The following is a 125,993-nucleotide window of genomic DNA, read 5'->3' as shown; positions in this document are numbered from 1 at the left end:
TGCACATCTCTTACTGTCACTGTATGCGGGGGCTTGACATGGACTGTCTAATCTGGAAGGATATTTGTTCTGTCACTCTGGCGAAGGACAGATTGTAGCAAGGATGTTACAGCCCTCACTAGTTTTGCAGCCCTTGTCACGATCTCTGGAGCTTCTGGCACCTTCAGCCCCACTGGCAGAGACTTTCCAGAATAGACTCCGCTCTGTGATGAGGAAGAAGCCTCCATTTATAAAGGTGAGGACAGTCAATGTCGCACCGTGTCAGCCCTCCAGCTGCTCAGCCATGCTGACTGCTTTGGATCTTCCCTGGAGTTCCTGCTGCCAGACGGTTTGTGAGTGAAGTGGGAACCTGAACTGTGTCACTCAGAGAGAGACAAGAGACTTGGGGTGGACTGGGTGCTGCTCAGCTCTCGACTCTGCAAAAGCCGTGTGCTCCTTCTATGTTTTACTTACTCTTTGCAACACAGGGCTTGCTTCAGCTGCATTTAAAGCCAACATAGCATCACCATTGGCTTTGAGCAGGAGCAGGACACAGAATCATGCATAGCAGGAATGTAAATATTTGCTACATGTACACCCACAGACACAGCAAATGCAATGCAATAAATACCCACTCAGCACATCGTTTGCTGTGTGCCAGATCAGAGACATCATTATTGATGCAGCAGGTTTTCAGAAAGACACAACAGGGTGTGTACTTAATTTGGCAATAAGAGCACACCTAAGTGGCCCTGGCGTTTTCAGCTGGATATTAGACCACTGCCACCCACATGTGCTGCTATTTTATCTCACACTGTTGTGTCAGCAGTAACAGAAAGGAAACCAAAGGCTGATACTTGTTTATTAAGATGGAAAAACTCCACTGCAAGGTGCTCCTTGCAAGCAGGACTTCTGTAGGCCAGTCCTCGCATTATGCCACCCACTACACTTTCTAACAAGGCTATTAGGGCTCTTAATCTTAACAGCACCTGTACATGTGCCTAACCATAGGGATGATTCATTCTACCACAGTCAACAGATGTGTCATAGCTCCCAAAAGGAGGCGATATCGATAGGAAGGATTCTGCAGAGCTCCATGCTCACTTGGAAGGTGGCTGTCATCAAACAGGATAAAATACTAAGCTTGTCACAGCACTTTGCAGAGATTCAACTCGTTTTGTCACCTCTGTTTGTGTCAGCCGACCTCTGAAGGCAGATAATCCGTCCCAGTCCCAGTGGACTTGTGCAAACACTCATGATATCCGAGATCTAAACACACTGTTGAGGGAATACACCAGGCTGTAGTTTCCAAAATATCCCAAGGAAGGAAACTTCAGCAGAGAGATTAAGTTATTGTGTATTTTAGCACAGGTAATTTATCCAGATTTTAAAATAGCACTTCACAAAGTCCCCCTCAAAAAGTTATGACAATGCCTGGGCTAAAATACTGCTGAACAGCCCAAACTGTCAGAAAATAAACAGGCCGTTTTCAGCACACCAGGAGGTCAAGATGGGGATGCCAGGAAATTCTCCATTGGGACCAGCCTTATTTGTGGATCACGTGGAAGAGTGCTGCTCTTCCCTAGTCTGTGAGGGACATCAAGCAAAACCAGATGAAAGGGTGGTGCAGGCAGAGGAGAAACCCTGCCTACATCCTGCCAGGTAACAGGGATGGAAAAGAAACAACTGTACTATTCAGACACACAGCTAGATTTCAAAACTAACGGTGGAGGCAAGAAAATGGGATTAAATTCTTCCTCTATTGAAACCACCTGTAAGAAAGACTTGAGGACTTCACACCATGTAGGAATGTGACCGCCTTCCAGAAATCTGGGAACAAGGACAACCAGGAACAAAAGAACATTTCAGAGGAAATTGCTTTCTATTAACTCATAATTACATAATGCAAAATTAACTCACAAAGGCCAACAGCTTAACTGGATTTCCAAGCAGGGAAGACAGCTGCACAGTGAATAAGAACCTTCCACAGCTATGTTAAATGTGGTGTTTCAAATACAGTATCTAAATTCTTCTGGTGTCCAGCAAAAACATATCCATTATCTTCAACAGCTACAACTGAGGGGATTTTAACCATCACCACTTAATTGTTGACCAGTGCCAAACTACCCTGGTGACCCTATGGGATGGCTCCATTCTGGGCACCTCCTTGTGCTTCCAGCCACACAGCTGAATCCTAGTTAATGCTGTGAATATGTCTGGATATTTTGCTGGCATAAAATATAAAGGCTTCTAGCCATCCTGACCTTCTTCTCACATTTCGATTAACTGGAATAAATATTTAATTAGAAAGGCAAAGAGCTGAACCTCTTGTCCACCCAGTGTTGCCTCTGTAGTCATTGCCCTTTGATGTACAAGGAAAGGGCTTGTAGGACTTTCTTCAATCATGTGAAGCCTTTCATTTCTCTTAAAATTCTGGCAAAGTCAGGCTCTGTTTTGGGGTTTGTTGCTCAGAAACAACACAGTGAATACTGCACAAAGTGATTCCCACTCATCTCGGACTGATGAGAGGAAGAGACTTGCTTTGCCCTCCACAGCCAAGAGGAGCTTGGGCACTTTGTTTCCAGGTCCCCGTGAAAACCATAGGGCTGGAAAAGCTGTCCCTGCTGTCCCACACTTGCCTGATGCTACTGGCTCCTGCAGCAACTGCCTGGCTGAGTGTTTGCTGTGATGAGCTGTAACGCAGCCCCAGGAAGAGCTCCTGATCACAGCCACTGCACAGCTCCATGGTACAGGAGCATGCTCTGGATGTTTCCCCTTTGTGCAGAGCACTGATGTGGGGCTGACATGAGCCAGGTAACATTGACATGTTAAGCTGCACATGGGTGACTGCACCGGGTGAGAGAGGTGCTTGTTCTGGCCATGCTCCCTTTCCCCTCCCCGTAACCTGCAGTTCAACAGAGCACTCAAATGCCTGCTTTAAAGTCACCAGCTTCAGCAGGGCTTAGGCATGTCCTGAATCAAGGCTTAGGATGGAGCTCAGCCTGTGAGAGTGATCTGCTAGAACCATCAACGCCGCCCTTTAGGGTTCCCTCTCCTCTTGGCTTAATTACAGCCTGCTCTTGGCACTGGCACCATTTGTGCCGTATGCTCTTATTTTCCCCCGAAGGAGCATTTGCACCTTTACTACATTTATTTTATTTTATTCTGAGGAAATCCTAATGATTTCCTTTCATGCTTGATTTTGTTCCTGTTTGCAGTGGGACTCCTGCTGTCACTCTATAAATATCTGACTCTGGAGTCTTTGCAGAAGCAAGCACGACTGAGAGCAGGGAAGGTGAAGTCAAGCTAAAGAGACCTTTACCAGCTCTAAAAACAGCTGCTGCTCTTGCTGCTGCAACTGATTTATACCTCATCTGGAGAACAACAGTTCTGAGCCCAGAACCGTTGCCTCCACTGATTTATTTGGCTCTGCTGGAGTTTGATGACGTGCTGTATAATGTTTTCTTGCATGGAAGTGCCATTCTGAGGGAGGTTTAATTGCTTTAAATGTAGATGGTGATGAGAACGCCTTGGTAAAAGCTATTTGCATACATTTTCTCGAATGCCAAATGTGTAACTTCCTTCACATTTGGGCAGTCTGAGGCTGCTTCCCTGCATTACTCAGCTTTGCTGGGTGCCTCTGAAACATTAACAACCAGGAATTCCACAGCATGGAGCAGAGAGGGAAACTCAGGGCCAGTTGGTTTGAATGTAGGATTACTTGTAACAGCAAAACCAGCATGACTCTGAATATGGGGTTGCAAACTATACAGACTGCCCCAGGCCCTGGCATTCAGGGCTCTACAGCCGACACTGCTTGCACGAGTCCAGGGTGAAGCAAGGGCAAGGGCTTGGCACTGCCTGTTCCCAGGGTACTGGCTTGACTCGCTGAGCAGAAGAAAGTAAATGAGCAATTCTATGGTGTCAAAGAGCTGAGCTGCCATCAAGGGCAAGGCACACACCTGCGCGACACAGCACCGCATCACTGCTCATGCAACAGCTTCACATCCAGAGATTGTGCAAAATGCCCACAGAGACATCCCCCAGTGACCTTCACGCAAGGCCAGGAATCCCTTGTCCTTTCTCTACAGGATTCCAGGGCAAAGTACCTCCTGAGTGGCCTTGGCAGGTTTACACAGCATCAGTCACAACAAACTGGTTTAAACAGATCTTTACTCCACCATGTACCCCACTTTACAGCACAGTTCACTTTTGCAATTACTTAATGAAGCATCAGCTGTGGATATAAGCACATGGGAGTGAAACAGGTATTGATTCAATGCCCTCAGTTCAAGGCATCCTAAGGCACCTGGAAGCAACATTTCGGAACTGCAGCCATCTCCCTAGGTGCACTTGCTGCCTGCCTGCGTTTCCCCAGACACAAGCTCTTTTTCAGCCTAGATGTTGTACCTGGAGAGCAGAGCAGAGCTATTTACAGCAGGCCGGGATGTGCAGGCTGGTTGGCAGTGCTGTACGGCAGCCCCAGCTGTGCTGCCACACACAGCAAAAATCAGGAAGAACAGCCTTTTTCTGTCCATCACACAATGAATCGTGCTGCAAGACCAACACCTTCTGGAAGCGTCAGATTTGTTGTGGAGGTGCTGTGCAGCTGTATACCCGTGTGTGATGGATCAGCGCCTTTTGAGTGCAATGGATTTGCTGAATGGGTACAAAATCATCTGCCTGGGAAAGCCACAGAGAAAGGCACCAGCCCTTGTCCCACACACAGGACAGCAATGGTCCTGTTTGCCCACAGGGACAGACGGCAGTCGGGTCAGCATGCACCTTGAAAGAGGCAGAGCATTTTCTGATGGACACCACTTTTCTGTTGTGACAGAACTGTTTGTGCCAACCTGGACACTGCAGGAATGGTGGAAACTACAGCAAAGCAAAACACAAGCATCTAAAGTGGAACTTAATCAAGGCATCAGGGCTCATACACACTTGTTACGAACAACCCGAGTGACTACATGACGCAACTGCAGCCAGAAATACTCCAATTCAAAGGCAGGCTGCATTTTGTAAGAGCAGAAGAGGAAGTGATATTTTCTTTATATCTTTCAGTTAAAGCAGGGTAATTCTGTGGAATCTGTGTCAGCCACACATCCTACCTTCCTGAAACACAAGCCATGGAGTTCATTACAGGGTTTTATAGATGATACTTGTAGCCTGTGATACCGAGGTAGCCAGACACAATGACCTAATGGGCCTGCCAGCCCTAACTGCTCTGTGTCCCCAAACAGCCACCACCTCATGACTCACAGGGAAGAGAAGTACTCCCTGCAGTACCAGCGTGACGGCTGGTTTCAGCCAGGTTCGAAGAGTTTCTCATCTTATGCAACCCCCATTAGTTATTTCCAACAGCTGACTGCAGCTAGCAGGGGAGTTTGCTAAGAAGAGTGCCTAGTTACAACAACAAAGCAGGCTCGGCTTTGCCATGGGCATATTTTCCTCAGATAAATCAAGAGAAAACCTAAAACTTACAGCATGCAGCTCATTGTACACAACCTGGATTTAAGCTGTCTCACTTGCAAGGGTATTTTCAACTAAACAAGCAGCTTTTTGTTAATATTTTCACTGGCACTGCAGATTTATGGTTTAGAAGAGCACTGATCACTCTGAACTAGACATCCCAGTCGAAACTCTGAGACCACGCAACCATGTTTCTGGCAATGTCCCTGAAATTAATTGCAGTATCAGCCAAAGTTGTCACCCAAAGGCCTGATCCTCAGGCTCTCCCTTGGCTTTCAAAGTGGGGAGAAGGTGGATTACAGCTTCATCTCACCCCACAGCCAGGGAGACACATGGGCAGCAACACCATGTTGCTGCCCACCATGGCAATAGGCAATAGGCAAGGCACCCATGTCAGTCCATGTGCCATGCTGGATGGATGTGGCAGAGGGAAGGAGCTGCTGGATCCATCAGAAGAATCACTGCAGGATAAAAAGGAGGTTGCTGGAGCTGATCTCTTCTTGGAAAGAGAGGAGGATCCAAGGAGAATGGCCTTGCCAAGGAAAGAAAGAATTCCCTTGCCCTTGGCTCTTGCTCTTTTTTCACCAGGCTCTCCTCCTCCAGTGCTGTTGGACTGGGTGTGTCTGGGGCAGACTGGGGTTTCTTCAGAGGCACTGGTCAGGTTTTGGATTGCTGACTAAACCAGTGTTGATAACACCCCAGTGTTTTACCTCCTGCTGAGGGGGCTGGCACAGCATCAAGGCCTTTTCTTTTTCCCACTCTGCCCTCGCAACAAGGAGGCTGGGGGGGCACACAGCTAGGACAGATATGCCCCCAGTGACCAAAGGGATATTCCATGCCATAGGATGTTGTGCTCAGCAATAAAAGCTCAGGGACAGGAGGAGGACAGGGGGATGTTCAAGGTTATGGCATTTATCTTCCCAAGTAACCCCTATGTGCTACACTAACGACAGCCAAACACCTGCCTGCTGAAGGGAAGCGGTGAGTGAATTCCTCATTTTGCTTTGCTTGCTTGTGCAGCTTTGCTTCACTTATTCAATTGTCTTTACCCTAACACACTAGTTTTTCTTGCTTTTACCCTTCCAATTCTCTCCTTCATCCCACTGGAGGGAAGCAAGCAACTGGGTGGGTGCTTCCCAGTCCACCACAGTCAGATAGGATGAATGGAAGGAAACCTTTCTGTTTCATTTGTTATATACCCCCCCCCCCCCTTTCCTATGAGATAGTTACCACTTTTGCTAGTGTTAAATCTTGTTATTGTTACTTTTTCACTTTACCTCTTTTAAACCTGTACTTGTACCCATACCCCTGCTCCAGGCCAAGACCAGCAAGACAGCCATGGGAAGGGAAGATATGGGGCCTGCATGTTGTGTGTCAGAAGTGATTCGTGGAGTAGGTGTGAACAGGAGCTGTGTTTTATCAACAAAGCAATTGCTGTCCTGACCAGGGATTACAGAGATAACAGAAGCAGCACAACATTCTTCTAGGGAGACACTTCAGAGGAATGCCCATAAAACCCACCATCAGCTGCTTCTGATGGAAAGGAGACATGAGAGAAAGTGTGGTCTACTAACCACAGCAGAAGTCAGCATATTCAGACTATTATTTTGCCCTCTGTGGTCACTTTGCTGGATGCTGAACTAGATATCTTCTTCATTTCAGCTGGGAAAATTCTTTCTTCCTGTCTATTACCCATGGGCAGGGTACCAAAATATCCAGGTCCTACCCCTTGGATTCCCATAGATCCACTAAACAACACTGGGCAGAGATCTCCATCCTTCTGGCTGCATGAGGGCTACTGAGCAGGAGGCTGGAGCCTGGGAAGACCCAGAGGGTGAGAAATCTGTGTGCACACTCTCACCAAATCACACTTTGAAGCGCCCACCACAGCTGCCTCCCCATGTCCCTGCTGCCTGTGCCATACCATCCCATTACTGGCAAAGGGCAGAGAAGACTGGCATCCTTCTTGGAAGGGCCCTGCATTGCCTCCTGCAAGGGCTGGCAGGTTTCAGAGGCAGCTCAAGAGCAGACTGCTCGTGTAAGCATGAGGTGACAAGTCTTGGGAGTGCCCAGCAGCTCCAGGCTACCACCTTGAGCGAGAAATGCAGTTGTTTGTACAGCTGTTCTCTTCCTATTGCCACTTGCTTGTAGACATGTCACAGCAGATGCTTCTCACCAGTACAATGGAGACTTGAACTCATTTGGGGCTGGTACCAGTAACTAATCCAGCAAACAAAACGTTGTTTATCAGAGTTGTCACAAAGATTTGTGAATTCCCTCTGACACAAGGGCTCTCGGGATAGTCTGTAATAAGGAAGGAGGAAGAATGTTTCATTTATATGCCAACAAGAATGTCGTCCAGAGAATACCTAAACACTGCCTTTAACAAAAAGGTATTCAGCATTAAAAACAATCCCTGGCAGAAGGGCTGGCAGTGAAGGACTGCTGTGGGAAGGAGGAAAGCAGGGCACAGCAAAGCCAAGCTTCCTGCAGCTGGTATTTGGGTTTCACCTCCCAGGTGATGAATGGCTTCTGTTCAGGAAGCAGCTGCTGCTGGTCACCAAGGGCAAAGGCGGACAGAGCACTCATGGCATAGCACATGGACCCGTGTCCAGGGAAGCTGATGGTAGCCAGGTTGTGGACAGAAAAGAAGGTGGCTCTGCTCACAGCCCAATGCAAACAGCGGACTGGCTGGCAGGGGAAGCTGCAGGTACTATAAGTTTCCATGATTTCAATACACTGAAGGGTAGCTGGAGAGGCTATCAGGAACAGGACTGAATCTGCTTGCCCTGCTCTTTGTCTCTCAAGATATCTGCTTTCAGCCTCTGCTGGCTTTCTGTGGGAGAAGGGGCGGGGGTGTTGTCATTTGAAATTCTAATTCCAGCCTGACCATAATTGATTTTTCCATTCTTGGTCATTTTGTTTGTTTTTCTTAATTTACAAATGATGGTTTCTACTGCTGGCATCTTCTTTCCCTGTCATCCCCTCTACACATGCACACATGCAACGTGCCATCAAATTCTGACACGGGTACACATGCACCAAATATACAGACACACTGCAGATATCACACCTGTAGCAGGGTACAGAAGGCTGAAACTTGCAGTGCTTTTTTGAAATTAAGCATCAAACAGCCCTTTAAGAAGAAACTAGACTGGCTTGAGGAAGACATTAAGGAAGACACGGAAAAGGGCAGTATTTTGTCATCACTGCCTTCTCTCACCTTATTTTCTGAGCATGCAGAAGTGTTTGGAGGCCACGGCTGGAAAGAAGACCCAAGGCCTGCAGGACCTGGTGGACTGACACAGTGCGGCTGCATCCCTGTGCCTGGCAAGTAGACACAACTATGAAGCTGCATCATGCTGGGCTCCAGCCCATGGTGTGGTCAGCCCATATGGCTGGTTGCCTGCAGTGGCCAGAAAGGTCAGATAAGTCAGTGGTGTAAGTGAGAGCTGTCTGTGTCAGTAAACAAAGAGAAGCCTGTTTACTGGGAGATCAGGGTGAAAAAGTGGGAGTGGATTTCCCCAGTCATTGCGGGTCTTGAGATAAAGTGTGGGTCAGAAGGCAGGGTAGGGGACCCTGTGAGATGAGGGGACCCAGCTCACCCGCTGACTTGCTCTCCGCTTCAGGACTGTTTCTTCAGCCTCTCTGTGTCTCAGTTTAGGCATTTGTAAAATAGCAACTGCCTCCTGCCAAAGCCTGTCACTAAACATAACCCATTCATGCTGGGAGTCACATCTTGAGACAGAAGGCCCATCACACGCTGCTGCGAAAGCAGACTTGGATGAGTCACAGCACACAAGCACAGCACCAGCTCTGAAATACATGAAATGCAAGAATTCTCAGTCCAAAAAAATTCACTGTTTAAAAGCAAAACCAAGGGAGGACAATTTCTCCATGTCCTGTCTCTGGGACAGCACCTCCTGGCCTCACTTGACATTGTTTGAACCATTCTCTCAGCAGAAACCACCTATGGGGAAGCCAGCAAGCTCTGTGGGTAGGGACTGTCCTCTGCAGCATGGCTGTTGGTGCATGGCAGAGCACAAGCCAGCACGAACAAGCATCCGGTGCTAAAAACATGGACATGAGGTTGGGTCAGAAGGGATGCATTTCCCTGAAGGGAAGGCTGGAGAAGTTGGCCATTGCTTCTCAACAAGGTGCTCCTCTCCCCATCCCCACGTCCAAGGCAAGGGAGCAGTTGATACTCCTCCGTCTGTGTATTCAGCAGTGCCAGCCTGTGACATGACAGTGTCCTTGGGAACATTCCCTCCCAGTGCCCTTTGCATCCCTGTCCCCAAAGGCTCATCCCATTTGTTTGCATTTCAGATGGATCGCAATCTTTGGTGACTGGCTAGAGCAGTACACCCTGCTGGGCACTGACCGCAGCCATGCGATGTGCTTCCCTCTGTCACTGCTTCCTCCTGGATAAACTCCAGATTTAGCACGTCAAAACAAGACAAAACATGAAATTAAAAGCAAACAAACTAAGCACCCAATCATTTCAAACAACAAATAGCAAAGCACAGACATTAGAGAGACATTATCTCCTGAAAACTGGCATTTGCCTCTCTACATATTTGTTTGTATTTATACGTGTAAGCACAAGCATGTGTATGCGCACAGGCATATGCTTACTGCATATATGTAGAGAGGAAGAGAATAAGATGCTACATATACTAAGAAACGTTAAGAAGATATAAAACCAAATCTATATAGTGAAGAATTTAAAACATTTCAGCATTTCATCAGTCAGCCTGAGAGAATCATCCCCATCTGCCCAAAAGCAAATTACACAGCTGACTTTCCCTACCTTCTTAAGCAGCATGCTTAACCTTCATCTGTACAACAATAAATGTCCCGAGTTTGATAACAAAAATCATTCACCCTTCCTTTTAAAGTACCCTCAGTTCTCTCTTTCTCAGTCTCAACAGGAAAATCGAGAGAAGGGAGTAGATCTTTTTGCACAGGAGTTGCTTTCAGGCAATTCACATCCCAGCTGCCAACATCTTCAGGAACTGTGATGGGACCAACCCTGGGGGATGATCAGGTCCCCAAAAGGAAAGTCTTTTGTAAGCAGTAAGTGCCCTGCTGGCACTTTGGTGCTGTAGCCATAGGCATTTCCTCACATGCAGCCTGCAGATACTGACATTTTAAGGCCACTGCTGGTTTTGGTATTGATAATATTGCTGATTTTATCATATGTCTTTGAAACCTCAGGTTCATCTTGTTGTTTCGCCTATACCACATTCCAGGCCAGAATCCAGAATCTGGCTTCAGGTGAGCTTAGAGATGAACCCCTCTCCATATTCCTGAACCCCAGGAAATCTTTTATCTTTACTATAAATGCCAAGCTATGAAGGTGATTGGTGTAGGACAGTTCTACAGTAAATCTAGATGAAGCACTTCCACCTTCCCTACATCTAACAGCATCCACTGTTTAACTACACAAGGTTAGTGCAGTCCTATGCTGCAGGAGGAAGTTCAGTGCTCTCTCTTTTAGAAATACTTGAATCAAGTATTCGGCCTGCCTGAGATCACCATGTTTGTAGATAACCTAAAAGGCTAACCCAAATCCCTGCAAGGCCAAAGACTGCCATAACTGCTAAACCAACTCCCTGGAGTAAATCTGGTGTGCCCTCGCCCTTTAGAGCTCACAGCCTTCATTTATAAGAGAGAACAAACTCCTGTGCCTGTAAATCAGTGCCTTCCCCTGCGTTCCCAGTTACAGCTGGTCACTTACTCATCTGTGCCTGCCCTCAGTGTCCCACATAGCTATCTATTTAGGCTGCTCTGTATAATTTAAGAGTTAAATCTAAACACTACATTACCTACAGCCACATCATCTTAGATGAGCTTAAACAACTATGAAATTCCTGGGATCTATTAAAAGCAACATTCAGCACACACATTAATCAGCAGATGCTCAGTAGCTGTGCATCAGGAAACCACAAGTGAAAAGCAGACTTAGAGACCTCCTGCCAAAATTATTACTTTCTATTGTAACCAAGTCGTTGAAAAACCATCTGTACAGCGATGCTAGACCGGTGCTTGGTTCTGTAGTTATCTCAGTGGCAGCAAGTCTCACCCCTTCTCACTAGCAACAACAGGTCAAGCAAGCAGTGGTATTTCCTGCTAATGAGTCAGAGACAAGACATGATAATCACCACCTCTTCATCCAGAACACTTTAGACATTATAATTTGATATCACCTGTGGTTACTTCACCCACAGCGTGCTGCTCGGAGGGACGACACTTCATTTCAGTGGAAATGTGACAATTCCCAGCAGCTGACCCACTGCATCTCCTCCTACCTGGGGCTTTCTGTTCTTACAGTTGTTTGACCCAGCAGCACTTCATGCCTCTGGATGCTCTGATGCTCCTCCCTCTAACGGGGTCTCTGGGATCCTCACCCCCCTTCTACCTTTTCCCTTTTTCTTTTTTTTCCTTCAGATTCTGGCTTTTGTGAGGCTCAGTCCTGGATTTGTGTTTCCTCAGGTTCCCAGGCCTCCACTTTCCTGACTCAACCCTCCTTCCTTTCACATCCTTCCTGTACCCTTCCCATGGTCCCCAACACCCATCTGCTTTGGCCAGGGCCAGCAGGCACAGTGAGGAGAAGGTCAGCTCACATCCTGAAGAGTTACATCTGCAGTCATCCCTTTCCTACATCAGTCCCTCATGATTAAAAGCACATGACAGCTACAAGGCCAGTGAAACAAAACAAGCGTGGAGTTTCCTCATCATTGATCATGCCAGATGAAAGATTTAAGGAACAAAAACAAGCAAAAAGAAACAAGGCCAAGGCCAAAATCAAAAAAACCCAAAACTAAACAAAAGCACAGAAAAAGCAAACCAGCTAAAATTCCTGCCCTTCCTTCTTAGACCAGATGACCTATTCACACCAAGCAAAACTCAAGTGACTGGGAAAGATGGGTTTAAGTTTTCCTTTGTTCTACACCAGCCTGGTGCAGAACTGAACATTGCTCTGGTGGCAACTGCAAGAGCCCATTGCAGCAGGGACTTCAGTCATGCCCTTTTGCTGACAGACACTGCTGCAACAGCTCTCCATCTTCCACCATTTGCTGATTTGCTTCTGAAGAGCTTTGCCTTTGCAGATGGATGCAACTATTCCTTTTAAGAGCAGCATAGGCACAGCTGTAAGATAGGGAAAGAGGGAGCTACAGGGACAAAGACACTCCTGTCAGAGCTGCACAGTAAGAGGCACCCTGCTGCACAGCAGGGAGAAGGTTCTTCACCCTGGGAGTGGTGCAGCAAGGGGACAGGTATCCCAGAGCATCTGGGGACTTAGCCTTAGAGAGCTTCAGAACTGCTCTGGATGAGGTCCTGAGCAACCTCCTCTAACTCTGAAGCTGGCCCTGCTTTGAGCAGGAGGTTGGACCAGAGCTCTCTAGAGGTGCCTATCAGTGACTTCTTCTCTGATTTGTAGGTGCTCAGGAGGACTGGGCTGCCCAAAGCTTCTTCCTGTCCTGTGACTCAGAACACGAGCCGCACTGCGGAAGGTCCCCACTGTCCTTTTCTGCCACATTCTCACCCCAATGCCGTTCAGTTGAACTTACTGCATTTCACTGTGCTTCTCAAAAAAGCAAAACAGCAAAAGTTACCATGAGCTAAAGCCACACAAATCTGCATTAGAGAAATTCTCAAGGGAAACACTGAGAACTCAGCTTTCAGCAACCAGCTACTTCCAGCCACCTAGTTACCTGCACCAGTCTGTTCGTACTGAAGCAGCTTTCCATACCCTCTGGTGCTTTTGGACAGAGCACACTTGGAGCACTTTGCAAACCCTGAAAATGGCCAAGACTTGGCAGACTTTGAATTGTAATTTTTGCACAAAAAAGGAAGCCAGCATTCACAAGATTTCCTGTCTTCCATCACCGTAAGTATAACACATTCTGGATCAAGCCTCGTTATTTATGGATGGAGTCTTGTTCGCAGTCTTCACTCCAGAGCATCATGAAAACTGAGATCAAAGAGCAAAAGAGCCTGAGCTTCTGATGTGTTGGAGGCCGCCAGTCCCCTCAGTTTTCAAATGGAGTGAGATGTGCACATCACTTCTGGAAGCCAGCCTGCACCACGCTGCAAAGCACCATTCTCATTTTCCGCTGGCACCAGCAAGCTGTAAGTGCACCACATCACATGCGCCTAAGCTGAAGTCATGCCCTCTAAACTGTCCCACACACTACTGAGATGGACAGAACAAGTTAAAGCAGACGGGGATCAGGAAACTGCAGATTGTCGGAAATCAGCCAGTGTGGAAAAAACCCACTTTGGTTCTAGCTGTAGTGAGACTAAGTAGGTCACCACAAAACCACATCAGAAGATGAGAGCAAGGAGGAGGTGTGGGTTCAGTCTCACTGTGAGAAACCAGATGTCCTCCAGCTCTGCCCCACCTGCAACACAGAAACGGCTGCTGGCCAAAAATCACTCTTTTTTAAACCTCAGACATGCTCATACCTGCTTGAATGGCTCTCACTTTTATTCAAACAGACCTCATGAATACATGTCAGCATTCGTGTGCCGTAAATCTGCAGTTTCGTTTGGATTAAAGTGCACAGTTGATATTCTAAAGGTCCTTCAAAACGACCTGAGGTATACAAACCAATATGTCTGTTTGTACAAAGCCCTTTGGTCTCCTTTCTTTCCTGGGGAAGTAAAACCAGACACAGAAATGCGTGTGATGCTGTTACACTACTTATTTCCACAGTGCCTGTCATCCCAGCATCTTAAACCTTCACAGACTGGGTCCATGAATAGCTTTGTAAGCTGGGAGGTGGTGATTAGCCCATTTTCCAGGTAAAAACTGATGTGCAGGATATCTTAGAGACCCCAAATCACAGCAGCAGGCTGTGCCAGAGGGGGGCATTTGAAACACACCAGACAAGGCTGACAACTCAACAATATCTGGATTCAAAAGCATTCTGACACTGATTTTGAGGCAGCAGCTTTCTGCTTCAGCTCAATGGTAACCGGATAAATGCTAATTCAACACTTTGTGCTGCAAGGCTGGGCTCCCACTATGTGGCTGAGCAGTGAAAGCTAACCACACATCACACTTACCCAGGTCGGCTTGGCCAGCAGGAAAGGGTTAGGGGAGCTGCACGCTGGACATGTCCCATTTATAAAGCCAGGATCCATCTCCTGCTTTCCAGCACACCCTCTGATGCAGTAAGCCCATGCCACCAGGACCTCTGGCTCTGCTGAAGCACAAGGGGATACTTACAAACTTGGGTGATGGCAGTTGAAGGAGCCATGAGGCAGTGACAGGTGAGGGACAAGGAGCTGCTGGTGATGGCAGCTGAGGGGAAAGAAGCCAGGCAATAGTGTTCGGGAAGGACTGAGGGACAAGGAGCTACTGGGCAATGGTGCTAGAAGCAGTGCGAGCCACCAGACAATGGCAAGGGAAGGACAAGGTGCAAAACCACTGGTGACTGAGGGAGCCAATGGACCATGGAACTTCTGAGGGATACTACACCAAGCAGCAATGGCTAAGGGACAATGAGGCACTGGGCAATGGCTGAGGGACAACGATGGCTGAGGGACAAGGAGCTGGACAACGATGGCTGAGGGACATGGCAGCAGGCAATGATGGCTGAGGGACGAGGAGCTGGACAACGATGGCTGAGGGATGAGGAGCTGGACAACGACGGCTGAGGGACAAGGAGCAGGACAATGATGGCTGAGGGACAAGGAGCTGGACAATGATGGCTGAGGGACATGGCAGCAGGCAATGATGGCTGAGGGACAAGGAGCTGGACAACGATGGCTGAGGGACAAGGAGCTGGACAACGATGGCTGAGGGACATGGCAGCAGGCAATGATGGCTGAGGGACAAGGAGCTGGACAATGACAGCTGAGGGACGAGGAGCAGGACAACGATGGCTGAGGGACAAGGAGCAGGACAACGATGGCTGAGGGACGAGGAGCTGGACAACGATGGCTGAGGGACAAGGAGCTGGACAATGATGGCTGAGGGACAAGGAGCAGGACAACGATGGCTGAGGGACGAGGAGCAGGACAACGATGGCTGAGGGACATGGCAGCAGGCAATGATGGCTGAGGGACAAGGAGCTGGACAATGATGGCTGAGGGACAAGCTGGACAACGATGGCTGAGGGATAAGGAGCTGGACAATGATGGCTGAGGGACAAGGAGCTGGACAATGACGGCTGAGGGACAAGGAGCTGGACAATGATGGCTGAGGGATGAGGAGCTGGATAATGATGGCTGAGGGATGAGGAGCTGGACAACGATGGCTGAGGGACGAGGAGCTGGACAACGATGGCTGAGGGACAAGGAGCAGGACAACGATGGCTGAGGGACGAGGAGCTGGACAACGATGGCTGAGGGACAAGGAGCAGGACAACGATGGCTGAGGGACGAGGAGCTGGACAACGATGGCTGAGGGACGAGGAGCTGGACAACGATGGCTGAGGGACATGGCAGCAGGCAATGATGGCTGAGGGACATGGCAGCAGGCAATGATCGCTGAGGGACAAGGAGCAGGACAATGATGGCTGAGGAACAAGGAGCAGGACAACGACGGCTGAGGGACGAGGAGCTGGACAACGATGGCTGAGGGACAAGGAGCAGGACAACGATGGCTGAGGGACATGGCAGCAGGCAATGATGGCTGAGGGACGAGGAGCTAGACAACGATGGCTGAGGGATGAGGAGCTGGACAACGACGGCTGAGGGACAAGGAGCAGGACAATGATGGCTGAGGGACAAGGAGCTGGACAATGATGGCTGAGGGACATGGCAGCAGGCAATGATGGCTGAGGGACAAGGAGCTGGACAACGATGGCTGAGGGACAAGGAGCTGGACAACGATGGCTGAGGGACATGGCAGCAGGCAATGATGGCTGAGGGACAAGGAGCTGGACAATGACAGCTGAGGGATGAGGAGCAGGACAACGATGGCTGAGGGACAAGGAGCAGGACAATGATGGCTGAGGGACATGGCAGCAGGCAATGATCGCTGAGGGACGAGGAGCAGGACAACGACGGCTGAGGGACATGGCAGCAGGCAATGATCGCTGAGGGACGAGGAGCAGGACAACGATGGCTGAGGGACATGGCAGCAGGCAATGATCGCTGAGGGACGAGGAGCAGGACAACGATGGCTGAGGGACATGGCAGCAGGCAATGATCGCTGAGGGACAAGGAGCTGGACAACGATGGCTGAGGGACATGGCAGCAGGCAATGACCGCTGAGGGACAAGGAGCAGGACAACGATGGCTGAGGGACATGGCAGCAGGCAATGACCGCTGAGGGACAAGGAGCAGGACAACAATGGCTGAGGGACAAGGATCTGGACAACGATGGCTGAGGGACATGGCAGCAGGCAATGATGGCTGAGGGACGAGGAGCAGGACAACGATGGCTGAGGGACATGGCAGCAGGCAATGACGGCTGAGGGATGAGGAGCAGGACAACGATGGCTGAGGGACAAGGAGCTGGACAACGATGGCTGAGGGACATGGCAGCAGGCAATGATGGCTGAGGGACGAGGAGCAGGACAACGATGGCTGAGGGACATGGCAGCAGGCAATGACGGCTGAGGGACTCGGCGCCAGGCAGCGATGCAGAAGGACACGATGCCGCGGCCGCGCGGGCAGCGCGGGAAGGTGACGTCACGCCGCAGCACGGACCATGGCGCCGCCACGCACCGGCAGACTAGGACAGTCCGGCGCGCGCGCGCGCCAACGCTCACGTGACAGCCCCCCCCCCACTCCATCACGCACCCGCTTGAAGGACGCGGGCTGCAGGCACCGCCGCCCGCGCATGCGCAGCCCTCTACCGCTGTCGTACCATAGAGACCGAGGACGCTCCGCTAGACCGTCACCCCAGAGCCCCGGAAGTGGCGGCGCCGCCGGAGAGCGGAGCGAGGTTAAAGCCGGCGGCCGACAGCAAGATGGCGGAGTGAGTGCGGTGGCGGGTGGGGGGGTCGGCCTGCTGCCCTGGGCCCTGCCAGCATGAGCGCTTCTGCTCCGGAGCAGGGCTTTCTCCCTCAGCAGGGGCTTGCGGCGGGGGCAGTGTCCCAGCGCCTCGGTGCCCGGGGCTGCGGGCGGTCAGACGTGCAGCGAGGCAGCCCGGCAACCCCTGTGCTGAGGGGTGCAGCGCGGGCCCCGGCAGGGCGTCTAGGAGCGTCCTGCCGCGGGAAGGGAGGCCGGCTCTGAAGCGGCTCTGTAGGACCTGGCCCGCGCAGTCCCGCTGCCCCTGCCCTTAGCCTGACACGGCGGGTTTGTCACCCTCGGCAGGCGAAGTGGGCCAGTTTGTTCTCTGTGCCAGGCTCTACCTGCATCCCAAGCGGCAGTGCATGAAGGACCTGTCAGCTCCGTGAATATGAGCTTCCAATATTTGCCTGTGATCAGATATCACTTAAAAAACCTTTAATGTGTTGGTCACTAATACAAATTCAGTATGATTTGGTGATTGTTCCATGTGTACATGTCTTTAGGAGACTGTTTTTTCGTGCTGCTCCCATGCAGTATAATCACATATTATATTATCCTGACAGATCTGCAAATGCCACCCATGAAGTCATCAATGTCACCCTTCACACCACGCTGGCTGCTACTACCAAACTGGTGGTACCTACACCTGCCAAGCCTATCCTTCCAGTTCAGACTGGAGTCCAAGCACAGCAAGAGGAGCAGTCTAGTGGCATGACGATTTTTTTTAGTCTTCTTGTTTTAGGTGAATGATGAACTGAAAGTCTTTTAATCTCTGTTAATTGTATGCTATATCTGAGGACATAGGTCAGCTTTCAGAATCATAGCACTTTATTTCTCCTCTGGTTTTTCTCTCTGAAGTGGAATGTTGTACAGGCACAGGGATTTAGAAAGTTGGGTATGTAACTGCCTGAACCAGACCTGTAGAAAGCTGAGGTTCCTCCAAAGCAAGCTACACTGAGAGACTTTTCTGTGACAGACAGGTCACTTAGTCTTCTAAGTGGTCATTCTTTCCAGTAGCAAATGGAGAAAATAATAGGTATGGAGTTGACAGCAATGCAGAAACTTCTGCAGATCAGTTGGGTTAAAAAAACAATTGTCTCCTAGGAATAACTATCATTAAGTGTAGCAAAAAGTAGGAGGCTTCTGATTATTTCTAATGTATCTATTTTTATTCAAAGAGGGTTAATATTTTCTCAGAGATCAGTGGCATATTGGAATTTGGACAGAAATGAAATACCAAAACAAAATGCAGCAGATCAGAAAACTTCCGAGATTAAACTAAGATTTCTGAACATGTGTGTGTTGTGGATTTTAAAAAGGCCATTCATGGTAAAATTGTAGTCTGAGGACTTAAGAGCAGAGCTGTGATTTTTTTAGCTCTGTTCCAGCCTTCTTATCCAGTCTGATAATTTAATGGATCTTAAAAGCATCACCCTCAGGACAGGGGAGTTTCCTGAACAAAGTAATGCTGGTATGAAAGCTTATTGTTCATGGTTATTCCCATTCACAATCTCTGGATTAGGAGTGTAGGAAGGATGAAAATGAATGTGTGTACCATACTCTCAAGCCTGGATGTCATGAGCTGTACAATGGCCTTTAAAATGTTCTATACTGGAATACACCCAGGAGCAGATCCGTTCTGAGCCGGGTTGTGTCAGAGCCAAGCCTCAAATACAAAGTGCCTGAAGTAACGAGTTATTCTCTGACCCCAGATTTCTATGGCTGCTTTCTCTGTTCTAACAGCACTTCCCTTTCAAAGCCATACCTCTGTTCTTCTGTGTTCATGTGATCTGTGAATTCCCTTCTGTTTTGTGACATGCTTTTACTATGCTTTTCCTTAAGGGGACACTCAAATGTTCTTTTAAGCCTGTCCGCTGCTTTTTGCAGCCCCTTGCCTGACTGTTATACTCCTGATACATGCTTGCCAGATACAAACTGAGCAGTCTTACACAAGAAATCGGTGATCAACAGCTAAAGAATATATCAGGCTGCCATAATATTTATGGTGGTGGGAGTTACTTCTTAGGCTTTTTGTTTTATTGCCAAAGTATTTAAAAGCTGGTAGAAAGGAGCTGGTGATGAGATCTGCTGAATATGGATCTATCCCAAAGATAGGGGAATAGAACACAGGAATACTAGATGTCTTTACTGGATGCATATTTCTTATATTCAACAAGCAGGAAATTGGTACAAAGTCAGTAATTCTGATAGGTGACTAAAAACTGCTTGGGATACATGATGAAGGTATTGCGGTTGGCAGCCAAATGTCTGAGTTGCTTCTTAGTCTGAACTGCTGCAGTTTCTAGTCCAGCACTTTAAAGTAAACACCAGTCTGAGTCTGCGTTTTTGTACTGTAAATTCTGGTGTTTTGAGAACTGATTGATCAATATCATAGAATGACAGAATAGTTAGGGTTGGAAAGGACCTTAAGATCATCAAGTTCCAACCCCCCTGCCATGGGCAGGGACTCCTCACCCTAGACCATCTCACCCAAGGCCTTGTCCAGCCTGGTCTTGAACACTGCCAGGGATGGAGCATTCACAGCCTCCCTGGTCAACCTATTCCAGTGCCTCACCACCCTAACAGGAAAGAATTTCCTCCTTATATCCAATCTAAACTTCCCCTGTTTAAGTTTTAACCCATTATCATAAAGATTGGTGGGGTGGAAGTAGGGTAAATATGTGGGGAAAGGAGCCCTGACAGTCTTTATGAATGAAGCCATCCCTTCTCACCACTTTGAACCCAAAGATTTGGCCCTGAACAAATTACATGCCAGTAATTGAGCAAATGTTACTGTTTCTCATAAGTTCTTGCTCAGTTTGTAAGCCAATCCATCTATTCATGTGCTCTTCAATTATATGCTCACTATGTTTTGTATGAACTTGGAGTACAAGATAACAAGTGGGAGAATGCAGGTGTCAGTGTGATACACATTCCCTAACGCTGTATTGGAGAGCAGGACAACTAAAAGCAATACTTGTATTTGCGAGGCTTGTACTTCTTTGTGACACTATATTTTCTAAACCATTTGCAAGTGGCTGTTTGGTTTTGGTTAACTAGAAGGAGCTGTTAAACCAAATCACTAAGAGAAGCTCCAAGAAGCTGAAGCTAGCTCTGCTTTAGGAGGAAGCTGGGCTAGATGACCTTGAGAGATCCCTTCCAATGTGATTTTTCTGGCTCTGTGATTATCCATTTGGGTAAAGGCCATCTGCTCAGAGGGACTCTGATGTGAAAGTGTATAGCTTTGAAATTCTAATTGAGGCCATGTGTACATATGTGTTTTATTTACAAAATACAAAATGTTTAAAAAAAAACTATTAAAACAGTGTATCTCAGAGAAGGTTTTCTTGTAGGCTGAATTGATCTCTAGTAATATTGATATTTTTAGAAGGTAATTTTAAGTGTGAAAATTTGCCTTATTTATTCTGTCATGTGTAGATCCATTTACGTCCTTCAGTGAGAACTAGGCTTGAACTAAAATTTGGTTACTTGCATTGGTGGGTTTCTACTAAATCGTTAGAAGTTTTGCTGCATGTATTTTAGAAATACTACTTAAAAGTATATTTTATTCTCTTCTAACACTTCTAAATTTACAATTTATTTTTTTCCCTCACAGCTATCTGCATCATATTGGTGCATTTACTGATAAAATACCGACTTCATTTTTTGCCAGAGAGCGTGGCTGTTGTCTCTTTAGGTGAGTAACCATGACATTTTTCTATTGTATTTGTGTTAGTTCAGGGACTATCAGTAATCTCTACATGAAATAATGCTTTGTTGTGTGCTAACCATCACTAGAAAGACGCAGCAAACAGGATGCAGTGAAGAGAGCAACCAATTCACAGAATTAAATTCATGGAAGAAACCAAGTGCAGACTGGCCCAGTAAAATGACACATAGGGATGTCACTACCTAAGTACTTTGGCAGCTTCCTCTATTGTTGGCTATCCACTGTAGGATAAAATACTTCAGCATTCCCTGGAAGCAAGAGTCTGGCCTTCTCTTTGAAATAGAACGTGTTTGTATTAGTTGCAGTAGCAGTATGTCTGATTATGTTATTTTAATCTGACTGGGGACTGTAATTGTATCCTGAAAACTCACCTCGACTGCCAGATACTTAACTGTCCCTGTAGTACTGTGACAAGAGCTCTTCCTATGCCTTGAGCTACAAGAATGCCAGCCTTAATGAAGATCAAGTGCTTACTTAATTTGAATTAAATTTGGAGTATTCCTAAGCCTGTAGTTTTATATTAGGGTAATTTCATTTGTTTGTATGTTGTGGCTCCTGATTTATCAATGTGTAAATGAGGAGGAAATCAGGCCAAATGCATTTATAATTTTATCAGCATACTGTCTAACATAATATTTAAAGAACTTGGTCTCACTAATCCCAACAGCAATTTTTCAGCTGTCTCTAACTTGTTTGCAAGAATCTGTGGTATTCTTGCTTCTATTACTAGAGACATTTCCACTGACAGCCACTCTAAAAATACAACAAAAAGAGAAAGATGCTTAGGTTTAATCCTAATGTAATGTGAAGCAGTGTAATACTTGCTGAGCAGGTTGATTTTTCTACTTTCTCCTGGGCTTTGCTGGTACCTTCTCTCATATTTCATTACTGTATTTTCACACAAATTGAGAAAATCTTAGACCTGTTACCTAGCAGAAAGAAAACCATGTTTTCCTGCAAGCTTGACTTTCTGAATTTTCAGATAAATCTGATGCAGACCACATCCCATTACTAGCATAGAGAAAGTATTGAAGCTTAAAGAGACATTAACTTCCAAGGCCATATTGAAGTTCTGGTATTTCTCTACAGCTGAAAAAGTAATAAGCTGTAAAAATCTGTAGCGCTGGTATGAATTTCCTGGGCATTGCACTCATACCTTATCTCTATAGGAGCAGCATCCACCAGGCTTTTGTGCATTTATGCTTCTGTTTACCACGGTATGACATAGATCAGAGCTGCTGCAGATCATCCTGACTTCAGAGACTAAGCAGTGTTTGATTCACTAATTGACACACTTCTCTCTCCTTCCATTCTTACATTATTGCTGCAGACAGGTGAGATGTCTTGTGTAATACATCTTCCAGTATCTTGAAGGGTTCCAAAAGGGCATTACCCTTCCTTCAGTATCCTTCCTCTTTGTACACAAAAATCCAGGTTAAGGGTGTTAACATGTTTGGTTTTCAATATGTAGCACAGCGCAGCTGTAGTCTATCTCCCAAACCAGATTACATGGTACCAGCAAATGCAATTCCACTAAGTGAAGGCAGTGTTATACCCAGTAGCAACCCAACTAACAGATGTCCTGTGTCAGTTAAGCTTTATTTATTTAGTTTATTGACTCAGTCATATTTAAACTACTGTCAGCTCTGTTGACAAGACATGGTATCCCTATAATCATTGGAATTGCCAGCTAATTGCTGGTCAGTGAGCCCCTGTTACTGGTAATGATCTACACAGCTGCAAGAGCACAGCTTGAGTTTCAAGTATCCAGTTTGCTAGCAGTGCCAGAAGTGAGGTGTGTCCTATTTTGACTAATAGATTAAGTAAATGTTCTCAGGCAGTTGTTGAAGGCTAATAAATATGGCAGCAGAGAAGTTAAGTGTGATTTTCACAGCTGTGTTTCCTCCCATTGTCTAAGTTGCTCAGAAGCTTTAGGTTTAGGGTTTCTAGGGCATGTTAGTCCCCTGGTGGACAGCAAGGGAGTGTATTCTCTTAAAGCTGGATTTTGATCTTCATCCTTAAAAGTTACTGGAATTTTATTGGTAAAAATAGTTGCCAGAACAGTTCTTCTCTTTGATTTGTTACTGAGTTTTAGCATGTTCTCAGGGAGAATAAAGGTTGGTTGTAATAAGAAAATTCCTGTAACATTTTCCAAAGGATGAGGCTTAGATTAACTCTCACAGAGTTAGCTTTACGGTTAGCCTTTTGACAGAGCTGATCTAGCTGATTTAATAGATGGAGCCAGCTGAACAGAAACTGTACTCAGTAACAAGAATAGTAATTCTAGTAATAAAAGAAGAGCAGTTTGTAACAATGTGTGGGACAGGTTTCTGCTGCTGTTAAACCCTCCTGGTGAGGCACTGTTTTGTGCAGCCCTGTCATGACTTTGCTTAGCATAATCGGTTTAGTAGTACTGTTGTGTTATATGCAGGTAGAAATAACTTGTGCTATGTAAATGTGTAAGTTGTATGACTCAGGCTCATCCTTTTCCCTTAACGTCTGCTGTTGCCTTACTTTTTATATTCATTTAACTTTTGATATAATGAAGGGACCTCATCTGCATGTGACACTGTTGTTAGGTTCAGTTTGTGATTAACTCTTACTCCAAATAAGAGATTGATAGCAACCCTTTGGTTAAGCCTCTGGAGCTCACAGGATAGGGATGCCCAGCTTGTAGCCCACAGGCCACAGCTGGCCTCCTCACAGGGGTCCAATTCCACCAAGTCACAATGGAGTCCTTCCATGTCAGCAGAAGTGAGCTGAGGGATTCTCCTTTCTTTTAAATCCTCTCTAAACATAGCTTCATGTGAGGGCTTTCAATACTAATTCATAAAATACCAAAAGTTTCTTCAGGAAATACACTTCCTTAAGTCTGTGCCTTCAGATGTAGGCTCTGGTTGTTGTGGTTTGTTTTCTCCCCACATAAACTTCCTGTTAAGTGATAAAAGTAGTTGCTGCTCTGCACAAACTAGAAATGTTCTAGTCCTTGGCTTCTGACACAGCTTGCATCCCAGAATGGAAAGCCTGGCTGTTCGTACTGAGACCTGTGTTTATATGGCATGTGAGTGGCTGTATCTGCATTCTGTTCTCCTTTAAAGAAGAGCAGACCTTTGATGTTCCTACATTTTTGGTTTGCTCTTCCTTTCCATAGAAATGATTTCATGGAACAACTATTTCTATCCTCTGGGACCAATGCTTTCACATATTTTTGTATGAAAGAAGGCTTAAGCCTCATGGCTTTGTGTGTATGACACATGCATCAGGAGTAATCCACGTGATGCTATTTGTAAGACTCTTGTGATAGCTACAGCATGAGACAATAAAAACAAGAGTTTCAGAAAAGCATACTTTAAAAACTTCTCTGTCACTTTTTACCTTGGATTCAGTGTATTCATTCCTACATCCAAGTGTTTGACTACGAAGTCTCCATAAATAATAAACACAGATCTGGAATGTGACTAAAGACAAATTCCTCGTAACTCCTTGAAAGCAGTTAATGACAGTTCATGAATTGTCTTTGTGACTTCCAGAAGAAATCTTGTTATTTCGGCATTTTCTGACGTATCTGAAGATGTATAGGAGGAAAGAGCAAGCTAATGTTTAATCATTGAGTTTGTAGCACCCTTGATAAAATTCTTTTATACTCAAATGAATATTTCTACATGACTTAAAGGATGTGTGACTCATTTGGGAAACAGTTCTTGACAGTGTCTCCACCTCAAACAGAATTTGCTGCCTACCTCATTGCCAGTAAGTACTATGACTTCACTGAGACAAAATTCACATCTGTGGAGAAGACTGATTTCAACTTAAGCTGTGTTAGTGCTGCACATAGCATTGAAGTGACAATGAAGGGTTTGTGCTGTCACACAGATATCCAACTCATAACTTCCTGATTATTTAAGAAAGAAAGGTGGAATTTGATTTGAATACAGCTTAGTTGAGTAGCATATTTTTGACTAGTTAAACCTGTTACCTTTATGAACCAGTGAACCCAGCACTCTCAATACACACGTTCAGTATTTGGATATCCCAAGTGACAGTCTTTTGTGCAGGAAAGCTATGGTATTGCATAACATGTTGGAAACTGTCATATATCAGACCCAAAACAACTTTGTCTTTTTGTGATTTAGGAATGAAAAACCTGCCGCTTTATGTTTTGTCTTGTTTTCAGTTTTAAAGCATTGTTGACCAAGAGTCGATGAACAGTGTTGTGTTCTGTGAAAGTTTCAGCATGTTATCTCATTCTCTCCTAGGTATCCTTATGGGAGCTTTTATAAAAATCATAGAGGCTCAAAAGCTGGCCAACTGGAAGGTACATTTGAAGCAATTAATTTTTAATGAAAAGAGAACAATCCTTGACTGTAATATTAGCTTCTTTAGATGTAATTTCCATAAACTTAAGCACATGATACTTGATACCACAGCTTGGGCTTTTTTTAACTAATAAGCACAGCCAATTTGAGGTCCTGATGCTGCTGAACATTTTCTACACAATATTTTTTTCCCTGAGTAATACTTTTTAAGGTACCAAATCTGTTCCTATTCAGACACATGATAGAAGAAGGCAATGGGCATCTTTGGCATTAGTTACAGTAAAAAATATAGTAATTCAGTTATTTGTCTTGTGTACTTTTTGACTGTATTTAGTCCTCTTCCTCCTTTTGGAGTTAATTTTCATAGGAAAACACCACCACATCACCAAAGCAATGAACTCTTCACTATTCTGCTTTAATTTAAAATCTTGCACTATTTAAATTATAATTTTGTTTCACAGGATCAGACAGTTTATTAGGATTAGATCAGTGAACTGATTGAAATCACAGGGATTTAAATTACTAGTTTTAAACAGGATTTATATTAGGAAGCTGAGAATCTTGGGCTGAGTAGTGAATTTTAATCCTAGCTTGCAGCTCAGCATTTGTTGGCAGTTATTTCCCTAGAGGAAGATCTTTTTTTCCTTTCCTTAGTTGAAATACATTAAAATGAATAGATTTTCAATGAGGTGTAGCTTTTTAATTACATATTATACTTCTTTTTTTGTCAAATAACTACACTAATTCTGTGTACATTCGTTTGAGTGATTACATAGTTCAAGAGTTACGTAGTGATACTGCATTTTTACATGTTTACTTATTAGAAACAGTGGGTGGTGCACTAGTTAGTGTGTTTTTCATTCCTGATTTATGTTAACTGGATTGGACTTAAAATTGGAAGTTGGTTAGGCAGCCACAAAATCAGCATTTTACAATAGCTTGGTATTGGTTAAATAAAATAATCTGAAAAAAAATCATGTATGCAGGAAAAGAAAAAAATCTTAAAGTTTCTTTGAGCACTGATTCTATAAACACAGGAAATATTGATCATTGCTAGTGAAGTATGCAGTTTATTTCAGGTAAGCATTGGTCAAGTCTTGGGAGGCACTTGGGGATGCTGTGACTGGTTGCTCATGTTATCAGCTAAGGTAAAGGGTCACAATTAACCACATTATTATTTGCTTAGTTACTTTCACTGTACTAAAGCTTAGGTTTTAACATAGGCTGTCAATTTCAGATGTGAAATCTTCTAGTCAAAAATTATTATGCACTTTATAAAATGGTTTTAAATGTTTAAATATACTAGATAATTTTTATGTATCTGATATGGGGAAAAAAATAAGAGTATTTAACTGCAGCCTGTATCCGTGTACAAAGCAAATCTTGAAACATATCCCTGCCCTAAGACATTTGTAATGTTATTTCTAGCAATCATGCCTTACTAAGTCTTCAGCGGACCTTGTACTTGCTGATGATTCTTGCTATCATGGCAGATAATTCCAGTCCTCATGGTTTACTTTCCTGGTCTCTGCTTCAGTGCAGCACAAATAAAAGTCCTTCCTTTTCATTATTTCTCACCTCCTTGTCCAAATATGCCTTCAGGAGCTTTTAAACAGTGTAATTAATTGAGTATGTGGAATTTTTGTTCTAGCACAGTTACTATATGGACAGAATCTAGGTGGTATTAGCCAGTGATACATGGAATTGTGCATACAGAATATCAGGCTAGAGCATTTCTGTATAAAGGATGAGTTTTATTTTCTAAGTCCCCCAAATCCTTTAAGATGATTATCACTGGTACACACAGGAATGAGGCTTTAAAGAGATGAGTACTTCTTTTTGGAAAGCTGGTATTTTAACAGAACAGTCAATCAGCTGTTTAACCTGGCTTTAAACAAAGTAATCCTTGCTTACAAAGGTGACAAGTTCTGCTGTATTCAGAACTGAGGGGACTGGGAGGAGACCTAGTGGGTAAAGAGAGAGGCTATGATTAATCCACTTTCTGTGCGTAGTCTGCCAGCAGAAAAAGTCCAGTGTGCCAGTCTAGGGGTACAGCTCCATAAAGCGGTGTTAGCCAAGTGGTGAGATAGGTGACAAAGAGTAAGGTCACCAAAAAGTAACATCTTACTTCACAGTAGGTTTCATTTATATCACTCTGATAGTAAAAAGGAACCCTCAGAATAGTACCATTATTTTACAGGTATGAAGCACATTTCCCAAGAAGAATCAAGCCTCAGACTCTTAACAGTATTATATATATCTTGAGCCTGTTCACTTGCAGATGTACTAAGATGGGGATCTGATTTCTTCTTGTCAGGTGATGAGTTTTCTAGTGAAGTGTGCTTGGTCACAGTTAACTAGATTATGTTCAAGCCTGTGGCCAAGAGGTCACTGTTCCTTGACAAACCTCACAGGTTTTGAGACCGAGATAAAACGGTAATACTCTATGTGGAAACAGCAAGGCTTTTCCTTAGTCATAAGTAACCTATTTTCTGTGCAGCTTATTTGGAGACAATAATTTAAAATAAGTAATGCCTAGATTTCTATCACTGGATTTAAAAAGCCCGATAGAAGTAGTAGCCCTGGAGTATTTTACTATTCTTCAGTCTTTTATATTGTGATAAGAAAGGAGAAAGATTAATGCCATTTTCATTTTCCAACATTTTTGTTCTTTTGTGGTTTGCTCTCCTTAAACAATATCCTTTTTGGAAGATTTGATGTTATTTCCATAATTATTATATGGTTGAAATTATACTTCATTTTTGTTTTGCAGGAAGAAGAAATGTTTCGTCCAAATATGTTTTTTCTGCTTTTGCTTCCACCTATTATATTTGAATCTGGATATTCATTGCACAAGGTCAGCTCTCGCCAGACACTCATTTTAAATGTTGAGGTTTTGTTTGGAACACATTCTCCTGTTATCTTTGTCACATTTAGAATAATTGCATTGAATTCCATTATATTAGTCATTAGGGAATTGTGAATGCAAAATTTAAGCCTCTTCAACCCAGAATGCAGGGAGTGTAGCTTGTTACTGTTAACTGAATGTTGGCAGGGTATTAGGTACTGCACAGAGTTTGTTTTCCTTGGTTGGAGAGGTTTCGTACCTCATTGGAACTATACAAGATCTGATGTGAAGGAGGCAAAATGGCAAGGAGTAGGATGAGAAGTGGGAGAGGTGGAGTCACTCCTTAGCTAGAGAAGGGGAGAATGTTTACAAGGCTTTCAGCCTTTGCGTGGAAGCCTGTATTTCTGTGGACATTTCTCACAGCACTAGTCCTGCCTGAAATGGTTCTGGCCCTCCCTGTGTGCTTCTGCTTGAGCTGTGCTGCAGGAGAGGGAGTGAGCAGTGGACAAAATGCCATGAATGGGTACCAACACCAAAGATTTTCACATATAAAAATCACAACCTAAGAAATGGACTAGCAGCTGGGAAGTTTGCAAGCTGTTTTCAGATGCTTGTCTACAATGGATGGATTAATTTACAGTTCTGTCAGGTGGGGAAGGTGTCAAAGTGCTGGTAAATATCCAGCTGTTCATCTGAGATAGGTTTGTTGTTAGGGTACAAGACTGACATCCTGTCCTGGGTATGGGAGAAATTTTTGTTCTCCTCAAGGGAGCAGGCTTTTTAGGCAGAGGGTGTTGATGGATGTCCTGGGGTACTTGAAGCTTTATTATCAGTTCGGAATCAGAATCTAATTTAGATGCAAACCCAAACATGACTTTTCTCTCAGATTATTTTCACTAATTTACTTGCTTTTATTACTGTGTTGCAGGGTAATTTTTTTCAGAACATCGGTTCCATCACTCTGTTTTCTGTGTTTGGCACTGCGATATCAGCTTTCATTGTAGGTGGAGGAATTTATTTCCTGGGCCAGGTAAGATTTAACTGCTTCGAAGCACTTAAGTTTATCTGGTTTGCTCTTTGAAAGTCCATTTTTCAAGAGCAGACAAACATAGTGAAAGTGAATTCCTAGGATACAAAGTCCAGTTCTCTGCAGTTGTAGATGCAATATTATATACACCCTTCCATAGGTATAGCGTGATCCATGTTGAAAGCAATTAAGACATGCATTGTGTTTTATTTACTTAGTCTTCCTCTTGGAAAGTGTCCAAAACCTGTATTCCCTAGAGCCAGCCTCTAATCTCCAGTATTAGACTTACTTGTTCTTCTGTCAGTAATTTTTGATTTGCTTCTCTGCCTTGGTGTTTCCCCATTTATTATAGATAATTATATTTTCTCTCAGGCTTCTTTCTGGTAGGCCAAAAAATTGATACTTTCTTCTTTGCCTCTCAAATTTCCATTCCTTTGATTGCCTTAGTTACTCTGCTCATCTCTTTCTGTTCCAGTCCCAGCTGGTCTTCCCTGATTTTGGGTGACCAAAATAGTAGTAGATCGCTGTTAGACTGGGTAATGTCACTAGTGTGATCTTTTTCATTATAACAAACGTAGGATTTGATGAACAGTTTCATTTTTAAAAGCAGCAGAAAAACACAGTTGATTGTGATTTTTCTTTTTCTTTTTCTTTTATGTTTTGCCTATTCTTTCAGGCTGATGTAATTTATAAACTGAACATGACAGACAGGTAAGCTCTTGCAGAATGGTGTAGTGTGTGAAATGAAGCAGTCTTTAAGATAACTGTATATGGGAAATGCACTGTAGTTGGCCAGCTGTTCTGGTTAATGCTTAGATTCAACATGTGTGAAACTTATAAAGAGACTGAACACTTCTAAACCCTATTTATTTATTCTCTAATAAATTTATTTAAATTATACAAAATATAAATAAGTATTATAAATATAAATATATGAAAATAAATATATTTAGTAAACCCTAATATATTTATTATCTATTTATTACGATCTTATTTCCAAATAGTATTCTGTGCTCAGTGATCTTTTTACACAGTTTTTTTAAACAACCTTTAAAGTTAAAACGTATAACTTTGGTTAGTCACTATTATTAATATATATGATAAGGGCATAACTTCCTTGTCCTTGTCCAAATCTTCTCTTAAAAGATAGAATGACTTTTTCATTATCAATAATACAGATTTTTCAAGAACTTGACAAAGGTTCTAAACAGTTTCTTAGGAGTACATCACTCTACCTAGGAATAAAGTTTGTTCCTATCTTTTTGGAATCTGTGTTTATTTATTGTATAGCCAATACAGGAGTTTTCTGTTAAAATCTATAAATACCTTGGGTAGGAAGAAAGAAACATAACAAGTAATACATGCACAAACAGCAAAAGTCTTCCTTACTTGGTTCCAAGTGTTTGACTTTTACACAGCTGAGCAGGCCCATTGGCTCTGTACTGTCTATCTTTGGATTCCAAAGTAATGAAGTTTTAGCAGTTCCCTTTAAATATTCCTTTCTAATACTCCTGAACACATAACACTATGCATGTGTGATACATGGTTTGGGCTGTGTCTGTAAAGTTGTTTGGTTTCCCATTCTTCTACTCTTTTCGTACTTAGTTGGAGTAAGATACTGATACTGTTGTTGAGAGCTGGGAGTTAGGTATTTCTCCAGCATCTCTTCCAGCTGGACAGCAACTTTTCTCTTTTGTTTATTAGTAAATGAAAACCAAAAACGTCCTTTTTCTCCCTTCAAATTCTTATGAATAGGAAGAGAGCATAATTTTTCACTGCATAGAAACTATGACACATAATGCCTTTGTTATTAGTTGCTCATAAAAGTTTACTAGGTACACACTTCTCTTTCATCTAGTTTCCTTTTTTGTTTTGTGTTCCAGTTTTGCCTTTGGCTCTTTAATATCTGCAGTTGACCCTGTGGCTACAATTGCCATTTTCAATGCCCTCAATGTGGATCCTGTACTCAACATGTTGGTTTTTGGAGAAAGCATTCTCAATGATGCAGTCTCTATTGTCTTGACCAAGTAAGTGCATTTGAATTAGATGTGTTTATGGGAACCACAACTGCATTGTTTTCTGTTAATTAGTTATTCAGACATAAAGTAGTTCTTCTATCTCTGTGTGGGACATATCATTTATTTCTGGTGTAAAGCTGAATTTTGTATGATCCTTTGTTAAAATCAATCTATAACATAAACTGCATAGGCAGAAGGAAGTAAATGGATGTCTTATTACCACTACCTCAAGCACCTCGCTGACCCCAGATAACTGATTGCTTTCTCAGTCTGTATGTTCACCAGCTCTGTTTCCATCTGAGGGTCCTGACAACAGAAGACAAACGTGTCCTTTCAGGCTTGCACAAAAATATGTATCTTGCCGAATACTCAACTGTGTCTCCTATATTATTGGCTTATATCCAGTCACACATAAGCTGGGAGGAGTACATCAAGATCCATGCAATAGTTTCATATTTATGTTGGGGATATCACAGGGAAGAACAGCATTCCATATCCTTCTCCTTTGCCCATGATAATTATTTTGAGCTGAGTTAAATAAGTTTTATCTTCACGTTATTGCTGAAGTTAATGAATGTGACTGTGAATGTACAGAAGGAGTAGCTAGACTAAGGAAGTTAGTGTAATTTTTCAGTTAACTAATTGCTTTTGATACAGTCATGGTTCTTTTATGGAAGACCATGAAGGCTGACAGCAATTAAAAGGAACACTAGTTGGAATCCATGTTGTCTTTGCATGGAATTTTTATGAAATTCAGAGAGATCTCTTCACTTTCCTCCTTTGAGCTTCTTTGCTTTTCTTCAGTGACCTTCTTGTCTCTCATCCACGCCTAAATATTTGATGAGAAGTCTTCCTGTTCATTTGTTCTTCTCTCAGGATCACATGATGGGTCTTTTCTTTTTCATGCCCTGAGTTTTTACCGCTGCAGAGCGCGTTTTCCTTTTCAGAGTTTGAAAACTGTTTTGTAATACTGCCCATTATCATAGCCTATTTATGCCATTCTGGGGATTCTTCAGAAGAGCAATGCTGGGTTTCCAGATTTTTAGCAGAATTAGGTTTCCCTTTGGGGATTACACCGAGACTTGATTTAACATCTTTTGACATTCCTCTTGTTATATATATCACAGTAAAAGCCTTTTAAGAGTGGTAGCAACAAAGAAATGGAAGCCTTTGTTGTTGCTCTCAAAGGATGTTTGGTATTTTTGGATCTAGGCTTAGAACTCATAACTGTTTCTTTTTATTTATTTTTTAATTATCTCTAGCACAGCAGAAGGTTTGACAAGAGAAAATATGTCAGATGTAAGTGGATGGCAAACCTTTCTACAGGCACTGGGGTACTTTCTTAAGATGTTCTTTGGCTCTGCAGCGCTTGGTACACTTACTGGTCTTATTTCTGCATTAATATCCTTTTTTAAGTATTGGTGATACATGTGTGAATTGGTGAACTTCAAAATTCTAATAGTGTCTTTCTTTCCCATCTTCTCCAGCATTTTTTAATGGATATTTCCTGTTAGCCATTATTTTGTTGGCCAAGGGTGTTCTCGTGTTTATTTTGTTTGTGTGCAAGGGTGTGCATTAAGAGTTGCATTAAATTTTTATGAACATAATTAAGGTCTGAAATGCTGTGTAGTTGCCTATATTAGTGTGTTATAAAATATGGTAATTGGTTCGTAAATTCAAAATACATTAATTCCATTTCAGTTCTGATCCCTTTTTACAAACATATGGCTCCTTTTTTACATACATAAACTAGTTCATTTAAAAGGAAAAAAAGAGCTGTTTTTCCCGAGGGCTTTTGAGTCAGACCAGCTCATTTGTTCCTATGCATCATATTCAGCAGCTGAATACAGATACTGTTCTATCTGGATTTACACCGAGTTATATTTTGCCTCTTCCACTTCCATGAAGTGGTTGCTAAACAACCCAGAAGCTTCTCTGCCGAGATAAGGAAGGATGTTTCTTTGTAAGTCAGACACCTTTGTCACTTTTCAGAGCTTGTTTAATGTTAACACTGACTTTACTGCAGGTAATCTTTTGTGTCAGGCTTGTACAACAATTATTCATGTCATGTTGTTAAGCACTTTATTTGTAAATAACAATAATAGAGCACTTGATTAACTGCAGACATATTTCCTGTCTTGGTTCATTAGCCTGATTCCATGAACTTTTAAGTCATTCTATACATCACCACAAAAGAGGGAAACAGATGTTCAACACTTCTTTTACTGATATCTAAATGCGAGACAAATAGAAAAACAGCTTATTTGCCCTATTACAATTACTTTGCTTCAAAGTATTGGATTTACCCTGAGCATGCAAAATTTCAGTGCAGCAAAGGATGTATCTTATTAGTTGCCAGCAGATAAATACAGTGGAAGGTTGTTGCTGGTTCATGGCCCAAGGGAATGTGGACTTCCATGTGACAGGCATCTAAGCCTCTGAATTTTAACAAAGATGGTAGGTGGAGTATTTTAAAGTGCTAAGGCCAGGGTGTGATTGAAGGAATATTCCTCAGTGTTAATATTACTGCAAAGCTGTCGTATCCATTTGAAAGTAAATGGAAGTCTAGTGACTGAGCAGAAGAGACTGCTTGCTTTCCTACTGTGGCAAATAACAATGTCTGAGGCAAAATCTACTTGTACTTGGCAGCTGTGCTGCAGGACTGTGCATGAGATGCAAAGCAGCACTTGCAGCCCTTGACAAACATCTGCATTTCTTGCTACAAACGTAAAGTAAGTTTTAAATATCCTGAGCGTCAAAAGGATGTTATTTTTATTAAAACATGAGAGCTATTTTACATTTAATTTGCTCTTTCATAGCTATCCCCTGTTTTTAGAAAAGCCTTTACTATTTAATAATTCTTTATGGATTTTCTGCAGTAGTTTTGGAGCAGACTTCAAAGACTGAACGTGTGAGGAAAGGGCTCTTTTAGATCCATACAGTTGGCATATTGTTATCGGTATTGTAGAGGTACATCAGTAGCAGATCTTTGCTGTCTATAGTCTGTCCATTCTGATAGACTTCTACCAGCAGCAGCTTCTATAAGAAACACTCCTCATTATTTAGTAACCTTTCCATTAATAAAGAATTATTAATCTTTCCATACTTGAGGCAAACGCCAGTGTGTACACTTTATTAGCTATTCAATAGATAAGTACATTCCACATAATCATTATTTTGTCATGGAATGACACAGATTTCAATTTTTCTTTGAATTTTTCCTATGTACATTTTCCATAACATTTACATGTATACGTACTAAAGCACATTGATTTAAGGAAGACACCCTCCCTAGAGTTTGGGATGATGATTATCTTCGCTTACCTTCCTTATGGGCTTGCAGAAGGTATCTCACTCTCAGGTGAGTGGCAAAATGAGTATGTGCAGGTTTATTGGGTAAATTTAGGGAGTAGGTATTACTTGTGTCAAAGAGGGCATTAAAAGATGTGTTTGCTCTACAGCTTGGACTATATAAGAATGTTACAAGTTTGTGAGGATAAGTAGCAGGACTAGATTTCTTGTAAATGAGCTACAGGTATGAAATCGGGCTTTCTCAAAATGTACATGTGAACTAATGTGAGTATTTTAGAATGGATCTGTAGCAGTGTGTGTCAGCATGCTCTCACTGATGTCAGCGGAGTCAGGGGTTTTTATATGTATGAAGATGTGGCTTATAAATCATGGTAGTTACACAATCAAGATGTATAATCCTAATGCAAACATTCCATTCTGCCCACTATACACTCTGAATGTGTCTATAGGCCAACACATATGTAGGGGAATGAAATTATAGGAAACCTAAACAAGTAGTTTGATATGTTAAAATATTTGCACTGCTGTAAAAACAAGTTTTGCCTTGTGGGAAGGTCTCAGCCCATGGCCTTTTCCATTTCTCTTTTATACTGCCTATTAATATAAAATTATGATAAATATTACAGACTTGCAGGGCCATTGCATTATATAACCAACACATCTGCATGGTGGTATACAGTGAAAAAGAACTTACAGTAAGACTCCTAGGTAGCTACTCTCAGGATGACAAAGGTTCTGTGTCATTTTATTTATAAAGACAACCAACCTCCCTCATTTCTCAAGTGCCTTCAAGAATGGCTTCTCAAGAAATCTAAACTTTGAATGACCTTAGGCAGGTCACCTCTGTGTTTCAGACAAAGGATTCTTTTGACTGTACCTCAGCTATTTTAATCCTTCCAGTTGTGTTTATTTGTGCCACTCCTGGGCACACAGGTCCAGCCAAACACTTCTAGTCTATTAAACTTCCCTTGTTTTGGGCAAAGCAGGCATCTCACGTGTCATCCTGTCCTCCCGAGAGCTGCACTGCAGTTGATTTCTTCTGGGTTATATTGTCAATTTTGGTTTGTTATTTCCTCACAAGGAATACTGTAGTTGTTCTTCAAGTGGGCTGCTACATCCTAACCTTTGCAGGTGTAAGTCTATGCAGCAAGCAAGCACAGAAATGTTTAAAACTTCCTTTTAAGATACCCAGCTCCCTGTGAACAGTGAATAATGGACAGTGTCTGTGGCACATCTTGAGCAGTTAGCAAAATAGGTTGATATTCATATTTTTCCTATAAATAACCAAGAACAGGGAAGCAAGGGGGATAGAAAAAGTCCCTAACATCAATCAAAGATTTGTCAAATACAGTGAAATCTGAGGTAGTTGTTCTGGCCTGTGATACCAGTTACTGTACCTCTGCCCAAGCTGTGCATGCCATTAGGGCAACTGAACTCTAGAGTGGAAAATTTGGTGGCTTTCTCCATTGTTGATAGCTGAGACTAATCCCTGTAGTAACATAAGCAGATGGTTTGGTGACCCTTTCTGCTGGAGGCAAAGGACATTCTATAGCAGGTAGAATTCCTTGCAGGCCCTACATAACACACTCTACCTTCCTTATGGTTGGACTCCAATCTTAAAGGTCTTTTCCAATGTAAATGATTCTTTGATTCCTGCGGAGGTGATTTTTGCCCTGAATTCTCAAGTCTCAATAGCTTTTCTGATTCTCAGATAGATAGAAAATTGAGGGTACACCTGTGTGTGTTATTTGTTCCTAATATTCTATGGCATTAGATGTGGTGCACCATACTGGATTGTATTCACATGGTCTCATTCTGCTTCTGGTGGAGTGATTGGGGCTGGCTGATGAGCAGGTAGGAAAGAGGGACACGCTTTCTGGCAGAACTAAATTATACAGTTCTCTAGCCCCCCTATTCTCAGATTGGTTTTATTCTTCTTTTGATGTCACTCTATCTGTTAGGAGAGTGAAAAACCCTCAAGAATTGGCTTTTTAGTTCCTCAATTTTATGGGAAAATGTGACATAATGGGGATTTATCCTAGCTTGCAGGTGACCTATATTTGACCTCCTAGTATTTAATATAATCAGTGGAATGAGACCAGTAATGAATAACAACAGTAATAGAAACCCCACTTATTGCTTCATAAGCTTTTGTGTTAGTAAGAACTAAACCCACAAATATTTGCAGAGTACAAGCTATTCTTCTGTTAACTGCCACATTTTTACCTGCAGGTATCATGGCAATCCTCTTCTCTGGCATCGTGATGTCTCACTATACACACCATAACTTGTCCCCGGTTACACAGATTTTAATGCAGCAGACACTGAGAACTGTTGCTTTCATGTGTGGTAAGTGCTACCTGCTATTAATACCTAATATTAACAGTATAAAAAATTATTTGCCTGAAATGGTGATCCTGATGGGAGCAGCAGAGGTGTGAATTTTCTTTTAGCCATTTGTGTGTCAGTGATACATGTCTTTAAGAGAAGAATTCCTAGTGGGGGCTGGAAGGCAGTCAGAAGTCACCTTTCCTGCCATACAGGATAAAACATACAATAAATCTCTCTCTCCCAGCCTGCAGGCTCCTGCTAAGATTTGCCACAAGATTGACAACCAGATAGAGATCTCTGACTCCTATATTCCTTTGGTCTATTTTTAGCTTTAAAAGATGGATTTTTAGCAGTATTTTTAACATTATTTTAATAATAGCTTCAAACTGAGAAGTTTTTGTAAGTAGAGATACAAGCAGCAAAAAGTCCAGAGCCTTTCCATTTCCTTTTGCAAACCAAAGTTTCAAAGAAATCACATGCTTATTACAAATATATCTTGTTTCTTTAGGGGATTTCATCCATGTGTTCCATATTGTTCGTAGGAAAATGCATTTGGAACATAGTCAGGGGGTGACCTTAATGCAAACTGAACTTAACCACTTGTTACCTGAGCACAGTAGCTCACCAGGGTTTGATCTTACTTGATTACAAATGCTAAAAAGCACATATTAATTGAAGTCTCTATAAAGGAGTTATTTAAGGTACCGTTTTGAACATGCAGACATAAGTAGCCAGTACACAGAGTCTCACCAAACAGTGTCTTACGCTGCTATGGTCTGTCCAAAACCATCCTGTTTTTAACTGCCATTATGATAAGGAGCCTACCTTGCTGGGGCTGAAGTGAACTGATGAAACATCTTGACTCTGTGATACTCTGATGGTAATGGGTTGATGCTGTGGAAATAAAATGTTTGGATTACTTAGTCATTGTGCAGTGGTGGTACTATTTCAGATCTGCAGTATCACTTCCGGAGGTTGTTAGAATATATGAGGGTTGTTAGATCAGTGCAGTATTTTATTGCAAAGAAAGTCATGAACTGCTGCCACTTAAAAAAGTTTAATGAATTGAATATTTTATCAACTTGTTCAACTTGCAGGATACGAGATTGTGCCTGACAATCAGTTTTATATAGAATCCAACTCAAAGCTACAGAAGTCCATAATAGTCCCTCATGTGACTTTTGTTCTGCAGATTCCTCAAGTTAAAAATTCCCCAGTCTTTAGAACAAGGTTTTGTAACCTTTGTTCATACTTACTACAAATTTACAGTAAGAAAATTACAAACCTACACACACTGAAGTGCTGTCCGCTGACAGCAAGTGGAAGAGTCAGACCTTTTGCATAATGCCATTTGTGCCTACTTTGTGCATTCAGAAGTCAGGAAATACTATTTTATGCACTGCATGTAATAACTGATAATAGGAGTAGGAAAGATTTTATGTAATTGTTTATTTAAGATGTGATTTCTCTTTTTCAGAAACATGTGTTTTTGCATTTCTTGGCCTGTCAATTTTTAGTTTTCCTCACAAGTTTGAGATGTCCTTTGTCATCTGGTGCATAGTAGGTATTTACTTTCATCCATCTTTTTTCAGATGCATTTTTAGTATTGGGGTGGGGGGAAGCAACTTACAGTTAATATGTTTTAGAATAGTTATGTTTTATATGGGCTTATGAAAATACTTTTTATATATTGAACAACATTAAATGATTATTCTTCACTCTGCGTTCACCTTCTTCAGAGGAAGTCCTTAACTCAAACCTTCTCTAATGTGTCTTCATTCTTTGACTCCATTCTTAATTCATTTTGCTTCATTCCGTATTTCAGTGTAACTTTATGTGCTGGCACTTTGAAATATGTTTCACATGAGGATTACCTACATCTATTGCTACTGCAATTGTGTAATATAAAGACATGAAACGAACATTTTCTTTTGCACAGTCAAAAGAGGGAAATGTGAATCCACTTTCAGTCACATACAACAATGTATCCTAGTGCATTTTAGTCTATGGTTTATGGCAAGAATTGCTACCTACAATTCCCAGGTGGTGATACCAGCATGGGGAGCTACTCTTGCTGCATTGCACCCAACTTCTTTATCTAATATATATATCTAAGGTGTGACACTTCCTTCTATGTAGCATTGCCCTCATAGGCATAATATAAATTGTGTAATTTTGGGGTGATTCATAAAGGAAAACAGCACAGCCCTTCAAGGATCCTGCTGACTAATTCTAGGATATTTACCTTATCAAAGTCTGTTTGTGGTGGAGCTTAAAAGCTTGTTTGTGAAAACCTTTGCTTTTCCGAGTTAAAAGTTTTCACTGTATTTGTTAATTGTCTGCCATTAAATCAATAGTACATCTTTTTCCCCTCTCAAAACATCATTTCAATGTGTGGTATATTTTGTAACCATACCCAGGAAAGCATTGAGGAACTCCATTACATGCTATTTGTTTGGCTTCTGGCCTTTTCTTCTGAGGAACTGGTCCATGGGGAGACAATAGAAATATCTTATTGCATCTTAGTGTTGCACCAAGGGGACAATTAAAGGAGCTGAACTGACTGAACTGAGGAAGACTTTCACCCAAAGTAATTCTTGGTCCCCCTGGAATGCCTCTTGGGTTTCATTTATTTATTATAAGTAAAGTAGTGTCTACTCTCTGTCAGTGACAAGTCTGGTTTAGTTTCTGTTAAGCAGACAAAACGTTTAAAAACTTAAATTCCACATTGACCTATGCTGAGAGATTTCTTCATGTTAACTTAGCAGCACTTCTACTTGCAAGACTTGTGATGAAAAGAGCACATGCATCTGGGTTGCACAGAGTAAGGTGAAACTTGGACCTGCATGAATGTAATGCATCAAATGGTCTTTTGCTTTTATTTCTGTTTTTCAGGTCCTTGTTCTGTTTGGTAGAGCAGTGAACATTTTCCCACTTTCCTACCTACTCAACTTTTTCCGTGATCACAAGATCACCCCCAAAATGATGTTTATCATGTGGTTTAGCGGTAAGTTAGAGCTCAAATTATGGAGAAATGGAAAAAATGTGTCTTTTTCGTTGCATGGGCAACTCTGAGAGGAACCAGTTTACTGCCTGTGGAGCACAACTCAGCTGAACATTTGCACTGTTCTCAAACCCAAGTGCAATAGATATGTTCTTTCCCCCCTTTGTGACAGATTGCTATGGGTGATCCCCACTAAAGCTTTTCTGTAAACAGTCTACTATTCTTTCTAGGTCTAGCAATTTCACAGTTTAAACAGCAGTATTTGAAGAGCTTAGACTCATTTTAGGGTGGTAACCAAATAGTAGATGAGTGGGCATAGTAGGACTGTAAAAGTCTTTTAAAGATAGAGAATTCCTGTTGGGCTATCATGGTGCTGAGGACCATTGTACCTGTTGATTCATGCTTCATTGATTTGCTGTTCTCTGATAAGGTTTACGTGGAGCAATTCCCTATGCCCTCAGCCTCCATTTGGGCTTGGAACCAATAGAGAAGCGGCAGCTCATTGGGACAACAACAATCATCATAGTATTGTTCACCATTCTGCTGCTGGGAGGAGGGACCATGCCCCTCATCAGACTGATTGACATCGAGGATTCCAAAGCACGCAAGAGGAACAAGAAGGACATCAACCTTAGCAAGACGGAGAAGATGGTTTGTTGGGTTTTTTATTCAGAGGATCACTGATTTTTATTTTTTACTAAAAAGTAAAACAAAAGCAGTGGAAAAGCCAAGGCGGTAGGACAAAGCCAAGCAGTGTAATTCTGACATATCCCAAAGACAGAGCTTGGGTACTGTTTACATTGTTTGGACAAAGGGAAGGGAGAGTGTCTCTTAACTCAGTCTAATTATAACTCTATCCACACAAATTAAAGTAACCCCTGCAAAAGTGTAAAGCAGATGATAGAGGATTGAGTCATATACAGAGGGAAAGTAGCTAGTACAACGTGAGTCATGAATTAATCATAAAAGGCAGATGGAAATTGGAAGAAGCCAAAGCAAAGGCCATGAGAAGGTGGTATCAACAGCACCCCTCTGACTGCCTTTTATGCTAAAGCAATTTCCAGCTAAGCAAGAGTACTGAAGAAAACTAACAGCCAGTGTGAAACCTCACGTGCAAAAGACTGAAATACGTGAAGTATCCCAGAGCATTTTCCTGGTTTTCCGCAAACCATCAAACTACACATAGGGGATTGTTCTGTAGGATCTGAAAAACAGCTCCTCCTGGCATGAGGTTTCAAAATGCTTGCAGTCTTCAGAACTATCTTACTCTGTCCACGCAGGGAGGTATGTATAGGAAGGGCACAGGGATAGGGTGTGTTCTGACACAGGGTTTGTTTTCAGTAAAACAATGACATTAGTGTGGCTTGCTGGATAAAATCATTGTTCAGCTCACAAGAGAAAACCTGCACTCTAGAAATCTGTTCTCAGCAGTAGCAGCAATACAGAATGTGGAACATTTGAGACCTTTTACCTTTCAGCGTGAAAAGAGAAGCTAAGTGGCTTTGGGAGTCAACAACTGGACAGATTTGTATAGCTATAATCCCTGGTAGGCTGGGGTGATAATTTCCATCTTGTTCCAGCACAGGAAACAGTTGTGAGAAGGGAGAGCACAGAGCAGAGGGCTGAGCAAGCCAAAGGGATGACTGCAGCATTTCTCATGTTACTGCAACATTTGTGATCTTTCCAGGGAAACACCATAGAATCTGAACATTTATCAGAGCTCACGGAGGAGGAGTATGAAGCCCAGTACATAAAACGCCAGGACCTCAAAGGGTTTATGTGGCTTGATGCCAAGTATTTGAACCCTTTCTTTACCAGAAGACTCACACAAGAGGTAAGTTTTTCCTGTTTTCTAGGAGAAAAGAGCCCATGGTAGAGTTGGTTGTCATTTCACTCTGTACCATTCAAAGCTCATAGTGTAGCTGTGCAACTTGCACATTAGGTGGGAAGAGGGAGCCACCTAATATATTACTTGTGTGTATGTAGAGCAGCTGTAATGAAAAGCTGCACTGCAAATTTGCAGGTTGGATTAAATGAGCATCTCTCAGGGCTACCACAGTTAAACTTTAAAATGTGTACGGATTTATTGCCTCTAATCTTGCAGAGTGCCATGAACAGTATCAGGAGTTACTAGTTATTACTGCTGCTAGAAAAGCTGCTGCCACTCACACAGAGCTTTTCAAGTGCTGTCATGCAAAGTTGCTGCCTTTTACTGTACATGGTCCTGTGCATTCTGGACCTGGGATTTGTCTGCAGAGTGCAGTTTATATCTGGGAAATACACACCAGCATTGCAACCTTCACCTTTAAGACTTCTTCACTGGGAGACTAAGACTTTGAAGCTGTAAATGTAAAATGACACCTGACTGAACATGTAACTTAACACTAGAGTGGCTCTGAGAGGTGTAAATACTCTGCCATTTTCACTCCCATGCCTCAGAAACCTGAGGCTCCTTAGCCACACTGGTTTGGGGTGGTTTTTTTTCCCCACAGTTTTTCCAGTTTGCCATAGAATTAAGCATTTTTGCTGTGGAGTTGATAAACTTGCGTGAAGTGTGCACATTCCATCGTCCTAGACTTCCCATACTATTTTTCTCTTGTTTTGTACCTTTCTTTTTAAATGAATGTTTTCAGCACTTTCCCACAAAAGCTAAAGGCATTTTTTGCAAAACCAAAAGGGACTCATGAAACCAGAGTAAGCATCTGATTCATAGTTGGTAGCCAGAAGCATAGGCTGCCATCCAAATTGCAACCAAAGGCTAGAAACATAAGTACATGAATCACCAGAGCAGGTCACAAGCAACCCAATGGCCCTGGGAACATGCAGAGAGAAGCAAGATTCAGAGCCAGGCCATGCAGACAGCATCAGGGTTGTTGAAACCCACAGAGCAGGACTGTGTAGAAAACACAGGTATAAAAATACCCGTCATCAAAAATAGCATCTGTGGCAATAATTACTGCCTGAACACTTGATGAGTATTTTCAAGTCGGAAACAGAATTGCTTTGCATGCTTAGAGACCAGGAGTGGATTAATTCCTAAGGAGACTAGCCTTTCTCTTTTGCTCTAACACACAAGTAGCATTGTAGCTAAGTAACAAACTGTTCTGGTTTGCATTTGCCTCAGGACTTGCATCATGGGCGCATACAGATGAAAACCCTCACAAACAAGTGGTATGAAGAGGTACGACAAGGACCCTCAGGATCTGAAGATGATGAGCAAGAGCTGCTATAGGACACCAGGCAGGAGTGCAGTGAGTCTAGATCATTAGAAAGAGGGTTTAAGGATCAAGAGTCTGGCTGCACAAAAGCTGAGAATGAACTTCCTGATTTCAGACACATCTTGTGCTACATGTTTAGATACAAAACCACAGATCTACTGGGCTTGATATTACTTGTCAGTGATGGAAACCGTAAGTGTGAGACACTGGAGTGAATGAAGAACCTTTCATTCAGGTTTTACACCATAGCAAATTTAATGCAGCCTATTGAAAAGCAAAAACATCTGCCATGAAAAGATCACATTGTTTAATGGGGGGATTGTCTTCCTATTATGAAATCTGTTGTAAACATATGCTGAAGTACAGAGCCACATATGACTCTGCAAAACAGAATGAATTGCACTTTACTTTTTTTATATATATATATATATTCATTCACAGCATGGAGAATCTTGACAGTTTATACTGTGAATGTTTCAGCACTAGTAAGGGAATCTGACTGGAATAGTTCTGTAATTTATGGGATTTGCACATTATGGATCTGGAGAAGATGTGTACCTTGACAAAAAGCATATGTTGCACATACAAGAAAGCACCTCTGGGAACTGGTGGTTTTGTCCTTTAAGTTCTTGATTTCTATTTTATGGGATTTCTTTCTTTTTTTATACTGACATATCAAACCCACAGAACTGATTATAGCACGGTTTGGGGAGTGGGGGTTGTGTCACATAGTACAGAACCACATTAGACATTGGAGGTTTAATGTCTTCTCTTTGGCTAAAGCCAGTTGCAGTTGGGTTTCTGTAATTGGCAGTTGCTCTTTGCTGGCACTTTGGCTTCAAATCTCAGAAAACAGCAGCTTTTGTTTTGCCTGATTCATGAAGTATCCCTAACACTTCAGAATCCGCTAGTGGAATGTTTAAGTTCTGGTGGAAGCCAAAGCAGTGTGTACACACACACACCTGCAAAATCTAACCCAGGTACAAAGATACTGCACATTGCCGAAGCAGCCTCAGTTGGGAAGTGCCAAACAGCTTTCATTAAGTTGTTGTTTGTTAATAGGGTTTTTCTCTGCTTACACTGTTTCAAAGCCAGCAGTATCATTTCACTTCTACATGGCCTAGTCCATTTGCTCAGAGTTGCGTGCACCTACACAGACCCACAGTGTTGGCTGCACGTTTGCCACGGTTACATACAGCAGTTTGCTCTTACTGCCAACCCACACCCCTCATTGGGCATTTACATATTCACTGTCAAAATGTGAATCATAGTTCTGCATGTAAATCTGACATGCCAAGTGCACATATTTGCTTCTGAGAGTGAGATGTATTTTTGGTCTGGTTTTGCTACCAAGGTTTGTAATCAACAGCTTACCACTGGCAGAAATAAAAGTTCAAGAATGTATTTAGAATCCTAAACCTGTGTTGTCTGAGCTGCTTTCACAGTAACACATCTTGCTAGAGGACTCCCTTCTTCCCTTTCCCCATCCCATTTGTTTGAAGACCTTAATCCCAGAGCTGAAACATGCACTGGTGGGAACAGGGCATGAACTTGGCTTCTGGTGCTGCCCAGAAAGCAGTTAATGCTTGCTTTATCCTTAGGAGAGGGTCTATGTAAATCTCAGACTTTTTCTTCACCCTTCATGGCAACAGTAGCTTAATTACGTTCCAGTTTCCCGTCAGCCTCCCTGGGTTTCTCAATACGAGCACACCAGGCCAGGAGCTGCTGGAAGGGCTCTGGGAGCTTCCATTGTCACTGGAAGGTTCACACTTATCTAGGTGCTGTTGCAAGGGGCTTTGTGTTATCCCTCAGTCATGAGGAAATGTAAATTAGCCTCCAATTTCTGTTGTTATTCCGGTGAAATGGGTCACCTGAGGACTAGGTGGAGGCACGTCTCAACGGATCAGCCCTTTGGGAGCTCCATCGGGGCATCTTGAGCGTTCCCTGCCCTCTGCTGGCAGTTGGTGATGGTGCTCCGGCACCTAATGAGCCATGTACGGGGGATGGTGCTACCCGTGAAACTGCAGCAATTAACTGATAGGGCTGGAGCTAATGAAATCCCTCTGCAGCAATTACAGTGAAGAAAATCTGGATGGTTTAATTTAAAACCAGCTATCCTAACACTTAATGAAATATTACATTTGTCAAAACTTGGAATTAACACAGCTTTGCTCGCTCTCAAAATAGGCTCCAACCCTCCTTATTTGGGAACCAAAACAAGTTTTTACCATAGTGACCAATTTTCATATTCATTTATCTATACATTGACTTCTCTGTGTTAGCCATTTCAGGTTGGATTTCTTTGCTTCACTCAATATGCTCAGAAAACAAAAACTCTCCGTATTGCCTTGCAGTTACTTCTGCAGAGTTTCCTATTTTACCAGGCCAGTATTAAACTCTAATCCTCTTCCCACAAATCCCAGCAGCCCCATTCGAACTTGGTGCCATCTACAGATCTGTGCAAGAGTAAACCTGATTTTATTATGCTCCCTTAAAAGCAGAGGCACCAGGAAGTACAATGGATAGTACTATTTGCAGAGCCCTGATGTTCTGTCAGACAGCAAACCCAGTGGCTGTTCCTCCTGATGACCAAGGCCCCATGCAAAGGAGAAGGAGGGGGAATCCTAAGACTCCAAGAATTTATTTGCCCATGCCTTGGGCCCATCCCATTCCCCAGACCAGCAGGGGCTTTCACCAGGTTTCACTCCACAGCTCAAGGACAGCAAACCCCCTGCTGCATCATCACTGCCAGCTCACAGGCACGATCTGTGCCTCAGTTTCCCCACTAGCCGAGATGCCGTCTGCAAAGCCAGTGAGCAGCCCTGTGAGCTGCAAGGTCTTGGAGCTGCTAAAGCTATGGTCAGACTGGCCAGGCTGAGGGCAAGCCCTGTGCCAGGCAGGGCTGGGATGATGCTCTGAGCATGGTCCAGGCTTGCTCCAGCACAAGCCACCCCTGCGGGCGAGAGCTCCCAGGTCTCATCCACAAGAGACAACAGAGAACGTGATGTGAGTCCAGCATGCCTCCTGCAGACGCATCACTGCTCGCGTGTGCTCCAGAGTGACACATCTGGGGGCACCCCGTATCCCGATACAGCTGTGACAGCCACAGATGGAACAATCCTTAACACAGCTCTGGGTTACATTCAACCTGCGCCACCTCAGAGCCCCACCTCTGCCCTGGCCCCAGCCTACTCGTGACTCACCAGCCGAACACAAACACCTCCAGCTCCCCGTGCCTCTGTTCCATCATGATGGAGATGTCATTTTGAACTCAACCACACCAAGTGTCGTTTAGTTTAAACATCAAAGCACCTACAGGCTGTTTGTACAGCCTGGCTTAAAGGCTGCCATAGGAGGACCAAAAGCAATGGACATGACGTGCCATTCAGGAGATGAACCTTTGGAGACCAGGGCTCTGAGCTTTGTGTGTTAAACACCCTTCTTTTCCTGCACTCTGCAGGCCAGGTCACTCACACCAGAGGGGAGGTTTTCACTCATGGGGCTGCATTTAAAGCTCAGTGGCACAGACTATGGCTGAGAGATGCTGTTGGGGAGAATGGGCCACAGGAGATGGCACAGCCAGAGCACAGACACCAGAAGGCAAGGTGCACTGTCAGCTCTGTGCAACCAGTGACTTCAGAGGTACAAAGGGTCTGGATGCAAGGAGTCACTAGCTCAGACTACACTGTTAGTAACTATACACTGGTTATGTATAGATCAATGGGGCATACATGTCTGCACTTGCCTCAGCACCTTCAGCCTCAAGAGACCAATTGAGGTTGGAATAGGATGGCTATGTGAAAATAAACCCATCGCTGGTGAAAGGCACACGTGGCAGCACCAAGTGTGGAACACAGCAACCACAGCACACCTGCCCGGGCACCAAAGCCAAACCAGGGCAGCCCTGCCTTGTTCATTCACCAGGGCCAGGCTCCACCAAGCAGCCACACAGCCCTGCAGCCCCTTCCCACCCACTCAGAGCCGATGATGAGGCTGCAGCAGCACCAGAAACTCAAGGAATCAGCTCTGACACCCAGCAATCACCCCCAAACCCTACCCAGCACAGACCTACCTCAGCCCCAAGGGTGAAGCCACATCCTCCTCACAGCAACAGCCTCACCTCAGTGGAGATGCCCTTGGGGGTGGGCTCTTATCCCCGTGCAATTGGTGAATTGGCAGCACCTGATGGCACCATTCCCAGCTGGAGACACTGATTGCATCAGCACCCATCGTGCCATGGCTCAAGGGCTCCAGCCTGGCAGGCAGGAGGACCTGGGTTACAGCAGCCCCAGGTCATGCTGGGGAGAGCCCCTGGACCTGCTGGAGTTAATGAAAATGATTGGGATTTGCTAAGTGCTTGCCTGGCCTCCCCACCAGCAGGAGCATCTCTATGAATGTAGGTTAAAGCCCACCCAGTGTTCCACTATTCAACGTTGTCTGTTCCATCACCAAACTACAGATGAAGGTCCTGATCTGGGGTTTCCCTGCAGCAATAAAGGATGGGGGAATTTGCAGGCTATTTCTTTTCCTGTCTCCAGGTGATGTCGGGACCTCGGTATGTTTTAGGCAGCAAGGAACAAAGCGGCTGTAACCAAGGCAGGGACCAGGCACTGCATCAGTGGCTGGACCACGCCATGACCCTGAGCCCATCACAGCCCAAAGCCCCAGCCTGACTGGGGTCTTGTCCTTGGCCCCATCCCAGGGTGGCCCTGAGGGGCCCCAGAACTTGGTGGCAGCTTTTTATATCCGTGTCCTCCGGTAGGAAACCAGCCCTTGGTCACCTTTCTGGAGGCTCCTGTCCACCCAGGGCAGCGATGGGCAGCAGCCACAGCCAGGCTTGGCTGAGGAAGGAGTTTGCTGGCCCCCAGTCCCCATAGCCCTGCCCATGGGCCATGCCCTGTCTCTGTGGTCGCTCACCCACAGCAGCAGTGCTCCCATCCCGACCATGCGCAACAGAAGTGAGATCCCCATTTACCCCGGAGCACGGCCGCTAACACGTAAGTGAGCCAAGTCAAACGCCAGTCTTGCACGAGCGAGTTTACTTTAACAATACACAGTATTTGGAATGTGATGACCAGCGAGCAGTGACCCCGAGTGATTCCCTTGTGTGCCAGAGTGCCCTGGAGATGGGGCAGCCCCATGCTGTGGGTGGAAGGGCAGTGACCCAGTGACTTGCACCCTCGCTGGAAACCCCGTCCTCCCTCCTGATTTTAATCCCTTCCTTTGCAAACACGGTCCATGTCGGGGCTGGGTGCGGGTTTTTGCATGACAGGAATAGGGAGCAAAGGCAGGAGCGTTGCTCCCTGCATGGCTTTTCAGGTACTACTTGGCTCTTGGGCATAAACCCTGCCCCGACCGCCTGCAGGTATCACACGTGGGCAAAACCATCCTGGGAAGATGCAGGAGCACCCCAGAGGTACAGAGGACCCTCTCTGGTTACAGGGAAACAGCCAGTTCAGGTGCATCAGAGGAAACGACCAAGGGACAAAAGCAAGAGCATGACTGCTGTGTGCTAATGAGAGCTGTGCAGCAGCAACGGGTAGTGATGGCACACACAGCACACTTACATGCAGCAACCGCCCTCCCCAGCACAGAGCTCACACTGGCTCCATTGCCTCCTACTCTGGAACTGAGCCCAAACATTGAGGCCCAAAACCCTCGGTATTCTTCATGCTTAGGTTTAAGTTTGTAGCTTAAATTAATCTGTTGTTTGTTGCCCCCCACCAAGAGCATCCCCTTCCCTCTGTGTTTCTGCACACCCTGCAGCTATCAGGTCTTCCTTGAGGTGCTGTGAGTCCTTGGAAGAGAGGACCCTGCTGTGTCTGTGCTAAGCAAAGGCAGTGACAGATCCTGGTTCTACAGCAATGGCTGAAACCAGCACTATTGGTGTCTGGAGAGAAGAGGGGGAGCCGGGGGTCAGCGGGCAGGCAGAGCACAGGCAGTGATGGCATTGGGGCAGCGGCTGTTTCCCGTGTCCATGCAGACACAGGTCACTATTCCCACATAGCACATCCATGACTTAATGCTGCAGCCCTGGCAATGGGTTGTGGTGCCATTTCATTCATTAACCAGAGACAACATAAAGCACTCCCACGAGTAACTGGCTGCTGGGTGCTGGTGGGCAGCGTGTTTCCTACCACTGCTGCTGACTCTTCCCATCACCTTGAATGCATTGATTAATATTTGGGACATAACCAGCCTCTTTCAGCACTGTCTCACTCAGTTTGTGCCCTGTCTCCAGGATGATGCTTGGCCACAGATCTGCAATTCCCTGCCTGGAGAGCACGACCTGGGGCTGCTATTACTCACACCAGGATTATTCCAACCCCAAACCTTACTCTAAAGACAAGCTCCCATTTCGATCTATATGGTGGTGGTGGGTTTGTGTTCAAACCGAGGGAGTGGGGTTAGGCAGCCTGCAGAGTGGTCTCTTGAGAGGTATATCAAGATGCTTCATAATCCCAAGTGAGGTAGCTGAGCAGCACCGTCCTGCTCCCGTCTGGGAAAGGACATGGTCAGCGGGAGCTGGCGCTGGAGGTAGGACACCTCTTGGGCCCTCCCTGCCAAGCACAGTTTCTTAAGACAACCAAGTTCCTACTTGGTCATCCGAGCACCAGGATGGAGAAACAAAGGCCAAGGGCCCAGAGAGCAAGGCACGGGATAAACTGGACCCTGGACTTGCCCCCTGGGCCAGTTCCAGGCACTGGGGTTTGGTGTTTTGTTTGGTTTCTCTAAGTGCAGAGCCTCGGCTCAGAGCTGCAAGAGCCAGAGCAGAGGAGGAGGCAAGGGTGGTGTTAGACGTCACTTCATCTGCAGAACATGATGGGGACCCAGTGGATACACAGGTGAGAGCTGGGTTTGGGTTTATCCCCCAGTGCCCCTGTGGGATGCAGCGGGGCACGGCCGGGCTCAGAGAAGGTCTTTCATGATATCCGACGGCAGAGCTTCCCCCACCACGTTCACAGCGCTCAGGCCCGACCTTCTCCTGGTGACAAGCACCATCACCTGCACCGTCCTCTTCAGCCGCGGCGGGCACGCAGCCCCATCGGCCAGCATGGCCAGGGGCGCGCAGCGGGGCGAGGAGCCGGGCGCCCGCGCGGGCTTGTGGCACTTGGGGTAGTTACTGAAGCACTCAAAGGTGTCGTTGCAGCTCCTGCAAGCCCCGGGGTGGTCCCCAAAGGCCGGGGATGGGAAGGGTTGGAGCGCAGCGCTGGGGCAGCCGCAGCAGAGCAGGGTACGCATGGCCTGGAGGAGCACCACATCCTTGGAGAGGAACTTGTGGAAGTTGGGCTTGAAGAGCAGGTACACCAGGGGGTTGTAGAGCGTCGAGGACTTGGCAAAGACGGCCGACAGCACGAAGGCAAGCGCTGGCACTTGGCTGGCATCACCCAGCACTGCCCACAGGGCAATGACAGCGTAAGGGGTCCAGGCAGCCAGGAACCCCAGGCACACGGCGATGCTCAGCTGGAACAGGAGGAGATGGTGGTGCTGTGAGCCTCCTGTGCACTTGCAGGATGCTGACCCCCCCCAGAACTCAGCCATGTGCAACAGGACCCCAAGCAGTTGGTCACATCCCAAAGGAAAGGTTCTGAGCCTTCTTGACCCATCCCACTGGAGCTCTGCTGTGTCAGACATCAGCACAGTGACTCAGCATGTCCCAGTGTGGTGCATAAACCTCCACTCCAGGCAACTCACACCCTGTCCCACCTGGGAAACACGGGAATTGACTCAGCCCAGTGGGTGTCAGATGGGTACAAAGGACCCAGGTTTGGACCAGGCCAGCTGAGTCCAACAGCTCTTTGGAAGCACCCAACCTCCCTCCAGCAATCGGTATAGAATCATAGAATAGTTAGGGTTGGAAAGGACCTTAAGATCATCAAGTTCCAACCCCCCTGCCATGATGACACCTCACACTAAACCATGTCACCCAAGGCTCTGGTCTTGAACACCGCCAGGGATGGAGCATTCACAACCTCCCTGGGCAACCCATTCCAGTGCCTCACCACCCTAACAGGAAAGAATTTCCTTCTTATATCCAATCTAAACTTCACCTGTTTAAGTTTTAACCTGTTACCCCTTGTCCTATTACTACAGTCCCTAATGAAGAGTCCCTGCCCAGCATCCCTATAGGCCCCCTTCAGATACTGGAAGGCTGCTCTGAGGTCTCCATGCAGCCTTCTCTTCTCCAGGCTGAACAGCCCCAACTTCCTCAGCCTGTCTTCATGTGGGAGGTGCTCCAGCCCCTGATCATCCTCGTGGCCTCCTCTGGACTTGTTCCAACAGTTCCATGTCCTTTTTATGTTGAGGACACCAGAACTGCACACAATGCTCCAGGTGAGGTCTCACGAGAGCAGAGCAGAGGGGCAGGATCACCTCCTTGGACCTGGTATGCAGACCAACCGAGAGGCTCTGGAAACGGGTCAGGCTCAGACCACCTCCTCTAAGCAGACACAAACCTCTCCTTGCAGGCCAGGTTTCCAAGCTGCTTTCTTTTACATTTGGGCTTTTTTAAAGGATACCCACCTTTTTTTTTGACATGTCCTTGGTAAGTTACAGCAGTGCTTGTAGCCTGGGGAGCAATGACTCATCAGGCTGCTCCTATGGTCTTTCCCAATGCAGCTGAAACTGAAATCTCCTCCACCTGATGGCTTTAAATGAGGAGAAACGTGCTGTTCCCCGCACTGATACAAACACCGGGGGACGGGGTCCTGCCACACGCACCTGCCCAGGGAGTGCTGGGCTGGGGACACCCCCAGACCCCGCAGCACCCCGGGGCCTCCCCTACCTTCACGACCAGGCTGTGCACGCTGCGGGCTCTGCGCTGGGGGGACGTGTGCTGCCGCACGGCTCTGCGGGACCCCCGCACCCTCCAGAGGATCAGCGAGTAGGAGGCGAGGATGAGGAGGCAGGGGAGAAGGTAGCAGAAGATGAAGAGGGCGAGGATGTAGAGCGTGGCCTCCCTGCTCGAGGCGTTCCACATGATGCAGCAGGCTGTCCCGTAGGGCTCAGGGCCGTAGCTGCCCCACTCGGCCAAGGGGGCCGTGGCAAACATGAGGGCATATGCCCAGATGCACAGCAGCAGCACTCCGGCGTGGCAGGGAGAGAACTTGTTGCCTGCAACACAGGGGTCAGGGTGAGGATGGGTTCCCATAGGTAAAGGGGAGCAGAGAGTGGGGTTGGGGACCCTGAGCTGCCCAGGCACAGGGGATGGGGCCAACTGCTGTGGGACACAGACAGGCTCCCTGAGCAGGGCAGTGCTGCAGCCATGGAGCAGGCAGAGCCATGCCAGTGCTCACCCCAGCACCCCAGGATGCACAGGTACCCCCCCAGCCCTTGGGGTGGCCAGAACAACGAACCAAGAGAAACATGAGGGGTTGCCATAAACCACTGAGGGTTGAGGACCAGCAGGGCAGAGTCTCTCTGCTGGGGGAGGAATTGCTAGAGGTCGTGTGGCCACTGATGGAATGTGGGGGGACAGAGAATCATAGAGTCAGCCAGGTTGGAAAAGACCTTGAAGAGCATCAAATCCAACCATTACCCCAGGACTACTAAAACCACCTAAACCATGTCACTAATGGCCTCATCTACATGTTTTTGAATGCTTCCACTGTCACTGGAAGGCTCTTTTCCTCTCTGGCAGACTGAAACCCTGGGAGAGGAGGGGCTTCTTCCTTACTGCCCGTCGCCTGTCAAACCTAAACCTCCCTGATCTTCTGAGAGCTCAGTATAAAGGGCTGCACCTTCAGCCATAAATGGGAGTAACATTTTTCTTTGAAACCAAGCAATTAAAAGCACATTGAAATTAGTCATTTCCTCATGGACAAAGGACTGGGGTGTCACAGGGAGACAAACTCCATGCGCCAGGCTGCCAGTGCCAGCTAATGTAGAGCAGAACCTGTGCAGGGAAAAGCCAGGGTACCCGGGCTGTGTTTTAACAGCCCACTTTTACCTTTATCTTTCCTTCCACCTTTATAGTGATCTCCTAAGCTGTTGTGCTGGCACATAAGGGAGGTGCCAGCTCTCCAGCATCGTCCTTGAGGCTGCTGCACAAAGCAGGTTGGTGGTTGGCAAGAGCCGCAGGCTCAGGGCAGGCAGCAGCAAGCCATGGGAGAGGGGTGAGGATGCGCCCTGGGGCTGGTCCAGAAATCAAACCCATATCTTTGATCTCATTCTATTATGGTCAGTATTCTTATGGTCATTCTGTTCCTGGTTTTGGCCTTTAACCCGAAGTCTGTTCTGAAGATAGGTCCTAGATGGAGGGTTGGCAGCTGGGCTGAGGAAGTGAAGAAGCAGCTCCAAACAGGAGGAGCTGTAAATGTACAGGGGACATGCCCGTGTCCCCTCACTCCCTCAGGTGCTCTCTTCAGTGCAGGCCCTCTCCAAAGAGCTGGTGCCCAAGCTTAGAGCTGCAAACATTACATTAGCTTTGCAGAGGAGGTCCTGGTAAAAACAGGGCTACAGAAGTGAGTGGCAACACTGCAAACCCAGTCCTTCTGTAGTAATTATTTCAGTGAATTAAATACATTTGGCCTGTGGCTCTCCCACCTGGGCCAAGGGAAAGCAGCTCTTCTTGCAGTGCCAGAGCTTGTGGCTTCCCAGAGGCAGAGTCTGCTCTAGTCTAAGCGCAAGTGTGATGTGATGGAGCATGTCTAGAGAAGGGTAATGGAGCTGGTGAAGGGTCTGGAGCACATGTGTGATGAGGAACAGCTGAGGGAACTGGGGTTCTTCAGCCTGGAGAGAAGGATGCTCATGGGAGACCTTGCTCTCTGCATCTACCTGAAAGGTAACAAGCAATAGGACAAGAGGAAAAGGCCTCCAGTTATGCCAGGGGAGATTTAGACTGGAGATTAGGAACAACTGCTTCACCAAAAGGGTTGTCAAGCATTGCAACAGGCTGTCCAGGTATTTAAGTGATGTGGCACTTACTGACATGGTTTAGTGGTTTAGTGCTGGGTTAATGGTTGAACTTGATGATCTTAAGGTCTTTTCCAACCTAAACTTTCCTATGACCCTGTATATTGACTGGGAATAGGCTGCCCTGGGGCAGAGTCTTCCCAGAAGAGGTGGATCTGGCCCATAAAACACAAAGGTTTAAGTTAACAGAGAGGGGTGTGAGCACAGATCAGATAGCACAGCCAGCACTTACCGTATGCTGGGTAACAGACCTTCAGGCAGCAAACCGTGCTGAGCACCGTGAGGCTGCTGAGGCTGCACAGCCCGAACAGGACCCCACAGAAGGCGTAGAGAGTGCAGACGGCCTGGTTGAACAGCCACCTGCAAGGGGAAGCCTGCGGTAACCCCAGCCCTGCCCTGCGCCCAGCGCCATGGCCGGCAGCCCCTGCCACCCCCTGCATGGGGATGCTCACCCTGGTCCCTGCTCTGGGTATTTCCCATCTGCTGGTCCCACAAAGCTGGCCCTGCATGGGGTGGCTGTAACAGGCTGCACATGTACCAGCTCCTGACTGCCCCAAAAAGGAGCATGATCTTGCCCTAATTTGTTCCCTGAGCATCCCAGTGACGAGCACAGATGGAGCCTTGGGTACAGGAGTGCCCTGATGCACACCAGCACACATCACTGCAATGCCCACGCCGCATGGGAGACCCACCCTAACCCACCACCAAACCCCTTTAACAGCAGTGATAAACCTGAGGGACAGGGAACAGCAAAGCACCCTGCTGTGGGATGGATGCCTGTGAGGTCACACAGAGCCCCAGCGCCACCAGACTGACCCCATGAGCCCATCCATACCCCTTGCCAGGAATCTCCCCATTTCAATACCAAAACGCACCCAGGGCTGTTTGCCAGTACAGAGCTGCCTCCACAAGGTACCTGTGTGCAAAGAAGGATGAGGCAGCCAAGGGGAAGAGCGTCACTGTCATGCTCAGGTCGCTGATGGCCAGGTTGACGATGAAGAACTCAGCAGGCTTCAGCATGGACCTCTTCCGATAGGCCACCAGCAGGAGCAGCGAGTTCCCAAAGAGGGACATGATGCCTGCGGACAAGGCAGAGGAACAGTGCTGTACGTAACAGAGCCGGGAAAGGAGCCAGGATCATCTTGAGATGTTTGGAAGCAAACACCGGAGATGTCTACAGAGGGTGGAAAGGGCTCCAGGCTTCCCTGTCTGGAGTGGGCTGAGCAGGGGAGCCCGTGGGACCTGCAGAGCTCTGCGAGCACATCTGGAGCTGCTTCACATTGAATCTGATCCCTTCCCCTTCCTGAAGTCCTACAGAGGCGTTTGGTAGGAGGGCAGGGATGGGATGAGACTGCAGTGGGCTCCGGGTGCAGGATCTGGCCAGAGTCACTTCTTCCAGATGGAAGGAGCGAGGGGGCACTTCCTTCCAGCTAGATAAATAACAGGAGCTTTGTGTGATTTCTCTTCTGATGTGAGGCCAAGGAGCTGGGCCCCTTCGTCTCTTTAATTTCTTCCTGGCAATGTCACTCCTGTGGGCCTGTGTTATCCAATATCACAGTAACAAAATAAACAACAAGAAAGGCATTGTGAAGATCAAGGAAAATCCAGACTAAACAAAAGCAGGCTCTTTGCTATTCATGTATTTAAAACAACAGCGGTGATTAACATTTTATAACGAGAGCTTTCTCGCCTTTTTCACTATGTAATTGTGCTTTCATTGCAAAGAGGTTTCATTGTCCTCAGAAGGGGAATCTTTGCTCTTCTTGGGGCAGGTTGGGTGGGATGAGAGTTTCTACCTAATGGTTTAGACTGTAAATTAAATACCATGGTAAGAACCAGATCCCAGAGCTGCTGAAGTTTCCCTCAGGAACAGGATTCCCACACAGAACGTGGCCAAATCCAGAGCTTTGGAGGCTTTGGAATTGCTGGAGGGTAGAGCACTGAGGTGTTTGTCCTCCCCAACCTCTTGAGGCATTTTTCCCGCAGAGCTAGTCTCACATAAGTACATTTTAGTGGCTGTACTAACACTTAGGAGCTGTAGGTGCACAGAGGACTGTTCACAGTCCCAGGGATGTGAGCATCCCTTGGCTTCCCCATCCTCACAGGCATGAAACACCCGGGAGACAAAATGCTCAGGGCTAAGGAAACTGGGAGGCTTTCCTTTGCCCATCATTCACTTCTGATCCACACCAACCATGTCCAGGCTACCTCAGAGCACATCCTAGCCCCTCAGCTTTGCCTGCTGGCCATTCAGTGCCACTAACTCCAAATCACAGGACATTCACCAGCACCTTCTGCTGAAAGCAAGGACCAGCCTGAGGTCTAAATCACCTTCAACAGTCATGAAGCTGGCAATGCTAACAGAGAGTCCCTATCCATCTCACATCAGGTGGCTGCATGTTTCTAAAAGGCTGTTCTTGAACTTTCCAAACACTTAAAACCATTACTGGTACTTGCAATTCCCTGGAGAGGTGAATGCAGCCACCCAGCTTTGGTCAGATCATCCTTTATGAGTAATGTGGGAAGGACCATTTTGATGGTGCTGCTAATGACTGAACACTTCTGGAAGCACCAGTGACGACAAAAGGCCTGACTGTCTCTGTCAGGCAGGCCCCTGGGCAGCCCGCAGCAGGGACACAAGTGTAACAGGCTGTCTTTCCTTACCAAAGACCAAGTAGAGCGTGCCAAAAATCAGGTCTTCTCTCTCCGATAAGGTGGAGATGAACACGGAGGTGTTGGACGCATCTCCCATCTGCAAAGCAAGATACAAACACAAGTGAGAGTGAACGCTGGCTAATGAAGGAGTGCCTGGCTTCCGAGGGCAGCTCTGTGACATGCTCCTGGCACTGCACTACAAGGGAGCCAGCAGCACACACCCCGCATGGCCCCACCACTGCGGGAGGTGGCTTTGTTAATGCTGGTGCAGCGCTGACCGAACCGGCTGGGCAGGGGGCTGATGACAGGATCAGGCTGTAATCTCACTTGATTACTGCTCCTTCAGTTACAGGGTTTACTGATTAGCATTGGCCTTTGGGTCTAAATCTTCTCTGAGTCTCAGCCATGCGCCGACTGCAGCAGACGCTGTGTGTTTGCACATGGGGGCCGGCTGCTCGGAGCTGGAGGCTTCATGTCTGCAAAGTACCCACCTCTTCCAGGCTTCTGGGGTCCTTCACATGCCTCCACCATCCCTGTGTCCAGAGAGGCTTGGCCCAAACTCTCTTTGCGATGCTGCCGGGAGCTGTTCCTGTGCCGTCCCGGCAGCATGCAACTGCCTCTACTGTGAGATGTGTGCTGTGTGTGTGAGAAGGGCCATGCAGGCAAAGGGACTTGGACCAAGCTGCTCATTGAATCCCAGACCCAGGAGACCCCACAGCCAGGGAAACAATGGAATTGTCACCCCCGGCATCACTGCTCCTGGTGGGGACCTTCCTTCTTAAGCTGTAACTAAACGTGATCCCTGCTGTGCAGTGCAGGCGGTGAAGAACGTGAGGGTGAACACGTGTACTAACACAAAAAGAATAGTAGTAAAAAGTCATTCCCTTTCTCAGGGTGCCTGACTCAGTCATTGAGTTTTATCAGTATAATTAGTTTCCCTGTTATTTTGTGCAGCTGAGCCAAAGGTTCCCAAGTGCTCAGGAAGTTAATAGGGGGTAGTAGAGCAGAACAGCAGACGTGTTTCAGGATATTCACTCCCTTCACTGATAACAAATAAATGGAAAAATACTGTGTTCAGGTAAAATAAAGAAGATGGGGTGAGAGAAAATAATGGTTTAATTATATGTTTCAATAGCTGTTAGCTTCCTTGCTGGGATGGTTAATGCATGCAGTATCCCTGCCTTCTTCACCAAGGTTCCTCCCTGCATGCTGCGGGAGAACTGAGAACTGCCCTGCCAGGGAGCAGGGGCAGCCATGGCTCGGTTTAACCCTCACAAGTGCCAACAGACTGCTTATTCCTGCCCCATCACCTCGTCTTCATAGGGACACACTGAGCTGGAACAGGGAATTAGATTTATGGGGAGGAGGTGAATGAAAAACTGCTGTGAGGTGGTTTGGGAGCTATCACATGGACCAAGAACCATGGGAGATGGAACCCCAGCTCTGCTGACATGGACTTCACAGCGTAACTCCCCTTGTTACCTGTACTGAGGTGAAAATGCCCACCTCTCATCCAAGGCTGCCTTCAGATAGATGGAGCTATTTAAAGTAACGAGTAAACTAGCTTTGAGTGTAACTGCATTTTAAGACTCTAATTGGCGTTCAATTGGTGCCAAGAGATCCTGTCAATAGTTTCTGTGTTACTGGCCCATACAGCCAAATACAGATGGGTAATAGTTCCTCTGGTTTACTTCATGGCTTTCTTGGGTTAGGTGGGCACACAACCTATGGCATGTTTACAGCTCACATTTACTACTTTTCAGTGAGCCTATCTCAAGCATCTGATGTTAAGCAATCAAATATTGTTACGGCTGCTGCCTACACACCATGAGTATGATGGAGTTGTCTCTGCAGACCAGGCAGGATGCTGGTTAATTCTTTTGTTAATGGGAGCTGCAATGGTCATCCATGCTCTTCAGTTCGCTTTGTTGAACTTCAGGCCTCTCTGGATGGTTCCTGCTCCCCTTGTGAACAGAGGTGGTGGAAAGCAAGAGGAGTGGTCTGTGCAGAGCAGTCCTGGCCAGTGTGTGCTGGACAGAAAGAGGTGTCATGCACTGAAGACAGAAGGAGCAACAGCAACCCCAGTTTCACCTTGCTCGCTCTAGTAGACATGGCCAAAGCCCTTGTGCTGCTGGCAGGCTCCCTGAGACCTGTTCTGCCCACGTTACTGGTTTGACAGCTTGGTGCAAATGTGATTTTAAATTAAGGTCCATTGACATCCTTCTGCTCAACTGACAGAGGCGCTCAGGGAGCTGGGCACCACTGGCCTCCTTCCCCAGCTCATTTACTGGCTTTTAGCAATGAGAAAGAGGCTCTGCACTGGCCCCATCCTCCTGCCTGGGTCTGGGAAGCCTGGTCTGTGGCACTGCATGGACATTGTGAAGGCAAACACACACAGCCCGGTTGTCTAACCGCTTCTGTCAGGGATTCCTACTACAAAAGAGCTTCCTGCCATGAACTTCACTTCTGGAGAAATGACCACCACAGCAGTGATTTTTGCAGTCTTTTGTTGTGCAGAATAAAGCATTCACTGAACAACAGTGTGTGCTTTACCAAGAAACTAAACTCCAGCTGTTATCTGCCAGGGGTTTGATATGCAAGCACCTATGGGGAAAAGCACCAAGCAGTGTGATTGCCCAGACAGGCTGACAGCCGCACAGCTAGTTTGTACTTGAACATACCAAACATCTCCTGTCCTGTCACCAGCACATACAAATACAGCACCACAGCTTTGCATGCACTGTATTTTGTACACACAGTTTGATGTCTGGCCATTTAATTCATTTCCTTTTAATAGCTGCCTGCTAAAATATGTAAGGAAAACATTAACATTTGCATCTTAGAGGCTTCCCACTTTAAATAATACAGCGCCGGTGTCAGAGCAGCAACTTGGCTTGGAGGACTTCTCCTTGCCAACCCAGCACACACTTGGTAGATGCATACTGATCTGTTTTTCCATACACTTTCCTGGCTGGGGAACATTGCTTTCTCAGTTCTGCTTTGGCACTGGGGTGTCACACATTTGAATGTCCTCATTTACAAGGTACAGTTCATGGGCATGAACTTGCTTTCCTTTGTTAACATAACTCACAAGATGCTTGCTTTACACCCTCCCTCTCCTCTCCCTATTCATCTCACAGGGTCACAGCACAGAAAACTGAGCCCTCTCAGCGTGGCTCCACAGCAGCAGATGCTGCTCGTGAGAAGTCACTGTAACCACCATCCGCTCGCTTGGGCTTTCCAGCTGCTCCATGCAAACTCCCTGGCCATCCCCTTAAACATCTACACAGTGTAAGTACCAGGGCACTCAAGGCGTGGGTCTGAGCAGCAATGAGCCAAGATCCACTCTGAGCTCTGCCTAGAGGGAAAAGGGTTTAGGCAGGAAACTACCCCAGCTCATAGTAACTTGGGGAGCTGCACACCATCCCTCAGCCTGCTCTGGGTGTTCACTGCCTCATCTTTCTGCACTGGCACTGCACTAAAAGCATCTCAGCGCTTGGCTCGCCAGCTGCTCTCAGGCTTTTCCCTTACAGGTTTATGCTGAAGGTGACTGTCCCCTCTCTGTGTCCTCAGCGTGACTGATGGCACCCGCAGCTCTGGGAAGCTCCTCCCTGCCTGCCTGGCCGAGGCACTGGGACGTGCCGGTGTCCAGCCGGGTGCCTTTTCCTATTTGCTCCCTGGGAGCTTGGGAAATCAATGAACAGGAGTCCCCAGCAGAGGCAATCCATCCCAGACAAAGACCCCAGCACAGAGGTGAGCTTTAAACTGTCCCTCCTCGCCCTGGTCTGTGCTGGGCTCATCTTCCAGCAGACATTAAGGCAATAACAAAACTGTTGTTACCTGCTCTGAGGGCTGTAGCTCCAGGCCCTGGGCTCTCAGCGTGTCCCCTCTGCAGGGGCAGCCTGCAGAAAGCAGCACAGCTCCTGCAAGGTTACAGCCCGGTGCAAGCCGGGCTCTGAGCATCCAGCACACACTGCTGGCTGCAGGGAAACCACAACATCACCTAGGAGGGGAGCACGGGGGCTCCGGGGCTGGGAAATGATTTCTCCTTTTGTGAGATCAATCATTCCAATAAAAGGATGCTCCTGGGCACCTGGTGCTGACCATGCAATGGGAGCCCCTTGCAAATGCTTTCATACCCAGGGTTCAAGCTGGACCTTTCCTTTTACTGACCGTCCAGTGGAGGTTCTCCCTTGAGATTTTCACTGACAATCCCAGTGAGTACTGGAAACCCCTAGCAAGAAAAAGGGAAACATTCCCTCAACTTCCTTCACTTGCCCTGTGTGAATCTTGTCCCTGCGCTCAAATCCTCACCGTACCACGCAGTGACTCATAGGGAATAGCAAAATAATGGGGCTTGTGTTGAGGTTTTGTTTAAACCCTTGCGAGTCATTTTATCTTAGGAAAAAGCATCGATGGCAAATCTGGGCTTTAGTGGAGGGCAGACAGCAGGCTGCCAGCCAGCCATGGGGTCTAAGGCTATAGCTGAAGAGAAGAGGCAGAACTGATGGGATGCTGCAGAAAAGTTCTCTGAGGAGACTGCTGCGTCACAAGAAAGCAGAAGAGGTTGGAGCCCAACTTCTCCCTTTTCCAGGCCACCCTCTAAAAGGTTTCTGAGGAGACGGGCATCCCTGCTCACCAGCACATCAGGAGCAAGGCAGGATGGGAACATCACTGATGCATATTCTTAACTGTCAAGGTGAAAAAGCTGCTTCAGAGTATTTGATTTTCACAGCTAACGAAAATCCAATCTCAATGTGTTTCCTATGATGAATGTCCTGAGGAGCCCACCTCTCCCTTCCTTCTGTGCCAAAGCATTTGAATTGATGCCAAGGTTAAATATATTCGAAAACCACCAAGTTATTAGACCCACAGTGTGACACTGTGGATGTGAGGGAAGGAGGGATGAGGTTTTGCTACACATTCATGAGCTTCTGAGTTTCTTGAGAATGTGACTCTTTCTTCTTAACTACAAACAGATGAAAGGTGGGCAAAGCTCCCACAGGCACATTTTGGTTGTGTGCATTGTGAGCCTGCGCCTTTGGGATGAATGAACGTGCTGTCAAGTGGTTATAGCTCTGCCTAGGGCACTGAGTTACAGCACTTGGACACACAAGTGTCTTCAGCGTTGCTTTGCCCACCTCTATATGCAGCAGAGTGCAAGGAAGAGAGGTGCAGCTTCTGGTGATGAGAGCTGGTGATGGGACAGAGCAAGCTGCGCAAGACCCAGCCAAGGGGCCATGTGGAGCCACATCCCATGGAATGGGAGCCTGGAAAACTCACTAACCCTAGGAGCAAAGCTGGTGCAGAGAAGAGTAGATGTGGAGGTGCTGGCAAGGGGCAACCCCTCTGTACCATGGGTGGGCCAAGGGACACAGCGCCAATGGTGAAACAGGGCTATGGGTTCATCTCCCCCACAGATGGAGCTCAATGCTTCACAGCCCAGTGAACATCATCCCTCTTACTCTCCTGTGCTCTTCGGATATTAAAGAGTGTCTGTGCACAGGGACAGGTGATTTATACCTCTCTGTACCAGACCGAGTCACTCCAGCCATGAGAATGACGTCCTTCATTAGCCTAATTAGAAACAACCTTCATTTAGGGCTGAGCAAATCATTCCTGAAATTCACATAATGCATAGATCTCCCCTAAGCCATATTTCAGCCTTCCTCAAGAGCCCTTGGAGGCAGACAATGCTGAACACAGGACACACACCGCCCCTCTGAGATGCGTTACCAAAGCACCCGTGTATTAAGAACACGGAGTCTGGGAAAAAGGAGGGACCATAGTCACACAGCTGCACTGGGGATGAGACAGGGCAAGGCCCAGCATAAACAGTCTGGAAGGAATTGTTCCTGCTCCTTGGCGTGCACGCACACACGCAGCAAAGGAAGGAGAGAACTGGCAAAGCTTGAGGACTTTATTTCCTTCAGCCCACTGGCAGGTCTCCATCAATACATCAAGGGAGCTACAAGTGTCCTGTGAGATCAAGCTGGCAAAAAAGTAACAGTGATGCAGGGGAGATGAACTCCTGTTTCTGGCGCATTACTTGGGATAGACCTTATTGTTATGATTGTGCTTGAGCTATTTGTAAAGCAGACGTCTCTCCTTGTAATACAGGAAATGATAAAAAGGCATCTCTTGCACTGATAGATCTGCTGATGTCATTGACACAGGGACAATAAATCCATTCTATAGGAATACGGAGAGAGAGAATTTTTGTGTCTGAAAGTAAATCACAGACTGGAACCTGTAAACTTCCTGTAGCTCTGTGCAGCACAGCAAGTGAGGATCAGTACAGAAACCACTGCAAAAACCTCAGCCTTGCCCCTGCTGCTGTCACTCGGGGACTGTAAAGCCTCCCCCCCCGCGGGATGATTTAGGAGGTGGTGCACTTGTCTGAGCTTTTCTGTGAGTGGGGTGCTGGGACCCCTTCACACCTGGCCCCAGAAGGTACTTACATGGTCTTCACCCTTGTAGCAACAAGACAGTGAGTAATCTCCTTCCCTGCCAGTTCACAAACCTGTTCTGGTTCCACCTGCCTGCTGCAAACCCCGAGCTGCTCCCTCAGGTGAGCATGAGACAGAGGGGGAAGCATCCCTGTCTGCCATCGTGTTTAGTGGAGAGTCACAACCTGCACAAGTATCGGGTACCAAACACGTTCATTTTGGACAGAAACAGCTGCTGTAGTTTTCTTACAACTCAAAAACATTTCAAACCCATGACTGTGCTCACTCAAGACTAAATCTGTAATTCCTATGGGAGAGACTTCACATGAGAACATCTCATCGGGATCTACCCAGCCAACACAACACAGCCCTTTAAAATCAAACTGCTTGGCCACGTAGTCCTTGGGCATACAAAGCTGCTGTTGAATTTGATTTAAGCTCCATTGCTCTGACTCTGTTCTGAGAAGAGACAGGCTGTGAAAGCTCCTTTCCCCTCAATTTAATCAGACTTCAAAATGAGATGAAGTTTTCCAAGCAGCTGCTGCGACAGGTACATTACCAGGAAACCCTCGTGTTCTGCATCACAGACCCTATTCTTGCATTCACAGGAAGAATCAAGCCTAAACCTACATCCCATGTCTGTATCCGCCACCTGGGAGGGCACTGGCAGGGCTGGAATGGCCGGACCACATGTCTGTCTGAAAAGTCAAGTGGTTTATATTGTATGATTGTCAGGTTTGCCCTTTTCATCTCCAGACTTGGACAGTCGCTTTCCTTCAGTCAACGTGCCACGAAGCCTGAGCCTTTCTTGGAGAGGAGGAGGAAACCTGATGAGCCTGGAAACTCAGCTGACCTCCAGTCTCTTTCGATAGTACATAACAGGAATCGATTTCTGCAATACCTAGCTCAGGAGAAGCTTAGACACCGCTGCCTGCCCAGCAAATAAAGCAAGCCTTAAGAAGTCACAGAAGAGGAAAAGAACACAGCTGAGTGACTGCTCAGTATCTGAAGGACAATTTGCGGTGTAAGAAGGCAGCCCTCAGTCCCCTACCTGAAATCACTTCGTAGGTTAGTGCTTTCCTGTGCTAGGACTGCCCTTCCCCATCAGTCAGAGACAAAACAAGTCTGCTTTCCGCCTCTATTAGACCCCCATGACCCCTCTGCGTGGGGGTACAGCCCCATGCACACACACATGCACCAGTGCCCGAGGTAGGGAGCAGGGGTGTCAGCCGCGATTGGCACTGCTGGTATCCCCCCGGGACACGCAGCACAGCCGCGGTGCTGTGCTCCCTCACCCCCAAGCCCCAGGGACACAGCTACGGGGCTCAGCTCCCTGCCCTCCCGCCCATGGGTCACCTACAGGAACCGCCCCCCCCCCTTACCTTTCCCGGAGGAGCCCCGGGCGCTCCCCGCAGCCTGAAACTTGCCGGGGCTCCCGCGGCAGCTCCGCGGGGCGGCGACGGACGGAGACGGGGGCGCAGGTTCCGCGGGAGCGCGGCGGCTGCCACCGCGGCTCAGCACCGGCGGCCGCGGACAGCTCCGCTCCCGCCCCGCAGCGGGGCTCTGCTCTGCCCCCGTGCCGCCGTCCAGGACAGCTCTTGCACTGCAGGGCCAGCACGGGCAGCTCAGCCCGGACACCCGCCCTCCCTGCACCCCGCTGCCCAGCAAGCACTCAACCTCAGCCCCCCCATCCCCAGCTGCACATCCCCTCCAATTGGCCTCAGAGCTGCTGTTTCCACAGCGAAAGAAACTGAGGCACGGAGAGCGTTGCTCCCTCCCCTTGGCCACCTCCTCTCATCCCCCCTCCCAAGAGCTGGTAAGTCACTCACGTCTCCCTGAAGATGTGGCTGGCCACCCGGCACGGCCCCATGCTGTGCTGTAAGGTGCTCCAAGGACATGCTCGGAGTGACGGGGAGGACAAGGAGGTGGGGATCGTTGTGCTGAGCCTGTTGCCAATTGGAGCTGGGTTTTATTTTCCACCCAAATCATTTGACCTGTCTCCTCTTGGCAAAACACAAGTCACGACCATCACTTAACCATGCGTTTTGCTAATTGTCTCTAACCCAAGAGCTTTAACTTGGTTGCCAGTTAGTAATGGGAGCAACATCAAAAATCCTAGCACTCCTTTTTAGAGCTCCAAATATTGCCAGGACTGCTGGTCAGTTTGAATTTCTGTGCTTTAATTTGCTTCAGAAAGGAAGCCCAAAGCTGGAGAAACACACAGCAATAGCCTTACGTTACTTTACGTGCTTTGGAAAGAGCCTTCATGAGAAACATTTACGGACTAAACAGCTATGTAAATAGATACATACTGAGATTATTATAAACCAAAAGTTAGTTGTTGTTTGTGTTCCAGAAACACAAAGGCCTCAGCCAAGTTTGAGGCCCCGTCGTGCAGTCCCCTCCACCCAACCAGAGTTAACCCAAAGAGCCGGACATCCACCAGGGAATGTGCTTCATTTCCTCTCTGGGATGGACCTCAGTCAAGATGTTCACCGACACACCAAAGGCCACAGAGAGTCCTTGGCAGAGTCATGAGCTCAAATAGCAGCAGCAGCACTTTCCACTCCATACTGCACTGTAACGGGGACTGCAAATGGTTACTAACTTTGTGGGCACGTTTGCACAATTGCATTATATTTTCTTAGCACAGTTTCCTTAGGAAACAGCCCTCCATCTCAGTCTGTGTCTCCTCAGCAACACCACTCCTCCCCAGTAGCACTTCATTCATCAGCTGTTGTCACCCAGATTTGGAAGAGGGATTGAATACTTTGAGATAACTTGCTTCCCACTTGGTTCGTGCAGTGGGGAGTGACCCGAAGGAGCTGGCTGGAAAGGTGAGAGTGCTCAGTGGAGATGCCATGGGGCAGGAAGCTGATCAAGCAGCACCCATAGACCCCTGCTCGCTGCCTCCCTTCTTGTCTGCAAGCAGTTTCAAGAGAGATGGAGGAGCCAGGGCTTGTGGAGGCGATGAGACAAACCCAACCCTGCGTGAAACCGGACTTCATAAGGTTGGCTGCTCATGGAACAGCTTTTTCATTTAAAGCCTAAGCACATAGAGAGGCAGGCTTAAATCCAGGCCCACCTCACTCTTTCCACACTGCTTTTTTTCCGGCAACAGTTGCGGCACAGTATGATCTTTAGAAGAGTACTTTTGATCTGGGCTTTAACCAACAGGTTCATTTCTAGAAACCAAACCTGACCTGAAGCACAATTCTTTGCTGTGAATTCTAGAGATTTTGGTATAGTCTTTGCTACACCAAACATCTCATTCTGTTTTCTAAGCTTCTTCCCCCCCCCCCCCCCCCCCCCCCCCCAAGAAAACCAAACCCCAAACAGAAAAAAAAAACAATAAATAAGCAGAAAAAAAGAACTGAATATCTGAGCTATCAGCCCCCCAAAGGAGCAAGAGCCCAAATGACAGAAAATGACCACAGGACGCTGGCAGCATTACAAAGGCAACAGAAGAGGGATGTCAAACCTACACAATGTCACCCGTCCCAGAACTAATATTTGTGGCTGCCAGCCAGGAGACTGAAGTGGGAAAGACTTGCCAAGTAGGTTACAGCCCAGAGAGCCCTGCTCCCCTTTCAGCACCAGCATTAATCACAGCACTGGGACTGTAATCCTGCTCCATTTTCCTCTGTCTCTTCCTCTCTGGCCCATGGGCCACAGGCAAAGGCTAACCGGAAATCGGCAATTCCTCTTGGGAATTCCTCCTTCAATTCCTCCTTCCTGAAGAGACCTACTTGAGTTCAATCTTGAGGCTGAAAGTACCTAGTTCTGCTCCCAATCCATTGCAACTCATGTGTACCAGTTGAGGTGGCTTTGTACAGCAGATCCTGTTGGTCCAAGGTCTTGCTTCCAGCTATGCCTCTGAAGAGACCAGGGTTTAACTCTCTAGATGCCTGTTTAATTCTGTTCTCCTGACAAGAACAGGTTTCCTGTTGGAAGATATTTTATCTAGATGCTTTTGTAAGTCTGTGCTAACCAAAGCCTTTTCATGTAATTAAACATTTAGGTTTTTAAGCATACAAATGCAGTATTTGCAGCATAACTGATGAAAACTGAGGGGAATGGCAATGAGCACAGGGACATGGGAACTCCCCTGCTCACTGGTGAGCCAGGAGGACACTGCAGCAACTGGTATCAGCTTTAACAGCACCAAACTCCAGACCTAGGTTCCAGATTTCACCTTTGAAATGAAGCTTATGGGCTCTTCCTCTTACAAAGAACTTGAAAATGAAAACAAATACATACAATCAAATTACTGTGGCTCTTCAAAATGGGGATCTGGGTTCTCCTTCAGCCAAGAGAAGCTGGTAGGGGAAAGAAATGCACATGTGGGTGTGCATACACTAGACCTTCCTGTCCAGAGGAACCCAGTAAGTGATGTTATAGTCATAGAACAACGCAGCTCACCTCCTAAAGCTTTCAGCCAGCTCTAAACACAGCGACAAAAACCCATGAGAGTCACCTTGCTTGTCAGCTGCACTGATGAAATGTTACACTCAGTGGTGCTTGCTCAGCTTCCAGCCTTTCAGGGCAGCTCCCTGCTTCCTCAGCACTGCTCTCCCCACAGCGCTGGCTCTCCTGCTCCCCAGCTGGCACATGAGGGTGCAGGTATCACTTTTGCACCAGGTGAAGAAGGGACAGTGCAGCCCAGCTGCTACCCATCGGAGGTGCTCTGTAGTGCTGTGTCCTTACCTTAGCATTTATGAAGCCCAGATGGTGGGAAGTAACCTGAAACTCATCCCTCTGCCTTGAAGAGACCACCAGCTCGCCACCAGATACAGGACCCTTTCCTGGGAGCACCCCATTAAAATGCTGGCAGCACACCTCTGATAAGTGGTGGAAATAAGGAGATGAGACCTTGAGAACCACTTGTCTCTGTGTTTGGACCTCCTTCCCTGTGGTTCTATCCCTGTGATGGAAGTCACTGACTACAAGCATTTGTAAGCGTACCAGCGTGTTCAGTCTTTTAAAGTACATAATTGTGCATCCAATTTGTATGCGCAAATACTACAACCTTTTCCAGGCAAACGGGGTGGATTTTAGTGCTCTGGTGGTATCAATGTTTTATCTTAAAATTAGTTATCCAGTATCCTCTGTGAGCAATTCCATCATTGATAAACGCACTGATGAGCTAAGGGGCAGAACGGACTCCACATTGTTGCAGTCAATCCTGAGACCGTGCTGAAATCCATGGACTTGGGTCTGGGGAATTTTGTAAGAGGTCTGTTCCTGATTACTGATGGCATTTAATTCACCCCAATCATCTCCTTGACTCAAGTGGCATCTTAAATCACAATTTTCCACCCTTAGTCTTATGCCATGTGGTTTTTCTTCCTTTTTTTGAAAACAGACATGGTTTCACCCATTTTAAAGGTCTCTGGGAATGGCAGTACTGAATACAGTACAGGTAATTATTCAGGTAAATTGTCCCTGAAAGCTGTATTGTTGGCAGATAACGGTGCTTACCAGTAGCTATTCCTGCTTACATGAGTGACCTTTACAGGCAATGAAAGGTGCAGCCCACACCTCGAACTTAAACCCATGTACCTCTTCTAATCACACATTTCAGTTTTAAAGGGGGACAGACATTTCTAATAGAAAACAGTAAGGAGACAGCATTTGTTTAAGTATAACACACCAGGAATGTTAGAAAGTGAAGGATTGAGCAGCACATGAAAATATCGCTTTCTTTCAGCCTAGAATTCTTGAGTTTGAACACGAACATTGTTTTAACACACTGAACACTGATGTCAGGAGTAGGTAACTATGCACATACATCACTTGCACATAGCACAGCAGTGACACATCTAAACGTCTGGTGAAACATTTAATCTCCATTCCAGTGATTTCTTAGGAACAAAGTCTTACAGAAGCCTCTCAAATGAGAAGACCCTCAGTGCAAAGCCAACAAAGAAGAAATTCTACCACACTTGAACCACTTCTTTGCAAAGCTGGGTGTTTCAGAAGGTTTGCAATGAACACAAGGCTTGGACTGGAGGGGCTGGGGTACAGGAGCATACAGCTTCCCACAGTCTCTGCTGAAGTGACATTCACATCCAGCAGAGAAACAGAGCCGTCACAGATGGGATTGCCTTAAATCACAACTAGATTTTCCAGAGCTTCCAATTGATGCCCTTAGCAACTCAGACCGGCCCCTGCCTGGCACACAGAGATGTTAACTGGACCATGCTCTGTGACCCTGTGCTGTCAGGAACAGATTTGCTTCTAACATCAGGACTCTCAGTTTGCCCCTCAGAAGGAAGCAGAGTGCAGGGATGTTGTGATTCAGATTTGCAGAATGTGTTGACATCCCAAGCTGGAGATCTGTTCTGAATGTTTAATTTTTATTTATCATAGCCTAAACAGAAAATCAGTCAGCAACATGCAAATTAAAACTCAACCATTAGAGAAGCCTACAAGAGAAAGGAGGTTTATCCTTTCCATTATGCAGCAGTGACAGATACAGATTGGGAACATGGTCCATAGCATGAACATGAAGGCCAGCTGCAGCCTGAGGTGTAGCAAAGGAGAGTTGTCTGCAGAAACATGAATCAATGACTGTACATCTGTGCAGAGATTTGGAAGCACACTGCTCGGTCTACAAAGAGGATGTGAAAACTTTTCTCTCTTGTACACCTAGTTTCTTCCTGCTGAATAAGGCAGCAAGTACTGCAAATTGCTCTCATCAATAATCAAGCCTGGAGAGGCAAAAATAAAGTGACAGGGAGCAGAGATCCAGGGCTCAAGTGGCAAAACAGCTCTGAGGATATTGTGCTCTAAAAATTATAACATCAAAAGTATTCATGAGAGAGAGGTCTGAATAATCACTCTGTATTGGTCAGGGAAGATGGAGACTCTGGGGGTGGCCTTGCCCTTCATGGTGTTTCAGGCATGAGTCCCTTCCATCACCTCCCAAGCAGATGAACAGCAGGATAATGGGATAGAGAGGAGGAATTAGAGCTGTTGTGCCCCACAGTCATTCACCTGTGAAGCAGGAGGCTCAGGGAAACAGCTCAAGGAGGCAGAGCGAGGATGTGCAGCCCAGACAGGGCAACACCGCACATCAGCAGGAGGTGGAAATTCAAACTCCCATGGGAAAGGGTCATGAATCAGAGTAACTAAAAATAGCAGAACCCTGAGAAAGGGTCTCACCATCAGGACAGAGGGGGGTCACGAAGAATGAGTCAGCCAACTGCTCTGTGCTGCCCAAGGCAAATGCTGCTGTGTCCTATACTGTCAGGCAATGAAAGGAGCCTCATCCTTCAATCCAGTGAAAAATTAGTCCGTGGATGTATTCATGGGACAAGGGATTGCAGAGACAACTGGGAGGAAACTATCTTTGTACTTGTCTGGATTAATGACTCAGAGAACTGTCCAAACAGATGTGTCAGATACTGGGGATATCTGCAGGCAGCAAAAGGCTCAGTACAAGATACAGACACTATCTCCACTGTGCAGGCCAGCACTAGTGGGGAGTTCCCTAAGACACAGCTCTATTTTAAGCATGAGGGGCAGCAACCAAACATCCATGTGTGGGGTAGAAAGGTATTGATGTGCAGATGCACTTACCCACTTTGCCAGTCATGTGTAGAGCACAATGCTGTACAGTACCAGAACCAAAGGGTGAATCTTGCATGTTGCATGATGTCCTTGATAGGGATTCACTCCTGCCCTTGTCCGATGTTCTCTGTATGTGGCCATCAGCACAACTACAGCCCTGGCTGCAGGTTAATGCAGAAGCTTCAGGTAGGAGCTGAAGGAAACAGTAGCCCTTAGGTGGATATGCTTGTCAGTACTTTGTATGAGCACAAAAAGACCATGAGACTAAACCAGCCATTCGGAACAATTATTTACCTACTCACATACTGCTCCTTGTGGTACAGCCAAAAGAAATGCCTATACTGACCAAACACAAGGAAAACTTGGCTGGCAGTGGGCTAATGACCTACCCACTGTGACACAGCCAGCTTAGGACTCTGAAAGCGCCTGCTCCTCAACACCTCTTCCAGTCTCCAGCCAAATGACATCCTTAGAACACCCTGTCTCACAGGATAGTTTAATTTTCAAGGCATAGAAGTCCACAAAGATGATGGTCAACACTGTCCGCCAGCCAAAGCCAAGGTGGAACCTTCATTTCTGAAGCTATACAAGCACAGAAAACACTGTCTTGACATTGATTTCCCTCTTAATTCTCAGTTAGGAGTTGCACTCCATTAGTTCTAGCTAACATTTATCACCGCCACACAGAACTACTGAATAAACCCTCTTTCCAGCATTCCTTAGCCTGGGTTGGGAACTAATTTTCCTGAACAAAGACTTTTCTCCCAGCCTTTGCCTTGTCCTGTCCATGGCGTACCTGCAGAGACCTCGCTATGCACATAGAATCATAGAATCAGCAAGACCGAAAAGACCTTTCAGATAATCTAGTCCAACCATTACCCCAGGACTGCCAAGACCACCACTGAACCATATCAGTGAGAGGCCTCATCTATATGCTGTGTAGATATACCTCCACAGGAACAGCTCCAAGCTCTGCTAGTGAACCGTTCCATAACTCCAGGCAAGTGGCTGACACTCTGCCTTGCTACCTCCACACGTTGTGCACCTTTGACAGTGACCTGACAGTGCACCTTTGGCAGCTCTTGGAGTGATACGAAGCTTTGGTGGCCAAATTGAGATGAAGAATTAAGTCAGTGCAATTCCTCACTTGTGCTTCCTCACATGTGAGAGAAAACCTTTCACTGACAGAGGTGGTAAACCCTTGTGAAAACCCTACTATTGAACCCATTTACCGGTAAGCACTCAACAGGAAGGATAACATTGACATGACTTGCCTGTAGTTCGTGACTGGCCCAGGAACATGAAACCCCAAAGTTCCCAGCACAGTTTTAGTCAGGTCTGCCACAGGAAACTTTAACGGAATGTCAGCAGCTGCCAAGCAAAAGTCATTCAGGACAATCAACAAAAAGACTGTGAAAGAAATGTGAAGTCTTCAGTAAGTGACATACCTGATAATTCAGTGAGATATCAGTAAAGGCCTATGAAAATAAGCAGTGATGAAGTAAGAGAATCATTTGTGAAGGAACAGAGCCCATGAAGGCCAACTTGGACATTATTTCAGCTAAAAACAGGTATCTGCAAGTAGATCAATTTTAAATACAGTGGAAATCACAGAACTGATACACTAAATAAAAAGTGTGGAACTGAAAAGAGGTATTTGGACGCTGCTCAAGCAGCTATTTTATGCCCCCTACAGAGAGGCTCAAAGGGATTGAACACAGCAGATAGTTTGTAAGTCACTTTCCAGCTCCGCTGCCATGCATGAGCAGGGTGTCTTAATGAACCATTATCGTCCCCACTTGGCAGAAAATGTGAAGATCAAGTGAGGTCTCCAAGCTAGCCAGCTGCCACATAAGTGTTACATACTGCCACTCTTGGCTTCCACTCAGACCACAAGAGCATTTCATTTTAGAGAGCAAACTGAGAGCAGAGAATAAAAGCACTGATTGCAACTGCATTCGTTAAGCAGACAGTGTCCTCAGCTTTAGAAAAGACAGAGCTACAACATAATCAATGAGGTCAATGTTACTTCCCTGAAAGCATGCACCTAACATGTAACCTTGATAATAGCAGACTGAAAGCTGAGTTCTCTTTCAAGATAGGCTTGGTCAGATTCATAAAAACAAAGAAAATCACCATAAACACACACAGAAGAAAATTCTGAACCAAAACTGCTTGAACATAGAGTGATGTAAAGCCTCATCCCACTTCTCAGTGCCCCACAATTATTTGGCTAGAGCAGGGATGTACCAAAACAGAGTACATCATACTAATGACATGAATCTGGAATGGACTGCTTTCAGTTGTGTTGCTCTCCCCTTTGGTGAATCACACCATCTCACTCAGCCTCTGTTTCCCCACCTGCAAACAGCATTAAGCAGTATTTATTTCACATGGTACAAGGTTCTGCTTATTACCTGTTTGTGCATGGCTCTGAAATACGCATGCAATGTGTTTTCAGCATGCCAGTCACATTTTCTCCTTTTGTATCTCCCATGCCCATTTTGTACCTAACTAATGCTACCCATTAGTCTGCTGTACCTCACTGTGTCAAGTGTCTTACAGATGTTTGTGTCCACTGCTTCTTGCATGCAACACTGCTCACTGCATCACTGCCTTAAAAAGATGGGGAGAAACCCCACTATGTGTGTGTCTGAAAAGATTTAGCCACACTGGCCGAATTTTATCAACTCTCACTCCTTTGTGTTCTCATTTTATCATCACCAGATTCTTACCTAGCCTGACTGAGGTCAGATGCCCTGGCCTATGAACTCCTGAGTAATCCTGTCCTGAAGAGGCAGCTCAGCATCTTTCCAAGTGGGTTAGGGGTGGATTTGAAGGGTAACATTTTGTGAGAAACACCACTAGGTGATAGCATTCATTTAAGACAGATCTATGCTACGAGCTACACATGCTGTTGCCCAACTTCCTACCATCTGTACACCAAACTTTCAGCTTTATGTTAAATAGACATTAACCCCATGCTTGTATACTTAGATGGAGGCATGCGATAACACATATGTTGCTCTTGAGATGCACTTCCCCCCTCACAATTTGTGCTTGTGAATGTAATGGAAATATAGACTAAAATATATGTTTCTGTTCTTGCATTTGGCTTTTCAATGCCACCCACAATTCCCAATGCCTGAATATTCTGCCTTCTCACATCCCACTTGTTTGCTGTGCTTTGGATGCTGCCTGCTACTTAAAGATCAGCTGACCAGAGGCTAACCCTTAAATTTTGAGACCTTCTCCCACGCCCTCTCTAAACCAGCCCTGTTCAGCTCCACAGCCCCGGACAGGACACAGCAACACATCCCTGGGGGCTGGATCCCACCTGAGTCAGCACTGCTGGGAGAAAGCAGTGCACAGTAACCAGGGTGCTCCCTCTCCACCTTCCCCATCATGAAGATCTCATCTCACCCCTTGTCAGACTTTCTCAGCAGTGAAACTTTAGCGAAGAGACTGAAGCAGAGGGGAGCAGGGCAAACATCTGTGGAGCAACAAGCTGCAGGTCCTGGAGCAGGCTCTGATGCTGGGAGTTGAGGGTTAGAACATGTCTTGGGGCTGCTTTCCTGGGAATCAGACAAAAGTCAAGAAAGCAAAAGGCATAAAACCCAAATATAAGCAGGTAGCACTCAGACCAGCTAAGAACCATCCACAGAGACTGCAGCTGTCTTGGTCACAACAGGGGATACCTTACAGTCACCTTTAAACAGCAGTACACAGAAGACTCTTCCAGGTCATGGCTATTTCATAGTAATGATACAGGCTGAGCTGCAGGGATGATGCAAAGGGTCTATGTGCTTCATGAACTTATCTCAAAGGGAACAGATAGGCTGAGATCAAAGAGCACTTACCAGCTCAGCCATTTCTTGTGTCCTTTGACTGTGGCATCTCCTTTATGCTACATATCTGCCTGCTTTTTCCAATGAAACTGAAAAGATTGGCACACTTTTAGGCTTCTATGATAAACCAAATGCATTAGGCATATAAATCTCATTTTCTGCAAAATCTCTGCAAGCACACAAACAGATCCATTCACATTCACCATGTCTCACATTTGCATTGCAAAGTAGAATTGGTGCATCCAGCACTGGCAGAGCAGTGCATGCCTAATGGCCTTCAACACATCCACCAGAACAGAGTCCTGCTGGCACAAAGGTCCAGTAGTGCCAAGAATACGGGTCTCTTCCAGGAAAGAAAAACTTTGGTATTTTAAAATCCTCTTTAGTCTAAACTAAACTATTCTGAAGGGTGCTCGCTTTCATTTGACTGATTTTCTCAAGAGTTTTAGCCCTCCCAGAGGTCACCAAGGGAGCCTGTGTCTCAGTTGCACAAGGATGCTGTACATTATGCTTCAGTTTGCAAATGCCACATGACCATATGACAAATCAAGCACGTTTCAGCATACACAAATGTGGATGGAGATCTGTGTGCTGTGTTTTTGTATAAGGCTCCACATGTGTGAAGTGACCTGATCTGACAAGAAATATAACTTCTATAGTGGTGAATAACGCTTCATTCTTAGGAATTCTGGACTAGATACTCAACTGGCGTAAGTCAAACATGGCTTTAAGCAATACCAAAGGAACAATATATAGCAGCTGACAAGAGGCTGTGACATGAAATCAAAGAAGCAAACATGTAACCAGAAAACTGGTTACTTCCCAATCTCCTTCCTTCCCACTCCTATTATCACACACAGATGCCCCAAATACCACCTACTTGTGCTCCTCCCAGCCCCACCTGCTCCTCCCACAAGAACTGAAAGTTAGCTACCAGTTTGAGAAGAACACTGCAAGGTGCAATGCTCCTCAGCGTACAGCTTGTGCTAAGTTGTGCCTTAGCCAGCTGAAGAATCAGTATCTTGTTGCTCAAAGCATCATTGAAAGACATGCATCAAGCCCTCCTGTGCGCTCCCCAACCCTGAGGGCAGCAGGAAGGGCTGCACACTGAGCCCGCTGGCAGAGAAGGCCCGGAGCAGTGGAGTTTCACACTCAAGAGTGAATTCCTTTAGTTCTCCTCTTATTCTTTTCTAATGTTCAAAGTCTACTTTGAACACATGCAGGCTTAGTACCTTATTATTTTGTTTTAGGAAGACACATGGTATTTTCCATGAGAAACGCATCAATTTAAATAGATCTTTGGCTGGACTTTCAAGTTGTTCCTAATTAGTATTCCCTTTGGAATCTATCAACTTCCTTTGTTACTACCAAGCTTTCCTGCATTAGTATACAGAACTAGTATTTCCAGGAAAAGTCACTTTTGCATGTAGAGTCATTAGATACCACTCCGTTATCAGGCTCAACTTTTAAGCCAATTTTTTCTCCTCCTCTCTGAAGGACTGTCAGGCCAATAACTTCTCTCCCCTTATCTTCCTACTCACACTGCGCTTTGGCAGTGGTGTAATTCCTTTCACACATGCCTCCACTCCATGGCTTGATAGTTTTTAATGAGCCTTTCACACCTGGGGTTTTATCTAGAATTAATTCTGTACCCTCAATTCCTCTCCCTGTTGTACAGCTCAGGTTTAACCACATTGTAATCAGTGTTATTCCACTAGCATAAAACCAGCACAAAGATTATAGCGCCAAGCTTTGTCTTCAGTAAAGAACTGTGTCAGTCATGATTAAAAGACAGTGCCTTGGTGACTGGTGCATAAGCTATTTCAGTGTCTCAATCGGGTTCATAGCAGACACTTTTCTCATCACAAACCCACTTACAAACCTCTTTGCTTGCTAGTGAGGGGAAAGCTGTTGGACGAACAGAACTGGAAATCAGGCTCCTTCATGAAGCTGCTTCTGGGACAAAGCTGCTGGGTGTCATGGCATTAGTGCAACAGGGAAAACAAACAACAAAAACCAACCTTCAGCCCACTGGGAGGTGGGTGAAATCTGGACATCACCGGCAGCTGAGCTGGTGCTTTTCCCAAGCACCATGTTCCAGGGAGTACAGAGAAAGTGGGACATGACTTTCAGTTTGACAGGGAAGGTGCCTGCTGACAACGAATGAACCTCCCTGTGACTTCAAGCTTTGTTGGGGAGAAAAAAAGACAAATTCTCAGTGCTGCAGAAATATGAACACCCCATCACTTCATTTCCTCCTGTCACTCTGCAGGATAAATAAGCAGATAAATAAAACAAGCACTGCAAAGCAAATGCAGTGCTTGTTTCTGAGACTACTTTTCAGATGGCCATGAGATTTCTGAACAAAATCCACAGTGCCAAGCACTGAGAGAAAAATCACTGCCTCTAGCTATTATCTAGTCACATGGAAAATATTTGACTGAGGAAATAAAGTCCTTCACTGGAGAGCTTGAGTGATAAGCCGCAGGCACGAAAAGCAGGATCAAATCAGTGTCAAACCTACGTTAACTCCCAAGACATGTGAACACCCTACTTGAGTTCAGTAAAAGTCATTTTGCCAACAGGCTTTGAGCCAGTTGAAAAGTAGGAAGTATAATGAAAGGAAGAAGATGATTTTAAAATCAAGCACTGAAAAGTACCAGAAGATGCCTATAACCTGGCCTGAGACTGAAAACTCAGGAACAGCCAAGAAGCAAAAATACAGTGATTATACCCTAGGTTTGTACTACAACAAGGAACACTTGGGTTTGATCATTTCTGCACTTCTACAGCCATATGTTGCTCCCCATAATCTCTCACCTTTCTTTCCATCAAAATCATGTTTTAAAACACTGAGGTCAATAAACATCTCAAAAATGACTTTACAGAAAACAGGTTGCTTTCTTCCTCGGTTTTCCATTGTACTGCAGCTAAACCGAAGTAGAATGATGGCTACACACCACATCTTCATGTCTCAACCTTCCTTCTGCTTACCAAATTCCCTGTAGTGCAAGATCAGACACTAGGTTCCAAAGGTATCTAGACCACTGCAGCATTTAAAAGGCTGTATTTGAAGCAGTGAGCACTGAACCATGAAGAAAGAATTTCACTCCAGCTGCAGGCAGAACTACATTAAAGAAATTCACGCCAAAAGTTTTAGGTGTGAATTACTTGTACATGAACACTGCACCTTCCCTCTCATTATGAAATGAAATTTTTGGACAGGAGCATTATTTTATTAAGCAGCACATAATGCTCACTGTAGTATATACAGCAGCACTGTTATCATGCTCTATTTCACAGTATTAAAATGAACTATTCTCCAAGCAGGAGAAATCTTCATATCAAAGATTCAAACACCACAGGCTTCCATGCTGCCAGATGACAATCTTTTAATTCTTTTATATGCCTTTAAATAGTCTAAGATTTTAAGAGTCACAATGGAAAGTGAATGAGACTTTGACTCCTGAAACAGGCAGAAGTCACTAAAAGAGTCCAAGCGAAAGGCAGATTTGAAAACCTAGACATGGGAAACTTTGCACAGAGCCTGGCTGTGATCTGTGGGGTACAGAATGCACCTGAAATGAATCACAGAATGGTTAGGGTTGGGAAAGGCCTTCAGATCTGTGCTTCTCTACCTGAATACTGAAATACAAGACTAAGGGAAAGAAAGGCATCTCTGAGACTGACTGTGCACATGAAGCACCTTTCAAGTTTGAATAAACTCTGGCAATGTTAAGACCCTCCCCGGTAGGGCAAGTGCCACACATAGAGCAAACACCCCCTTCTACTCACCTATTCTAAGTCTTATTTCTATTACAATTTACATGAAGAGGTTTTGTGTTTTTCTCAGGCTGAAACCTTCCACTGGAGACCTAGGAGGGGGAGACAGAAGCTAAGAAGGGCATCCCCTGCTCCGCTAGCACCTCCTCAGTTCTGTCCTGGAGCTGCAGACGCACTACAGCCTCCAGCACCAGCTCTTAGGGCATGGAAAGGCCAGGCAGATACTAAATGAAACATTCCCTAAAACAAGGTACAAAGTTCCCTTAAATCCTTATCAACACAAGATCCAAAATGCCAGATCATCTTCATGGAAGCACTGTCTATAAGAAAATCTGTATAGCAGGAAACAGTGTTGTTACAATATGATGCTGTACTGCCACTAGGCTTCATCTTATTCCTTATATTTAATTTCTACCCTTCAGTACATCCTTGCCCACATCATGTGTTCACTGCAGAAGCTATACATAAATCTCTCAGAAGCTGGCCAAACTGATCTTACTCTCCCAAGACAGAGGCTCACTGTCCTCTCAGCACAGAAACAGCTAGGTACAAGCAGTAACCAATACCAGAGTGCCATCTATAGCTATTCCACATGACTTCACAACAAAGCACAGTAGAGAATGCATAAGCATGCTTATTCCCCTTCCTGGCATTAGGAATATTCTCTTGGAAATCTCTGTTAAGTTCTGGAGAATAACAGAATTTAATCATAGCACAAGATGTAACGGCAGCTGCCCTAAGAGGGGCTTTACTTCTCAGAGAGAGGCAGAGCGTTGGGAATAAAGCCCCTCTCCCCACTCTCCCCTAAAAAGGAGAAGCAGAGCATATGCATGCAGCCCACTGATTTCTGCTGAGATGGCCCAAAGCCAGCTTATAAAACAGACTTGTTACAGCTATAAGAATACATCTTCTCATTTAATACTGTGTGAAAAGATACTAGAACAGGTTTGCAATTTAGGGCCAGGAACCAAGCATAAAGCAAAAAGCAATGGAAATGGCATTCTCCCCTCAATGCACATCCCAGGACCAATAAACGAGCCATCTCTACCAGCTCCATCCAAGGGAAACTGTGTTCCCAAGAGGTGTTTCACAGTGATGCTGAGCTGACCCCTCTGGACAGAAAGGCTTATGGCTCACCCCAGCAATGCAGCCTGAGGAAGCAGGTTTTGAGCAGGTGATGTAGCAGATGGCATCCTCGTCCCCTTCTGCTTCTGCCTCTGAGTCAACCCACACTATCTGCAGCCAGCAAATCCATACAGCCACCCTCTTCCTCGGGCACATCCAAGCACCAGGCTCAGAGAGAGCCATCAGTGGCACTCTGCCCATTCCCTCCCGTGTCCCTTTGGGGTCACAACACAACCCTCCCCATGTGAGCAATTACAGGCTCACTGCATGCTTGGTTGTAATGGAGAGTATGTCCAAAAAAAAACAGCGAAACAAAACCCCCATCACTCCAGAGTTAGACAATCCCATCTACACACCCCAACCAAGCCAGCAAAATCCTATCAGGTGTCTGCTGGATTCTAGTGTCAGAACCTGCTAAGGAACAGTTACGCAGCTATTTTCAGGGGTTGCCTTCAACATTGCCACACAGCCACACTTCACCTAGCAACACAGAGGGAATCTTCATGCCAGGACTTGGCTCTTTGGGAGATCTTCTGACCCTGATCTGATGTAGGTATCAAACAGGGTTCCTCTGTACCCTTTAAGGGACCACACAGATTCTGTTAGCGAGCTTCCACCAGCTTCTGTGGCCCTGCTGTGGGACCCCACTCACTCCCCACTGCCGGTGGTGCAAGGGACCACACAGAAGGCGAAGAGGCCTCTCCCCTCCATCACAGAGCTGCTTTGTGGGAAGGTTCACCATGAATATACTAGTTAGCATAAGTGCACCAAGGCATGTAAACAGGCTGTTCCTTTTTAGACTTGCTTGTTAGTAGCATCTGTTTTGATTAACAGTTCATTTATTAGGATTTGGGGTTTACACATGCCACTGGCACAGATCCACAACTGAGTCACTACAGAAGCTCAGTCTTGCCTAACTGGAAGGTAAAGTGCAGAGCAGAGCTTATACATGTGCAGTGATGGAGAGATGTGCACAGATTGCTGCTTTGCTGAAGACAGCTCACTAGAGTGGCAGTGCTTCAGAAAGCTGGACTGTGAAAGTTTCAGGTAAGGCAGTTAAACAGGAGCACGCTGCACACAAAGCTACAAACCAGATTGTACTGACTCTGGGGAAAAGCAGCGTTTTCCACTAAGGAGCTGATGAACAGTTGTGGGTTGAGTTTTCTTTTTCTTTTTTTAAAGCAGGTTGATGATAAAAAAACCTCTCAGAACAGTATGACTATCATGAGAATGATTTCTAAAGCAGGAAGCATGACAGCCCCACACCCACAACAGCAGAAGCAGCTGCCACATGCAAGTTGTCAGCCACATACTGCAGGCCTGATTCGGCACTACTTCGAGCTACTTGGAGCTCTGACATTGTCTTCAATGCAGTGAACTGCACAAAGCAGAATTAACTAAAAGCTCACTATAAGACAGGAAAACCAGATGGGTGGTATTACTTCAGTCAGAAGGTATTTCACATCCTGATCTCAAAGCAGGAACTACTATGATAGAGCCCAGCCTGAACAGAAGGACCAGGACCACCATGACTTACATTCAGGATCTGCAGCACTAAGAACTAACCCCACCAATACAAAGCATCAGTAATTAAAACAATCCCTAACCTCATCTGAAGTTCCCTGCAATAGGACTCCAGTGCCTCCCAGATTCCAAATGCTGGAAGATAAATTCCTTCTTGATCCTAAAGAAAAATACCAGAGCAGGTTGTTTCATTTTTATCTGGAACATTTCCACTTGCCCACCTCTTTTCTGCACAAAGCCTTTCCAAGTTCAGTGGAAGTCCATGCCTGGCTTTAAACACAGGCAACCTGGGAAGCTGTTGGATGTCAGGAATATTTCCATAGCCCCTTTTCATCTGCTACTGCAGTGGAAAACCAGACCCACTGCTGCCAGCTGAGAGAAGATCAGGAGTATGGGCAGCAGACTGCAGTGGTGCACCAGCAGTAATCATAGCCTCTGACCCTGCTGTTTCTCAGGGTAAGGAAACAGCAAACCCATCCCACCAGGAAAGCATCTGTGGCAGCACGGTCCAGATGGTTCGTTTTGCCTGCATTTGGAAAATCTTGGAGCAACTCTGCCTTACAAAATGGCAGAAACCAAGTGGCAGCACCCCACAGTCCCTGAACAAGGCACTGTCTCCCATGTTTGCAGGGATTCCTAAGGAGACAAGATCCTTTCTTCTGCAGAGGTCAGGGCAGCAAAGCAGCTGTTTCCAAAAAAGCAACAACTTATAGCAATGCCAGAGCTCTCATCCTCTGTCCCTCACTGTGAAAGCAGCAAAAACAGTGCAGGAGGGGAAAATAAGAAATTGTAGGGATTGCTCCACTCTGAGTACTACTAGGTGCCATAAATTCCTGGGTACAGGTCAAGCATCCCCACAACTCTACATGATCAGCTTGCTATTAGTTGCTTTTTCTGACTTTGGCACAGTCTGGCTGCAAGCAGCTGCCCATCAGCACACTGACTACCTCCAGTGCTACACAGGTCACCTTGTCACAGGGCTCAAGATTCTGGTCTGAACCAAGACCCACTGGACGGTATAAAATATGCCAAGATATTTTCAACGCAGAGAGCTTCAATGCTGTAAGGAACAGCCTTGCTTTCCACACATTAGCACATTGAAATCTGCACAGCAAGCCTGTCAAACAAAGCAGCTGCTCTCTGGCTCTCCTACACCTCTCCTCAGATGGAAGAGCTTCAATTATGTGGCACGTCTGCAGGATTTTAGAGTTAAAAGAGCTGCTGCCATATCACATACTTCAACCTTTTGCCTTCCTCCAGGCACTGCATAAGATGATCTGATGCACTTGTCTGTTCATTTTCATACAGAGGCTCAGTGCAAAAGGTTGCCCTCGGAGTTTGTTTTTCACAGCAGGGGTGTAGGAGTACAAAACCAGAAAGCTACTTAATTACTGATTCCCTGCCCCTACATTTTCAATATTGGCAAGACAAGTTATAAAAAAAAAAAAAAAAAAAATCTTTCCTAGGAGAATAAAAGCAATTGAAGAAAAAAGCAATTAAAAGTAACTGCAATGTTCAATTCTACTTAATTTTATGCAAGATTTCTAAGACATTTACATACCTAACAGCCTTTAGACAACACTACCACATTCCATGATTTTCAGAAAGAAGCATGGGGCATCCTTCACAAATAGAAACATTTGTAGCTCAACTCAGTTGCTGCTTCCATACCACAGTAAGGGCCATGCCAAAAGGCTTAACTCCGAGGGATTTCAGGGAACTAACTAAATGGAAGTTAAAACAGGTACATCAACATGTTATTCCATTAACTTGGAATAACCTCCTGCTTTTCACCCAGTCTCTCTGGCAATGTATCAATTATCACCATGCTCAGATTAGCTTCTGGCTCTAAACAAATATTAGAAAGGTGAATCTTTTCCCTTAAATTCTACAGCATACTCAGCAACGTGTCCTAAATGCTTGTAACCTACAGGCATCTTCCAGAAACAAATTTAAGGAGCTGTCAGCTCAAACCATCAAGTCTGAACTGCTAACATCCTTTAAACTTCTGTTGAGAGCAAAAGACACAGGAAACACACAAAGGTCTGTAATCAGAAATGTCAGAGTAAAACAGCACAAAGTCTTGTTTTATATGCACCAGAAATACATCAGCACAAGAAGCACAGTGATGTAAGATAAGATTTCCTGCAAGAATATTTTAGTTACCTTAAGCCTGATTTTTATCATCATCCCTGATGCTTCCAGGAACCTCAAGAGATCCTAAGATTAGAGGCCTTAGTAGAAATGGCACTTCTGGCATTTCAGCAGTTGCCTGTCATGCTTTAACACAAAAGACAAATGAAAAAGTGATCTAGTTTGGAACTTGAGGAACTATCCTGCTCCGGAGCTAGCAGGATGAAGAAGGAGCCAGAAGGCCTAACTCAAGTGCCGAAAGTACATCAGTAGTATCACACATCTTATGCGAGATGCAGCTTATATCAGGAAGCTTGTTAGAAGTGTGTATGACATTGAGAGTCAAGGCTGGAAATCAATGTCTGTTAGCTTCACATCACCCATGAAACCTGCTTTCCACCCCACGTTAGTCTGTCTGCTGCAGACTGCTGACATATTGGCTTACATGCTCTTACGGAACAAACTGAGTCATGCTGCTAAGACTTGAAAATAAAAGCTTTTAAAAAAAGCTCTGCATTCTGCAAGCAGTACATCCAGTTTCATAATGCTGAGGCTCATGATACATACACTCTTGCCCATTTTTGCCCCCAAGATTACCTCTGGGCACCAACTCATTTCTGCATGCAAAACGCAGTTGTGAGACAGACAGCTACATGCACTCCACTTTAAGAAAAGAGTTTAAGCCTTTTCTTAAAGGCTTCTTTATTTTTAAATTCCTTCAAAACATAATTTAAACAAATCAGATGCAAAACACCTGCATTTTAAATTAGCATATATTTTACTGTATCAATCACAGCAACCTCATACAGTAAGATACACAAAAATAGAGCATGGTATCACTTCAATTAAACACAGTTTTGTACTACAGTATTCCATGACATATATACACAGGACTTTTCTTTTTAAAGCAAGTATAGTCCCTGCTATGTTCACCGTAAAAATTACGTGGCATCACAGTTTTAGTTATTCACTGTAGTGTGAGTAGCCATATGGAAATTGACCTAGTGAACTAGAAGATACACTGTAGAGCAGCCAAACAGGCATGACACTTCAGAAGATGAACAAAACCAAAATAGCCACCGAAATTAAAACCACCCTTAGACTGTATTTTAATAGTAAAATTGTTTTTAAATTCTTCACTATATACAGAATGTATCTACATTTGTGTCATATTTATATATATATATATATATTTATAGAAAAAACATACAAGATTTTCAAAACCTTAAAATCAGTCACCTAAACAATATTCACCCCAACCTTCAGGGTCAGCAAGGCAATACTTGCCTATACCATAAAGTTCAGCTGCAGTCACTTGATTCAGACTTTCCCTGATTGCTAAACACACGCCATTCACTTTGTTTCTTAGTGCAAACTGTACAGTAACTTACTGCTCTCAGCCCTCTGTAAGACTCAGATTTCATCTTCTTTCCATAATACTTCTGACACCTGTTTATGGCTAAAATTATTTTAAATATTTTACAACATTAGCCTATATAGTTTCCCCCTCTACCTACCTCAAGCCCTCCCCCCACCCAAAAAATGTAATACAAATGATCATTCATGCATGTTTTTGTCACACAGGGATCAATGGACATTGAAGTTTAGAAACCTAGACTCTAACAGTGTTTAAAAAACCCTTAAGTGAGTAATTTTAGTGCAGAATGGACTACATAGTTTACATCTCAGCTAGAGTTTTTTACAGATATTTTAAACACATTAAATTCTGCACATCAGATTAGGTTGCCTGATACTTTGTTCTAACCAGCTAGGTGGAATAAGGAAGCTAGAAGGATTCTTGTGGGTTTCCTTTTAACAAAAAAACTAAAGTCTATTCATAACCAGGTATTGTTTGGGGGTCAAACTGTACAGAGCCTAGCACGACGGAGTCCTGGTTCTCCACTTGGGTTCCTATGTGCTACAGTAACAGAGATAAATCTTATTATCTGATTCACATCCGTAACTGATGGGTTTACTTTAACAGGAGTCACAAATGAGCTCCGACTTTTAACCAGGAGAGTGCTTTACTTGCTGGACTACACTACAGAGGTGGCAATGAATTTGGAAGCAAGCATAACGTTTATACTTACAATTTCCATAACCACAAAGGAAAAGCGTGCACTGAGAACCAAAATCCTGCAATTCTTAGACAAGACTCCACTCAGACTAGTGGTAGCCTTGTCAGAAGGAGAGAAAAAAAAAGTCAGATTAAAACCCCAAAATTGATCAGTCTGCCACAGTGACTATAAGCTATGAAATACAGTACAAGGAAAAACAAAAAGTCACCTGAACAAATAACCGAGAGAGACTTCATAGTTATAATGATTCTACCACTTTTAAGAACTCAACATATTAAATATTTATTAAAAATAAACTGTTTCCAAATACCTATTTACAGTACAAAGAACAGTACTTAATACATGTGCAACAGAAAGTAAAGAAAGTCAGTACTCATCTGAAAGGACAACACTCCAGGCATATTTTGAGTAACGTGACTACAGGTTCACGTTTTTGAACTACCATACGGCAAAACCCAGTAGGATGAAACTGGCAACACCCGAAAATAAAGCAAAAATTGTCCAGATTCAGATTATATAACCTTGAGATAAACAACAGGGAGACAAGGGGAGAAGGAAGAAACGTAAAGACAAACGGAAGAGATGCTGTCGGTGTTTGCATTTTGGAGATAAAGAAATGCAGACACACTTCAAAGAAAAAAAAAAAAGATAAAATAGTCCTTGTTGGCAAAACAAGCCATTCACATCTCTTGCACAGTTGGGAGTCATACTTTAATCAAAAACCAGTAGTTTCATCACTCATAGAAAATGAGGACCGTCAATTTTCAAGCCTTGCATGGATTTACTTGGGCAAGGAGATGACTGCAATGTAAGAGAAAGGTTTGATGTCACTTTTCTGACATACAACAGCTGCCAAGTTTTAAAGAAACAAAAATAAATGTGCTTTTCTCCCCCTTGATATTGAAAGGTAATGATCGTTCAGGAGTTACCTAAATTATAGCAGCATGAAATCGAATGTGTCTGCAGCATCTGTGAAGCCACAAAAATCAAGAACTGGCACCTGATCGCTGAACCATGGTTCCAGACATTTGGATGTGTTCTTTTGGTAAGAGGTCAGTGTTATTTTCCTATCAGTGGAGTCAGAACATTTGTTAAGATAGCCCTTTCCCCTCCCCCTTTCCTTCCCCTCCAAAACAGACTAATCAAGTCTATCTATAAACGACATGGGACAGCTGGGACGATTTATAGTTTAACTGATTGTTAGGCATGAATCTGTGAAGCTCACTTTTTCTACAGCAGGGATCATAATAGTAAGCATTGAGGCAAGTGTCACATGAGACCTTAGAGCAAAACGTGCAAGTGTTTGCAGCTCCAGACCGGTTACAAAAGCCACAGCGCGAGGTGCCTGAAGATTTGGGTTTAGAACTGAACTGAGCAGCTCTCTCTTGACTCTGAGTCTGTGATGTGTACTGAGATTTCTCCCTTAAAGACGCAGGAGGCAAGCCATCGTTTGGAAGTGGTTTGATTGAATAGGTGCTCTGTTTCACTGCTGGGTATTCCTGCCTAGAGTTGTACAGATTGTCACACTTTTGGCAAACAGAAGTGCCACAAGGTACGCCACAGTTTTGGCACTTGAGGGAAGCTGTCTCTTTGGCTAGATGGGTGCGTTTGTGGTAAACAGGGTTGGCATCGTTTTTTAACACCCAAACATCAGGCTTAATAGCTTCTTGTCTTTTAAAATTTAACATACCTCTAGAATCAGAATCAGTATATAAATCTAAGTCCTCTTGAGCAGAAAAATAGGAGCTGTAAGGGGCATTTGTTCTTAGCATGCCATTGTGATGAGATGAAGTTGGCAAAAATTCCTCAGAACACCCATGTGGGGAGCTTGACACTGTCAGAAGAGAGGGTGATGGACGGATAATCTCATCTTTAATGTCATCTTCTGCATCAACTAAAAATGGTTCTTTCCTGAGACTCAGTGAGCTCATCAAAGGTGGTTTCTTACTTTCCCAATAATTATCATATGTGTCCACTGATTTAGAAGGTTTGCTAACCTTTGGCTTGAAATAATCTTTAGAAGCCCGCTCGCTTGCTGATTTCTGGAGTACCATTCGTGCCATGGAAGTGTTCAAGTTTTCTTTGCACTCTACACGCCGTTTCATGGCTTCTGAGCAGCCTCTAACATCTTCAGTGCTATTTTTTCGCTCATTTATGACATCAACCTCTGAATAACCTTTATCCTTCACTTGCAAGTGAATTTCAACAAGCTGCTCACATTCCACTTTGGCCAAAAAGAGTTCAAATGAAACCATTTTCACTTGAATGGCATCAACCTGCTCTTTGAGCTTATACGTTGTTCCCAGTTCTTGAACATAGCCCATGTAGTTCAAAATTTGCCTTACATCATCTTCAGTTAGAGCAGACTTTACATAATAAACAAAGGGTCCAGTGTAGGTCTAAGGGGTTGGGGGGAAATAAAAGGAAAACTAGGTTAAAAATTCAGTGGTGGACTAGATGTTCAGATAATTCAGTGACAGATACTGTATAATTAAATAGAATAATAACCACAGTGAGCACATGCAAGTCCCATGGCAAGATGAACTCCATTTCTGCATTCCTCCTGCTCAGCAGATGGAAATTCTGCATGAGGCAAATTCAAAGTAGGAGAGTTTCCATTCAAATTGAAATCCTGATTAGCATAATGTCAGTGTATAGCACAGTGATTTAAATCAACAGGGAGGACATTAACTTTTACACATACCAGATATGTTTGCATGTACAAGAAGCTTACCATGAAAGGCAAAAAGGCAGAGATTTCATATATTGCACCTGGACAGGGGCTAGCTAGAGGTAACAGGAACGCTGAGTTACTGTGGGAGTACAAAGTCTTCTTCAGCATTAAATATACTGTACTATTACTATGCAGTTTCAAACGTCTGGTTTATATAATTTTATATCAAGTCAAGCACTAAAAATGAAAAAAAAAACAAAAACAAACAAAAAAAATGAGTTTGTGCAGGTTGAAATATCCTTAGCATCTGGCATATCCAAGGTATGTTCTTAACCCAGTTCAAACTGGTTTAGGTTGGAGGCAAGAGTAGCCTGCCCATCATATCTTTGTATAGAACAGCTACTGGATCCATAATGCACAACCAAAGTCAGTATTGGCAGTGCATCAAGAGCTATCCTCAGTGGATCAACCAGCATTTCAAAGGCCAGAACTTAAGCATAAGATGAAAAAGATTTATATACAGAACGTGAATAAAGGTAGTTCCCCTTTAGGGAAATAATGTTCAAAGTCTTTGCTAAATAATGAAACAGCATCTTCAAGAAAAACAAAAGCCCTCATCACTAGAGCACACAACCCACAAATGACTTTAGACACCTGTACCAGCAGTGCTTTCATCCAGCTTTCAAGTATCAAAACTGTTTCTGTAAGTCACCTGCAGCATTCATTACCGAAATGCTGCAGTAGTTTTGAATAATCATATAGGAAAAGACAAAAGAGAAAAATCAACAGCAGAGAACTCACTATCTGACTTCCAGCACCCAAGCTGAGCAATGTGCAAGTTCCTACTTTTCCCTCTGAGATCCTGGCATAGATAAATACTTTGAAAGCACATTAAAATCCAAACTTCATGAACTGAGAGTTGACAAGCAGATAAAAGATAATCTGGAAACAATGCTTTTAGAGAAATTCCTTTACCATCATCATACAACTTGTGGAAACCCTAGCAAAGCATCCTTGAAAGCATGCAATGGTTGTTAGTACTTGTGCTCTGTTAACAGCCTTTCCAAGACAAAAATCAGACTTTGACTGAGCTTAAACATAACTTGACCACTCACCCTAGGGAAAGCATCTCAAAGTAGAAATTAAGACACTGTAGCAAGCTAGGCTAAACAACACCCTTAAATAATCTCTTCCTCTATTTTATGGTTATATTATAAATGCAAATAGTACTTCTGCTCTTGGGATACTCTTGCCAGCACAACACTTTACATTGCAATTTTCCTATGGCTCCTGTTTACCAACTGTATGTAGACAAACATATAATATCATGCTAACAGGTGGGGAAAAGAAAACAGACTATAAAAGAAACACAAATTAGGTTAAAAGAAAGAAAAACAAATCATGTTCTCACTATGGCCACACATAAAATGTCTTACCTTAATATTTTTGAACTCCTTTTTCCAGGGGTAAAGAAAGAGATTAATTCCAACTGTCTCGAGCATGCTGAATGCATTACGTAGAGAATGTAAACTTGAGGATTTCACAGATCTCAGTGAGTTTTCAGCGATCTCGTAGAACTTTATCAACCGGAATCTATAAAAGGGATCAATTTTGGGAAGGCAAAGAAAGGCTGCGGCTGCCACTCGCAAACATTCATCATTAATCGGACGATGCTTGTTGTCAGAGGCACTCAGTTTGCATTCATGGAACTGTACATACTTCCTAAATAAATCGTCTTTATATTTTGAATCCATTGAAATCAGTTTTTATCTCACGCTTGGGCAGCTACCTCGTCTCTTTCATGGTTATTCGGCAGTAGGTTGATTATCTGGCATTAAGAATCTTCAGTAATGGCAACTCTTCTGGAATAAAGATTGAAAACAAAGACAAGTCAGAGCTGCATAAACCCCAGATGTCCACAGCACCTCTCTGCTTCACAGGATTCCATAAAATGGTTCACAGAGCAGCAGCTCCCAGAACAACCTCTTTAGGTTTCTGCACAAGAAAAAAAGTGGAAGAGTCCACAGAAATGCTGTTGTCCTGCTTTTCACTGCCGTTCTCTACTCTTCTTCCAGTTATCCAGCTAAAGCAGCACAACAAACCTGTATCGAGCAAGGCTCTGGGAGTTTGACGCAATACATCCAGAACCGAGTGTTCTCTGGCTCAGGAAACTAAGGCAAAAGTAACCCACAGCAAAAAAACAGAGGAGAAGCACAAGTTTTTAGAGTCTCTCCTCTGCACATTGTTTTGCCCTTTCAGTTCAAACAACTTAATCATTATAATAATCAGTCACTGATTGGTTTGTTTTTTTTTCTTTTTTTTGCCCTGCACAGTGATATAAAGATTTAAAAATTCCCCTAAAGAAGTTTTTTTTGCTCAACTTAGCAAAGCATCTACTTTTTGTTTCCTCTAGTGCCCCCAGACGTGAGCAGATTTATTTGTTTCACCTAACACTTCCTGCCACTCACATTCCACCTGACGGCACACCCAGGCCATCCCTGCACTGGGAATGCTCTGCACCCAGCCTACAGAGAACACACTCCCTGACTGCTGCAATCGACAGCCAAAGTTTCAGCTGAGTACTGGCAGTGCAAAGATGACTGCAATCTTTTCAGCGAAAAAAAAAAAGAGCTATACCTGCCATTTATAGCTGCTTTACTAGAACAAAACCTTTCCTGGTTTCACATCATGTATGCTTTTGTTTGCAGGAATAGGTGCTTTTACATATATACGGATCTACATTTTCACCTCACTGAGCACACATACTTCACAGGAAAAGCTGGTGGCAAAAGAAGCTTCCTAAAACTACGGAACCCAAGGTAATGAAGAGGCCAACATGCTCCATCTCAACTGCCTGAGGAACTTGTGATCAAAAAGCAGACCACAGCCTTTGCTTTTTAAATAAAGCCACAATCCAGCCCTTACAGACTTCCCAGCTGTGAACCACAGGGAGGGGAAGAAGGAGAAATCAATGCACTGTTTTGGCTGTAGTATGTCTGAAACAGCACTTCAGGAAAGACTTTCCACCCAATATTAATTGCAGCTGCTAGAATGCTGATCAATGCCCCCACACACTCCTGTTAAAATGAAAATCACTCTTAAGAGCAAAATTAACAGAATAAAAGGAGTCATAATACAATTGGGGGAAAAAAACCAACACAAACCAACAACCAAGAGGCCAGGAAAACAAACAAAAACCCCAACAGCCTAGCAGTTACTATTATTTGATGAAAGGCTGCACTTAATGACAACACCATGTGGGAAAAGTTAACTACCGGTTCAGTTTCTGCTCAAAGGCACTCTGCTCTTGTTTTTCCCACAGAAAATTGCACTGATGTCAAGAGACAAGCTGTGAATCACAGGAAATGTGGAGTTCTAAATTAACATTTGAGCATAAGGGCCAGGAGTAAACCCTTCTCCCTCTTGGGGATCTTTCCTCCTTAAGTTGTGTAAGATGAAGTCGGTGGACAAGGACAACGGAATGTCTGTTCCTTAGCAAGAAGGGCTCCACAAAGGCATTTCAGAGAAGGATCTTTGTCTGCACATCAGTAATACACCCCCAGAACAAGAATGATCCTGTGCTGACAAGGAGCTGGATTTAGTACTACAATTCTTCTACCTCCCCTGTTAATAACTGCTAAACAAAAGCGCTCGGTTACATGGATGAGATGTCAGAATTGGGAAAGTCCCCACACGAAAGGGAAGTCCTCTACCGAGGCCCTGCAGACTGTGACACTCAAAACCACCACCAGCTCTCATTTTTGACTCACTGTTTGCATGCAAGCCAGAGTTCACAGAGCCAAAAAGCAAACCGCCACAGAGCAAACACCCCAGCAACCCTTCACAGCCCTGTTCCCTGCACACAGAGCTTCCAGAGCAAAACATCCCCATCCCAAGCAGCCCACCCAGCACCAGGCAGGCTCCGAGCAGCGAACAACCATGGTTACAAGGCTTGGTAAAACCCTCCGTATGAACAGGCACAGATAAATATAGTTTTAAGAAGCACACTAGCTGATGCAACAGAGAAAGTGACAAGGCCATTTTGCTGCAAATTATGGACTGAAAACTTACAAAATTTCATAGAGATGCATGAAAAATAAGGTCTGACCAGGGTCTAGTTTCTGCAGGCGAGATGAGAAAACATTCCTATCAGTCTCCTGGGTCAAAACCTCAGCTGAGGGATCCAACCACTCTGCCTATCCTAGACTGCTTGGCAGGGCACAGGCATGCAAAAAACCCTACGGCAGAAGGCGAGAAACACGGGACACGCTCAGCACTCTCCTAGACCACAGCAAGAGAACCAGGAACGCTAAGCTTGCACCAAACGTTTGAAAACAGAACTACCCCGAACGCAAAAGCTATTGAATAACACCAGAGCACAGCGCGTCGGTGAGGTACTCCAGCCCGCGGAACAAGGGGGTGGGAGGGAACACCGCGCACTTAACGAGCGCTTGGAGCCGTTTCGCTCCCCGGTTGCAGCGGAGACACTTGTTGCAGGCATCCAGCTCGGCCGCTGCGAGGAGCAGCGGGCACGGCCGCGGCCACCGCCTTCACCCCCGCGAAGTGAGCGGCCTTCCCCGGACACCGAGCCCGGGGCCGGCCCCACGGGGGCTCCCTGCAGCCTCTCACCGCTGAAGGCTCGCAGCGCCCACCGCCCGCCCCCACGCCGCGCCGTCCCCTCAGAGACCGCAGCGCGGGCGGGCCGAGCCCCCCCACACCCCGCGTGCCAGGCCCGACCCTCACCGTTCCGCGCTGCAACCGGGACCCGCCGCCGCTCGGCCGGAAGCGTCCGGTGACCCGGATGCGGGGCTGCGGACCCCGCGGCCCCTCACACGCTCCAGCAGAGGCCCCCAAGCCCCGGGAGCGCTCCCGCTGCCCGCGGCGGACGTGCCCACCCCTCGGCTCGGCCTCCCGGCGCCGGCTTCGGAGCCACCGGCCGGAGGCGGAGGCTCGCAACGGCGCCCCGGAAGTGAACGATGGGCACCGCCCCCTGCCGCGAGACAGCTACCGCCGCAGGGAGACGTGCGGCCACGCCCCCCAGGTGGGCGGAGCCCCGCTGCAGGGGCGGAGCCGCGCCTGCGCAAGGCCGCTCCCCGGGTGCCGGGCGCGGCGGCGGGAAGATGGCGGTGGCCGCTGCCGGTGCGTCCTCGTCGCGCTCCCCGGAGCGGCAGGACCCGCTGTCGCGCTTCACCTGCCCCGTGTGCCTGGAGGTGTACGAGAGTCCGGTGCGGGTGCCCTGCGGACACGTGTGAGCGGATGACCGGCGGGGAGGGGAGGGCGCTGAGGCGGCGGTGCGGGGCCCTCTCTGCGGGAGGGGAGTGCGGACCCGTCGAGGGTGGAAACCGCCGGGGGACGGGGGGCTGTGCCCGTCGATGATCTGGAACCCGGGGGGGAGGGTACCCTTCGATGATCAGGAACCCGTGGCGAGGTACCGGTCGATGATCTGGAACCCGTCGATGGCGGGGAACCCATCCGGGGGGCCGGGATCCCATCGGGGGCAGTGGGGTGAAGCGGTGCTGGCTGAAGAGAACGGGCTCTGCGGGTAGCTTTGCTTTGGAGCAGCGTCTTATGGGTGTCCTGGAGCTTCCATGTAAGGAAGGAAATAGGTAGTCTTTTACTTTCAGTTCCCTTTTCTCCAGAGCAGAGGAGGGTGTCCACAAGCGACACCACTGAGCATTATGAACTAGAATCCTGCTCCTCCCTGGCTGGACAAATGTCACCAGGCTACTGGTTTATTAGACATAGGTTTTTGAGATTCCATTATCACTTAGTGCAGAAGGCATGGAAGGGCTCTGAATGCTTATGTTGGGTGTCCAGGAGGGCTGTTCTCACCATCTGCTCTTCTCCCATTCCAGCTTCTGCAGTCCGTGCCTGCAGGAATGTCTTAAGCCTAAAAAGCCAGTGTGTGGTGTGTGCCGCAGTAGCCTGTCACCTGGGAGCAGAGCTCTGGACTTGGAAAAGCAAATTGAAACAACAGAAACCACTTGCAATGGCTGCAATAAAAAAGTATGAAAGTATTTGGAAATAAAGTGCATGAGGTGTGCCTGCTCAGCCATACTGCTTAGAGGGAGATAAAGTGCTTGCTCTTCAGCTTTCTGCAGAATCAGGTTAAAATGCTTGCTCTGATAAGTGCTAAAGATATTTAAGATAATATATAAAGGTATAGGCAGCACTCAGATGTTGACATTCTTTCCATGTGTTTTTATTATTGACTTCTTCAGGAAGTGAATTCCAAATCAAAGGTAGTGACTTTAAAATAAGAGTAAAATAGTGCTTCAGCAGTTGCTTCTGTGAGCATTGTCTCTGTGGGATGGACATCGTAATTAAACAGTGGATGTGGGGTTATGTGTTGGCTGTTAAGCTTATAATAAATCATAAACATAAATAATATATCATAAACTTAAACTGTTTGGCTCAAACATAAACTTATTTGCTTTGTTTGAAATAGTTATGAGTCAAAGTTGTCTTATATGGTTATTCCATTCCATATGTGTATTATTTGTTAGCATCCTGCATGTTGAATGTCTCTTTATAACATTCTTCCTGATAGTTCCTTTCTCTTTGTAAACTTGGGCTTCCTAGTGTTGAGTATGTAAGAAAGTATCTTAGCAGATGGCAAAACAACAAGAAGATAATTAGACACACTAAGGTGAGGGTAGCAGTTCAGTTAATTTCACTCTTTGTTTCTGGGTAGTGTCTTCATCCCAGCTGATAGAAAACTGTAGTGCCTTAATTAATCTTTTTTAATGGCATCGAACAATTAGCAATCAATCTACACCAAGATCTGTACTTAAAGCCAAATCATTTTCCATACATTGTCATAGACGAGGTAAACTGGCTTTAGATGAAGCATTTTTATGGATATATACACTTGTCATGGTTTAAACCAGACAAGACAGCACTATATTAAAGGTTAAGAAAACTGTGCTGTCCTGAACAGCACTGTTTTTGCCAAATATTACAGGCAGCAAGGTTACAGATTAACTAATCTATAATCTCAGAGTTTGCCGCCTGGCCAGCTGAAGTGTTTTCCTGCTTCAACACTGCCTGCAGAAAGCTGCTTTGTTTTACATGTTACCATGTCAAAGTGTAGGAGTAACTGCAAGTAGTTTCAATTAACCTTGCTCTGCAACTGTTGCCTGCACAGATGTATCTCTCAAAGATGCGTAGCCATGCAGCTTCTTGTTCAAAGTACCAGAATTACATCATGGAAGGTGTGAAAGCCGTGACGAAAGAACCACTTCACAACACCAGGTAAGTAGCTCTTCTCCGGAAATACTTGTACATTTTTGTCAAAGAAGTAAAAGCAGACCTCACCTCTTTGCTCAATTTGGGCATTGATAATTTTAATCCTTACACATAGTGAAAAACTAAGCCTTAATCTGCAACTGACTGTGCACAGGCAAGCTGTTCTGCTTTCTGCTGTGGTCTGTGCACATCTTTAAGATCAGGGGTAGTCAGTAAAAGTAGCTATTTTTTAAATAAAACCTTTATCTTTCTGTCTGTTGATTATAGTAACTTACAGTGAAGGGAAGTTGGAATGAACTGTAGGGTGCGCATCTGGGTTGTGGCATACTGGGGGGTGCCCTGTGCATTAAGAAAAATAGGTGATAAATGGCAACATTTGTAGAAAACTATCATTCTGTGTAAATTTAGATGGTATTAAGAGTTCCTAAAACTGTTGTTAGGAATTTATAAACTGTTAAAATTAGCTTGGATATTTTGTATAGAATAAAACTATTGCCTTAAATAATTTGTATTCTTAAGAGCTGGTAAGGCAGCATTTGAGTATTAAATCCTAAAGTTTTTATTTTTAACCTTCTTACAGTGATAAATAACCTCTTTTTCTCTCCCCAACCAGGAACTTCCCCAATCGCTTTACCTTTCCTTGCCCGTATTGCAGCGAGAAAAACTTTGATCAAGAAGGACTAGTTGAACACTGCAAAACATTGCACAGCATGGATGCAAAACAAGTGGTAATAAAAAGTCTTGGTGCAAGAATTGCAATGAAGTCTAGTCTTAAATCCCTTTGAAACAATGAATTAGAGACTCTTGAAGTTAAGTACGTGTTTATTCCTGTTCAAGTCACATGTGGGTATGCTGTTCATACATTTAACTTTAATGCTGGGTTTCAGTACATTCTCTGGAGGTGACTAGCTTTTACTCCTATTGCAGCTAGGTGACATCCTCCTTTCATCTGTAAAAAATGGCAGATATCTGAAGTTAGTTAAACACAGTAGCAAACATTAATAAAATACAATTTCAAGAAAGGCAAACATTTAATTTTCCCCTTTGGTGTGTTCAGCGATATACTATAAAGTATAGGGAAAAATGCTTGCAAAAAAATAGTATATCATTCTAGAAATCTTTATCTGCTGATACTCCCTCTCATATAAGAGGAATTGCGAAACATGGAACTAAATTTGGAACTTGCATATTTCTGGAAAGCTTTTTTTTTTTTTTTTTAATTCCAAATTATTTAGGAAAAAAGTTCCTTTTTTTTCTCTTAGAGAGAATTGATCTTTGCAAAGGAGATCAAGGAATCTCTTCTGATACTGAGAAATAAAGGCTAAAATCTTCAAAAGCAAACAACTGAAACAACTGAATGCTGCTTTTCAGACTGTACGGAAAAGAGTAAGCCATTCCCTTGCAGACATATAAACCATGAATTAAAATTACTTGGGATAATCTGAGGCTTTCCTATTAAATATCCCAGTAAACTCTTTGACATCACTGTGCATATAGAATAGCAATGATCACAAACCGTGAACTTCAGTGTTCCATGCTGTGTCTGTCCTGCCCTTCCTACTGTCAGTGTTAAAGCACTTAACCATTGGGTCTTAATTGGCTTTTTTGGGGTTTTCTTGAAGGTTTGCCCAATTTGTGCCTCAATGCCATGGGGAGATCCAAATTACAGGAGTGCTAACTTCATGGAGCACCTTCAAAGACGACATCGCTTTTCATATGATACTTTTGTGGTACGTGTTTCCTCATCCTTGGAATAAAGCCTCATGGCTCCTAAACCCCAGCTTTTTTATTTAGCCATTACTGTGAAATCTCATCTTGCAGATGGTATCATGAGAGAAATTGGATTATTGGCAAGTCAAAGGAAAAGACTGTTTTTTTCTGGTTTTATTTGGTATTGTATTAACCAGCATGGCTGTTGTAGTAAAGGAATTTCTGTCCCCTTTGTTCACAGGATTATGATGCTGATGAAGATGATATGATGGCACAGGTTTTGATGCGTTCTTTGCGGGATAAATGAACCAACCAGAAGATTAACTGTAAAACTCAAGCTTCCATGAGGGGGAAATGCCCAGCATCCTTGCACTTCTCCCTGTACATTCCAAGATTAACTCAGGCATCCATAAATACGGAAGACTTCAATCCCTATCCCAGTTTCAAATCAAAGTTGGTTATTTCTATACAAATGGTCTATACCATTCAACCCTGTTGACCTAATTTTCTTACTTGCTTCACACAAAGCTTAATTGCAACATGAAGGAGACAAATCTGTTGCCCTTTAATAATTTCCTGGTTTCTTTTGCAGTTGTGTTCATTTGATCGTCTAGAAACAAAAACATTCCAAATGGAATGGCCTGACCTAGTTAATAAATATCTCTTGCCAGTCTCATTTACATATCTTAAATGCTAGTAGGAGAGGTGTAGTTGTAGCTCTGTTTTCCCTTAGTGAGACCTCTAGGTGCTAACTGTAATTGTCAGACCAACTCTCATTTAAACTGACCTATGATACCTGTGATTTCGTAACATTTCCCAGTGTTTAAATTCTCAGAGACAGCCTCTCAACTATATGGAAAATACATCTCTAGTATGAGTCTTCAAACTACAAACTTTTTTAGCAAACCTTTGCACCTCTTAAGCAACTTTTTTGTTCTATGTATGATTATTACTTTCTTCCATGTTTTGAGCATAATTTCTAGCCTGGAAGATAAACTTTAATGCTGGTCTAAGGTAAAATGTACCATTTTAAACTGTCTTAGCAAACCTTAATCATATTTGCAGGCTTTGTGATTAAATCGGAGGTTTTGAAACAGATTTTCTAGTGACTTTAAGCCTTATGCTGATAGGGGAATTAAGAAGGGTGCTTTTTTTTTCTTCAATACCTCTGCCTTCTGTTTAAACTAAAATTTTCATATATAATCCTAGTTTTTCCATCTCTCAAGGCTGGTAGCAAACCTTACCATCAGTTCATAACACTTGCATAGCACTACCTTTCTGCATTACAGATTTTAAGAGGTATTTTGAATTCCTGTTCTTCATTTAAATGTTGCTAAAGTAGCTGAAGCTGTACTTGGAGTGTTTTCCATATAATGTGTACAGTTTGCAGGTAAAACTTTTAAAGGAAAGTGAAATGTAACTCAGAAAGCAGGATGTCGGTTCCAGTACATGGTAAATGGATATTCTGTATTCAAGTCTATACTTCTACTATAGACTTTCCTTTTTAGTTTAATGTTTTCATTAACAGTCTGCACAGTCAAGGTGATGAGATCTAAGGATCTAAGACACCTGGCCAGAACTTGTAAATCATGGTAGTGTTGAGACGTCTAGTCTAATTTAAGCATGTTTAATTGGAGCAGTGGACCTGCACCACCACAGGATTGAGCACTAGATTATTTATTTGACCAGTAAGTTTAGGGTAATCACACTCTGCAGACTGCAGCACAGCCTTACCCTTAAAACAATGAAATGCACCCTGGTTAAAACCTCTTGATTAAACCTTGTGTCTAGCCAGACCTCTAACATACTTCAGTTGAACTTGGGTTTAGTATGTTTTCCCAACCTCTTAAAGACTCATCCGTAGGTATCTGCTGCTGACTGGAAGCTCAGTCTTAGGGGCAGGGGAAATCTCATTGTACTGTGGGAAAAGGTACTGTGTTTGGGGTTGGTTATTTTTAATGCTTGATCTGTAAAGAGATTACAGTGTATTAGTGGTTGGATGGGGATTTCAGGGTTCTGGCTAGAAGGCAGTTTGGTGGCATGCACTGGCCAGAATCCAGATTTCTGCTACTATTCTAAGTGCACTTCCATGCAATTCTGATAAAATGTTTAAGGAGCAGTTAGAAGCTTCCAAGCAATTACTTTGTTGTGGTTTTGACTTTTGAAGATGAATTCAAATAAAGGCCATTTAATTTATAAAATCCTACCTTCATCTTAACTCCAGTCCTTTCTTCTTTGTGGTCCTTACGTTTCATTTCAATATCTCCCTAAAAACACTTCTTGCCAGCTGTGGAATGCTGCAGGGAAGACACTGAGACGTGCAGAGGCTTCAGCTTTTGGCTTCCATTACGTATTTTAGAAAAACAGTTTGGATCAAATTCTGTTGGAGCTGACCAGGATACTGCAGGTGCACCCTTGTATGGGAACACTTCCTATGGGAAGCCATGCAAACAACACCCCCTGGGGTTTCTTGTTAAATCATGGAAGTGTGACTGTCCAGCAGGGCTTTTCTGTTGAAATGTTTACAGCTTCCATCACTTTAATGCCCCTGGATGTCAGGTTTGTAGTGGTGACATCCTTGTGTTCTCAGTTCTGGTAGCTCCCAATGAGGAAGTGATACCTGGCTTGTAGCAATGGCTGGTCAGAAACTGCTGGTGACTGTACCCTGACTGTCTGTGCAGAGCCATTCCCTCACGGTACAACTTGGGTTTGATTTGCAGCAATTTATGTAGGAATTTAACAGAAGATTCAGACCAGAAGTATTGACTGGAAAATGCATGGTGGTTCTCCTTTAACTCTGATGACATTAGTGTGTGACTAAGAAGCCATGTCTTGGCACTTGCTCGCTTGGCATCAGAGGAATTCATGGCACTGCTTTCTGTGCTGTGATGAGCATCCAAGATAAACCTAGCCATAGACTCCTACTGCTGCTGAAAAGCGTTGTGTCTCTGATGCTAAATATGTCAGTGCAAACATGTTCACACACATGGTATGTCTTACTGGTATTTGCTGTTTGATTTAAAAAGGCGTTCTGTTGAGGTGCATGTGTGTATAGTCTCGATTCATCTCATCTGTGTGCAGAAACTCGTGATGAAAACAAGCCTTATTAGATAGCAAGCAAGTGAATCTGGGCTTCTAAATCCAGTGGAGAGTTGCTGCAGGAGGGTGAAGTACTCTGCCAGGGCTGCTCTCACCTCGTCAGCACCTGATCTTGTAGCCCCCAAGTGCTCATTGTTGGTGTTAATGCAATCTGGCCACTTGGACCTGTGAAATTCCCAGTGTCTGGCACAAGGAGTCAGCCTTAGTAGGTCAATTAGTGAAGAGGGAGGGGGCAGAATGGGAGGAGACAATCTGGCAGTCGAGCTTGCTTTTCTAAATGAATCTGTCTGATAAATTGTTGTCAGCATTAATTACCTAACAATTGCTTCATGTGGAACTACAACAATACATCCCCCTGGTCTCCTTGCACTGGGTAATAAGGCTTTGTAAAGCACCCCATCTATAAGAAAGCATTCATGGTGTACTCTGGATCGATATGTCATCTGATTGACAAAGGCTGACCAAACTTGCTTCCAGACTTTTTGATAGTCACTGGTAAGGCCAACATAAGAAGCATTAACCTATGGTAAGTCACTATAAAAGCAAATGAGGGGTATGCTTGCAGTTCTAAAGCTTTTCTTTGGTTTAAGTATACTAACAATGACAAGGTTTTGGCCTGGTTTGGGGGTGGGTTTCTGCCTCCTGTCACAGTTGTGCTGATTGTGCTTCATACTCCAAAAGCAACTGATTTTTCGGGGGGTAAACTACATTATTCTCCACGTGATACAAACAAGGACTGTTGAAACCACGACGAGAACTTCCTTTCCCTTCCCCACTCTCCCCAAAACTCCAGAAAATACCCAGCACTTAGTAAAAGTGTGGTCACTACAGGCTTCCTGGGTCTCTCTTCTAGTTCTTCTCACGTTTGTTCTGCCTTTACCTCGTACTCAGACACTGGGTTTTAAGATATAAAACAGTGAAGCTTCTGTGAGCAGTTTTAGCAGCCCCATGCAGCGAGCTTCCCTTCCACACCCCGAGCGCAGGGGGAATAAGGAATAAACTCGCCCTGGTGTACTCAGCAGCCGGAGCGGCGGCCAGCGGCGCGCACGGACGGCAGAGGGAGGTCTTGCGCCTCCGAGAGAACGCCCCAGCCCTGCGCTCCTCACCATCCTCCTCCCCTGGGGTTCAAAGATCTTCTCCGCTTTTGCAGGGATGTTCACGCCTCATCCCCGCTCGTCATGGCCGGCGCTTCCCTTCGCCCCGCCACAGCCTCCCTTGCCGGAGGGAGCTTTGCTCTGCAGCAGGGTTTTTGAGATGCTTCGTGCAGCCACGGGTCCAAAGAAGGTAAAAAGAAGACTTTGCAGCAGGCTTGCCGCTCTGGAGGTGGTTATTGTGCCTGTGAGCTCCTTGGGCTAGCCCATGTGGGTCAGGGGCTGGAGCTGTGCCCGGGGCTGGGGCCAGGGCCGCTCTGGCCACGCCGGGGCTCCACTGCTCCGGTGCTGAGAAACCACTGCCGTTTCCAGGCTGGGAATCATTGCAGAGCTTCTCCTCCCCTCTGGTCTCTCTCTCTCCGTCCTGTGGTGCTCTGGCTCATAGGCACGGGCAGGTCACTTTCTCCCCGATCTCGGTTTTTCCTCTAGCACATAGCAGTTTTTTCTACGTGCGGTGGTTGGAACAGATCTGATTATTAACGCTGCAGACAGAACAGAGGAGCAGGCTTTGCTTCTTGAAAGAAAACCACCCTTGTACAAGTGTCCTCAGGGTAACCACATCCGTGGCAGGTGGAGGAGCAAGGGGGCACCTGCAGCAACACCCAGGCTGCTGCCCTCCTCACCATGAGGTGCTGCTCCCCACACCATGGGGTTCTGCATCTCTGGACCCCTGTGGGAACTGGGGTTCTGGCCTCTGTGATTTGCATCCCCCAAAAGCCTTTGGGGGCACATTTTCCCTTGAAGTTCAGGTTTATCCAGGGATGAGCCGGGCAGATAAACACCTGATGAAAGCCACAAGCAGCTCTGCAGCAAAGGAGGGACGGGATCTAGCTCCAGAGCATGTGGCTGGAGGGGAAGAGTTCACAAGCTGGTCTCATCTCTCCAGGACTGTGCGTAGCTGGCAGGACATGCTTCACAAGCTGCTCCTGGCCTCAGGAAAGACAGTCTGAGCTCAGCCCCCTGCTCTGCAGCTGTACCAGTGGAAAGCTTTGCTCCTCACTTCTGCATTTCATGTGGGTTGTGGCTAAACAGTAATGTATGGTCAGTGAGGGCCGGTGTCTGACGGCGGATCACGAGTGACCTGCCACCATGGGCCCTTTCCCGAGTGACAGGGCCAGGCACTGGCTGGGAGTGAGGAGGCATTCCCAGCAGGTCCCGTTCCTCCTGCCGCCAGCAGCTGTCTTGGCCCGGAGCTGAGCCTGTCTCCTGCAGCAGGTGGCTGGACCCATGCCCTGAGGCTTTCCAGTGGGGAAATCCCCACGTGAGCAGGAGGGATGGGGTGAGCTGGAAGCTGGGGCTGGGAGTTCCAACTTCCAGGCCAGGGGAGCCACACTGGCTCTGCTCAACACTGTCCTAGCACCACTGCAAGGTCTGGGCACTTTCTCATGGGCATATGTGCCCTGGGGAGCAGAGAGCCAAAGGGAGCATGTGCCTGTCTGGGACTGGTTTTTTTGCTATGCCTGTGGGGAAGGAAGGAGGGAAGAAAACCAGGGGCAGCTTGCTAAGGGAGGCTGTGCTGCCTGAAACCTGCCCGGCGGAAGGGAGAAGCATGTTCAGGCAGGTGCTCCTGACCCTGCCTGTGGGAGGGAGTCAGCAAGGGCTGTGCTGGACCCAGCCGCTTGCTCTGGGAGTCACTGCTCTTCTCAGAGGGTTATTAACCCGCGGGCAGGCTGTGCCCAGCTCTGCTCCGGAGCAGCGGGACGCAGCGGAGGCTCGCCCTAATCTGCACCGCAGTCCTCAGCGGTGGCGCAAGGACAGCCACGCGTGGGGGTCCGGGGATCACCCTCACGGCACAGCGCCTTCCTCCAGACCCGCTGCTGGGGGTCTCCCGGGCTCGGGCACAGAGGCCGTGGGGCAGTCCCACAGCTCCTTGCCCTGCTTCCCTCCATGGGAAACACTCCGGGAACAAGCCAGAAATGGCTCGTTCATGTTCATCATCATCGGCAGCAGCGATGCTCTCTACACCGGAGCCCCGTGGGCAATCCCCGCGGGGCCGACACCTGCCGGGCTCCCCCCGACGCAGTCCCATTGGTTCCGGGGACCAGGGGAGACTCCGCCTCTCCCTCCCCATTGGGTCCGGTGCGGAACGACCCCGCCCCGCCCGCGCCGCCTCCCGGCCCCAGGTCCATATGAACGGGCGCGGCGGGCGCGGCGGTACTGTGGTTCAAGATGCCGCGCTCCTTCCTGGTGAAGAAGCACTTCTCGGCCAGCAAGAAGCCCAACTACAGCGAGCTGGAGAGCCAGGCCGGTGCGTGCACGGGGTGCGGCGGGACGGGGCGCTTCGCGAGGTCCTCGGTGCCTCCTATGCGGGAGCGGGAGGGTGGAACTCTCTCCATGTGGGACTTTCGCATGGGCAAGGGGATGTCGTTTCCAGTTCCGTGCAGTTCCGCTGGGATCGGGTGCGGGATCCCCCGTGTCCCACGATGTGGAGCCGCCACCTCATATCCTGGGGTGGGCGTGGGGAGCTCCTCATGGTGGAGGTGGGCAGGGGAACGGGGCTCCTTTCGCGCTGCTCCTCTCTGCAGGGCGGGCAGGGGCCCCGAGCCCTCTTGGATCTCTTTTGCTCCGGGGTGGGCTGGGGCTCTGGGACCCGTCGGGTGGGCTGAAGTCCCTCTGGCTCCGGGGTGGGAAGCGGGGATCCCACGGGCTGGCCTAGGGTCAGGTCTAATTGCTCTGGGGGTGGGTTTGGTCAGCGTTTGCCCTTGTTCCCACTGAGTGCTGCCGCCTCCCGCAGTGCTGGCCGCCCCTCTGCTGTACGAGACATGCCCGCTGCCCGTCATCCCTCCGCCCGAAGTGCTCGGCCCCGGTGCCTACTACCCGCCGCTGGTGTGGGACGCGGGGCTACTCTCCAGCCTCTTCCCTGGCGGCCCGGGCAGCGAGGCAGCGGGTGGCACGGCCCCTGCCCTGGACCTGACGGCGCTCTCCAGCGAGGAGGATGAAGGCAAGAGCTCGGGGCCCCCCAGCCCAGCCTCAGCCCCCGCTGCTGCCGAGCGCTTCCGCTGCGCCCAGTGTGCCAAGGCTTACTCCACCTTCGCCGGGCTCTCCAAGCACAAGCAATTGCACTGCGACGCCCAGGCCAGGAAATCTTTCAGCTGCAAGTACTGCGAGAAGGAGTACGTGAGCCTGGGGGCTCTCAAGATGCACATCCGGAGCCACACGCTGCCCTGCGTCTGCAAGATGTGCGGCAAGGCCTTCTCCCGGCCCTGGCTGCTGCAGGGCCACATCCGGACACACACCGGTAATGCTGGCTCTTGCTCCTCTCCCTCCCTCCCTTATCACCTCCTGCTTCCCAGCTCCGCAGCCCCCAGCGAATCGGTGGGCCAGGTGTTATCTGGGAAGATAAGGGCTTCCCAAACCCCCTTGGCACATCTCTCTAAAATGTCCTTTAAATATCCTCTTGGCTGGAACAGAGCACAGGGTCAAGGCTCAGTTTGTATATCTGCGCCACCACTGTTAGTGCTGTGCCTATCCATGAGCCAGCACATGGGCTACGGTGCAACAGAGCACGCTTTTGCTCTGTGCTATAGACTGGGGCACTGCTGCAGCACTCCCTGTTCATCACCATGCCCAAAGCCATCTTCCCTGCCCTCACCAAGGGCTTCCGGCCAGGCTCTCCAGGCCTGGCTGCCCAGCACTGTGGCCTCCAACCTGTGGCCCCACTCAGCAGTGGTGAGCTCGGCGTGGAGCACACCGAGATGCACCGCAGCATCTCATGAGCCCTGCAGGCAGGTGCTGGGGGTGCGGGGCCGGCACCCCCAGCACCAGTTGGTGCGGGTCCGGGTGCCGCAGCTGCAGCCCACCCCATTGCCCGTACAATGCATCTCCTGAGCATCCTTTGTGGGTCTGCGGGATAGTGTAATTGTGACTTGGCACTGATTTCACACCCTCTTAACGTACTAAAGATGATGGCTGGAGGAAGCCGGGAAGACTTAATCGTGCTTTCCAAATTGAGCATACGCATTTGTTTCCTCCAAAAGAGTCTTTCTGGGAGGAATTCGCCCTGGCCGGGCTTTTCAATGCGAGCCGGGCAGGAGAAGGGGGAGCGCGGGGTTCAGCGGAGGAAATAGCTGTACTCACCCTGGCGCTGGCGCCTCGCAGCCGCTGCCTGCTATGATATAATTAACACATAGCGCTTGGCTTTCCTGCCTCTCTGCAAAAGGCTCGCTTGGCTCCAGGCAGGAGACAAATATCGTGTCTTCGTTCGTATGTGCAACTGCCTTGCTGCTTGCAGATATTTCCAACATTAGTTTTCCATGGTTCGTGGGAGAGGTTTTTTTGGGGAGTAGGAAATTCCCGAGTCCTCCCCAAAATGAATGCTGTACATACCTCGCCAGGCTTTTCCTCGGAACAATAACAGCCAGCACTTCTTTTTCAATGTGCTCTTCACAAACTTTGGCTAATGAATGGCTCCTTCTTTGATATTCCCCATGTGTTGATGCACTGGTTAATTGGGAGCATTTCTCTTTGTCCCATAGGTGAAAAGCCCTTTTCCTGTACACACTGCAACCGGGCCTTTGCTGACCGCTCTAATCTCCGAGCCCACCTGCAGACCCATTCAGATGTAAAGAAGTACCAGTGCAAAACCTGCTCCCGGACTTTCTCCCGTATGTCTCTGCTCCACAAGCACGAGGAGACGGGCTGCTCGGGCTCTCGCTGAGGACGCTGCTTCCCCAGGCCTCTCTCCACACAAATCCCTATATTATACCTAGTTTCTGTAGGAGTTAGTTTCCTTCATCGCAGCGCACACCGAGACCCTCACACTCCTCGCTCGGTGCCTCCTGTGCAATGCGAAGGCCTGATCCTCCTCCCATCCTGGCGTCCGAGGGTGCAGGATTGGACTCTGGAGCTAAGCGTGGGTGCCAAAGAGTGAAGCTCTAGGGGTGCAGCCCTGAGCCCGACCCGCCGCTGCCGCAGCCCCCATCAGGTGCCCCTGCTCACTGGGCACCTTGCAGGACTGGTCCTGCACCCTGGCCCCAGCACTGCGACCATATAGCTTGGGGGGGGGAGGGGGGGAGGGCTGATTTTGGTTTTTTTTTTGTTTTGTTTTTTTTTACTGTAACCACTCAGTAACTTTTAAGAACCAATATTTTTTTAATGAAGGACAAGATGTGCCGCGTCCCCCAGCTCCCAGTGTATATACGCCGCCTGTAGAAGGTGTAACTATGCAATAATATAGTATCCCGGTAGTTGTGAAGCAGCTGCTTCTCCCCAGCACAATGACAATTTGCAATGCCTGCGAGATTAACAGTGTCCGTAAAAGGCACGGGGTAGCCATTTCAAACACCAGCCCTGTTTACAGAGCAGCTATGCACTCAAGCACCTGTTAATATGACTCTTAACAACTGCTTTTCAAGAGAACTGTGACTAATAGCAGGCACTTGTCAGTGATACAATGGTGGCCTGTCCCAAGGCTGCCCATCGACAGGTGTGTGCCAAAAGCCCTATTTATGGGTATTGACAGGTGCCTCCTGAATGCATCTTTCTTTGGACATTGTTTTCATGGAATCATTACAAAGAGGATGTTTACATTTCAAAGGTACACTGGTATTTATATATATATTTTTTGTTTTCTTTGGTGCCACAATTTTGTACTGATGAAACTTTTTATATAATTATATACAGTTTATTGATATTCAATAAAATGGTTAATTTATAATAGGGTTTTGTGGGTGAAGAGGTGGCAGTGATGTGGGGACTGGGGGGTTGGGTGCTCTGCTTCTAGCCTCTGGCTGCAGGTGAATGAGTGGCATTCACATACACGGGGATGCAGAGCAGTTGCCTCTGGGAAGGAAAAGGCACGCTGAGTCAGTTCCTGCCGGAGGACTGGGGAAGGGGCAGCTGTGCGGTGATGCGGGCTGGGGGCTCTCCCTGGCTCCATGTGGGAAAGTGCATGGGCTCACCCTGTCCCTACCGGCCGGCATGGGGAGGTGCTGGCTTCCCTGTGGGGCTTCTGCAGCACCCATCCTTGGCCGTGTCCCTTGGCACTCCCTGGGGAGCAGGTCCATGGTGGGGCTGCCCCTACTCTCAGCAGGCTCCCGAGCCCCCAACGGGGGATGGTTAAAGCACCGCAGGGAGCTGAGCCTCTGTGTGGGTGAGTTGGCGTGTGGCACCCGAGGTGACACATCCTGTTGTCACCACAGTGCCTTCAACAAGTGCAGGTAGGAGCAGACGGAGGGGCAGGTGCTCCTGGATATCCCAACTACCTGCTTCGAGGACTCCCATCACAAAACTATCCCAGTGCCCCAAACCACCTGCCTTGCACCTTCCCAGCTACCTCCGGATTTGGGGTGTTTCAGGGACAGTGCAGCCGGTTTTGCCACCTGCCTCCCCAGCGGCTGGGGATTTGTTCTTCTCCCCCTGCATTCCCTCGGTGCCATCTCCAGAACGTTGCTTACAACCAGGGATTAAAAGCGCACACGCCCCCCCCCCCGCACTCATCCCCCTCCAGCCTGCTGGCGCCCGGCTCCTTGCTCCATTCCCAGGGGCTGTTACGGAGCAGGAAGATGTGTGTGGCTGTAAAAGTGTGCAGAGCCGCTGCTCGGCCCTTCTTTAATTAAGAGCTCGCTCCGCATAAACTGCCTTTCCCAGCCGAGCTGGACTCATTACTCGATTATTAAGCAGGGCAGGAAGTTTTGGGTTTGCTCTTGTGTGTGCTTTTTTCTTCCTTTTCCCAACAGGAAGCGGGGGAGGGGCACTAATTACTTTCAGCTTTCCATCCATAAAATCCTGGAGCCGCAGAAGCAGCTAAAGAGTTAAAAAAAGACCAATTTTGAGAACAGACCACCTGCAGGAGCTGGAAAGCAGGGGGCAGAGGCCTGCTTGTGAGGAGGTGGCCCAGGTTGGTGTCTGTGGCTCTGACATGCCTTTGGTTATTGTTTGGCCCAGCAGTATGCATCCAAAAGCACCACATGGGCTGTGCCTTACCCCCATACACACATGTCATGGCTGTCACTGATTCAGATGGGAAGCCCTTCCTGCATCATTCAGGCTGTCGCTTCATCCCGGCACCCACCAGGGAACGCTGCCAGCTCCCTCTCAATGGGCTTCAGCTAACACTGACTGGTTAGGCAAGCGATGAGAGTTGTGAGAAACCTCCTCCTCAGCAATCCTTCCTGCTCTCAGCTGTGTTCCTGGCTTTGTCCAGAGCCTGGCTGGGATGCAAACCTTTCAGAGTGAAGGGATAAACCGGGTGGAGGACAGCCTAGGCTCGACTGAAAAATCCCACTGGCATTCAAACACAAATGCAGCCTTAAAACACTGGCAAAAAGAAATGCTGCCTGTTCTGAATCACAAAAGCGCAGCCCATTGGCACTTGGGCTGTTGCTGCATTTGCTCCCTGCCCTGTCCAAGCACCCCGAACCCAGGGAACCCTCAGATGCTGTTCCACAGCTTGGGGCAGTACCTCTGACCTCTCCAAGTTATGCCCAGGTCTGGATCAGCCATACCAGGGTGGTAGATGTGTCCCAGATCCCTCCTCTTCTGAACCCAATGCTCATTTCCCAAACATACTTATTTCTACTAGGAGGGCTGTTGGGGTAAGCAGAGGGCTGGGGTCCAGGACAAGGACACCCTCGAGTCCAGCTCAAACCCTCTGCAGCCACAGGCAATCCTTTCTGTCCTTTATCTGCCCACACACACCTTTGGGGCTCTGTGATGGATAACTGCACCAGAAGCCAGGCCTGAGAAGGAGTTGCCATTGCTTTTTCATCTCATTTTCAGAAGGAAACCTCCCAACGCATCATCCCTGGCATCAAGGCTGTGGTGGGATGTTCCTCTGCCCTTGGTCCCCTGTGCTTGCGCAGGCAATGAGCACTGCACGGCGAAGCCAGAGGCTGCATAGTGAAACCTCAGCTTTTTTTTTCTCCCTGCTCTGTTTAATGCCACAGGAACTAAACACACCATAAAGCCACTGCCCGCAGCCCGGCTGTTTCATCCAGGTAGCACAGTTTCAGAATGGGGATAGCAAGGGGGGGGGGGGGGGGGGCCGCCGGCGATTAACGGGAGGAACCATTTGGTGACCACCTTGTGTGACCATCTGTAACAGATTACGGTGTCAGCGCTCGTAAAAGCCGGGATTCAATCAAGCGCCCGGCAGGTAGCAGGGGCCCCGCTGGCAGGGGCCGCGGTGCCGGGGTGCAGGCTGTGCCGGCTCCGGGCTGCCGCGCTCCCGGCCGGCACGGCCACGGCGAGGAGCGTTTGAACTCCGCTGTTTAATTTCCACGGCCCTCCGCAGGACCTTTAAAGGAGCACGCACGTCCCCTGGGCTCCTGGAGCCCTTTCAAAGGCTCTGGGGAAACCACAAAGTGCCTTTTCTTCACAGAAAGGACCAGTCTTTTCCCCCTTCCCTGCAGGGCTGATGCAGAATTAAGGGTGTTTGGAAACCCACCCTGGTATGGGGCAGAGAGCTGGAACAAATGCACGCAGAGACTCCGGGTTTAAAAGGGCTTTAAGGCTTCCATGCTGCTGTTTGAAATCATTCTGTCTCTGCAGGCATCCTGAGCATCCCACGGGAACAAGAAGGGAAGTGGGTGGATTACAGGCACCTTTGCAAAGGCTGCTTCTGCTTGGAGATTTTGGGGATGTAGTTCCCAAAATTGCTTTGTTCACTGCTTTCTGTCCCTCTCTCTTTCAAGGATAGGCACAAGGCATGCAGGGCTGTTGTGCCACAAGGGTGAAGAGCAGCTCTGGGAACCTCAAAACATTCCCTCCACCTCCAGGGCTGTAGGAAGGAAAAGGGTTTCCACTTTCTTCTCCTGCCATTGCACAACTATCTGAGAGAAATGTTCTCCTTGATCCATGCAGCCTCTGAAGAAGAGTTCCCAGCATCTAAGCATGCTGCCCCCAACGAAGGCAGGCAAAGCTCAGCCCTTACAAAGTGTAGCAGCCTAATTCTTCTTTTGGCTCTTGTCTTACCTAGAAAAAGCTGAATAAATAATCAGAAGCCATGCAGAATCCAGGGAAAAGCTTGTTATTGAAGTCAGCCACCGGACGCCTGTTTCTGATTTGGGGAAGGAATGACCAGAGCTCTGCAACAGAAGCCAGGATGGCTCATGGGGCAATCACCAGTTTCCCATTCGAGATACCTGGAACTGTGGGAGGTCGTGGAAGATGTGTGTGCATTTATCCTTGGCAGGACAAGGGCAGCAGGTGCCTGTGCCCATGCAGGGCTCCATGAGCCCCTGTCAACAGGCAGTGCTGGTGAAAGCCCCCGTCCATTAACAGCTTGCCATAAGGAGCTAGGTCTACAAACAAACTGCAGGTGTAGCTGTTGTTTTTTTTCTGGCTCTGGGCTATTGACATGAGCAATAATCTCAAATTAATCTTTAATCGGATGATGAACTGATAGCATGGGGCTGCCGAGCTGTGAGGCTTCCCATGGAGACAAAGAGCGTGGCAAATGCAGAGAGAGGGGGACCTGGGGAAGGGAGGCAAGGCTGGAGGATTAAAATAAAGATGATTTCTCCCTGTGGATGCAGGCAGGGTGGGTTGCAGCATCACTGTGGTCTTGCTGCGGGCTGTGCTTACTGTCCAAGGACACTGCCTCTTCCTGGCCATGCTGCTTGTGAGCATCTCCATGTCTGCTGGGAGGCAATGCCCACCGCAGGGCAAAGCATCAGCCACCTGCTGAAACAGCCCGAGTGCAAGCACCTCGCTGCCTCAAAACTCAGGCCATAAATCCCCCTGCCAGAGGCTGGCTTTCTCCTGGGTGAAGTGAGCACAAACTCCCCACCCCAAGCACACGGGGCTCACCCTGAGGGTTGAAAAACCCCTTCCCGGGCCTGTCTCACCTCCAACTATTTATTTCCCCTGTGTGAATGTCCTGGCAGCAGCCAGTGTGTCCACAGGGGTTTAGGAGGCTGCAGAGGGATGGACAAGCCCAATGCCATTGTGGGTTAAATGGTTGATTCTTTTGTTTTGTTCTCAGCCAGTTCTGATGGTGGTGAAAGCTTTGGGGGCCACCAGTGCTGCCCCCCTTATGGGTGCAAGCTCATGTGGGGTGGGAGCAGGTCTCTTTCAGGTAGGTCGGTAACAGTGAGCAAACAGCCCGGAGGAGCCACGGATCAGAGACACGAATGTGGTGTGACACCAGAGCCCTGAGCACTTCACAACCCGCTCCCTTAATGGCAATGGGTTAAAAATGAAAGCCATAAAGATGTTATATTTAATTCCTTCACCTGAGGACAAACACTTTGGCACAAGGGACACAAGTGAATGCACAGCAGCGACCCCTGTGTCCTCCCCACAATAGGAAGTGCTGGAGTCACCAGCCTGCACCGACGGCTTTACAATAGCAATGCTGTGCTGGAACTTACTGGAGATCTGCCTAGAAAATCATCAGCAAGTATTTTAAATCCAGCATAACACACATATTTATGGATCTCCTTCTGCTTTACTGGGCTCCCCGAAAGCAATGCGAGGCCTGTTTTACTTTTCTCAATAAAAAGGCTCACGTTTCACATGCGGGGAGATTGGCGTCTCCCGAGCTAATTACTCCGGGTTCCCCTCCACCTCCGCATTTTCCACGCAGGGTTATGCTGGCGACACTTTGTCTGTGGCCGCTCCGGGGAGGACGGTGCTGCACATTAAAGCTTCCTTTGCCGGCGATGTGCTGGAGGCAGAGCGGGGTGAGGCGGGGAAGTGGCGGCGTGTTGCGGCACAGAGTCATGGCCCGTTATAAAGAGCTTCAAGGGCCTGCATTATGTCATTACTCAATTAGCCTGTTGGTAATAGCACTTCATTAGAGAGACAGTTCCTATTCACTGGCCCTAATCCACTTTCTAAAGACAGGGATGGAGCCATTGATCGCTTTTCCCGCTTTCCTCATGAGGCAGAAGGCAGGTTTGGAGTGTGGCCCTGTGGCAGGCAGGGTGAGGGGAATGATGAGCCCCCTGCCACCCTAAAACCAAGGCAGGGGTGGCAAGCACCCAGCCCCAGCAGCTCAGGAATGTGTGGGGTGCCCCATCACCAACCTCAGAAATCAAGCTGTTAACCAGCGAGCAAGAGTTTTGACGTTGAAACAGGCAACCACAGCTGGGGATGTGACTGCTCCTCACCTGGTCGGATGCAGTGGGTGAGCTGGTGCCAGGGATGCTTTTGGTGGAGCATCTGCGGGGATAGGCACCGTGACTCGCTTCGGTCCATGGTGCAGGCAGAAAGAGAAGTTGCTATTTATATTTCTTTTCCTTTTTCCTCTTTCCCCCTCCTCCGCTCTGTGACACACAGTGCTCAGTGGAAACCGAAGCAGGGTAGGAAGTGGTGCGAGAGCCGCACGCAGGAAACTGATGTGTGTCAGGAAAGGATGTCAGTGCTGGGCAGCGAGGGGAGAGCAGCCGGTGCAGGGGTTGCCCCCGTCACACTGGTGACTTGCTGATGAGAGGGGCAGGAAGAGAAATGGAGCTCTTCTGCAAATAAAGGAATCTGCTTCCCTTCGAGGCAGTGACAGAGTGAACCTGGAGGTGCAGGGAATGCCCAGCCAACCCAGAGACTGCCATCACCATGGAAAGTGTTCCCCATATCCTGCCAACCCCATTGGCTTCAAAGCCAGTGAGTGCCTGCACCTAGCAGGGAGCTTGTCCACCAAATCCCACCACCACAACAGTTAGAGCATCCTCAGCTATGGCCCCATGTGAAGCTGCTGCACAACTGGGGCTTGGGGCTTTATCCTTGTCCACCCCACATCCTCCTTCCTCTCGGCATCCATCAGCCAGATACTCTCTTCATGCAGTGCTGCCACAGGAGGGGCTGGGCTCAGGGGTTTTTTGTCCCCTATGAAAAATACCCATTGCTCAGGCTTCAGAAAGATGCAGCCTAAGCACAGGAGTTATTTTAGGTCAAAAGATGTCTGGGGTAGGAAAGATCACTGCCTTGGTTCTGGCAGCTGCTCTCTGTGATCAGTATTATCCAGATTTCTCCCCAAAACCTCACTTTACATCAATAACAGCAACACAGGGCCCCCATTTGCTGTAATAATGGTTATTAGTACTTGTGACTCAGGCAAGGACCTGAAAGCCAGTTTTTAAATGAGCCATGGTAGGCAGCAACTGTTTTCCCTCAAATGGTCTTCAGAGTATCACAGGAGCTGAAACAGTGGCTGGCATGTGCCTGAGGGTCAGGAACTGCAGACCTTGCTGACTGCAGGGCTGGGGCATCACCCATAAGAAAGTCAAAATCTCTCAAAATCCAAGCAAACACCTTGTTTTCATCCGCCCTTTTGCATTTCACAATATTGGCTACTTCTCTCCAAAAGGAAATAGCTGTCCCATAAATAAAGGAAGGTAGGAGGGAGCGTGGGGGAGTCTGTGGAGAGGCAGATGCAGGAAGCTTTTCCCAGCATGCTCCAGCTCACGACTGAAGATAACATCAGTAAGTGAAGAGCAGAGAGGGTCCACAACGCACATGTGTGCCAAGGAGCCACTCACACATGGACACACCTGGAGCATCCCCAGCCCTCCCCTTGTCACCCTCTGAGCATCCTGTCCATCAGCATCCTCCCAGCCAGCCCAGCTTGGTGAGAGCATGATGAGAGCGGTCCCTGGGTGAGCCCCATACACCGAGGCCTGAGCTGGGCTCCTGGGAACCTGGAGCTGTTTCCCCTCTGCAGCAGAGGCCTTGGATGGGAGGGCCCTGAAAATCCACCTTGTGGCACCCAGTGAGGGCAGGATGGCAGAGCAGGCAACAGCCAGGCACGTGCAGGTATCACATCCCGACTCCGACACCGACTCTGCATCCTCGGTCATGGTGTATCACCTCCACATGCACTCTTATCCTTGCACAGTGGGGAATACCCTACCGCAGCTGCAGCTCTAAGGAGCAATCCGAGCCTGGCAGCGGGGAGCAGGCATGCCGCGCAGACCAGCCAAGATGTGAGAAGGGCACCAGGACCAGCATCCTCCCAGCGGATGCTCACTGGCAGCCCCATTGGCAGGACCAGGACCTGAACCTGCAGGCCAGGGCTCTGCCAGTTGCGGGTGTCTTTCTGTTGGCCTGTACTGAGCCATTAATAACCAGCTCTAGTTGTGTCTCTCCAGCCCACAGCCCCTATTTTCTTTTAAAACCAAGCTGTGATGGGAATGAATTATCTCTCTTCATTTTCATTCTCCCTCTGTCTCTGATGCTGGCGAATTAACAGCTCCCCTTGATGCCAAACAGTCTGCAGTTTATCTTTCAAAGAACAAGTTTCACTCCCAATCTGTACCGGGGAAACTTAAAGTAATTGCATAAAACTATTCTGAAAGCAATCCAGCAGCAAAGAAGTCAAATAAATAGGGACCATATGCACCATGGCAGTCAGAGCTGCTGCGCAAAGATGCTCTCACTCACAGTGCTCCAGTCCCAGCCTGAGCCGGCAGTGTGGCTCGCCTGCCACACACACAGGGCTCTGCTCTGGTACTAAACCTGGGTGATTTGCAGCATTAGAAGCTGGCCAGGTTTGCAGATTGAGCTTTGCTCACACACTTGTTGGGTTTGGTTTTGCCTGGGGTTTAGCTGGCTCTCGGTGAAGGCTGGAGAAGGGAGCTGGTTGCTAACCCAGGAAACGGCTGCTGGTGGGTATTTAAGCCATCCTCTAGGTGCAATGTTGAAGGGATGATTTCCAGTGCATCATGAAGGCTCCTTTACAAGGGCCCCATTTGTTGTTGGGCTATGTGGGATCTTGCCAATATGGTCTCATTCTAAGGCAGACACTCGAGCTTTCTCAGCTGTGCCAGGCTTGACTCTTTGCTCCCATGACCCATTTCCCCCCATTAATGGGGTGAGCATTGTGAGATCTGTCAGCCCCTAGCCAGGCTGCTGGAGTGCCTGGCTGTGGGCTGGAGTGCAATGCCAAGCAGGATGCGACCCCAGCCCCACACCAGAAAGGTCTGGCCATGGCCTCTGGTGTCTCTGCAAGAGGGGGCAGAGTTGGGTGCAGAGCATCCCCTAAAGCAGAGAACTGCAGGACCTTTGATCCCTGTGCAGCCCAGCCCTGCCTGGTCATGCACGTGCATTTCGGGTACCCCCTTGGTGAGGTCAGTGCTGCCTTGGAGCTCAGCTCTGCTGGGGCAGCCAGCCCTGCTCCTCCTTGTCTGGGAGAGGCGGCAGCTGCAGGGCTCATCCCGCAGCCACCTTCACCCCGTCCCTGCTTTACATCAAGGAGCCCCAGCACAGATCAAAGCGCTCTGAAGTTTTCCTTGCACAGCTTGCAGTGCTCTCAGAGGGAGACGCGCTGCTGTCAGCAGCCCCTGGCTGCGGGGATGGGGTTAACCCTGGCCCATTGCAGTCACCTCCTCATCACCACTCATCCCGTGGGTCTGTGGACCCTCGGCATTGCTCAGCACCGGCTGCCCACCATGGTACCAGGGCTTGCAGCACTCCCCTTGCTAAGACATTGATGGATCTCTTGCCTGGCATTGCCAGTGTTTGCCTGTGGATGGAGGGTGACAGCAGTGGCTGGCACTGGAGTGGTGACTGTCACAGTGTGGGAGCTGGGAGGGTGACACTGCGGCCCATCCTGGGGGGCATGAAGCCCTTGGACGCCTGTTACCATCAAGTGTCAGGGAAAATGCTGTGATTACACAGAAAGAAGGGAAATAATAACGGCCAATGCTGCCAAAAGTAACCTGGGGAGCCTCGATTTAGAAAGCCAAAATCGAGCTCCCTTCAAGAGGCTGTTTTCCAGAGGCTCCTCCGAAACGTCTGGAGGAGTTATCCATCATTTGGCACCAGCAGCACTTGCCATTTCTACAGACTGTGGCTGGGAACCACTAGTTAAGATGCCTGGAGCTGGGGCTGCCTGTCACCAAAGAGCTCTCACAAAACCCACCACTGGCTTTCAGATGAGTCACTCTGTGCCAGCGATACCAGGCTTGTGTTACCCCAGGCTTGGGATGGCACCACTAGTGAGGCTTCTGAAAACACACCCCGGCACCCCTCCGTGCTGCTGGGACAGGACAAGCATCGCTGAGACTTGCTTCCAGCTTCCCCATAGCCCCAGTGGGAAGAGCAGCCTCTCTCCCTCTGCATTCCTTTGGTCTCCCATGCCCAGGGCAGAGCCTCCCGTTCCCCTGCTGCCACCCAGCAATCCCAATGGCTGTGCTGGAGGCAGTCTGTATATATAAAATTAGCACCCTCGCAGGAGGCTGCCAGGGAAACCTGCCCTGGGCGGCCGCAATGGGAAGCAGATGCTCTGTGATTAACCTCACATGCACAGGGCAGCTCTGTCCCCAAAGGGGGCTGCAGTGCCTGGGGATGGAGGGCACGGGCTGGAGCAGAGGCTGGTTTGGGCAGAGATGGCTCAGGCTGGGAGCTGGCAGAGGGGATGGATGTGGCCTGGCTTCTGCTGGCCAGTGCTTCTGTGACCCCCATGAGTGATGTTCAGGGTGAGAACAGCCTCACACACAAGTGCCATCCCCTGATGGCAATGCCGTGCCTGAGGGAGCCAAGCTGAACTTTGCGTCTCCATCAGGCTGAAAGCACTGTGTGAGGTAAGAGTCAGGGAACCGTATCCTGGTGGCTTGCACTGCCAGATTTGAAGCCCTGGAGGCCAGGAGAGCTGTTCCCAGCCCAGCATCCCCAGCACTAATGCCACTTGCAGCCTGTTTGCGGGAGCAAGCATCCTGCTCCAACCAGCACCTCAACTCTCCAAACCTTCCCCCTCCACACGGCCCCAGGTCACCAAACGCCGTATCTCTATCTCTTCCCTGCAGAAAGGGATGCAGCAGGGTTTCAAAGTCCAGGGGCCGGTGACCCTGGCCGGGCCCCTCCAGCAGGGCCGTGCTGGGAGGTGCAGAGAGAAGATGTGGGTTTGCTGTCTGCACTCAAAAGCCCTGCAGGAACAAGCTGTGTAACCTGAGAGTGATTTTCTAGATAAGATCTAGGCAAGGGGTGGGGAGTTTGTAAGGTCAGGTCACAGGGGCTCACTGACTCCTCTGAGCACCAGCCCAGGACCCCAGCAGCAGCGGGTGAGGAAGGATGTCCATTGGTGTCGCGGGCTTCATTTCTTCTTTTCTTCCCTTTCATGGTTTTGTGTCTGAACGGGGGAAGTTCCCACTTATCTCCTGCCCTCCCCAGCGTGGTTTCTCCAGCCTCGCCATAAGGGATGGCCATTTCTGTTTCTTCTCAAGGCATTTTTCCACCCACCCTCTCTGGCCCTGGTGGGAATTGTCAGCTTTGAGATAACGAGAAGGATGAATTGTTCGTACAGGATGTTGCATGAAGCCCTAGTGCTATTTGCAGGCAATTTTAATAAGTAATAATAAGGAGAGAGAACTCCAAAGGAAGTAACCTGGTACAGCAGACAAGGCAGATTTATCAAGGCAGGGAGGAAATACTCCCCAGAAATGAATCTGGCATGAGTTCCTGCACACCAGTCCCACGATCCTGTCTGCCACCGCAGGCAGCTCTTATCTGAAACAGTCCAGTGTTTAAAATAGACTGGAAAATAAATAGTCTTCCAGCACGACTGATCCTCCAGAGCCTGCAGTTCATCCCAGCAGCATTTACAGTTTTCTCTGGAGTGTTTCCGACATGTACTTCAAGGCCTTCCAACTCTTTTCCTCCTCCCCTGCTTGTGACATTAATGAACCTTAAGGGATTCTTAAAGCACATTTTATGTGGATGTATTTTTAAGCAGGAGAAGGAGAGAGCAGTTCTCAGCCCTCCATGCCTGGGGTGGATGGAGAGCCGCCTTGCGAGGTGCACTCCAAACAGGAATCCATCAAACGCCAGGGCTAAGTGTTGCTGCGGCAGTGCTGCTAGCAGTGAAGTTGTTTAATGTTCATTGTTCACAGCTGTGTCACCCTAATAGAGTATTTTATTGTTTTTCCAGTTGTACTTAAAGCCTTCATTCATTATCCTGCCCAGCCAGCGAGCGCCTCACCTTTAATTGATGACACCAGACAAAACGCCTGGTCAGAGTTTCCAGTGTCTCCATCACCACAACTGGGACTGGCTCCCTGCCACCCCGGACCCCGCCAGCACCATTCAGCCCCAGCAGGTGACCTGGGGGGACATGGCCACCAGGAGCTCCGGCCCCCATGGAGCAGTGGTTGTACCTGGGCTGGGGCACCACCTCAGGGCAGAAACCCTTAGGAGTGAGCAGACACCCTGAGGGATGCTGCAAGTCACCTGCCAGGCTGCAATGAGGACAAGCCTGGGCAGCAGCAAAGCCCATGGGGCCATCCCTGCCTGCCGGGACAGCAGGACGCCCACAGCCATCTCCTTGACCTGATTGAATCAGCCCTGATTGACTGCCCCTTATCACTTGCGAGGAGCAGGCGGAGGCAGAGGTGATGTCCAGATTGCTCCCGTGCTGCACATCCCACTGTGCCCATATCCCACAGGTTCACCTTGCTGGGTCTAACAGCCCCAGAAAGCACCTTTTTGGCCAGTGGAGCCATCTCCCTACATTGTCACCACACACCGGGCTGGCCACCCCTGTCTTGCCCCAAGTCACCCAACACCACCCGCCCGCAGACCCTTACGTGATGTTCATGTATGACAACTAATTGCAGTGAGTAACTTTCTTGCTGGAAAACAGCCCTTTTCGCAGGCGGGGAAGTCTCTCTGCTCTGTGTAAGTCCTGACAGACACTCTACAGTAGTTAAAAGGGATGGCATTAAAGAAAAAGAACTTAAACAACCCTGAAGTGAAGGGCCTGTAATTTATTTACTCCCCCCGATGAATGCTGGTTGCAAATCACTCTGTGTAAAAATAACTCCTTTCTCCAACTTTTGATCTCTGATATTCCTGTATTTCCCTGGGGAAAATGTAAATCTATGAACTTATTACTAATGTTTCCTGTCCCTGACAGTGGAGCCAGTTGATATTTTACTTGAGAAGCCAGAGAGAGAGAGAAAAAAAAGGCAGCATGAAGTTAATGACTGCGGACTGTTTCCAATCTTAGTTTCACTTTTCAGATGGAGATTTTCCATCTTACAACAGGGAGAGGGAGATTCTTAAATAAAACATGATTTAACTTTAGCCAAACTTCCTCCTAGTGTTTATGCTTTTGGCTCGGGGCTTGATCCAGTTAAAGCTGGTTCCTTTTGAAGCAGCCCCGGCTCATCACCACGCACCGACACGACGGCTTGGAAATTGTCTGTTCCACTTCTGGATCTGAATCGCCCAGCCTCTGCCTGCCTTGTTGCCCTCCTCCTGCCTTGCCCTGCTTCAGGGACTGGCTTCTGGCTCCTGCTCATCTATGCAGGCAGTGGGCAGGGATGGGTGATGCGATGTGGTGACACCTTGCACTTGTTGGACATCCCTTTGCCACTGCTGTGGGCACCTGGCGGGGCTGTTCAAAGCTTGTCCATATAAAGCAGCTCCATGTCACCGCTGTCCCTGACCACAGCCATTTTGTAGCCCCAAAGCCACATCCAGGAGAAGCTGATGGCAAGGTGCGAGGCAGGAGCTTGGGGATTCGAAAGTGTTTGGGAAGCTTCTGAATTATCCCACTTTGTCATGTTCTCTCCCAAAGCTATGCACATTTCTAGCTCACAGGAGGCTTTGCTTGGAAAGGTAAACGCTTCAGTGGGAGGCTGTGCTCAGCATGCTGTGCTGCTGCCCAGGTACAGCACCGCCTCTGTGAGGTTTTACAGTTTTTCCCTATTTCAGGATAGCAAAAAAGAGGAAGTCCCCCAGAAAATCTCAGAGCACAGGAAGATCATTTCCTGTCAGCACCAGCACTGGGGAGATGGCAGAGGGGTTGGAACTGGATGATCTTAAGGTCCTTTCCAACCCAAACTATTCTATGGTTCTGTGATTGTCTGGCTCCACAAAAACGGCCTCTTCAGATTCTCCCTCCTGGCTTGGTCTCTTCTCCCATCCCTCAAAGCCTTTCCAGAGCCAGGAGCCCTCCGAGTCCCAGGATACCTGGTGTCAACAGACATCAGCTCTTCTTCCGCATGCTCTGCCTGTGCCTGTGGTCCCCTGCCCTTTGGAGCTGCCTATCCCTGCCCCGCTCAGCCCCTGTGGAACCCGCTCGGTGCTGGGTGCTGGGTGCAGCACAAGCAGCCCATCCCCATGGCCACTGGCCCGAGCAAGCAGCAAACCTGACGCCAGGCGTGGAAGCTGTCTCCCGCAGGAGCAATTCAGGAGCTGTTTTAACGTCAGCCAAAACACGGGGAATAAAAGGAACTTTAATGGGGTCTAAGTTGAGCTGTGCACCCTGGAGGATTCCTGGCTGCCTCTGTTCATGTCAGATAAATAGCCCTGTGACTGCAGTAATGTTTAACATCCCCTCTCATTATCTCACTGGCATCCCTGGGCTCCTGCAGGGATTGCAGCCAGGCCCTGGCCACATCTTCCCCCAGTCCTCATCCTGTTAGCTGGGCTGCAACAGCACTTAAGAGTGTTTCTGAAATGCAGCCTGATGCAGGGCTTAGGAGAGGCTCTGAGCTCAGCTCAATGCTGGTCCCACCACAGGGCAAGAGCCCTGGGCTTCTGCCACCAGGAAAGCCTCTGTGTCCTGACCCTGCAGGCCAGCCCTGTCCTGGTGCTGCCAGTCAGCATGGTGCTGGCCTCAGTCCCCTCCTTGCCTCAGTTTCCCCATCCCTAATACAGCCTTAGTGAGTCTCAGTATTTACTTCTAAAGAGCTTTGAAGTTTAAAGCTGAAAAACCCCAACATCTTATACACAGGCAAAGTGTAATAATTAATACTTATCATGCTTGCTCTTAATTAATACTTATCAAGCCTAATAAGCATCAACAGCCATTCCAGCAGGCTGCTGGAAAGAAGGAACCTTCTGTCCCATACCCCACATCCTATGCCCCTGCCCCAGTGGTCGAACCCCTCGCAGGCGTCTTCCTTTCTGCTGGGAGGGGTTTGGTTTTCCTATGGGAAGGCTGGAGAAGAACAACCTTCAGGAATGACCCAGCTCCAGCGCTGGCGCCTATGGGTCAGAACAAGGGAGGATTGAGCCCTGCAACCTGCCGGCCCTTAAAGGGCTGCTTGTGCCGGAGACCACCAGCACTGCCACACCGGGGGGGGACGGTCCCCCTGCTGCCACTGCAGCAAGGAGCCGTCTCCAGCAAACCGCACATTCCTCACCTCCCTGCTGACCCATGGCCCCACGGTCCCTGCTGCTGCTCCGTCGGGATGCTGAGCATCGCCCTCTGCAAGGGGAGAGCACACACATGGCTCCCAGGGATGTGTGTGTGTGCTGTCCCAGGCAGCCCGAGTTGTGAATGCACAACTGCTTTCTCAGGGTGCTGCCTCACTCGCCCCCAGCTCAGTGGGGCTACAGAAGCAGGTGGAAATGTCACCAAACTGGCCCCATTGACAGAGACAGTGGAGCTGGGACAGGGTCCCCAGGCAGTGGCTGTGGGTCCAAAGCTCAACTCCCACCAAGCTCATCCCACAGAGGATTTGGGGTGCAGTGTTTGGGGTTCAGGGCTGGGGCAGCTCGTCTTCAACATCTATCCCAGTGGCCAGTGTCTCCTGAGCCCCCACAAACGTGTTGGTCAGCATGGGGAAGAGACACGGCCCTTTGCCCCCCCTCCACCTCTATGAACTCTATGAGCCGGTTTCTGGCACTGTTGGCTCCTCCTGCTGCCCTGACCACTAACACGAGGCTGTGCAGGACTGGATCCCCAAACAAGCAGGGCATTTTCCACCATTTCCACTCATCTTTGAGTTCTTCTAATTCTTCCCTCCCAATAATGCTGTTTTCCTCCCGCTCCAGGTTGGGCACAGGGAGCAGGGTAAGCTGTAGGTGTGCCGATGAAGACAACCACCCCACCACATTTTCAGGCATGGCAGGAAATGCCATGCTTTTATTTTCATTTCCCTTCATCATAACTAAGGCTTGAAACCAATCCCACTTCCCAGCTGTGAAGCCTCCCCACATGGGCAGCACCACAGCGGGGTACAGCAGCAGCCATGGCCACCCCTCACCAGCTACACTGCTCTGTCCAATCTATTCCATTGCTGGGGCAAGGGAAACCCAGTGCTTCCCCCACCTCTCAAGCATGAACAGCCGAGGGTGTCTCCAAACAACCCGACTGAACCAGGGGCTGCTTTTAGGAGAAATCACTGTGGAGACACAGAAAAGGAGCAATTAGGCTGCCAGTGCAAAGTTTCCAGGGTCCCACCATCCATGTGTCCATCGGTGATGCCCGCAGCTGTAAATCTGTCCTCTAACACCCATCAGCGGGTGGCTAACATGGGCCCCTGCCTGCAGTCCCACCCTTCTGGGAGAAGCCCCTTTTTGTCCTCCAAGTCTGTCCTTCCTCCATACAGTTTGAAGCCAAGTGTTAGCCACCAGCTGCTTGGTTGGGCTGAGCTGTCGGCATGGCCAGGGCAGGACACTGGCACAGCTGATGCCCCAACAGCAGTGGAGGTGACAGTGGGCGCTCTGGTTCCCTTTGGTGCTCACCACGTTCAGGGGAGCCTGTTGGTGCTTTTCACCTTCTTGACGAGTCCCCAGGTGGTTTCCTGGCTCTTGGGGACAGGATTAGCTCCCAGCATTTGCCAACTGGCAAACATCCTTATTGTCACCTTGCTGTGGACACACGGGCCAGGCTGGCACTGTGCGCAGTGCCAGGGGTCTGCCTGACCCCAGACCAGCCTGCAGCCTTCCTGCCTGGCTCGCTTCTGCTTTTGGGCATTTAACACCGTCTGGAAGCTGTGTCGGGGGGAGAAGAGGAGACAGACGGACGGGAGCTGCTCTGATGTAAAACAGAGACGGGGAAGCGCGAGCGGAGCCTGCGAGCGCCCCGGTGAGCAGCTCAGTGCCGGGGACAGGGTGAGAAGCACGTTTGTGTCATTACTCATGGAGGAGCTGGCATGGAGGCGTGCGGAGAGGGCCAGGTCCTGCTGCTGAGGCACTGCTGACTTCGCACAGGCGTACTGGGAGGGAGCGCAGCCTGACCCCTGCGCCAGGATCCGGCCTCTTCCCACCATGGGAAGTGCAAAGAGAACTCCAAGCATGGAGCCAGGGATGCTCCATGGTCCCAGGGCTGATGCAGGGTCAGACCCACTGCAGGGATGCATCACAGCATCTTTGGCCAAAGAGAGAAGAGGGGCAAGGTGGCCCCACGGTGCCAGGACAGCCCTGTTAGCCCAACCAGGACCCACAGCTCCACACAGCCCCTGCCCCATACCAGCCAAGCTTTCCTCCACTGATCCTTAATACCTAAATAGGGCAAAGAAGGAGAAGGAAAAAGCCAGGGGAGGAAACGTTTCCTCTGCTGAGCAGCCAGGAAGGGCTCTGGTGGATGGCAGGGCTGTCTCCATGCCAAGTCCTGGAGCTCTGGCTCCTAGTCCTGTGGTCGTGTATGAAGCACATCATCTCCCAAGGTTACCCGCACCCCTTTTACTGCCTCCTTCTGGATCTGCAACAGGAATAGACAGTCAGGCCCCTCTTCCAAGGACACAGGACTGTGATACAACCACATATGGGCTCATCCTGCAGCCGTTTGCAGCCTGGAGTTCCTCTGAAGACGTAAAGTGGGCCGGGAGCCTCACCGCATCAGTGATTTCCCTGGGTGACACGTGCCAGCAGCCCAGCAAGCGTGGCGGTGCCTGGCATGCCATGCCCTCCCCCAGGAACACAGGGCTGCTGAGCAACAGGAGCGAAAATTCCCCTCCTGATCCCGGGGAAGCAGCACCAGGAAGCAGCACCGTGGGACAGCATGGGGTGGGACAGAGCCGCTCAAGGCACCGGGCATCCACTGTGGCTGGGACTTTCCCAGAGTGCCAAAGACACCGGCTCCACAGTGCATGGCAGCGGGTTGGGGATGTGCCAGGGCCACAATTGCCAGTGATGGGAAAGGAAGCCCTGGCACCCATTCCCAGGGATCAGCTCAGCCCAGATGCTCAGCGCTGGGCATTTAAGCAGCCCAAAGCTTTGCTCTTGTGCATGTCTGCATCCCAGGCAGGGGTAGACCTGGAACTTTGAGGATGCTCGTGAATGAAGCTGCATGGACTTCATAACCCAGCTCCTCCTGCCAGCACCATCTTCACCACCACCACAGGCCTGGGGTCAGCTTGTAGCTTCCCCCACACTGGTTATTTGACGCACAGGGTGAGTGACCCCAAGCAGCCCTCCCTGACAAACCTGAGCTCACTCTTGTCAGGTCCTCAAGACAGCCTTGAATTAACACCACCAGTGTTAATTCCATCCTAAGCAATTCCTGGACAAATGTAACCCCTCTTTTTGTGCATGTATAAAGTTTGCTGCCTTTAATCAGCCATCAAAATCAAACCTCAGCATCAGCCCAGGACCATAGCTTGTTTCAAAGACCATCCTGGGGTAAGCCAGGATAGTGTTGCAGCAGCCCCGTGTTAGATGGATGTTGCCTACTGCAGCCATTGAAGCGCAGAGCAGCAAAGACAAGTGACAGTGACAGTGGTTAGAGCCGTGCTGGTGCCCACATCAATGCTTTACACCAGAACAAGGCAGCAGCTCAGCCACTGTCACCAGCTGTGGCTGGTGGAAGCCTGGGGGGCCACAGGGAAGCCCCCAACACCTTCCCCAACACCCTCCACCCAGACACGGAGGGACTAATGAATGAGCCTGAGCTCAGGCTGGGCAGGAGGGAGGAATCGCTCCTGAGTCACCCCCAGGCTGCCCAAAGCAGGGACATGAGTGTCACGCTGCAGCGGTGCTTGGCTCCCCTCCTAAACCACTGCCTCTTCTCTCTGGCTGTTTCTCACCCCATGAATAACCCTGGAACTGCTACAGCAGGAGCAGAGGAGCTGGGGTTTGGTGGAAGTCAGCCTGGGCTTGGAGAGCTAACACAAGCCAAAGCTTTGTGCTGGTGCATTGGTCACCTGGAGAACTCATCCCTTCACAGGCATCCCCTCATCATCCCGCGGTGGGGCACGGGGAGCCATGAGTATGAGAGATTTGTGTTTCCCCCACAACTCCCATCTGCAGAGAGGGGAGCAGCAGGTGAGCGGGGACCCCACTGCACCCCGCGGTCCCTCCGGGGTGCAGCCCTCACCCTGAGGTTAACACAGACCCTGCTGGGATGGAGCCGCGACGCTGACGTTAGCCGGAGAGCTGGAAAGTTTTCTACATACCAGCGTTAGCAGGAATGTTATTTACTGAGCGAGGGAGAGGTCTGACAGAGGAGAAAGCCTCGCGCCCAGCTCTTCCCCATGTATGGATGTGGACCGGCGTTACTCAGCAGGATACGGCACAGACAGAGGCACCGGCGCCGCGGGACGGTCTCCTCGGAGGAAGCTGGATGCAGGACATGGGGCACCTCCCGGGGCCCCCGAGGGGCCGGCTGGACCCCGCAGGGCAGAGAAACACCGTTCAGCCCTCCACGAGTGGCTCCCCTAGACCCTCATGGTCCCATCCCTGTAGATGTCCCCCCCCCTGCAGGGGGACACTGGTGGGACATGGACACCACACATCAGGGTGTGGGGAGCAGGACAAGTGCAGCATCGCACTGAACAGAAACTGAAACCCTTTCCCTTCATGAGCAGCCTTTGCTCAAAGCAAACGTTACGATAAAATGGGATTTCAGTTCCCATTTGTGTTTCTGACATTTGTTGGAAGCTGGCAGTGAACGCAGTCAAAGACAAACGCTGTTTCCTGGACCTGAGGACTCTTCCCAGCCCCAGCGTGGCCCCGGGGAAGCCCGTCCATGTCCCTCAGGCTGCCTGCCACCCCCCCCCGGGCCTCCTGGCTCAGGATAATGATTTGTCATGGAGGGGGTGGGTGTTCCTGAGTCACAGGCATATCCGAAGTCCCTGCTCTTCTCCCTGAGGACTTCAAAGGCTTTGCAGATATAAATAGGTGCAGCCCCAGAGTTAAGTCAACAGAGCCTTCTCTGCCAAGGGGGATGTGGGAGGTGCACCCAGGG

At 47.3% G+C, this 125,993-nt stretch overlaps 5 protein-coding genes and 1 long non-coding RNA gene across 11 annotated transcripts; 3 read left to right on the top strand and 3 right to left on the bottom strand.

Annotated features, from left to right (window-relative positions):
- The first annotated feature begins 17,292 nt into the window (after positions 1-17,292).
- Positions 17,293-44,649, top strand: SLC9A8 (solute carrier family 9 member A8). 4 transcript variants are annotated; one of them, XM_062642213.1, is made up of 16 exons: positions 17,293-17,392; positions 17,991-18,169; positions 21,044-21,124; positions 25,414-25,472; positions 28,247-28,330; positions 29,250-29,351; positions 30,025-30,059; positions 31,232-31,375; positions 32,629-32,759; positions 34,614-34,727; positions 36,911-37,027; positions 38,487-38,569; positions 39,905-40,016; positions 40,444-40,664; positions 41,701-41,847; positions 43,138-44,649. In XM_062642213.1, exons 1-16 carry the CDS (start codon positions 17,385-17,387, stop codon positions 43,243-43,245), a joined length of 1,725 nt encoding a protein of 574 aa, XP_062498197.1. In that variant the 5' UTR covers positions 17,293-17,384; the 3' UTR covers positions 43,246-44,649. The 4 variants fall into 4 exon arrangements, with proteins under 4 accessions (XP_062498197.1, XP_062498198.1, XP_062498196.1 ...); XM_062642214.1 differs by lacking the exon at positions 17,991-18,169 and having other exon boundaries at positions 17,328-17,392; XM_062642212.1 differs by lacking the exon at positions 17,293-17,392 and having other exon boundaries at positions 17,851-18,169.
- Positions 32,636-47,678, bottom strand: LOC134175851 (uncharacterized). The gene is made up of 4 exons (XR_009969166.1): positions 47,304-47,678; positions 37,835-37,903; positions 34,614-36,632; positions 32,636-32,759 (listed from the first exon to the last, which is right to left on the bottom strand). It is a non-coding gene; the product is annotated as an uncharacterized LOC134175851 (long non-coding RNA).
- A 570-nt stretch (positions 47,679-48,248) lies between these two features.
- On the bottom strand, positions 48,249-64,373 carry LOC134175847 (opsin-5-like). 3 transcript variants are annotated; one of them, XM_062642219.1, is made up of 6 exons: positions 58,627-64,373; positions 56,810-56,897; positions 55,062-55,224; positions 54,378-54,505; positions 52,017-52,345; positions 48,249-50,695 (listed from the first exon to the last, which is right to left on the bottom strand). In XM_062642219.1, exons 1-6 carry the CDS (start codon positions 58,627-58,629, stop codon positions 50,141-50,143), a joined length of 1,266 nt encoding a protein of 421 aa, XP_062498203.1. In that variant the 5' UTR covers positions 58,630-64,373; the 3' UTR covers positions 48,249-50,140. The 3 variants fall into 3 exon arrangements, with proteins under 3 accessions (XP_062498203.1, XP_062498204.1, XP_062498202.1); XM_062642220.1 differs by lacking the exon at positions 58,627-64,373 and adding an exon at positions 57,292-58,254; XM_062642218.1 differs by lacking the exon at positions 58,627-64,373 and having other exon boundaries at positions 56,810-58,254.
- Positions 64,374-83,992: 19,619 nt separating this feature from the next.
- On the bottom strand, positions 83,993-92,950 carry SPATA2 (spermatogenesis associated 2). The gene is made up of 3 exons (XM_062642217.1): positions 92,733-92,950; positions 89,426-89,851; positions 83,993-87,714 (listed from the first exon to the last, which is right to left on the bottom strand). The coding sequence occupies exons 2-3, from the start codon at positions 89,741-89,743 to the stop codon at positions 86,464-86,466; spliced, it is 1,569 nt and encodes a 522-aa protein (XP_062498201.1). The 5' UTR covers positions 89,744-89,851; positions 92,733-92,950; the 3' UTR covers positions 83,993-86,463.
- RNF114 (ring finger protein 114) lies at positions 92,951-99,153 on the top strand. Its single transcript, XM_062642221.1, has 6 exons — positions 92,951-93,237; positions 93,845-93,995; positions 95,137-95,243; positions 95,851-95,965; positions 96,860-96,967; positions 97,189-99,153. The coding sequence occupies exons 1-6, from the start codon at positions 92,966-92,968 to the stop codon at positions 97,252-97,254; spliced, it is 819 nt and encodes a 272-aa protein (XP_062498205.1). The 5' UTR covers positions 92,951-92,965; the 3' UTR covers positions 97,255-99,153.
- Positions 99,154-103,284: 4,131 nt separating this feature from the next.
- On the top strand, positions 103,285-106,226 carry SNAI1 (snail family transcriptional repressor 1). The gene is made up of 3 exons (XM_062642099.1): positions 103,285-103,445; positions 103,932-104,435; positions 105,673-106,226. The coding sequence occupies exons 1-3, from the start codon at positions 103,367-103,369 to the stop codon at positions 105,852-105,854; spliced, it is 765 nt and encodes a 254-aa protein (XP_062498083.1). The 5' UTR covers positions 103,285-103,366; the 3' UTR covers positions 105,855-106,226.
- The last annotated feature ends 19,767 nt before the right edge of the window (positions 106,227-125,993 follow it).

The sequence above is a fragment of the Pezoporus occidentalis genome, unplaced genomic scaffold, assembly GCF_034315485.1.
Source record: "Pezoporus occidentalis ecotype Australia unplaced genomic scaffold, CSIRO_AGI_Poc_V1 ctg70, whole genome shotgun sequence".
NCBI classification, from domain to species: Eukaryota; Metazoa; Chordata; class Aves; order Psittaciformes; family Psittacidae; genus Pezoporus; species Pezoporus occidentalis.
This window is presented reverse-complemented; position numbering and strand designations above follow the sequence as displayed.

Bases quoted from the DNA above. Each gene is read 5' to 3' on its own strand.
- SNAI1 (XM_062642099.1), top strand. From the start codon at position 103,367: ATGCCGCGCTCCTTCCTGGTGAAGAAGCACTTCTCGGCCAGCAAGAAG. The intron at 103,446-103,931 runs GTGCGTGCACGG...CGCCTCCCGCAG, and splicing joins CGAGCTGGAGAGCCAGGCCG to TGCTGGCCGCCCCTCTGCTG. The intron at 104,436-105,672 runs GTAATGCTGGCT...TTTGTCCCATAG, and splicing joins CCACATCCGGACACACACCG to GTGAAAAGCCCTTTTCCTGT.
- LOC134175847 (XM_062642218.1), bottom strand. From the start codon at position 56,981: ATGTCACAGAGCTGCCCTCGGAAGCCAGGCACTCCTTCATTAGCCAGC. The intron at 55,225-56,809 runs GTAAGGAAAGAC...CCTTGTCCGCAG, and splicing joins CACGCTCTACTTGGTCTTTG to GCATCATGTCCCTCTTTGGG. The intron at 52,346-54,377 runs GTAAGTGCTGGC...CCTGTGTTGCAG, and splicing joins GGTCTGTTACCCAGCATACG to GCAACAAGTTCTCTCCCTGC.
- SPATA2 (XM_062642217.1), bottom strand. From the start codon at position 89,743: ATGGATTCAAAATATAAAGACGATTTATTTAGGAAGTATGTACAGTTC. The intron at 87,715-89,425 runs GTAAGACATTTT...CCAACCCCTTAG, and splicing joins AGGAGTTCAAAAATATTAAG to ACCTACACTGGACCCTTTGT.
- SLC9A8 (XM_062642212.1), top strand. From the start codon at position 17,866: ATGTGTTGGTCACTAATACAAATTCAGTATGATTTGGTGATTGTTCCA. The intron at 30,060-31,231 runs GTAAGCTCTTGC...TTTGTGTTCCAG, and splicing joins AAACTGAACATGACAGACAG to TTTTGCCTTTGGCTCTTTAA. The intron at 40,017-40,443 runs GTAAGTTAGAGC...TTCTCTGATAAG, and splicing joins GTTTATCATGTGGTTTAGCG to GTTTACGTGGAGCAATTCCC.
- RNF114 (XM_062642221.1), top strand. From the start codon at position 92,966: ATGGGCACCGCCCCCTGCCGCGAGACAGCTACCGCCGCAGGGAGACGT. The intron at 93,238-93,844 runs GTGAGCGGATGA...CTCCCATTCCAG, and splicing joins CGGGTGCCCTGCGGACACGT to CTTCTGCAGTCCGTGCCTGC. The intron at 95,966-96,859 runs GTAATAAAAAGT...GTTTTCTTGAAG, and splicing joins GCATGGATGCAAAACAAGTG to GTTTGCCCAATTTGTGCCTC.